Source organism: Sceloporus undulatus, chromosome 1, assembly GCF_019175285.1.
Source record: "Sceloporus undulatus isolate JIND9_A2432 ecotype Alabama chromosome 1, SceUnd_v1.1, whole genome shotgun sequence".
NCBI lineage: Eukaryota > Metazoa > Chordata > Lepidosauria > Squamata > Phrynosomatidae > Sceloporus > Sceloporus undulatus.
Window position 1 is genome coordinate 183,821,696 of NC_056522.1, and position 144,179 is coordinate 183,965,874.

General features: G+C 40.9%; 1 protein-coding gene across 2 annotated transcripts; it reads right to left on the bottom strand.

Moving 5' to 3' along the window:
* Positions 1-2,589: 2,589 nt before the first annotated feature.
* SNAP25 (synaptosome associated protein 25) lies at positions 2,590-79,883 on the bottom strand. Of its 2 annotated transcripts, none has more exons than XM_042445030.1 (8): positions 79,713-79,883; positions 31,170-31,305; positions 29,512-29,553; positions 20,149-20,197; positions 14,096-14,213; positions 7,356-7,481; positions 5,125-5,269; positions 2,590-4,193 (listed from the first exon to the last, which is right to left on the bottom strand). In XM_042445030.1, the coding sequence occupies exons 2-8, from the start codon at positions 31,239-31,241 to the stop codon at positions 4,125-4,127; spliced, it is 621 nt and encodes a 206-aa protein (XP_042300964.1). In that variant the 5' UTR covers positions 31,242-31,305; positions 79,713-79,883; the 3' UTR covers positions 2,590-4,124. The 2 variants fall into 2 exon arrangements, with proteins under 2 accessions (XP_042300964.1, XP_042300963.1); XM_042445029.1 differs by lacking the exon at positions 14,096-14,213 and adding an exon at positions 13,814-13,931 and having other exon boundaries at positions 79,713-79,877.
* Positions 79,884-144,179: the final 64,296 nt, after the last annotated feature.

A 144,179-nucleotide genomic window follows, 5' to 3' on the forward strand; every position in this document is an offset into this window, starting at 1 on the left:
GCCATTTGGCACAATTTAGGACAGGCTCCATTCATTTCCCAACAGCTCTTTCTCATTCCTGCTATCATAGGATTGGTCAGCCTCCCACACTACTTCCTCCATTGTCTGGGTACTTACTGTCATGACACTTCCCTGGTCTTGTCCTGTCATGGCCCCATGTTGAGCCTTCCCCTTTGGAGTCTTGGAATTGGCCTTCTTGGTTGAGGGAGGCTGTGTGGCTACCAGACAGTTGGTGATCTGGTGATTCTCCCCATTGCACTGTAGGCACAAGACCAGTCACATTTGCTTCTTGTGCTCCAACTCCGCTTGCTTGTTGGTGAGTCGACTGGGCTTCTTGATGGTGCTGCTTCCTCCTCATGACTTGATACCCCATGACTGCCTTTGTTTCAGAAATTTTGTGCTGAATTGCTTAACTTACACTTCTCGGGCCAGCTGCATCCATCTGAGCAGGGTCTCTGGATATCCCTGCTGCAGGGACCACTCCAGGATGTCTGGGTTCAGGCCATTCTGAAAGTGTTGGTCTTTGATTGTTTCAGACCAATAAGGTAAGCAGCCTGCCAGATGCCTGAACTACATACTCCACCACCCATTTTCTTCCCTACCAGAGCTGCTGGAGACTGGTGATGCTTTTTCCTGCTGGGTCTTCAAACCTAGCTTACAACCTATTCCTAAATATATTGAAGTCTAATTCAGCTGTGCCCACATCACGTAGGTCAACCAGCCACTCAGTGGCTTCTCCCTCCAGCTGTGCCAACACATAGCACATCTTAGCTTCTTAGAAGTGAAAGGTATGCTCCCATTCAAACATGAAACCTCCAACTTACATTAAGAAGAATAACAGCTTATTGGGGGTTACTATCAAAGGCAGCCTTCAAGCCTAGCTGATATATGGGCGTGGCTTGACAGAATCAGGGGAATCCTTTCCCTCTGCTGGCCTTCTTCTCCATGCCATCTCCTATCAGGCTCATCCCTAGAGGGCCTCCCCTCCTCCTCTTCTAGTGCAGAGGATGCCAGTTTCTCACCATATGACAGCTGGGCCAGAATGTCTTGGACACATCCCTTGAGCCCCTTCATCTCGGTGCACACACTCAATAATTCTGTTTCCAGGTCCCCATGATTATTCGCTCTCCTTCAGAATGGGGTAAGGATTCCACTTGGCCTAGCATCCCATCACTCCAAGTGTCGAGATTCCACATTCCTTCCATGAGACTCACAGCCAATGGTTGTTGGCTGTGCAAGCTCCTGAGATTTTCAGGCTAGTACCCCCCACCTCTCTTGCGGGACTGCCAGTAGCTTACTCCCATCCTGCTGCCTTTGGGTCTTAGCTTTGGTTTATGAGTCCGTAGGCTTATCTCAGGTTCTCTGTCTGAAGACATAGTTGCTCTGGGCAGAGTCCTGTACCTATTTCTGTTCTGGCAACTTGTGATGTCCTGTCTCTAACTTAATAACCTCAATAATCAGGCTTCATGGATGAATTAGAAAGAATTTATTGAAGATCAGCCCAGAAACCCATTTCCCCCCAGAACTGATTTTAATATGTGAGTTTCATGGTTATAACTCCCAGAAAGCACACACCCCCTTCAACCCTCTACACTCTTCTTATATTCCTCTCCCAGGAGAATAACCTTTGAGCTTCCCTGTAACATCTTGTGTCTGAAACTCCCACTCTCATCCACACAGCTAGACCCAATACCTGCTATCAACAAGAACAGCAAAACTACAGCTAACGAGTATAACAATAAAATCATGGCAGAGGGAACCTGTACCCTGTGTACCCTGGTTGTGCTATGCTACTGAGTCCCTCCCTGTGGTGGAATGTCATATGCTTGTAAAATTTACCCAAGTCAATGCATTTTAAAAGAGAACATATGGAGTGGTGGTAGTAGGGGTGGATAAAATAATAAATATTTAGACTATTTACACTTCTTGGGCCTATTCACACTACAGAATTATAGTATATGATTCCATTTTAACTGCCATAGATCCATCCCATGGAATCCTGGGGTCAGAACTTGGGGAGGGCATTTCGAATTCTCAGTCAGAGAGCTCTAGGGAGCTCCTTTGACTAAACTACACATCCTAGTATTCCACAAGATGAAACCATGGCAGTTGAAGTGGAATCGTAGTGCTGCATAGCCCCCAAATGTCCTGATTTAGCAAGGATTGTCCTGATTAATCCTCTGCTTTCCATCATTGTAGCTGCTTTTAAAATGTCTCACTTTCTCCTCCTCACCTTTACTTCTTAGCTTACTTCAATTGGTGCAAACTGAGTAGATATAGCAAAAGTCATTTACAGTCAATTAACTCATCAGAAGGGGAGAAGATAGGAGTGTGTAGAATCTTACCCTTCCCGGTAGGCCCAGGCAAAAGCAAACTGCTGCAACTTCTCTTAGATTGATTTTTTCCCCTCTTTACTAACGTTTGCCATCTTGACCACACCTATATTCCTTGACCACATGTGTCCCAGTTTTCATCTGTGAAATTTTGGAGGGCACAGTGCTAATGTCTCAAAATTCCAGTAGGTTGAAAATAACAAGATATGTGTGAAAAAGAATTAACCAATGGATTAAAAAAGCCTTAGCAAGTGTATGAGGTCTATAATTTTTAATATTTTTAAACTAGCTACAAAATGTCAATCACGTCGCAAACTGACAGGAGACAGAAGGAATTTCATATTACATGCGGCAACTATATTTAATCTCACAGGTTGTTTTTGTTTAAATCTAGATTTCATTCATGTAGGTTATTTTTATTTTATTTTATTTTATTAATAACAGCTACTAAACATCGCAGTGATTTTGGTGTGCATAGCTCTAGGTAAGCAACAGAGAACTGTACCAATAACAAACCACATAGGGGAGAGGGAGGAGGAAAGGGAAGAGAGAGAGAAAGAGAGAGAAGCTAGAAAGAGAAAGAGAGAGAGCCTTATAAAAATTACATTTCTCTGCAACATTTCACAGGGTGGCCATTCCCTCCCCCCCGAAAAAAGACAGTCTTTGAAAGCAGCAGACAAACTCTATATATTACACTTATTTCTTAGTTGTTGATGCTTGCTTTTTTAAAAACCCTTGACATAGTTTCAGCCAAATGTTTAATTTGCTGGCAATGATTAAATGATGAGTGCCTGATCCATCGTATATTTCTTTGTAATTAAAGTTTGAAGGGAAAAAAATGAGAAGAGAAAAGGAAAGAAATGAACATGGTGTGTGTGTGTATATATATATATATATATATATATATATATATATATATATTGACAAGAAGAAATAAAGTGGCACTACTGCAAACTTGCTAGTATAACATAGTTCTGACAGTGTCCCAATACCGAACATGCGATTTTTTTTTGTTTCTTTTATCGTCGCTGATGTTGCTACTGCCATAAAAAGGTCTCCCTTAAGTTAAGGAGTCTAAAAGTCTATTTCTCATGCAATAAATGCATAAATCACATCACTTTTTTTTGTTTTAGTGCAATGCTTGTTATAAGTTATATAATTCCACATTGTTTAATCATGAACTCATAACAACTGATGACAGCAATGGAGAACCGAGAGAACACCAAATTCTTAAGTGCTTAAAGAACATGACGCCCGAAGAAAAGACTTCTGGGAGTAGCTCTGTGGAATGTTAACAGTTTTACAAGAACAATACTGTATAGTTAAAAGTTTAACAGCACGTTGAGCATTCCTACATTTTTTGTCATTCAGCAAAAACATCATAAAGATTAAAAAAAAAAAACTCACCAACCAAAAACTGACGGACAGACAGGAAGGATTGAGAGAGAGAGAGGGAGGGAGGAAAGGAGGGAAGGAAGGAAGGAAGGAAGGAAGGAAGGAAGGAAGGAAGGGGGGTAATCCTAACATATGAATTGAACATTGTTATGAGCTATAGCCAGCAAATTAGTACTATATACAACCTTTGGAAAGAAAGAGATTTGGAAAATAAAAATAAATTTACAAGTATCATTTTTGGAAAGCTGACAACTTACACAGGACAACATTTACAACAGGGGGATGAACAGGATTGATATGTGCATGTGTGCAAACCTAGTTGGTAAATACCATGAGAAAAGCATGAAAGTACTGTCCATGGGGACAGTGTTAAGAAGAATCTCCACTTTTCTGCATTTAACCGCTGCCCAGCATCTTTGTTGCACGTTGATTGGCCTCATCAATCCTAGTTTTGTTGGAAACAGCCTTAAAAAAAGAGAAAAGAGGGAGTAGTGTGGGAAAGGGAATCATGGAAGATGTAAAATCCACATAGGCAAACTGTATACTGTGGTCTGCATGCAACTCCAAGGCCATTTTAATGTTTCCTAAAGGTCATCCTGCCTCTCCCTTCCCCAAGTCCCCTTGCCTTTCCCCCATCCCTAATTGTGGCATGCACAATAACCACATTACTATTTTTCTTCTTCATCTTTGCAAACTTGTGATAACCCCCTCCCTTAAATCCCTACACTGAATTCCTATCTAATCTTAGATCTACCACAAGCTTCAAAACCTTCCAAAGCTTTCTCTCTCTGGTGTTCTGTCATGACATATGCCTTTTAGTCATCCATCATCACCATTTTCAAGCATGCAGTGGTCTCTTACTCCTTGAATTCTCTAGCCACTCTCCCCTTTTTGCCTGGATCAGCCTCCCAGTATGCCTCAGTGAGACAGCCTGCCTGCTTGCCTTATCTTAGGGCATTAGTACCACACTCATGCCTCACCTTTCCCACTGCAATACAGCGTGCCTATATACATTACACTGAAATAATTTAAATGGAATTAATCTTGTCCTGAAACTAAACACCATAATATGATTTCTACATCTCTATCTACTTTTGGATCCATAACAATTAATTGTACTGTTGTTGTTATTTGCCTTAAAGTGAACTCTAGCTTTTGTCAATCCTGTTGTAGGATTTTCTTGGCAAGCTTTACTCAGCTGAAATTTGCTATTGCTTTCCTCTTAAATTGAGAGAATGTGACTTACCTAATGTCACTCAGTAGATTTCTATGACTAAGCAAGGATTTGAACCCTGGTTTCCTAAAGTCCTAGTCCAGTAATCGGATCACTACACCATAAAAGCTTCATGTATTCTACATGAAGGATATAAGATCTGAATAGTTGGTCAGGCCTTACCTTCTCCATGATCCTATCAATTTGGCGGTTCTGTGTGTCAATCTCATTGCCCATATCCAGGGCCATGTGACGGAGATTTCCAATGATGCCGCTGACCTGTTCCAGGTTTTCATCCATCTCACCTTCTCGGGCATCATTTGTTACCCTGTAGATAAATGAAGAGTAAAAGTGGAACGTCACTTATCATATAATCACATTGTGACCCATTATTGTTTGTCTTTCTTTGATCTTTCAGTGGAATAGTCTTGCATACTCTTTAGTGTTCAGCTATGAAACAGGATTTTGCTTTTCTGCTGACATGGAATATTTACATTAGTGTTTAGTGCACACATTCTTTAAATAATGACACAACAATAATTTAGCACCACGATAGTGCATCTTTGCATGTGCCCTTCACTGTGGGAAAGCTTGTTATATTCTGTTGGTTGTTCTTTAAAACCCTCACACAACAAAACATTTCCTTCTATCTCCCCAGCACGTCCTCTATGAATTCCCAAATATGCACTCTTCAGAGCAGACTTAGGGAGAGAGGCACAAAGAATGGGAAAGGGAGAAAGAATCCCCGCTATTCTGAAAATGAAAGTCTTCCATCAATGGAGAAACACGAATAGGATTCTATAGGTAAACAAGGTAAACAAAAACAAAACACCAGAGTTGGGGCAGCATTATGCAGTGATATCAGGATATCACCATCCCATTCCCATATCCATGCTATACTGTATATTTTGGAGGCACTCCATATGGTGGGCACATTTGCAGGAATCATGTTAGTGACATGTATATGCCAAAGTATGGTTTATGGGCATACACATCTCTTTTTGAATGGCATTCAGGGTGCTATTTTGTCACCCTTTGTGTGACATGTAAAATGTACTTTCCAACTGTTGCTGCTGCTGCTTCCCAGAGCGAGAGGAGGAAGTAGAGGAGATATTTCAGACAATGTAGGACTCTCCATCTCTGAGCATGCTCCCATTTCACTTTTCCTCTCAGCCAATCCATGTTAGTTCTTCATTGCTTGCCTCCCTAATCTCTACCTTACCATCTTCTAGGGCTTGACAGCTGCATGGTGGCAGTGAGGATTGGACTGGGCATAAAGGTATAGAGGACAGCCCCTTATGCTCCAACCAAAATAGGCATACGTGGGGAGTGGACATGGAGCTGCACATGCAGAGCATTATGTAATGCAGGATTTCAGACGTTATCTTTATCCAATTACAAACAGAAAGGTATGATGAGCTGCTTGATAGCTGTTGTTTGAGGAATCAAGCAATTAATAGTTACCTGATGTCTCATGTGTGGAAGGTGCCACCAACACCACCAAACAATGAGTACTACAAAGTTTGTTATGTTATGTTTTTCTGCATTCTTCCTCCGACTTTTCTCCCCCACCGCTATCACCAAACGATGTGTTCCACATAGTTATAGCTTTCTACACTTTCCCTTTTGTCTATCCCACCCACTAAACGTCTGCCTGACACTAACCAATTATGTGTTCTACAAAGTTTGCTATAGATTCTTTTCCTTTTTGTTACCCACAGTCATCCTGTCCAGTACTGCCAAACCCTGTGTTAACTTATATGGCATTTCTTATAGTTTCCTACATTCCCCCTCCCACTTATTCAAGAACAACCAACAACTTTGGAGGCAGGAACCCTACAGCCTGCACCTCTCATTGGGACTAGATAACTAATGAGGGTCTGGGACTCTCCCAATACCCTCCTATCAAGTCCAGTATCTAATAACTGTAACTTGGTTGTGTCTGAGCACTCTTTTCACAACTCCAAGGAAGTGATGAGTGAAGGAAGGGAAGGGAAGGAAGAGATGATTACTGGATTCTGCCATGCCAGCAGCAGTTCTCACAGCTTCTTGTCAAATTAGAAATAGTTGTGAGAGGCAGGAACAGCTACAGGAGTCCCTGCTCCCCACTCACTTCCATTCTATTTGCTCCGTAGGAGAAAGATTACCAGCCTCTGTTATCTAAAACCTAATTTTGGCTCCCTTCGGCTTGATCTGGTGGCTCAAAGAGCCCCTCCCAAATAGGACATGGAATGTCAGTGGAAAATTTTAAACAGTTGGAATAATTAACTTGGCCATGATCAAGTGGGAATAAACAACAAAAACACAAAGACCATATGGAAACTGCTCTCAATATGTCAGCAACAGGAAAGAAGAAGGGGGAAAAAGACTGGATATTTTTTAAAAAGAAAAACAGCAATAACCACAACTCTCACCTGCGGATAAATCCACCGCTGATGGCCATCTGTTCTCGTTCATCCACAACACGTGCCGGCTGGCTGGCTACAACCCCATCTTGATTATTGCCCCAGGCTTTTTTATAAGCATCGCTTGATTTAAGCCTATGCAAAAATAAAAGGTGAGTAACAAAGCACAGAGGGCAGAGGGACAACTGAAAAAAACCCCTATTATTATGCTTTCAGGCTACAAGCAAATGAGTGTTTGAGAAGGGGAACATTCTGATATACCGATATATCATAAACCTGAACAAAAGCTTTTTTTTTCCCTCTCCATTTTTTTCCTTCCACAACTGTGTTGCTACCAAATTTAACTTGCAATCCAGTCAATTGTAATTTTGCCACATTGATGAAGAATAATTTTGTTGTTCTTTTTTTCTGGCTTCTTTAATAAAAATAAAAATGAACACAACTAGAGAACACTCAGCTGTCTTTCATGACACATGTATATTTGGACATATAACACAGAGAACGTACTGCTAGACAGACATGGAAACAAACCCACTGAGGATAGTGTGTACATCACATCACAGAACACACTGCTTTAGATATTAAACAAAACAGAATAGAACAGAACTGGCCTCCATTTCAGTATATCGCCATGGCCGAAGTTCCTCTTTTTAATGTGTGGCACTGTGAACCTTTACCCCCATCAACTTTTCCAGTGTTAAACTAGAATCATGGCGACATTGGCTCTTTTGCCTTACAGAATCATCATTAGATCAATTTGGTTAGATCTTTTAATAATATATCGGTACTTGGAAAGAGTAACTATACATCAATAGTTGATGTACAAACCTTTGTCCACAGAGACAAAAAGTAAAATTGGGCCATAGTGGGATGAGTGCAGGAAATAATAATAATAATAAAAGAATACAAGCATGTGTAGCATCAGAAAGGGAAATTCCTCTATGTATTTTTTTCATGCACCAGCTACAGGCATGAATAAGAAGTGAAGCATTCCCAGTAAAGCACAGCTGCCCCTGTGGTTCAACATTCTCTTGATGCACTAGCAGAAACAGCAAGTGGGACACAGGCAAAAATGGATCTCCAGGTGCAGCAGAGAATCTTAAACATTAGGCCACAGGAAACAGTGGAGAGCCAATATCTGAATTCAATTGCACAGAGTTTCTGAGAAGCCATCTTTGACTGAGCCACCACAGAGAAATTAAAATCTAGGCATACCAGCAGTGATGGGTAATATGTGCAGCATTCTTTTGAGTAACAAAACTATCCTATATTGCAAACTGAATTTTACAGAATCTTATGATACACCCAGAAATTATGTCAGTTTTGACAGTTCTCTTGGGGTTAAAAGAAAACAAAAGTTACTATTGTTAATGTAGTGTACACAAGAAAACTCTCTTACATATGGAAATAAGAAAATATAGAGTAATTTTAGTAATAAATGCCCAATACTGCCACTATATGTAAGATTTTGTAATGGAAAGGAATATAACCTGAATATTCTTAAACTATTATTCATTTGGCCATTCAAATGGTACTAATCATCAACACATTTCTTGGAGGTGATTTTTAAAATTGCTTGGTTAAAGCAGCCTTTTGAGAGAGAGTAGGCTGAGTGATTTTATTTCCAAACTTTTTTGTAGTTTTGTAAACTGAAGGAGACTGCATTTTGAACAGTCACACTTTGATCTGTATTGTGTGGCAATAGTTACATGTAATAACATAAATGTAAACAGAGACATTCCAACATACATGTTGAAATCAATAGGTCTTACACCCAATTAAATATGTTTAGAATGATCATGCACAGCTGTATATCCTATGCAAATCTGCTTGGGAGTAAACCCCATTGAATTCAGTAGACTGAATTCTACTGAATCCAGAGCCTCATTAGTATGGAATATCAGTATGCAAAGGATCTTGTAACACCTTTGAGACTAAGTATGCAAAAGAAGTTGTGTAAGAGATCTGGTTTACTCCATGCATCTGAGGAAGCAGATCGAAAGCTCTATCACACTATATTGTTATAGTGCTCTTATTTCACTTTAATTGCTATGGCTACCTCCTGTGGGATCCTGGGATTGACAGTTTAGAGAGGGACATTTAGAATTTCAGACAGTGAACTCTTGGTCCTCACTAAATTACAAACCGCAGAATTCCACAGAATGTTGTTAACGTAGAATATAGCATTATAATAGTGTTGTGTGATAAGGACATACGTCTACAAAAGTTTATGCTACAACTTCTTTTGCCCAGTTAGACTCAAAGGTGCTACAAGATCCCTTTGTGTACTGAATTTGGTAGGCTGAATGCCCTGGGGAAATGGCTAGGGCAGTGGGCACAATTGCTCCTCAGCATTGGCTCTTATGGACTGGAGCTAAACCAGCCCCTTGTTTTTTCCAGAGAGCTGGTAGTGATGAATTTAGCAAGACAGAGATTGGAGTGATGTTGGCAGAAAACTCAAGGTAAGCCTGACTGAGCATGGGCTAAAGACTATGTCAAGGTCTTTTCTATGGCAGTGTAGGAGCAAAGTAATTATTTTTTGCTTCCACCATTGCTTCGGCAAGGAACTGACCAGTAGAGCTATTCTGAGTGTTCAGAGGTCTATTACATACTCGTCCTGAAGTAGAAAACACAGACCATTCAGCAGTCCACTGCATAGTATTTGTATGGCACTTTCCAAATAAAGTTGCTAAAATCTGATCCAACTTGGATACTGTAGTTGATATAGTACCAGTAAATGTAATCTTGGTAGCTGTTTATCCAGTGTCAATGGATATTTTTTTCCATTTGTGCAGCCTAAGGATGTAGATAGGATCCTTGGAGAGATGAGAGTCACCACATGTGTGCGGGAACCTTGTCCTTCCTGGCTTATCAAACAGGCCAAGGAGGGCTGGCTGAGTGGGTGAAGGGGGGAGTCAATGCCTCCCTCCAAGGCTGCATTCCAACTTGCCTAAATTATAAGGCCTAACATTTTTGAGCAAGATATTGGAGCATGTGGTGACCTCCCAACTCCAGGAGCTTCTGGATGAAACTGATTATCTAGATCCATTTCAATCTGATTTTCAGCCTGGCTATGGAACAGAGGAGCTTACCACACAGTCCCCAGGGATGTTCCCAGCGTGGAATGAAAGAGAGTGGGATGGGAACAGAATGGGGGCTATCACACATTTTATCACAAGCTGGAATGCCACCACCGCTTCTCGAAGTTCCCATTCCATTCCACATCCATCCCAGAGGAGGCAATTTTCAGGAACTGTTCAGAAGTGTTCCTGAAAATTGCCCCCTCTGGGACAGATCTGGAACAGAATGGGAACTTCCGTCAGTGTCAGCAGTGTTCCGGCGTGTGATAAAATGCATGATAGCCCCCATTTTGTTCCCATCCCGCTCCCTTTCATTCAGCACGGGGAACATCCCTGGGCGTGTGCGGTAAGCTTAAGAGACAGTTTTGGTTACTTTGGTTGATGACTTACAGAAGGAACTGGACAGGGGGAGTGTGTTTCTTTTAGTTCTGCTGGACCTCTTAGCATCTTTTGATACAATTGATCATAGTATCCTTCTGAGCCATCTCACTGGGATGGGACTTGGTGGCATTATTTTATAGTAGTTCTGTTCCTTCTTGGAGGGGTGTGCCCAGAGGTGGTATTGGGAAACTCTTGTTTCATCCTTTAGGTTTACTTTTTTTTTATGACAACACACTCTCTCCTTTCAATACACACACCAATGCTTCACCCTTTAATTGACTCCAGTTGTCTACTGCAAAGTGGTAGTATGAAGAAGCCTACAATCCTATACACAAATACTTATAAGAAAGTAAATCTCATTGAACTCAATGGGACTTAATTCTGAACAGACATGTATAGGATAGTGCAATGCCCTACCACTGTTATAGACTACACTGTTCAATGGTCAGAAACACTTTATGTTTCCAGACAACAATCTTTTTTACTTTAATAAAGAGATTGGAGATTATCACACTGGCAAATTGGCTGGCCAGAGAACAGGCTGAGCGCATTAGGAAATTTTGGAAAATTTACTAAGATTGGGTGTTATTGTACACCTCCATACTTAGATCAGAGGCAGTGTGTCCTAATCTTAGCCACCCTGACCCCACCCCCTCCTTCTCCCATCCTTTGCAAAGAACGGGACTTAACCATTCATTGCAAAGGATGGGAGAATGACGGATCGAGGTCAGAATGGGTAAGATCAGGATGCAATGCCTTTGATTGAGCACAGAGGTGTGTGATAACACCCAATCTTAACAAATGTTCAAAATTTCCTAACGCACTCAGCCCATTCTCAGCATAACTGATTTGGCTGTGCGATAACCTACTTTGTCAAAGAGCAGCACCCCAGTGCAATTTAAGCAGTTGTGTTTGTATTTCCCCTTGCTTCCTAAAGAACATGAATTTCCTTTATCAAAGAATTGCCTCCATGATAACAATATGGAGCCAAGGCCACAATGCATTTGTCTTATCCAGGCTTGCTTTTGAGATTAAATAGAGACAGGCAATGTTGGTGGTTCTAAGACCCCATTTTTGGCCTTCAGTGCATTCCAGGGGTCACAAAGACTACCAAAAATGGGTGGAGGGAGGAGAGGAAAAGAAAGAAAGATGTAGAATATGTTTGGTATTTAATAAAGCTTCACCATTGGAAAATGATAACTTTCAGCTCCTGGAAACTTCCAGGAGCAGCAATTCACCTTTTTTGTTCTAATTTTTTTAATGGAGTGAGGAAAGTGAATTTGGGGTGTGTCAGCCTCAAAAATGGCCCTGGAGGTCACAGGTGAGCCCTGGGTCATTCTTTGCCCACCCCTGTGGGAGTAGAAGGATAACTACTCCAATACATGGATAGTTCTACATCAGTCTATAAGCACTCATTCATGTGGACCATGCAAAGGATTAGAATCACTCTTATGTTTTACAAGAAATTTGACCAGTTTTCTCTGCTCAGGCTAGGACTGCTAAGAAGGATTGACTGACCCTTGCAAAAAAAAAAATGTAAGGGCTGTGGCAACTTAGAAACTTTTAAGAAAAATAAAATTTGCTGCTTTTTATCCACACATCTATGTCTCATAGAGGAGTGTGACTTTTGGATTTAATAACAATTATCTGGAGGTAATTCACTCAAAGTAAGTGGTGAATAAGCATAAGAAGTTAGACTATAGACAGACAGTGGTCTATAACACCATAAGGTCATAAGACTAAAAAATGAAATGCTATCATACGTTACTAATACATCATTTTAATGCTACCTACTTATAAACATATTTTAGTAATTTATTCATGCAACAACCCAGTGCATGCTAAATCTGTTATCCATAAGGAAGTTCACTCTTTCACGTCTGCATTCTCGCTTCACAGTCCACATATCACATTTTTAGGCTGCATTTTCATTTTATGGCAATTACATGCAAGCAAACTCAGCACATTTCAACATTTCTTCTTGGTGTACGCAACCCACTTAGGGCATCATAGCTGGCAAAGTGGGGTCAGTTTTCCTGTCAATTAAAACAGATAGATAGATATGTCTCCATAGCTTGGGTTCAGACAAGAAACCATGGCATGTCCCAAAAGGTTGAGAAGAAAGATATTCAATGAAATATCAAAGTGGCATCATTTAGTTTCCAGTGACCACTTTGTGTATTTTTGAGCTACAAAGACTGGACAAGAAAGTCTTCCATTTACAGATGTTTTGGGGGTAATGGAGAGTATTCAGAAATAAAAGAGCATAATGGTGCCATAATTTTTGAAGTGTAGGTTATTAACACCACATAGTACACACACTGTAAAATGTTGAAATCTTCATCATTAAAATGTGTTCACAGTAAAGATCTCACTGTGGTATGCCTGATTTTAATGCAGCTACAATAATCCCGCTATTGTCTACACCAGTGGTTTCCAAACAGTAAAGCCACAAGACACGGTTGCTCTCTGAGATGACAGGAAGTAGTTCATAAATTGTTACCAGAACCACATTATCCCAGCCTCATCTAGTCCTCCATGTCACAGTAGCATCCATTCATGGAGGGGAAGTGACAGGTGAATTGCCACTTCCTTTTCTCTACTGGGCCTTTAGGATGGCCACATGCACTGTGTGTCAGTATTCAAGTTTCCAGCCAAACGATTCAGGTTCTGATAGGAGGATAGATTCTGAATCGGATCACTGCCACCATATTGGATCCCCCCCTTGTTGGAAATTTGAATACTGACAATGGTGGGGGGGGGATAAAGGGTGGCTTGGGAGGATTGTCAAGATCAGGGCAAGAGTGAATTGTTGGCTTGGCAAGTTTGGGAACCCCTGGTCTACGCTATGGGATGAACGCATTAGAACCAGAATTCTTTTCTCTGCATGCCACATGCTCATCCTGCCTAGGTGCCTTAAGCAAGGATGAGCGTCACAAGGCTTTGTGGTTTTGAAGGCAGCCTTGGGTGCTCAAGAAATCAGGCAGGCAGGCAGGCAGCACCTACTTGTTACATGGACAGGCACAAAGACCACAGAATTTTCCTAGGTCCGTCAAATTCTTTTCTGCTTCTTTCATGTCCTTATTGATTTGGTCCATTCCCTCTTCGATGCGTTCCAGTTGCTCTGATTAAACACAAGTATTTTATCCCCACAGTATGAAGCGGATGGAAAGGGACAAAGGAAAAAGAAAAGACAAAAAGAAAAGAAAAGAAAGAAAACAACTTCAGACATTCACTCATGACAAAGAACTGGACACTTACAGAGCAGAGTTGGTACCCAGTACCTACTTGTTACAAGGACATATGAAAAGGCCACAGCATTTCCCTAAATCTTTTAAATTTTTCTCAGCCTCCTTCATGTCTTGGTTGATATGGTTCATGCCTTCTTCAACACGATCGAGTTGTTCTGGTCAGGACAAAGGGATGACAGTATGGAATGAATTGTACTTTGTTGTTGCTGCTGTAACTGTTTGTCTTCAACAGAACATGAAAAGATGGTAGATGGAAGAACTGAATTATTATGGAAGTGTTTCAATGCATAAATTGCAGCTGATGCATTGAAGCAAGGATGAAAGTGAACCTAGAGGCTGAAGAATGATGCCCTTTACTAATATGGTAAAGCACACATACATTCATGTACAGAAAAAAAGGAGAAATGCTTTGATGTAGATTAATTCGAACAAAAATGTAAAAGTGGAAGAGGAACTACCAAATACCCCAAAGCGCAGAAATATAATACAATACATCCAGTTACTAAGACATCAATGACATCCAAGAGAAAGAAATGGGGTTATTACCTTGTATTTATGTACGTTAATAAAATATTTAAATGGTTGCTTTCCATGGAAAATATCTACAATACTTTCACTTACAAATGCCTTTGAGTTTGATGATGGTTGAAAATGTAATTGGTTTGATTTTGAGAATTGGTGAAAGAGTGTACAGTTAACAATGATGTTAAGAATGGATATGAGTAGTTGAGTTAAGATCCATGTCCAGATACAAACTTTTTCAAAGACTGAGGCTCTTCAGATCTGAATTTTTGGCCGTGGTCCATCTCTAAAGAAGAGAAGACCATGGGTCTTATTCCTCTGTCAGTGACATTGTTATATGCCAGGAGTAACCACAAAGGAGTAAAAGGAATTACATAAATCACAAGACCCAATTCCATGTCCAAAGAAGCGGATGGACAGATGGACATAGACTCGGGGCATTTGGAGCAGATAATATATATCCAAATAAAATCCACTGTTGCATTTTCTTTTCTTGACTACCATAGCCATTTTGCTGGCTACCTGATCTTCCCATGGCTTCCAGGACATGATTAAGTCAATGTTATTCCTTTCACTTTAATGCCGTTACACCTGATTCGCATCAGAACAGTATAACATAAGTATCAAGCACACCACAGAGGGTTTTTATGCAAATAATAAATTACATCCATGAACTCCAGTAATCTGTTTCTTGCTTAGACTAGAAGTAGGGTCTAAATTTTCATATGTGACAGAGAATTTTCTATTATTTATTCTTCATTATCATCATCTGCTACTACTACTACTACTATTTTCAGTGGCAAAAGTTATGTCAAATATTCCAAGTATTCCAAATATACAGTAAGACTGCAGTAATGGTCAGACAGCATATTCCAATGCATGTTTACTCTGAAGCAAGTCCCACTGTATCAGTAATACTCACTCCCAGATAAGGATGCATAGGATTGTCATGGAACAGTAGAATCCTGTACATGTCTATTCAGATGTAAGCACCCTTGAATTCAATGAGTCTTATTCCCAGGTCAGTATGCATACCTTACTGACTGTTTCTCAATAGTTTCGCGCTATTACAAACATTTTTGCTTAACAGGCACATCACCAGTAAGCTTCCTCACCATGGGAATCTGATTCAACATCAGTTTTTCAAACACAGTATGATGGACAAATAGAAAAGAAACATTTTAATTAGAGGAAAAAGTTATCCCAGCTGCATAGGCTAAAAGGAGTGGGGGGAGGAATACTAGATTTTTGAAGCAGGTTCCGTTTTTATTTTCTTCCTTAAAATCAAAATAATACAGATTCACATTTCCACATAGGAATATGAAAAAGAAGTTGCCACAATTCATAAACATGCAATAAAAAATAGTCTCTGAATGCATCCACACTGTAGAATAATGCAGTTTGACACTGCTTTAATTGCTGTAGCTTCATCCCATGGAATCCTGGAATGTTGCAGTTTTACAAGGCCTTTAGCCTTCTCTGCCAAAGAGTACCTGTGCCTTAAAACTATAAATCCCAAGGCAATTAAAGTGATGCCAAACTGCATTACTTCTACAGTGTAGATGCACCCTCTGAAACTGAACTAGGGGAGGAGAAATCTCTGTATGGCAAACGATGCGTAAGGAACAGGAGTAGTGAAATAAAGGAGCTACAGATTTATTATAGTCCTATGCACTTTTATATAGTCCTAAGCACAGAGGGACTTACTTCTGAGTGAACATGTCGAGATTGGAATGTGTATTATTGTATCACCTAGAAAAGATGTTTGACTATCTATCTTAGTTCTACTTAGTACTGACAGAAAATCTTCCTGTACGTCCAGTCCTATGATTTCTTGCTTGATCATAGTATTACTGCAAGAAAATGTATGGGAAGCAAGAAAGTTAAGCCCACAAGACCTCCAGTGGCCACACAAGTCATTCCAAAAGACGTCCCCAGAGGCCACCAAACATCTTTAGGGGCCTGTAGGTGGCCCAGGAGCCACATGGTTGTTATGCCCATGTAGATACACATGGATACACAGAATATGTGAAACTGTTTAATGGAAACGCACAATTCACTTTCTTATACGTGACTACAGAGAGGATTTATATTACTTTTCTGAAGTTTATCTCTCAACACAGGAAACTGTGGCAGGGCAGAAGGTATATCTGTATATGGGAGGAGTGAAATGTGATGCTTCTAGTAAAGACAAGGTTGGATTTTAGTGTATGTCTTTGCAGTTTCCAGCCACTCTGATTAGTGTACATGGGATCTACTTTTTATAGAGCAGGGGTAGGCAACCTGCGGCCCGCGGGCCGGATCCAGCCCGGCGAGGCCTTGGGACCGGCCCCAGCCCGGTCCTGCCGCTGATTGCCGGCGGGGCCTTTGGGGGGCAATTGTCTATAGAAGCCTCAGAAACATGTATTTATATTAACATTTTATAAAAAATCAGCAAATTTTTCACATGTCCTCCATTTTTTAAAACAAAGTGTCCTCCATTTGAAAATTTTGTCCCATATTTGTCCCGGTTTATTTATATATTTAATTTTTAAAATTATTTAATTATTTATTTTTTGACTTTGGCCCCCCAGTTGTCTGAGGGACAGCAACCTGGCCCCCGGCTCAAAAAGGTTGCCTACCCCTGTTATAGAGGATCACTCACTGACTACAGTTAAGATTGGACTCCTGTGCATTCTATGGCAACAGAGCTGGAGCTTTTTCATTTTCAGTCAACAACACCTAATCTTCCATGTGAGACCATTTCCTATATTTTAGGAAGTAGGTCAAATGATCCCCTCTTTGCAGCAATCCTTTCCTTTGCAGACCAGGAGAAGGAAATGCACTGTTGCTAATGCCAAACGCTTCTCAAAAACTCCCAAATTTCAAAACCACAAATGTCTGTAGAATTTGTGAGTTTGTATAGCATATCCTATTATGGGAGGGTTCTCTGTGATGAGCTGGCTATGCAGTGTCTCAGCTTTTCAGAAAACATGCCATTGCTTCCTTCTCCTTTTCATTTACATCTTCAAATCCATAAGGATTTGAAATGAACTTCTTTTTCAAATTAACAGTGAGATCTTTCAGGTATTTAATAAGAGGACTGTCAGAAAGGCTCTGCGGCTTAGCATGTGGCTTCTGGTTTGCACCCAGATCACCCCTGCGCTGCCTGGATGATCTCAAAGACATTTGCTTTGTATGCCAGAAATAAACACTTGCTCTGTGCTAATTACACTGACAATCACTCATGGGTTTTTCATCCCCTGAAATATCAAAGTAAAAACTTAATCTAGGAAAGGTAAAGGCATAAGGAGGAAAACCCAAAAGGGATGTGATCCTCTTTGTCATCTGCACACTCAAGTGATCCATGTCAGAGTCTTTATCTAAATAACACCTAACAATCTTACTGCTGGGGTCATCTGAAAAAAGATCACATGGCAAGTTTAACGGATGGTTTCATTAATCGGATCATCTGCTAAGACATAGATGGTTTAGACACAGAGCACAAACAACAACAGCAGGGTCCCAGAAGTTAGCAGAGGAATGGCTGTTTCAATTACACACAAAGGGGAAATTACTTTTTTTCAAATATTGAAAAATAATTCATTCAATCTGCATATCACTAAAAAAGAAAAGTGATACAAATTTGGTTAGAGAGCATTAAGCACAGTGTAGTGATCACAACATTTCCAGGTTCAGAAACATGACCAGTCTTCTACTTAAACTATCATAAACTATCATTCAGTGAGTAATTAAGCTGACACCTAAAGACATGACCAGTACCAATTGAATTATTTTTTTGAAAGGGGGGTATTTTGAGATCTGATTCTTTCCTATTTGCAATTGCTGCATTCCTGTATGGTCAGAAATATTCTTCAAGTCTATTCAGTAAGAACCTTGCATCAAGATTTCTTTTTCTACCAGAATGTACAGGTTAGCAACCGTAACCTGTGAGATGTTGCTGGACAACAAATTCCATCATCCCTAACCAGCATAGCTAATGGTCAGAGATGCTGAAAACTGCATTCCAAAAACTTCTGGACATCCACAGTTGTGTACTCCAATTTAGAAAGTATTATCTTGTCCCCAGAGTAGACTGTTTTCATGTATACATTAACTTCCCATGAAGGACATTTGTAACCTGTGAAGTAATGTGTGGGTAAACAGTTATGCACCACATTAAGACATTGGTGTTTGAAAGTCAATAATCATTTTCAATCAAGCTCAGCCTCTCTCATAAGATATTATGATTTTTTTAACCCGATCAGAGAGACTGAGTTGGAACTAATCAAACATATTTCTGACTTCTAAACACAGGTGCCTTAATCCAGTCACTCTGGTGTACAGATAAGATCTCCACTTCACATGTTATAACTGTGGCCAGTTACACACCGGCACTTGGGACGTCCGCAGGACATTCCATTTTAAAAAGGGGGCGTCTCTTCTAGACGCCCCTGGGTCTAATACGGACTCTGTCCGTACAATATGGCGCCAGCTGTTCCACACGGCTGGTGCCATCTTTACATATCGGACGCATAGCGTCCGAACGTGTCACGGCGCCTATGATGTCGCGAATGTGCCAGCGGTGCCTCGCGACGTCATAGAGGCACCGCAAGAAGGAGCTCCATTTTGGAGCTCCTTTTTTGCTCCGCGCGGGTGCAGCGCAGTGTGGCTGCTGCGGCTCCCGCACGGAGCAAGCGGCAGCGGCGGCAGACCGCCTCAAAGCGGTGGTCTATAACCCGCCTACGCTAGATAGAAAATACACATATGCATGAAATTATCCTGTCTGGTTATATGCAGAGGCCAGTTCAGTGGAAGGGTATATGGTTTGCATGCAGAGGTGGCAAGGTTAATTTTTGGCATCTCCAGGTAGATCTGGGTAAGGTTCATACCCCAAACCCTGGATATAATGCTTTTGCCAATCACTCTTGGTAACACTGGGCTAAATGGACCAGTAGTCTGACTTGTATAATATCCCATATTTGTTATTGTACTGTGACTAGCTTGCACATCAGTGAGAAAGATGCATGTTCAGTCCTTTGCATGATGTTTTCAAGCCTGCTCTAAAATGAAACACTACTACTTATTTGTTTATGGGATTTATATCCTGCCTTTCTCCCAAAATGGGATTCAAGGTGGCTTACAATAATTTTAAAAGATAAAACTAAAACTAAATTAGATAAACAAGACAAAACTAAAACTAAACATCCACAATATTTTGAAATTATTCTTAATTTTATGAAGTGTTGCAGAATGTTTAAGAAAATGCTTTTATGGTTCTTGAAGACACTAATTCCTAAGACATCATTCTTTATTTTAGTGGGGTTTCCTTGAAGAATTAGTACAACCTTACTCTGCAATTTTCTACACTAAATAAGTTCAGAGTTCATTAAGGAGTTCTTGACTTCAGTGAAGACTAGAAACTCATTATCACTACTAGTCAGGTTCTTATTTTATGCTTTTATAGACTGAGAGCTGCAAGCAAATATCCACCCATATGTTTTACTCAGGCTTTTCATAAATACCTAGTTAATTGTTAACTTCAATAGAAAGGTGTTTTAATTTCTTATGTAAACAATCTGAACTTACCTCCTTGCTCATCCAACATAACCAAAGTCCTGATACCAGCATCTTTGCTCTACATTCCAGCAAGAATAACAGGATGAAATAAAGAGACAGAGATAGAAAGAAATTAGTGAGAGAACTAGTAGTATTTGATATGGGGGTGAAAGATCAAAGGTAAACAGCAGAAGGTATGGCAATGGGTAAGGGACACAGCAGGAAGTGGTCATACCTATATAAAATATAGAAGAAATGTAATATTCCCCATTGCACCGAGAGTATTAAGTATTCATTGCAACATCACAACATTTCAGGAGAGGAAAAATGTTTTCGTTATGAAATATTAATTCGGTCTTTGGCCCACCACATATGGCAGCCAGTAACTGATGTTTTAGGTCCTATGTAGATTCTAATCTCACCTTATCTCTTGTTTACAGTTATTGCGGGAATGAGATCACATCTCCTCTGACAGAGGATGCATATCCTGTTGGGTGTTAAAACTGAGACACATTTGCATGGATAACACTTATTTAAATCTAATGTGTGTAGACCTCAACAGTATGATCAATAACTCAAATCAAGGGTATTATTCATATGGCCCTCCTGAAGTTGTTGGATTGCAAGTCCCAACAACCATATCCAACTCAGGCAACGGTGAAGAATGCTGGGAGCTGCAGTTTAACATCTGGAGGGCTACATGGTTTCCCATCCATATATCAGATACTGTCCAACAATTGACTGTACAACCTGGACTTGTATTCACTGGATTTCACATACACACACTTCAATGAAAAGCAACGCCAACATGCTGACAGCCAGCTATCTTGGAGGTAGGACAAGTGAACCAGAAGAACAGGAAGATAAGATATATCTTCCTTATGAACCATTCACAAGAGAAAGACTGGGGACAAGTATCATCTAAATAGACCAGCAGATTTCCCACTCAAGGCAGCAGTGAATCAAATCTAAGAGCAAAATATCCATGATCTTCCATAATTTAATTGTCAAGCATCATGGGTGGCAGAAAAGGAGTCATTCCATACATGTGATGCCATTTTCTGTATAGAGATGAGTATGCAACATAGCTGGGTAAAGAAATTATTGCACTACACTCTCAAAGCAAACTGAGGATAAGGGAAGAAAGCAGGAGGAAGAGAGAGAAATTGGGACATTTTTAAAGTACTTGAAAAAGAAGGATGACAGAGGAGTAAGTGTGACTGTCTCTGCCAAAGGGGTACAAATGGAGTGTATGCCTGCAGATTTTCCCCTTGATGGCTTTTTCAAATTAGCTTCTTGCCTCAACTCCCTCTCCATTGGTTGCACTTGTGAATGCTATTTCCCATAAAACAGCAAAAGCAGGCAGAAAAAAGCAGGGCCTTCTCACTTTATCTTGTCACTGCTTCTCTGTCTGTATCAGTTAGGTGTAAATTATCAGTTATATAGATGTCAGCGTCAATATCAGTGTGTATGTGAGAATCCACCAAGAGTAGGTTAAATAAACCAACAAATCTCCTAATCCCCACAGAAACTGAGATCAAAGTGACAGACATAGAAGGGAGGAATGTGACTAGTCCAAGAACAGTCATGAAAGCAGAGTCTGATTTTGGTTAGTGAGTGTCACACAAGGGTTTGAGAGATACCAGCTGATCAAAATTCTCCACTTTACTTGTGGGTGGCAAAGGAGGATGGGACATTGTACAGAATATTTACTAGTGTCAGTGTGTGGCATCAGCTGAGGGAATGTAGAGGTAAAATGAAAAAATTAAGGGGGAAAAAGCACATAAAATTTATTCTGAGAAACTGCAGTTCAGTTAATACAGTACAGTGAAATGGCATTTTTATCTCATAGTGTTGAATGAAAGAAGTACAGTAGTTGGAGGACAGGAAGGAACAGGAGCCAAACCTATGAACTTTTTCAACAATATTAACAGTGCAAACCTTTGTAGCTCTGTGCAAACCTAAGTCCCATTGCTTTCAGCTGAGTTGATCTCCAGGTAAGTGAGTATAGAATGGCAGCTATAGGCTGCAGTTTTAAACACATTTACTGGGAAGTCAGTCTCACTGAACACAGGAGGACCTACTTCTACTGCACTCTAAAATAACTTGAAGCAATATTGTGATATGAAAGTTGCATATCAATATGTTTTCACCCTATTTATGAGCAGCACAACCAAGAGAGCATGAGAATGGAGTTTCTGTCGTTTCAATTTTTCAAATTTGGTATTAATTTTATTCCATTTATGCTGGCATAATAGTTTTGGTTTGAATGTGGCTACAGAGATGTTGATCTGCTAGGACAGTGTGACATTGCCAGCAGCTAGAAAACACTAAGTTGAAGTGTCAGTTGGCTAAAGCTACAAGGATGACTTGCAGAACAGTTTCTTAGGGGGGGGAAATGGTTCTCTTGCTCATGAAATATGCTGATGAATTGCCTTGAAGGGGAAAATAATTTCCCATTCCATCTATCCACACCATCCCAATTTGGCATGAAGGCATTTATATTGGTAAGCTTCCAATCATAGCTTAGAACCTGAGCACCACCCATAGTAGAACTCAAGCACGATAAGCATATGTTGATTTTAAACATTCAGTATGTGTACACACATTCTAGACAGATAACTTGATACAGCTATAATAAAACAACAGCCATACAAATCCATATACTATATAGACATAACAGGATGAACAGTCAGACCATGGGCCCAAACAGACAGGCCAAAATAAAGCTGCTTCGGGTCACTTTGGAGGTATGCTGTTTAAATGACACACGCATCTTAAGAGGCCAGAAGCTGTGCTGCACCCCACTCCTTAGGACTGAAGCATGGCTTTGGCATGGCTTCCGACCTCTTAGGACGCATGCATCATTTAAACAGCATACCTCCAAAGTGACCCAAAGCAGCTTTATTTTGGCCTGTCTGTTCAGACCCTATGTTTCAATCTTTCCTCTCCTTCTTCCATATTTTCTTCAAATAGCCATAATGAATTCTAGCCTTCTGATTCCCATTTTGAGTTGAACACACACTCTCTCTGTCAAAAGAAATGAATAAACTATTTGGTTACTTCCTGCAGGATCACTTGAACAAAGAATACCTCCTACCATCATATCTTTTTAAAGCAGAAAGCCCTTTCTCCCTTTAAATTTACATTTCTTTCCCACTCTTCTTCCTTCCATCATTGCATAGTTCTGCAATTGTTCTCCAGTGGAAGAGTGGAAAATCTTTTCTGTGGTATAGGATCTCCTAATTGTCATCAGGCTTTACCAAACAGGATTCTGATCATATGTTCAGGAAGACCTTCATGTTGGGATGGGATTGGAGATACTGACATCACAGTAAGGAAATGTGCAGTGACTCATATATACCTTAATGGAGGTAGAATCCAGGCAGAATTTATGCTTATGACTGTAGCCTTAAACCTCCCTTCTCTCTGCTGCTCTTTAGGATAAAATTTCACATCTCCTCTCCACATAGAATGTGTCACTGCAAGAAAATGACCTCCTAAAAATTCTTTGCCAGAATAGAGTAGGTGATGGCATTTCCCTTAAAATGATTAGTGATTTTCTGTGATGCAGCCTGCTGAAATGGCAAACTAATTTATCATGAAAACCTGCCTTTTTCTTCATGTTTTTCTTCTTTAGAATTGACCCTGCAGTCTAACATTTTAACTGGAAGGACTGCTCCAGATTTAGTAGTATTGACATATATGAGAAGCATAGATCACTTCCCTTTGTAAAAGTTCTTCATTTTACTCCAATAACTTGATAGATTGATCAGACAATTACCTCAAAGACAGGACCATCCAAAGGGCAAAGGCAGCAGAGGATATGCAGACAGAAGACAGACAGAACCAGTCCTTGGCACTTCCATTAGGTAAATAGGGGATAAAAAGGACCTGAAACCCTGTATTGAGGTTGGCAATCTGAGTTAATAACACTGGGCTAGATGATGCAGTGATCTGATTTTGGGGTTCAGTAAACTTCTCATACAAGGTCTTGCCATTTTATTATCACATCAAAAAAATCCACATCCCTATGCAACCATTGGGGGGGGGGGGTTATTTTGCATCTGTTTGTTATTTTAGACCAAGCTGATTTCATTTATATGAAATGTGTGCCCCCAGAGAACACCTTGAGAATTTACAGGATCACAGTTGGGTTCATAGCCAGTTCAGGCTTCAATAATAAGTCACATCTGTAAACTACTTGCTTCCATATAGGTTCTGTATATGCTGCCATTTAGACTTCTGGGAAAGTAATAGCTCAAACAATGTCCCCATCATCTTGAAGTCAAGGTGGCCATTGCTACACCATTCAAAGGGATATAGATTCTGGGCAGGATTTTTGGACAGTATTTTGTAGAGGATAAGTTTAACATTGGCTCCATGAAGTTTTGATCATCTTGAACTGACATTTGGGTTTCATCACTATGGCATATGGGTTTCATCATCAGTTTCTTTTTAAATCAACAGCAAGGAGGCTTCTTTGTTGTTTATTGTTTTTCTAATAAATCATCATTCACCATTTTTAATCAATAAAATAGCTCATCTTCAAATTTCTTATAATATGCTTCAGATAGTCCATCTGGGTCTGGTGCTTTTCTATATTTCTTTTTTAATTGCTTCAGTAATAGCCATAGTTGTCACAGGCCAGTCAAACTTTGCTTTTGGTCCAAGCATAATTTGTCCAATTGGAGTGTATCCAAATAGTTTTCTATATCTGAGATTTTCCCATTCCCTCCTACATATAAGTCTCTGTAATTCTCCACAAATGCTTTTAATATTTTCAAATTATCCATTACAAATTGTGTCTCTTCTTGATCTTTCTGACATTTTTCTTTATTCTTTCCTTTCTCAACTTATTGGAAAACTACTCCCAGGTATATTTGAGAATTCAGAGTTCTTTTCCTTAAGCTATTGTATTTGACATTCATTGCTTTGACTGTAAACAGTGATAACTGGTGTAAGAGACAATCTGTTGTTGAGTCTCTTTATCAAAATATTTCTTATGTTTTTCTTCCAAATTTTGTGTTCATCAACTTGCTTTTCCCTTTTTCAGTCTGGAACCATATTTAATTAATTGTCCTCTTATATAAACTTTGATTGCATCCCAAACTATTGTGGGCTCTATATCTTTATTTAAGGCCAGCTTTTAAAAATTGCTCAGTTCTTATTTACATTAATGTAATGTTTATATCTTCAAAAATAGATATTCACCAAGTCTGCATCTAAACTGTGTTTGTTCCATTTTCAGGACTGTGATAGGATTATGCTCTGAAAGATCTTTGGTAAAATGTCTATGCTGTTGATTAAGTTAGCCATATTCTTAGAAATCCAGAAAATAAAGTATAGCCTCTAGAGTTTGGCTGTAATTTTTTCCAAACATCTATTAATCCAAAGTGCTCTGTATATTGAAAGAAGAACTGGGAACCCTTGGGACATTTAGATGAGCTGCCACCACTCACTGATTTAACCCCCTTTCCTAGTAATATAAGTGGGAAGCTACTGGGGAAAACAGTACTTTCCACTTCTGACTCTGCAGAGACTGAGCCAGCAAGCGAAGAGAGTGTAAGACAGGAGTACTTTAAGCGAAGGCTTTATTCTAAGCAAGACATCTACATTAACAAAAGATATCTCTCTTTATGAAGGGCACCTTCCCTTAAGGCAAATTCAGGAATTGCAAGTTACAGACCAATCTAGATCATATTCAACCAAGATCACAAAATAAAAATAAACCACAAGGCAGCTAAACTATATATTCTCTAGCTGCTCATGACTACAGATGGGAGTTGGCATTTCTGGTGTTAATGGGGACAGCTAGTATATGCAGACTATACAGAAACTTTGTATTGGTCTTTGTCTCTTTCTCTGTGATTCCCAAGTTCGGAAAATATTATTTATAATCGGTGGATGTGGTTAGTGTTGGGCCAAAGACAAGATTCATTACATTCAAAAGAGTTCTGCAAGAATGCAGGAGCCAGTGTGGCATAGTGGTTTGTGCATTGGACTTTGACTCTGGAGACTAGACTTGAAGGCACACAACAACAATAACAACAATGGAAGAATTCAAGCAGATATTTCTATCTCTTCCTAAGACATAAGCAATTTGATGTTTCCTCATCAAGTCCCTTAATTGTGAAATAGATGAGGGGGGAGCATACAAAGTGTGCCCATAAACAGCTCTGTGACTGAGCTCATGCTCTGTATACAGAAGTTCCCGTGTTTAATTCTCAGTGAAAGGAACAGGAGCAATAGGCCTGTCAATACAAGCTATTCCATGCCAGAATAAGATGCACAGGCCACATCCCTCAACACAGTCTAAGGCAGTTACATAATGACACAGTCACAGTGGAGGTACCTGCATCATTGTGAAAGATTTTGGAGAGGACTCTGCCAAACCAAAAATTTAAATTCTTGAAGAATGTTTAGATGGTTGGTTCATTAACTCATGTTGACAAGACACCACATACACACACACAGAGAAAGATAGTAGTTGGCTTGACTGACAATGAGCCTAATGTGTTATGCAGTTGTGCACATTAGCCCTAAGCATCATAATGTGCTAAAAATATTACTCCTTGATCAAATGTTGCTGGCACTTTCTGTGGCTAGAAGAATTAAAGGCTGCCCTCATAACCTTTCAGGTGCTCCAGAAATAGATTTCAGAGTCTTAAGAATGTTCCACTGCAGTGACTCTTTAAGATCTGTTTTGCCATCCGCTTCAGTGGAGAGGCTTAAATGGAAACGGAAGATGAACAGTCTCCTAGACCTGAATAGACTCAGAGGCAAGTTATGAATTACCGTGCAGCTGCAGGTAAGGAAGAGCCAGCCTTCCTAGCAGCCCACTTCTCCTGTGGGACTTTGCACCAGTGGGAGATTGTGGGGAAGGGAACTACTTAACCCTTACCTTGGAGTCTCACTTTTCTTGAAACTCCTGAACCCCTGCTGATTTTATCTCCATGGGGTTCTAGAGCTTTCTCTTCAAGCCAACAAAAGTGAAAAAAAAATAGCTGGCAAAAGGCTGATCTGAGAGGGAAAGTCTTACAGACATGGATCTGCAGTGATGCATGGAGTTTTTCTCCTTTGTCAGCTTTCTCCATCACAATTAATCTTTTAGATAAACCAAAGTAAGTCAAGTGAGAGAAACTACTTCCAGGTCTTCAGATGTTTTGGATTTATGAGAACTGTAGTCCCAAACATCTGAAGGTAACTTGCTTCCCTCTGCTATTCTATCATGGCCTTAACTGTATTAAGTATTAAGTGGATTTTGCTGAGAAAAAGTTATAAATGGGGATGGCTCCAGTTTGAACTCAGCAGGCAGCCTTAGGCAAGCAATTTTCTCTCATCTGAATCTCTCACCCCTACTTTGCAATATGGAAATAATAACACTGACTTAATTTATGGAGTTGTCACAAGAATTAGGAAAAATTCAAGCATGTGAAGCATTCTAAAATGTTACATATTATTATTATTATTATTATTATTATTGATTTTGTTCTTGAATATTTAATTGTGTGGGTATTATTATATTATTATTATAACCGTCTATTATCCTCTCTGTTGTAAGCCGCCCAGATTCCCAGTGATTGGGCGGCATATAAATAAATCCTATTATTATTATTGTTGTTGTTGTTGTTGTTGTTGAGGGACAACACTATTGCTGACTGTACTTGGCAGAGCCTTTTGATTCATTATGTTGTGGAAGAAACATAGTATATCCACTGCAGAATTTTTTGACAATGTACTGGTCAGCCAGCTTAGTTTGCATTATCTCTTCACAGTTTAGATCAAAGCATGACATTTTGGGTTGTGCCTCCTAAAATCCACCACCCAACATAGGTAAGCTGTAGTTTAGGCCCTACATACACAGGAGTGCATCCACCTTCAAGGAAGGTCCATGGTGGTTTGCATGTTGAGGGGCACAATTTATCTGCTCCAAGTTTTAGTCCAACATTTAAAGGAACTACTTGAGCAGCTGAACGCTATCCTCCAAATAGGTTCAGCACCATGGATAGTTCCATGAAGTAAAACCTGGAGCAACATTCACAGTTTCATTGTCATGGCAGTAGCCAGCTGTCACAGTAGAAAGGGCTTTGGGACAGTTTAAGGGGGATTTTTGTCCTATATTAATCCCATTCACCTGGTCCCTGACCCATTAGATAGCAGATTTTTTAGGAAGCAGGAGGACCTGCTGTAGAGAGATGTACTGCCTACATCTAGATTCAATCCTTAAATGCTATTTCTTTTCCTCTATTCCACCATGACCTTTTAAGATAAGCTTTTAAGGTAAGCTAAAAGAATTAATAGCATCAATTCATTGTTAGGCCTGAATGGCACTGGAGGAGTTTTCAATACCCACACCATAATCCTCAAATTCCTTTCAGCTACTTCATAATCCTCACATTCCTAAGGCAACGTATGGTGTGTAGGAATCAGTGTATACATACTTAAAAGTAGACTGGTGTGTCATTATTGCAGTGAGAGTAGGAGGCTCTTTCAGATTAATGGGTTGGATCCAGTCTTAGTTATACCTACTATAAAACCATTGAAATTAATGGGCTATAGTTTTGTCATGATTTCAGTCATCTTACTCTAAATATGACTGGACCCAACACATTATCTTTTAGAATTCACCTTTCATATTCTGGATTTTATCAGTTTTCAAATGGGTTGTTTGCAGCCTAAGAGCATTTGTAATAGTCTAAAACCCTGAAAGTAATTAGGGTATATTTATATGTCCATATGTCAAACACAAAGACTGTTTTATTGTTGTTGTTGTTGTTGTTGTTGTTGTTGCCTGTCCCTTACCATACCCATACAAATATACAAGACTTTCTTTCCGGGCGTTATGTATAATCCTACCCAAAATTTGGAAAAGCAGCTTTTTCAGATAACAATTCCAAACCTGCCAGCCAGCAAGGGGCCACATGCTGAAGATTTGAGTGGTTTGCATTGCTCATATTCATGGGAGTTATAGTTCACAAAAGTAAATTTTCAAACTCTGTTTCTCATATAATATCAAATTAATCCACAGGAAACTTCCATTTTGTAAGAGTGGTGTACACATGATCAGATCCATCTGCCTATAAGTCACAGTGGGGGCACCACACATATACAAAAAATGTTGGCTTCATGTATCAATTATCATGTGGATACTCATGTGATAGTTCACCTTAGGGTCATCATATGTTGAAAACAACTTGAAGGTATACAACAACAACAATTCATGCTGTTAAACTAAGCTTTGGAAAACTAAACCATTACTGATCTGACAATTTGAATGAGGCAATTAGTGAGGTTCATCATATTTTGCTTCTTATGTTTCAAGAGGGATCATCTCCAACAAACCACTAGATGCCCCAGAAAAATGTTAATGAGAAATCATGACGTCCTTACCTCTTCGACAAGTTGCAGCATACGACGAGTGCTTTCGAGTGACTAGGAGGAAAAAGAAAGAAAAAAAAACAGAACAAGTGGTAAACTCATGTTATTGGTAGTTATTGGTGAATATAAGGGTTACATTTGATAAACTAGGGCACATTCAGCACAGCCAAATAAAGAGAAGTCACAAATCATTTTGCTTGGAGTTGCTCAGGATGGTAGTCGTGATTCTCCCCTCCTGTCATTTTATCTTCAGAACCCATGAGATAAATTAGGCTGAGAAACAGCAACTGGCACAAGGTGACTGAACTTGAACTGAAAAAGGATCTTGGGGGCTAAGTAGGGACCTGAGCTAGAGCTTCCACAGTCCTAGCCCAACATTCTCCCCATGGCACTACATAGTATCTCTTCCAATTGGTTTCTCAGAGCAAAAGCATGGTGAATGTGATGGTTCTTACTCGGTCTTTAAGCATGAAAAGCTGCAAAAAAACCTACAGTTGAAATTCTCAGCATTTGGAACTCAAGGAGACTGGGCAAAGCTTTATTCTTATCAAATGGCCTAAATACTCTTAAAGCACCAGGTCCCATTTGATCTTGGAAACTAAACAAGTTCAGCTTTAGTTAGTACTTGGATGGGAGTCCATCAGCAAATATCCGGTGCTGTATGCTATATTTTACAGGAAGGAAGTGGCAAAACCACTTCTGAGGATTCCTTGCCTAAGAAAATTGTATGACATTCATGGGGCACCATAAACTGAAAGGCAACTTGAAACCACACACACACACACTGCTATCAGCAATGGAGGATAATTTTAGGTGATGGTGGTACTTCATGAAAAGCAATAAGACTTTAGTGAGCCAGAAAATAATTCAATATAATCTAATTAAGTTCTTAAGCTATTTCCCCCCCTAAAAAAGCACTCAGATAGCTGATCATAGACATCGAGACAGACAGATAGACATACAGTTCTATAAAGAGGCAAAGAATCTATGGCGGGTTATAAACCGCCGCTTTGTGGCGATTTGCCGCCACCGCTGTTTGCTCTGTAAGGGAGCCGCTGCAGCCAAACTGCGCGGCTCCGTTATAGAGGAAAAAAGAAGCTCCAAAATGGAGCTTCTTTCCGCGGCGCAGCTATGATGCCACGAGGCGCCGCTGGTGCACTCGCGACATCATAGGCGCCGCGACACGTCTGGACGCTATGTGTCCAAGACGTAAACATGGCGGCAGCCGTCTGGAACGGCCGTCGTCAAAAAATACGTAGTGACTACGTATTAGGGTTAGGGGGGTGCGGAAGCACCACACCATCCTAACCCTAATATGTAGTCACTATGTATTTTTTGGCGGTCTGTAACCCGCCTATGTCCCTCAAATGTGCTTGGACAGCAACCTCAATCGTTCTTGATCATTGGTCATACTGGCTAGGCCTGATGAATATTTTATTTCACTTAACACATGGAGGGCCACAGTTTCCCAACCTCTGATGTATAGCTGGGTAAGAGTAGAAGCCGACATCCCACTTTACTTCACCACAGAGCTAAGAGATCAGGATCTAATAGATCAGTCCTAACTTATGTGCCTCCCCTAAATGTATTTGGGGGAACTTCAGCTGGAAGACAACAGGCTACATGAGGCTGAAGTTTCCTTGTATTGGGTTTCAGTCATATTTCCTCACCTCATCAGTCATCTGGTCAGCACGCTGCTGCATTTCTTCCAGTTCATTGCGCATATCAGCGTCTTCTGCCATTTTATCGGTGAATGTGTTGGCCTGGCTCCTGGATCAATCGGTTTTTTTTGTCCTTCCTGTAAGTCTAGAAGATGGGGAAAGAGGGAGAATGACATAAAGGAATAAAGTCAGTGAAGTAAAGTTAAATATGTTGCATGCTGGAAGTTGGCATGATCCTTAAGGACTCTGAAAAACACCATTAGATTAGTGTTCTCACCAACAAATTATGTTTGATGATTTGTGCGTCAATGCCAGTTTTTCAAAACCCTTCTTCGATTATGGCTCTCACCATCAAATCATTTAATAGTGGCTGGCAATTCTCATGAGCCAGAGAACACTCATAGATTGTTCCCAAGGTGATGTTGTTCTATTTCTGATCTGTTAGTCATTCTCTTGAATAGGAACCCAAAAGTATGCTTGGTACAATCATGAGGCAGAACTGATTCATTTCTCTTTTGTAAAGACACTATAACAACTCTCTTTGAACAACAAACCTAATGGAAAAGAACAGGTTCACCCAGTGAAGAACTTCCATCTATGTTTAGCCCCTAAACACCCAGAACCTCTCCAAAGTTGGTAACGGCACAAAACTAAACACTTGTAAGGACAGTATACAACAGCAAGGGTGCTTCCTGAGAAACAGCTCATAGTTACAGTCAAAAAACACTGTGGAGCTACTCTGCTTGGCCTCTTTAAAAGTTTTAATGTTTTTTTCTGGGTAAGAAAATAATTAGAATGTTAGGAAAACACAAGAAAGTTACAAATAGAAGGTGACACCAAGCATTTCTAGATGGAAATGTCATGCTGCTCACAACCAAAAAGCACTCTACATAAGGAAAAAATATATGAAAGAAGCAATAAAAAATAAGGAGGATTGTCAATAAAGGATGATTTCATTTGAAGCACTCATAAAATTCAATGAATGGGACAAGGTTTTGGCATGATCAAACCCTCCTTTTTCTAAAACCACTTGTCAGCTCCCATCCTCTCCCCACTGCCAGTAAAATTTTGTGAATGACAAAGGTGGATTGCTCAATAAAAAAATAATCTCATTTGTATACATCAAAATCCCTGATTATTCCAGTGCCTCCAACTTTATATCTTGAGTAGAGATTTACTAGAACTGGTACAAAGTATTTTGCAATGTGAAATAATTTGTAAAAATCTTGTTTGTTTTTCTCCATTGAAAGAAAAATGTGAGAACATGTCTTGATGTGCTCCCTCACCATCTTCAGGAAAGTGTATAGCAATGGTTCCTGTTAATGCTAGCAGTGCTAGTAGGGGAGGAGCCTGGCCTTTTGATCATGGGTGATGTATTGTGCATTACCTTCCTCATTCACTTTGTCAGGGTGGCAGAGGTCCTGGGGGGAAACCACAGAGTGCTCTTTTTTGACTCGAAAAGTCCCATCTAGCTCAAATGGTCATATCACTATCAGTAGGAAGTGATGGAGCACAACTGTCTTCTGTTAACAATGAAGACAGTCATGTTGAGATAATTTACAGGAATGAAAGTACAGTTCAGGCGGACATTGATCTCTGAAATAACAAGTACACCATAGAAGCTGGTTAGAACAGGGTGAGCCCAATGGCCAATTGGACCTCCCTCCTCCTAGGTCCTCTGAATTTTTTTCCATCCTCCAATTTTATTTCTCTATTCTTGCATTTCTTTGATAAAACATGATACCTCCCTCCTAGATGCAAAACCAAAACAAACAAAACCTCAGTGAGGCTACTGAACTGTCCCTGAAAAGATGGCTGTCCGCTGCCTCCTCTGTCTCCTCCAAATATTCTGTATTTTCTGTTATTTAGAATATTCTTATTCATGTATATCCAAGACTAGCATGGGAAAAACCATTCCATAGGTTGTGGCTTTAGATGACACACTGCTTTCAATACATACATACATACATACTAATTGGTAAGCATGCTATCTATTTGCCTTTATCTTTCAGAAGAGGTGATGGAAACAAGAAAAATGTAGGGGGAGCAAGAACAAATGCTTCAAAATACATATCAGTTACACTACCAAAGGCTATATATCAACTGCATCGTCAAGATTATATTAATTATTAGAACTGGATGAACTGTCATACTAACTGTACTGTAGTGGCGAACTATAGTCAAATTTGGGTCTTTGTACCATTGGGGACCCCTGTATGAAGGTGGTGCCCTGGTTTTCCTCCACTTTGGGTGCCATTCATATTCTTGATGAAGGATTCCTGGTTTATGCCCCCAAAAGTTTCATTGGACAAGGATTCTTGATTGAGGCCAATGAGGGTTTCCATTGTAATTCTCCACAACCAAGCATTGCTGAAGGAAATAAGTCATCATCATTAATGACTGTTCACTTTCAATTGCCTTAGAGGATGAGTGCCTATCTCTGTTTCTGGTTAGACAATGCTCCTGTTGCACATCTGTCTCAGTTCTCCATGAGAGAGCATGCCTTTCCTGATTGTTACCAAACACACTATTCTGTGTGAAGAAAAAATAATTGAGGTGCCCCCAAAGAACCCCCCCAATGAACTCTATGCCAGCCTATATGTTAAGTCATTTAATCCCCCAAATATGTCTGCATCACACATATAAGTGAACATCTAGAGAGAGAAATGGTCACTTCTATGTATGAAGCAGAGACAGACAAACAGAGGTTGAATCTCCATAGCAGAAATAATTCTCTGACACCACTTTAACTTCCATAGCTCCATCCTATGGAATCCTGGGGTTTGTAGTTTGTTGTGGCACCAGAGCTCTGTGACAGCGAAGACTAAATATCTCACACAACTACAAATCCCAGAATACATAGCACTGAGCCATAACAGTTAAAACAGTTGTGAAACGGCTTTATTTCTGCACTGTAGATTCAACCAATGAGAGTCATAGGGTGTGTCTACACTGTAGAAATAATGCAATTTGACACCAATTTAACTGCAATTGCTCCATCCTACAAAATCCTGAGATCTGTAGTTTTGTGAGGCATGAAATTATATACAATATAGAAAGATAATTTTTGACCTCAGCTTGTCAAAGTATTTCAAGTGATGCAACACACAAAGCATCACAAATGAACAAAAAAGTGGTGTTTTCACTCCATAGAGTTCTGCAAAGTTAATTTTGTGTACCATATATTGTTTGTCAGAGCATCTAAAATATACCCTCCAGATCTGGTGTACATCCATCTAGCCAGTTTTGCATGATGCAGTGAGAGACAGAAACACAGGAGCGAAACAGATGGGCAGGAAAGAGTGCCTTGAAGATGCCTTTTCTGAAGCCACATTGAAACTCCACCAGATGCACCTGTGGCTCCCAAGGTGGCTGGAGTGTGCATGTTATGACCAAATGATATGGCTTCAAGAAGAAAAAAAGCAGCTTCTTTTTTAAGCGGCATTTCTCCCCATAAGGCAGCTAGAGTGTGCTTTCTGGTCGGCTTCAAAGTGAGCGTCATCTAAACGCCCCACCTTGAAGCCACCCTGAAACCTGATTATTTTACCTTTCTGTTTCACCCCTTAATTTTATTTACAGAAATGAAACCAATGGTCCTAAGAAGAGAAAAATTAAAACAATTGTTAATACAGTTGGCCCTTCTTATACACGGATTTTTTATACACGGATTCAAGCATCCATGGTTTGAAAAATGTTCCAAAAAAGTATACATTTCAAATATCAAACCTTGATTTTCCATTTTTTAATAAGGGACACCATTTTGCTATGTCATTATATTTAATGGGACTTGAGCATCCACAGATTTTGTTATCCATGGGTGATCTTGGAACCAAACCCCAGCATATAACAAAGGTCTATTGTATTCTTGGCATGAGGAAGAGAATGGACAATATCAGTCCAGTAAGAATTTGCCTGTAGATGAGAAATGATGAAAGAAAAACTGTTATGGAGATTAATGATTTGCAAGGGGCATATGCAAATCCTAAATATGGTATGAATATGAATTCAACAGCTGCAAAAGAGAAGAATACATAAGAGGCAGGTTATCTTTCACTTCTTAGAGGATTATTGGACATGGAAGGCCCAAACAGAATCAACCATTAACATGAGTGTTCATAAAACTAACAAACAAACTAGTCACCAGTATTTTCTTTATCTTTGCATTCTCACCCCTTTTCCTTATTTCTTTTCGATAGCCATACTGGCTTTGTGGTGGGATGGTGGTGAAGCAACTAGGCAGAATTAGGACAAAGGGGGACAGGGCAAACCCTGGAGTAAGCTACATAGATGAAGTAAATCTATGTTCCTTGCTCTGACTTCGAGAGGAATTCAGTTTTGGTAGACTTCATTGTGAATTGCTTCCATCATTAATGTTTGCTTTTCCTCAATGACGAATCACCTCTGTCAGGGAGAAAGGACTCTGCTTGTTAATATCCACCTGATAATTAAAATTGTGCAAGAGGCAATTGCCTCGCTGTTGACATAACTGCTGTCTCACAGACTTGACAAACAAAGCAAATTGAACTGATTGATGCTATTTTGCAGTTTACCAGTTTGGATTTTCAAGAATCTTGGAGCTTTATACCATATTGGCAATGTATAGTGAAAATTGGCACACAAATCTAGCAAAATAGATAATGTGCTCAATTCCTTCCTGAATATAAAAATGCCATTGATTTTGTCTCCCTTTATTTCTTTTTGATGCCTTTAGTAGGATACAGCTGTCTTTCCAGAAATAATAAAAAAGCTAAATATTACTTATCTTATTTTATAAGGGAATCCAAAGATGAGTCTGCTCTAGACATGATCTAGTCAAGACTAAGCATGCAAATCTTCATGTATTTAATTCATGTATGGAAGAATGATTCAATTTAAAATTTTTCTCCCCACTGGGTAAGATCTCAAGACTATGTGCATTTTAATGGGTTTGTACACTTCAGGATATTTAAAATAATTAATGCAAATAAGATAAAATAAAATATCCAAAGAAAACTGCATTTTCTGCCAAAAAGGTGCTGTTCATCTGGGGATAGTTGGGTTCTGTGTTAAAACAAGATCAACAAGATCTACAAAAGACATTTTTTTCCACAGAAAATCCAAAGATACAAAAAATCTTGTGGTGGTTGACCTTTTTTCTTGACTGCATGTTTCAAGGTGTCAAGAGACTATTTCTCTCCAAGGACAAAGAAATGTCTAAGTACATGTCTACGCATTAGTCGAGACTATGCATTAAGAACTCAGGCAGAAAGAGACAGTAATAAGGCAATCCCATGATGGAAGTGGCAGGAGGTGGATTCACCATGGATGAACCATCACTTCCTAAAGTCTACTGGGCTTATGCTGGCAAAGGCAGAAGTGGGAAGGGTATGTTCTACCTTCCTTCTTTCCATCTTTTCACTCACTGCTTTTTTTTTTTTAAATCCTGAATATGTCTATACATTGCTGATGCAACCCCCAAGGCAGGCCCTGTCTGTGAAACATGTCTAGTAGGGGAGGGGGAAGAGGCACATTACATCCAGCAGATCCAATGCTTCTCCTTATTGGCCTTACTTGCACCTAGGATGTCCCTTTTCTATCCTTATTGCCACTGGAATAATAGCCTGAGTGACAGAGATTTCCACCACTGGTCAAGGGAGGAGGTCTCCACAGTGGATCTTTAACCCTGCAGGAGTGGATCAACCCTTTCCCTACGTGGACCATAAGAACATGTCTTAGAGCCTTATTGCATGAGAAAAGAAAGCAGAAATAGAGCAAGAATAGCAGCTTTCTCTGTGCCTCTTCACGTGCTGCCGTAGCACTTCCATTTTATTCCCGAGGGAAACGGTCATAAAAGTGTGCCTTTTTCATGCAAGAAAATGTTTGATAACAAGCCCACTTTTATGACTGTCTCCCTTGGGAAGGAGAACGGAAGTTCTATGAGATCCTGCAGAGAGGCATGGAGAAAACTGCTACTCTCTCACCCCATTTCGCCTTTCTTTTCTAATGCAGTAAAGCCCTTAATTGTTTCTAAGGTTGTTTTTAATATCCCACTGCAGTCCTGCCTGAGAATTATTTCCTGCATTACTTTTACAAGAGGGGACAAAACTGCAGAACGGCAGAATACTCCAAGGCTTGTTTTGCATGTGTCTTCACAATAAGAGGCTCTGCCTCAAGAGTAGATGCAGGTCTGACAGACCAACATCTTGGAAAAATCACAACCCTGTATGCTCATTACTTATTAAACATTGTTCTGTGCTTTAACAGATTTTAGATAGTCTTCAATCTTGGCAACTTTGGTCCTGTCCAGATGGGCCCTTTGCAGCGCGTCCACGACGTGCGGGGAGGCGCATGAACATGCCCCGCACCCCTAGCACGTCATGCATGCACCGCAGTTGTGCAGCGCCATACATATGGCATGTGCAACTATTAGATCGCAGCTGCGCCGCCTCCAAATGGTGCTATGCAGCTGTGACATAACCACGTCGTCTTTGGTGCTTTGTGGCGCTGCAAAAAGGAGCCACTTTTGGGAGCTCCTTCTTTGCTGCGCAGCAACACCGCACAATTTGTATGCTGCGGTGCTCCTGACAGCAGAGAGAGGCGCCAAGGAGGTGCTTCTTTTTGGCGGTCTGTACCCTGCCTTTATGATTATTTATTTATAGCAATGTAGCTTCTAATGAGCTATAACACACACAGCAGGGGAGAATTTAGGAACAAATAACCGTGGCTTTGCAGCTACATTAGAATCACATTGGTCAGAACAGACATAGTATTTTGTAATCTGTGATTCATCCAACATGGCCATTCTGTTTCTAAAGGAAAAGCAATTGTACAGTATACCAGAATTTAGTCATAATTCACAGTGCTCCATGGTGTAGCTGACTTATCTTTGTTTATTTTTTAAAACTCCAGCAATTGAATCAGGTTACTTATTTGTAAAATGTATGGCACTCAGAAGTATAATTTTTGATTTCCAGCTAGAAACCCTACAGAGATGACACTGTTCACTCCTGTGTAATCTCTTTGCAATCAATTTTCTTAATTATGTGCTATTAATGTTACAGCTCTACTGCAGAGTACAAGCTAGAAAACAAAATGTGTCAGATAATGTTTTCTGAATCAACAATGGACTCTCAAACAACTCCTTGGACCAGACTGAGGGGAAATGTTTCTTACAATGCTGAGCCCAAACTGGGTGATGGGGCAGGATGATAATGATATGTTTCATAAGACTATTGCCAAACGTCCCTTCTAAAAGGAACAAGCCTCATTCTGAAGGCAATTTTGGACCCGTTGAAAAAGGTTGTGAAACATGGTTAGCATGGGAGGAGGAAGGGGAAAATGTTCCTGTTGCTAAAGCGACCAAGATGCTCCCATCTCCTTGAAAATAACACAAAGCACATAAAATTAATCGACATGCAGATGCACATGAATTCAGTGTCCTATGCCTACCAAAGGGGCCTGTGGCCTCACAAAGGATGGAGACATACTGGGTTACAAAGGAAGTATCTTTTCATGTTGCAAATGGATGTTAAATTTCCTGGACTCTGACACATGGTTAGAAGGAGGAGTTGCCAGTCTGCAAGTAATACCCCTCCATACCACCTGAAGTGCACACACACCTTAGCTGTTTTGCCTTTGTAAAATCACTAATTCTAAAAAATAGGCTTCAGTTGAAGCTGCAGTAGATATAGATACCAGTCTCTGCAAACAAATGCAATTAGTAAGTGAAAGTACTATATATTGCAACTTCTCTGTTAAAATGGTACATTCTTTCAGTTTGTGTGTGTGTGCGTGCACACCCGCACATGCATATACCAATGAGATATATTTTAAAAATTATGTTATTTTCCAATTCCAAATTAATTTTTTGTATGTCATCACATATGTTGTCTAGTGGTCATGCATATAATCTCAGCAACCTTGGAGAAATTCCAAAGTATGCAGAAGTTTAACAAACTGTTGGGTGGGATTGTGAGTGGGGAACAAACTTACAAACTGAACTGTGTGTGTGTGTGTTTGGTGTGCATGTGCAAATGTGTGTGTCTAAGGGCAAAAAGGGCTACTGTTTGGAGTGCTTTGTTTGTGAGTTCCTGCATGGCAGGGGGTTGGAATCGATGACCCTTGTGGTCTCTTCCAACTCTATGATTCTATGATTCTCACTGAGTGTAGGGAATAGAAATGTACCAGAATAGCTGAGCCCTGAATACATCCATTTCATATCATGACATTTTGTTGCAGGTCTCACTTGGAATTAGTTTAATTTATATCCCACCTCTCTCCCAGTATGGTACCCAAGGCAGGTCATAATATATATGAAAATAGAATACTGCTAAAACCAATCATAAAAGTAAAAGCCAGTTAAAAACTATTAAACTATCATGTTCATTCAAAACCATTTACACTATTAAAAATATATGTTTGCCCTTTGTATTCCTGACCAGCATAATCAGACCTAGAACTGATCAAGAAAGGTAGATCAAAACCAGAATAATTCAGAATGCTCAAAATGGTCACCCTCACCATTATTTTCTGTGCTTTTACCCATTCTTCCATAGTTAATGTTTTCACCAGAAATACAGCATCAATCATGCAGATTTTAAATCATTATTATTAATCTATATCTGAACTGAGTTACATTTGGAAATTATAAGTAGTACGACAGTTCAGTAGACTACAGGAATAGTATCGTGGAAAGGGGGAAATCTTGATTTGACTTGGGAACAGTCAAACTCTTAAACTATAGATATCTCATCCAGTAGCAACTGAGCACTAATGAATGTGTTTCACTTTCTATTATGTTTGCATGTTTTAAAGCACAAATTCATTCCATTTTCTTTCTGCATCAGTTTGAATTTTTTTTAAAAAAAGTCTGTATGACGATATGGATTTTTGTATGTTTCTTCTCTGCTCCCTATTTTTTTCCCCTAGTGCAGTTCTTCATGCCCTGACAAACATCTAACGGACATTCAGTTGTAAATCCAGTGCACACCAAAAAAACTGCTCTCAGGGGAGCTATATGATAACACACAAACATTACAAGCTGGTAGTAAACTCTTGAGAAACAGATGTGCTTTCGCTCCTAAGGATGCTCACTGGCAAAGCCCATAAATCTGATTTCAAATCAAACCAAAGAGCAATCACTCATCATTACTTCATCTTCAGGCCTTTGAATTACCTGAGCAAAATAACAAGGAATCTTTTAAAAAAAATCTTCAGACATGGATGCTTTCTGGGGGGAAAGAACGTACAGTGGTAATATCCATGTGCTTCAGTGTTTTTGACTCATCCATCCATTATTTATCTAACAAATGCTACTCTGTAATATCAGATATAATCTGAAAAAAAGCACTTATGGTTTATAGTTCACCCACAAAATGCTGCCCTATCACAGTGTGTGCACTGCAGACTTTTAAAAAACAACCACATACAGAGGAGGCCTTGCCCTTAGGCAGGGAGGCATCCTTCTCAGGCAGTTTGTACCAAGTTGTGTGTGCCATATGCCAAGGGTGAGCTGAGTTAGGTCCACCAGTCATGTACACACCAAGATCTTTTGGTGGCCTTCAGATGTCCCCGGTATTTAAAAAATTGACATAAATTGTAATAATGAATTTTAATGATTCAGTTTTATTGCTGAAATGCAGCAGCAAACAGCAAAACTCAGGAATGTCTTCACTAGCAGCCATTCATCAAAATCTTCCCAAACAGAGGAATATATAATTTTAAGAAACACAGAAGTGAACTGAATAGGCCCAGGGTTGTCCTTACATGTGTCAAAGTGCTGGCAGGTCCCAAATATTCCCCTTAGGGTGCATCTGCACTGTAGAAATAATATAGTCTGCCATCCTGTTAGTGACTACTCAGGCATAAGTCTAATTTGTGTCTTCTTTTTTTGTCATTGCAGTGGTTGGAATTCTCTTCCTTTGCACAACAATCAACCACTTCTGACAATCTGCCATTTTCCTGGGACCCCACCCAACCCACAGACATATAGTGGCCAGTAGAGAAGGGGGGGGGGGTGGTGGCTAAGAAGCATTTGGCTATGTGAATATAGCACACTTGGGTCTAATCTGCATTGCAGAAATAATGCAGTTTGACACTGTTTTAACTGCCATGGCTCAGTGCTATGGAATTCTAGGATTTGGAGTTTTACAAGATAAGTAGCCTTCTCTGTCAGAGAACTCTGGTGCCACATCAAACTCTGAATTCCAGAATTCCACAGAATTGATCCATGGCAGTGTTGTTAAAATGCATTATTTCTGCAGTGTAGATGCAGCCTGAATAAGACATTCTCTGTGACCTGGAGGTCCTCTGGAGATCCTGGAAGATGATATCACTGTGTGTCTGGCTATAGTTACATAGCCTGATGCTTCCCCCATTCCACTGGGAAATACTTGCCATGGGGTTTGTAGGATGAAAGTCAGTTCTGCAGGAGGATGGAGACCTTTGTAGCTGAACAATGCATCTTTTCATACAGGACCACAGTCAGTGTTGCAGGGAAGGACTTCCTGCACAGTCGCCATAGTCACTACAGAAGTTAGACTCACTAGCACAAGCAATCCAGAGAGGACTGTGATTCAGGACTATTCACCTCTTTGTGAAATTTCAGCAGCTTTTAACCTCACATCCTTACTAATAGTCCCCAGTATCTATCATTCTGCACCTTTAAGCATTTAAAAGACTCAGTTCTGTGAATTTTGTGCTAACTACTTGAGATATCAGTTCAGGTTTTTATGTTCACTAAATGAGAAATATCACTGGTCACTGGTCCAAAGATTCTATGAAGGATTTCTGAGGAGGTACTTCTGTATAATAATAATAATAATAATAATAATAATTTGTTTTATTTATATACCGCTATTCCAAAGATCATAGCGGTGAACAGCAAGTAAGCTAATTAGCAAGTAAGCTAATTTGCCCCCAACAGTCTGGGTACTCATTTTAGCTCCCTCCTCGGAAGGATGCAAGCCTGAGTCGAGCTTGGGCCCTTTTGCTGGTCTTGAACTCGCAACCTTGTGTTTTTGAGTGAATGGCTGCAGTACAGGCATTTAACCACTGTGCTACCAGGGCTCCCTGGTGTGAATCCATGTAAGAATGCATGTATCCAAAATTATCCTGATAATTTACACTTCTCTCTCAGAATGGGAGCAAATGGGTAGCTATCTAGAAAGGATAGTCCTTCAAGAGTCTGGTAACTCTAGACAGCCATCAAATTTGCCCATTCCATGGCCTGCTAGTCCAGAAGAAGTAAGCAAATGCTCACCAACACCAGCAGGTTTCCAACACAATCATTCAACAATAACAGATTGACATTTGAAATAAAACCTCTAGTTTTCCAGTTGTAGCTCATTAAAAAAGGTACAAATGATTTGATTTAGCCATGCTACTATCCCCACAGGTGAGTGCATTCAAACATTTGAATGGAAAAATAACATAAGCAATCACAATAAACCATTAATCAGATGTCAAATTGTTCCAGTAACATTACAGAACTGAGATCAGTGACTGCATAAAACATATAGCTTTGCCTTTCATAGACATTTTACAGCACTCAGTATTTGTAGGTGGAGCAAGAAATTTTATTAGCCACAGGAGTGTTCAACAGAACCCCACCGATGTACAATACCTATTTGTTCATTTTCTATGCAGACTGCTGATTCAATTCCATGACTTGAAATTTGTGGCTACGGCTCACTTTCTATTCAGGAATCTTAATAAGATGAAATCTCAGAAAGCTACACTCTCTGCAGGATATAGTAGCATTTGTGATTACACATTCCTAATTCAGCCAGTCAGTGCAGAATGCTAATGCAAAACTTTATTTCCAGGCCTGAGAATATTCTATGCACACACATCCTTTGTGTGACATCAGTGGTTAAATCTGTGACTAGTCAGGGAGGATTCAGCTTGTACTAATATAGATGCAGTATGCCTTTTCGCCTTTTGTGCCAAGGATGTGGATTGTGCTCCAAGGGCATCGGTTTCTGTCACATGACTGACAGATTAACGGGAAGATGCAGCAAAATCCTTTCCACCTAAACTCTGTCTGTCAGAGGACCAAGACCTATGTTCAGGCATGTTTGTCAATTTATTTCCTGGCTTTTATTTCAGAATTGTGTATTGGTATGTGCCAGCTTTAAGTCTACATAAAGTGGCACAAGATCAGGATTGGTCTTGTCTTCCATCATCAGGGGTGGATACTGGATTTTATTTCATAAAGTTACAATAATGCTCCTGTTGTTCTCCTATTTCTCACTGCAGACCTAGTAGAACAATGCCACAGGAAACTGAAATGAGGAACAAACTTCCATGTGACACTGAAACTCATATTGCAATATGAAACTCATATTGCAACACTTGTACAGCACTGTGTAAATTTACAGCGCTTTATAAAGGTTAATAATAATAATAATAATAATAATAATAATAATAATAATGAATTCAAAATGGCTACTACCCAAGCTTATGCTGATGTTTCTCAGAAATGCTTCCCTCTCTATACAGACTCAGGGAACACTTGGGCTCCTTCTATCATTACACAACTTTCCATTGATGATTCTTTGTCCTATATGGACATTTCTGATTCTATGCAAGGATCTAAGGAAGAGAGAACTGAAGCCTTGGTACCTCCAGTGAAAAGGTATCAAGGCTCAGAAAGAAAATCTCTGCATAATACCTTGGAGAGCTGCTCCAGTTATAGCAAGTAACAGCTCAGCAGACTGACCAAATGTTTGACTCAGTTTAAAGCAGTTTTGTCTGTTCATTATACCTATATGCAGATATATTGCTATAGAATGATATGGCTATATTCCACTCCAGTCTGATCAAATAACAGACACTTGGAGAGTAGTTGGCCTGGAATTATCAAACAGCTTCTCTTTCTCCAACAAATCTGCATTCACTGAATAGAAAAAGTAAAATAGATGTGAATTGGGTAGTTCCAACAGAGGGTTCATATGGACAAGGATCCAATCTTGCAGGCTGTATTTACAGTTTTAGGTAGGCATCAAGAAATACTGTACTGTCCTCTGAATCTAAACTCCTTAAAACAGGAACTCTCAGACTTTCATCTTCCAGGTCTTTGGGACTTGGATACCTAGAATTTTTGAGCACTGTGGAACTTCTGGGAATTGTAGTCTGGAAGAGCAGAGTTTGAGAACCATTGCCTTAGAAAAAGGGCATCCAAATGTGGGAAACAGACAGCAACTGAGTCTGTGACAAATCAGGCCTATGAGGATTTGCTTAATAATGGGACATGGGATTCATTTTAAGCCACATAAACAAAACGTTATCAAGAGAAAATGAAGTCCTGTTGATCCTGATGGAATCCACAGGAAGTCATTTTTCCTTTTTCAGAAAATTAGAAGTGGCTTTTCTACCCAATGATAATAATGACAAAAAAGCCCTTTTCCTTCTCTTTGGCTATTCCTGTCTCTAAAGGCAATTAAGCCGCAGTCATGAAGTGGTTTGTTTATTCCTAATGACTTAAGTGGATCCTCCAGTGTACCTCCCTTCACTTTTTTAAACATTGTGAATGTCTGAAACTTGGTTGTTTACCTAATCAGTAGTACAGTACTTCTATAACAAGTCCTCCAAACTTGTTATATAGATACTTTGGATGATCCAGTTAAGGCTGACTGCCATGATATAATATTTTTTTTATTAGTGTTGGTTGTGTATGAAACACTGTGCAGACCCCAGAAAAAAGCTGGATGCATTCATGAAAATGCACTTGGTACACAACACCCTCAATACAAAATTTATACCACTGATGGGGTTATATGCTATGTTGATTTCATCAGAAATGCTGATAGCATTTTTTGTGAGATGGGGATGTACTTTTCTAAATACACATGACAATGTTTTTGGTTTGATTATTATTTTTTCATTTATACAGAAAAATTTATCATTTTAATGTTTAAAGCATGCATAAAAAGTAAAAATGTGGATGTGACAAGCATAAAATAATTCAGTATGGTATATGAAGTATTTTGAATTCACTAAAGGGTGGGTGTAAATTATAATAATTTTCATATAGATCCAAGCCCTTTATTCAATTATTAGTCCCAGCTAAGTAGACATATTCAGCCAATGGGATTTACATAACAGTTGACTTACAAAGTTCCTACTAATTGGGTGGTTCTACTCTAGTTAGGAATAACAGTTGGATTAAGGCCCTCAACTCCCAAACAAAATATTTTAATCAATAAATGGGTTAAAAGCATATTCAGTATCTCAATAACTGTTGAACAGAGAAAATCCTTTTCCTAGATTTGATTGTTTTGTTTTGTGCTTGGGATCAAAAGTTGTCCTGAGGGCTAAAATTAGATAGCACAATATATTTGTCTTTACTTCATATGCTACAAAATTCCTGACAACTCCTAACAGCAGAACAACTTTTGATAGGTTCAGAACATAGTATAAATCAGGGCAGGGAATCATGCAGTCTTCCAGATGTTGGGACATTTTCAGATTATCGCAACATTGTGCAACATTGTCTGAAAGTCTTTGCCAAAATGTGCGACATTGATGGGAGCATTGCACTATGCTTCCGTCCTTTTTGCCCATTTGAAAAAGTCCTTGGTTGACAGCATATCATAGAAGCTCTGGGTAGATCAGCCAATGGTGAAGAATTATGGAAGTCTCAGTCTAACATTTGGAGAGTCACATGATTACTGCCCTGATGCCAGTGATTGCACAACAGAATCTACAGTATTTGAGAATAAAGTGAAAACTCATAGGGAAAACAACAACAAGTTAACAGAATACAATGGAATAGAACAGTTTTATTGTCACATATGTACATTCCTACTCTGGCAGCTTATTTTTCAAATTCAGCATGGCTTTGTCACCCTGACTTGACTATCCATATGGTGAAATGATGTTTTGAGTCTCCCTCTTCCATGAGCAATATGGATAGTGGTCATTCTAGCAGTGGGTGCATTGACAACATGCATTCCTTGATACTGTCTAGGCTTCAAACCCTTGAGTTCTGTTCTGGTTCTTAGAATAACCCTTAAAAAAACCATGCTTCATTTGTAATTGTTTTTAACTTGCAGAAAAGAAGCATTAATAATAATAATAATAATATGTTTTATTTATATACCGCTATTCCAAAGATCATAGCGGTGAACAGCAAGTAAGCTAATTAGCAAGTAAGCTAATTTGCCCCCAACAGTCTGGGTACTCATTTTAGCGACCTCGGAAGGATGCAAGCCTGAGTCGAGCTTGGGCCCTTTTGCTGGTCTTGAACTCGCAACCTTGTGGTTTTGAGTGAATGGCTGCAGTACGGGCATTTAACCACTGCGCCACCAGGGCTCCTTTGCAAATAAGCCTGCTGTATCCAATAAATTCCTTTGTTAAAGGCTTAGATGTCACTGAACTGGGCAATCTGTAGCTGAGTTGTACCATTAACAATTGCAAACACTGGGGTGGGTGCATGGGTCAGGCTTGGTGGAATGTTCCTCCATAAAGGCCATATAATGTATTTGCACATAGAAAACTAGCATGTCTGGAAAAGAAAACCTTAACCTAGCCTTCTCTATTTTTTTTTAACATGGAAGATATATGGGTGAGACAGGGAGTTGGTAGAGTTGGTGGTATGCAGGTTATCCCATCATGTGAACCTCTACCACTCTGATGGAGTGATATAGACACAATCTGGACAGGTCATGAAGAATTACACTGGAGAGAAAAGAACCAATAATTCTACAAAGGGTAGCATCAGATGTACCTGGCATGCTTTGACTACCTCAGGTCAGATTTGTATGCAACGTAAGTAAGATACAATTATCACATGATGAGTAGTCTTTAAATAATATAAAAAAAAACCCAAAAGTTAAAAATCTGTCAGAATATTACATAATTTGAGGGCTAACACTATGTGCCCTCTTACATCTAATATAGTTTAATTCTTCCATGGACACATAGAATCATTGAATTATACAGTTGAAATAGACCACAAGGCCTATCTAGTCCAACCCATTGCCATGCAGGAATTCACAATCAAAACACTCATTACAGATGGCCATCCAGCCTCTGTTTAAAAACCTCAAAGAAGTAGACTCCACCATACTCCAAGGGAGTGTGTTCCACTGTCAAACAGCTCTCACTGTCAGGAAGTTCCTCCTAATGTTTCATTCATCAGTGCCCGACATCTGAGCAAGGCCTACTGCTGATCATTGTGCTGAGTTCCCTTAAATTCCTCCCCACTCCAATCCGGTTCTTTTCACTATGCTGAGTGGCTGAGTCTATGTCTGGTTGCCATTTGAATTTGATGCAATACCCCAATGCGAAAATATATCAGGCACATAGTGGGAAATTAAAATGACAGCTTGGCCCAGTTGTCCAGTACTGTTCAGAATATTACTGGTGGTTGTGGAATTGGGGTTATTTACCATTGCCAGACACATCAACTGAGGGTGGTAGTGAGGGAAAAACTAGAAGGCATTTTTATGGGGCAGCACCAGAGAGGCACTTTGCCCACCACCGCCTCCAGCCTTGACTATGATAGAAGAATGGGCATTTTTAAAAAAGGGTTTGAGCCTCCAAAGACTCCATCGGCTACATTTGTTCTTATTTACATGCTCAGAAATCCAAAATAACCTTCAGTGGAGTTAAGCTGGAATCTTGTCATTTGAAATTACAGGCAACTTTGGCCGAAGGGCAAAAGAGATAGGAATAGAAGTGGCTCTGCAGCAAGATATTAAAGCAACAACAACCATGACTCAGGGCTGGCTGCCCTGCTGAGAAAGAAAGCAAAAGGGCATCCTTTTAGTCACACGGCTTTCTGAGCCAGGCTGACCACAGGGCAGCGCTGAGGATGCTGAGCTTAGAATTCATACTGCATCACACAGAGCTCGTCTGATGAAGAAGCAGATTTGACAGTAACACCGAGGAAACAACACACAATATATCCAAAGATCATTGCAGTTACAATGCTACAGGGAGGCCTCTTTCAGAAAGCCAGCTGGGTTTCAAGAGAGAAAAGCATGAGTAAGACAAATGCCGCATTTGACATCCACTGCAGTAGGCTCAGCGGGAAACCAGACACCACTGCTGATTACTAAGGAATTGTGTAAAATGGATCTCTCTGGGTGACAAAGTACTTTATCCTTTCAGACTGTCAATCTATAGGACTCTGATCTGATAGCTCTGAGCTCCCAAAGGATGCAACTGATTCTTTTTAGCTCCATTGTCATGTCTCCTCAGTAGTCCTGTCAGGATCTCCCCCTGGAAGTTTCCACGGTGCAGCTTGACCTCAAACTGGACTGCAAATCTCTGACGCCTACACACCACATTCAGATCCCTGTTTTCCCCATCACCACCTTACTGCAATGCAGGTTCAAAGAATGAACCTCAAAGCAGGTGCTCTCCCCTTGCTGCCAACTTTTCTCATTATGTTCATATCCTGAAAACTGAACTACAGATGGAGGCAGTGTCCTTCCAGTGTCATTTCAAAGTGTGGTGCAATACATTACTTTAGGCTCTGGTTTGCAGGCTGCAAACCATCAGATCTATAGAGAAGGACAGAAGACTTTGAACTTGGAAGATTTTTGTTTTTTGTTTATTTGACTACAATCCCAAGATCCATCAACTGAAATTTGCTTAAAAAATTAACAGCCTTAGAATTAAAGAATTCTGAGCTCAGGAACTGGAGTGCCCTTAACAGAATGGACCCTTTGGATGTTCCATACAAACCCTCACTCCTGGTTACCTGTAGCTTTCTTCATTTCAGCCATGCAATTGTTGATAGGGGTGATGGGATGTGATTATATTATTGCTGTTATTAAGCAGGTGGAAGTCAGAATGCTGAGTTCTAAGTCTGAGATCTAAGTCTACCTTCTGCCCATCCCTACAGTGAAAACCCAGTAAATCTGAGGAAGGGTAGCTTCTGCCTTTGCAAAGCAGGGAAGATGCTACAAGTCACATTCACCATGCCAAGTCATATCTTTCTTCTAAAAACATTCTCATAGCTGCTAACATTTCTCATACATTTAGGTCTGCTCAGGAAACACCTCTTCTAAGCCATATTCATTAAACTGATCATCAGTTTGAGAGGAAATCTGCATCTGAATACCAAATGTTGGGGAAACAAAAGAGAATGGTCACCAGAGCTTCATGCCCTCCTTATAAGCCTTGAGAGCCAAAATAGGGAACCTATGGTTATCTGGATGTTGATGAACTGATAGGAACTGGAGTTCAACAGCAACTTTTTCAAAGGTAATCAAACATGCAGATATTTGAGCAGAATGTTGATGGGGAGAAATGATTTGCAACAAAATCCTATACATGCTTGGGTAGTTTATGGATCTACAGTGGGTAGGCCTATAGTTTCCAAACTGTGAAGGGGAATGTCTGTATGCTTCTCATGTGTCCAAAGAGGGAGAAGGAATTTCAACATTACTCATTTCGTAAATGTTCCACCCTTGAGTCTGGGCAGTGTGCCTTCTTTTTTATCTAAAAACAAAATAAAATTCCTCGATGAGTTAGGTCCCTCTTTGAAAGCATGACCAGTCCAAAGTCACTCAGTGAGCTTTCCACCTGTCTGTGTATTTTAAGATACACTTGCAACTGTAAGATCCTCAGAAAGAAGAATGTGAACTTCCTTTCTCTACATGGTTAATTTCTGTGTCACAGAAATTCTGTAACCGCCAACATCCTGTAGGTCTGCTGTTATTGGAACAATGGAAGGTTCCAGCATGAAACATAAGGAAGATTGCAATAATGTGGATTTTATGAACACCACATTTTACAGAAGATAAATGCAAGGTCAGAATTAGTCCTAAACCAGAGTCAATAAAAAGTATGAACACTGAACAATCTTATTTTCAAAGTAGAAAGCTCACTGCAATAGTGTCAGACCAACCAAATAATGCATTAGCCAGAGCAACTAATGTCTCTGGTTGCAGAGATTTTATTCAAGTCTGTAGCCAGGCCTTAGCTAAGAAAGCTTAGCTGTAGCTGAGTGGGCTAAATCCACCCAACTAACAAACAGTGGGCTAAATTCAACATTATTTTTACCCAGAATAAGTCCATTTAAATCAACAGTACTTGTTAGTTGTGACTAAGAAGAAAGATCTACATTAGGTTGGACTAATGTTAGATTTAACCCATTGGCTTATGATTGACTGGCAAATCAAAATTGGAAATAACGGTCTGGCTTGGGTTTTATTGTAAACCATGTTTTGTGCTAAGCATGGTTAAATGCAATGTTGGAAGTCACAAACAGTGGTCATGACCATCACTCCCATTCTCAACAGCCCTGCTCTGTGGAGACAAACATGAATTCAGGATTGTTGGATGGCAGGAAACAAAAGCAGATGGATAGCCACAGACCTTGGTTTGCCTGTGGTGCATTTGAAAGCTTTGGCCATAGCTGGAGTTTTCAACTATGGTTAATAGAAACCACGTCTTAGCACAAACATACAACATGTCAACTTGAAAACAAGTTGACCATTGCTGCCTGGTATTTGTCCCTCAATTTTCTAGCAGTTACCCTTTAATTATCCTTTCCCACATTTCCCCCCTAACATAAATTTTGACTGCTAGCTGAGTATTTGAAATTAATTGTCACAGTAACAATTTTCACCTCCATTTATTACCAGGCTATAGGGAAAATATAAAAAAAAGGCTGATTCATGCCAAGTCTCTCATTCATTTTTATGCTGCTATATAAGAGGTGAGTGGGTGGTATAATTTTTGTGTGTGTGCATATAGAAGCTACAGGTAGAAGCATGAGTAAAAGAGGGATTCATTGTTTGAATTCAGTCTAGAGAATGAAGTTAAGCCCCTTCTCTGCTTGGAGTCTTATAGAAGTGGATGTGTTTAACAACCATGACATTTAGATGATTACCACAATTATCACATGATAACGTATTTGCTATCTAGTGTTATCCCAGACATATCTATACAGAAATAAGTCCCATCGAGCTGAGTGGGCTTTATTTCCAGGTTAGTGTGTATAGGATTGCTAACAATTCTACCATTGCATATTAATTCACCTTGAGATGGTCTTTCCGTCTTCCAAGAGGAGTAGTGGTCAATGCATCCCAGGCAAGAAGATTGCCACCTTATAAATCAAAAGGTCACTTGAATTTACTGATTGGATTTCTAAATTCTCCTCTGAAAATGATACTGTTTACCTATATGCACTGCTGGTGTATGTTCACAAGTGTCCAGTGTCAGGGGTGACAAAATGGTTCTGATCTGTCCAGCGGTGAATTAAAATAATAAATGTGCAAGGTCTGTAACATCACCTCATTAGCTGGGAGCCAGATTTACTAGATCTGGAAGTATGTCCAATGTTAGAAATGCATGAAAATAAATTTCTTAAAATGGAGTTGGGTAGCAAAGTCACGTTAGATTGTGTGAGCTACAATTTTGTCTGAATTACCATCTTCCTTTAAGTTCTCTGTGATAATGTATTACCAAAATGGTCTGGATGTGATATCCTGCTTTTAGATGGAAAAATCAGAGCTGCAAAAAGCAAAGCAGTCTTTCTTGCATAAAGATAGTAAGAATCACCTTATGCTGCTTGTTGTGCAAAGCAGAATTGTATTATTAGTCCCAGGCAAATTTTACTTTAGAATTCAAGTCCCATGTGGATTTCTGGTCTTTTGGGTTATCATGTGCTTTACATACTTTTGTGACTCGTAATTTTGTGAGACACGACGACTCTTTGGCAGAGAAAGCTAAAGACTTTGTAAAACTACAAATCCCAGGATTCCGTAGGATGGACCTACTGAACTTAAAGTGGTGTCAAACTGCATTATTTCAACAGTGCAGATACATGTTTAGACAAACATTGAATACACTGGGTTTCAGGGAGAGAGGTCCATGGCTGTTCAATTGTTGTTGGACTTTATGTTCAGAATGGCCAGTAGACAGGGATTATGGGATTTGTAATTTAACAGCATCTGGAGAGCCAGCTCTGCTTATATTACTCATTTCATATGGCAAAATTTCTTGTTTTCCTCTTCTTTTTGGCTAAAAAAATATCAATAATATTTATGGAATTTTCAATATAATACTTTCTGTTATAAACTAAAGTATATTTTATGCCTAATAAAGGTTGACTGACTGACTGACTGAAAATATATGGCAAATGTTCAAGATGTTTTATTTTGACTTAAACACTGAAAATGTATTTCCATAGTTGTAGTTTGAGGTCATTCCATCTAGGAATGCTTGAAGAGCCCAAATGCTCTCCTGTTCTTAAGCACTCTGGGGTGGAAACTTCCAGCACTTCATACACCTAGTATACTTGTTAAATATCTGTAAGACTGAATAAAGTATATTGTCCAGTCCTCTTTGGTTCAATGCTCTTTGAAGATGGGGTTTGGAAACTGCAATGGAAGAGTGGAACTAGTACTGTACCTCATTATTAAAATTATATCGTAATCCCAAGCAACCCATTCTCGCTTTTCTTCTCCTTCTCTCCCTCCTTCCCCTTTCTCTGCACAGATAGATAAACAAATAGATAATAGATAGAAAGACAGACAGATAGATGACACTTTATCTTCTTCTATCTCAAATTTATAACCTATAATATTTAAAGAAATAAGGCAGTTCACATGCGAAAGAAATAGGCAAGAGTAGGAAATGGATTAGAGTAGGGAGCTCTTCAAGTTTACTTTTCTGGTGCTTTCCAGGTACTATAGTATAGAATGATTACTGGAAAGAAGTAACTGTACTGAACCAAGCCACTACACCACAGAGCCTTTTGAAATCAACATTAAGTAAATAAGCAAATACTGTCATGAATATTCAGCTATTGTTAACCAACAGACCAAAAGTATAAAATCATTACATATAATCCAGTTGACAGCAATGCTGTCTTGATCATGGTTATATGTCAGTAGATGCTATCCATTCCCACCAGGCAGAGGTGAACATTTTCAGAGGTTTCGGGAACCAGTTTCTACCACTGAACCCATACAGGGTGCCTAAATGGCAAAAAGGGAGAAATGGAGTGGGTAGAGGTCCACTAAAAGTGAAGTTAAATGGGCTGCAGACTATTTAAAAACTGAATTGCTGTTCCTAAGGAGTGTCCATTCACCCTTTGTTTTGGCCAAAAAAGGAGGGGTATTCAGAAAGCCTGTGGATTCAAAGAGCTTTGGTGATCAAATGCAGCCCCAGAGCTATAAGTTATTCACCCTTTTAGCAAAAAGAATCAAATGTTGAACTTATGCGCTGCCTCACCATTGCAGTGAGGGAGAAACTACGTGCCCATGCCAGACATTGGGTGGCCTGTCCATTACTGGGGGGAAATGCCACTCAAAGGTCCACTGTATGTCTGTGTGAACAGCAACACACAGAGATGTCCGACACAATGCACATCCCTTCAAAATTCCTCTATTGTGTAGGCCATCTTGACACACACAACACACACACACACCAGCCATTATCATGATGTGTAGTTTTGCTAGCTGTAATATGAAGAAAAATTTCACAGCTGCATGCTCTTGCACTGAACTTTAAGAGGACAGTTGGGAGCAAAGTAAGGTTAGAATTTATTTTGGACCTTTAAGAAACCCATTCACTGCATCACTCTTTCTCTCTGCAATGAAGAAATGCCATGATTTTATGAAATAGAAAGTCATGACTGGTTGAGCTGGAAGTTTACTGCATCACAAAATAGGTCCGCAACAGTAACTAAAATTTCAAGCATCACTGATTTTTTTTTAAAAGCCAAACTAACCTTAACTCAGTGTTAAGAATGTAGATGTGTTATCTGGCTGATATAGACTGCCAGAGACCACACAGTACTGGTGCCTTAGTAATATATGATTTCTGAATATATGTTGCATTCCAAATATATACACTTTTAGAAAACAAGTTCCTGGTGCATTTTGCAAAAACATCATTCTGAAGCTGCTGGTTTAATATTTAATGCTAACACCCCTTTTGTAGTATACCAACTGTAAGAAAATATAGTTCTAGAAAGAGGCAGACATCAGAAATGAGAGAATAAACTCTCTCATATTCCATAATGCCTTTAAAGATGTAGGAATGTGGCCATTTTGTTTTCCTAAAGCACTGCTTGAAATGTTGGCAGACTCCTTGGACAGCAGCCATTTTGTGAAGCATATCTTGCAGAAGAGCAGGCAATCACTGTGCCGCATGAATTCCATCTTGACTTTCAATAATACGTCAGATAAAAAAGCCCGAAAGCACAGAATACTGTGCTGTGCAGACAAACTAGAAACAGTAATCTGGTCAGATGTCGTTCTGTTCAGGAATTAAAAAACAAACAAGATTCTGTTCTCTCTGCTGTGAAAGGCTGATCAGTTCTTACGAGAAAGCTTAGGATCTGAAATTGGCAGTCCCTTCTGATATTTGTTTAATGCTCTCCAGCAAGAACGAAGAATCATTTAGGTCTAGTTCTTGCTAGGGAAGGTCACCCTGTTTCTGAGATGTATTTATTGCTTCAAGATTATGGCTGCAGCCTCACTTGACCAAAATCTACTCAGCAGACAGACATACAGAATGGGATGGCAATGAGCCCCAACAGCAACATAAAACATGGGAAAATTCCATTCTCAAGTGTGATGTAGGTAAGGAAACACAGGAGATGAGTCCGAATAGGAATGGTGGGTGGCAACAGTTGAGGCTGATGGAAGCATTTTGCCACTTGCCTGGCCATTGAAAAATGCTTTCCTTTTCTCTGCCTCTGGGTTGCCATGTTTTGCCTAGTTTTATCCAATTCCTGGACCCATTTACAGGGATTGCCTTCTCGCCAATTTCCATAATCTGTTGTCTGAGAAGCAGTCCTAGCCCACTCCAACCACTGCCTGTCTTTGTGATATCAGAAGAACCCATTCTTCTATCATTGCAATGGCTTGTTCCTGTGACAGCACAAGGACCCACCCCCTGGTCTCAGGAAATGGCACTGAAATTTCCCAGAACAGGATACTGTTGATCTGCAAAATCTGCTGAGAAACAGGATATAAATGAGATGCATTAGATGATAGATAGATAGATAGATAGATAGATAGATAGATAGATAGATAGAATTTGATCTATCTATCTATCTATCTATCTATCTATCTATCTATCTATCTATCTATCTTATAATTATTTTTTTCACTTTTCTGTCATGCTAATCTAACCTATCTATCTGTACATAGAATAGATAGGATTAGGTGACAGATCGATATCTCTAATCTAATCTTTCTATCTGTCCTCTGTCATAAATTAGTGAAAGCTTGAATGGTAATAGATTGGGTGGGTGAGCTCATGGATGAGTACATGTTGTGTATGCTTTGCCATGATGTCAGTCAGTTAAGGGTGCATGGAAAGTAATATCCCCCAACCAGAGATGAGTGGGCAAGACTGCAGTTGTGGTTTGATTGCAACTTCCATCACCATTCACTATGCTGGTTAGGGCTGATAGATTTGCATCCTAAAGACACCCAGAAGGCACACATTCATCACGTTTACTCTAGACACACTTAGAATCTGAATCAGTGATTTCCAAAGTGGGTGGCATGCCCCCAAGGGGTGGTGGAACAATCAGGGGGCAGTGAGGGGAAAATGGGGTGGCAAGGGGTCCTCAGTTAAAGTATTGGTGTGCAAAAAAGACACAAGGGGAACTTTTAGGGCCATGGTGGAGATGAGGGTTGCATGAAACTTCTTTTCAGGATCCCTTAAAACTACCATGAAGACTCACTTCATGTGATGATGTCTCCCACTCTTCCCCTGCCTGTGTGAGCTCACTCACTTAGCTGCGTCTTTCACTAGCAGTGGCAGGAAACTCTTGTGAGGCTTGGGCACAGGACATCATTTCTGTTGCTTAGAGCAACACCATTTTGGGATGGACCAACTGACTGGAGCAAAAAAAATTAGACCATATAGTGATGGGGAAGAAGTGGCAGCAAAAAGGAGCTTTCCGATTTGAGACCCTGCTTAAGCTTTGGCTGACAGGTTAGAACTGTGCTTTTTTATATCAGATAGGCTGAGAGAAGAGGTAGCAAAAGAAACAATGTTTGTGTGTGGGGAAAAACATGTCTCTGGGGAAGGAATATCCAGGTTGATTATTGCAAAGAGCCCTTTTCCTTGGAGCAGCTCCTGTAATTAAAATATCTTTTCCTGTCCACACCATTCTCCAGTCCAGAGCATGTGGTCTTTGTAAACATCCCTCTCCTTCCCAACAAAGAAGGATTGAGAGCTTCTTCCTTTGCACCTAGTCACCTTGGGAGCAGCAACGAAGCAACTGTCTGAACAGTGACCAAGAAGCTTCTTGCCTGCACTGGCCTTTGCCACAGGGCCTTAATGGGTGAGAGGCTCCTTGGTCACTGCCTAGCCAACTGCTTGGCTGCTGCTCTGAGGGTGACTGGGTGCAAAGGGAGCAGCAACTATGCAGCCAGTTGAACAACAACCAAGAAGCCTCTCGCCTGCTCAAGCCCTTATTGCAAGGCTGTCACATGTGAGAGGCCTCTTGGTTGCTGTTCAGCCAGCTTATCAGTTGCTGCTCCCATCGTGACCGGGTGCAGAGAGAAGTGACCAAGATTGGTTGTTTTGAATTGGATGTAGAACAGTAAACCTAATATCAGCAAGTTGTCATGGGGAGTGGTGATGCACTGATCTAAATGATAGTCACCTCACTAAGGGATTTTACACACACACACACACACACACACACACACACAGAGAGAGAGAGAGAGAGAGAGAGAGAGAGAGAGAAGAACAGTATCTTAAACAATATTTAGTAATTACTTAATCAAATCAAGATCCCAGATCATGAGCAGAGCTTGGAATATTATATTGAACAAATAATACTTTAGCTGGCATCTTGTTAATCGCATACAGTGGTGTGAGAAAGTGTTATACCTTCATATTTAGGGGGAGTATGTGTGTGTGTGTGTGTGTGGGGTGTAAGTCCATGGGAGGTTAATGGCCAGCTGTAGTTCTGCATGGAAAACTACTCCCTATGCCAACTATACTATGCCGTCATGCAGAATTCTGACCACAGCATATCATTTCCCCCCTCAAAATAACATCATTTGTAAGACATTACAAATGCATTACTGACAAGGTACATTTTAGTTACCTTTTAACTATTAAAAAAAACCCTTAAAAATAAGAGAAAGGCTCAAACCCCACAAATGACCACTAGCAGCAGGAGGTTGAAGGGAAATAATGAGTTCTTTTGCCTCTTCCTAGTCTTACTTTTCTATCATCACTTTAGGGGTGTTTAGCCATTTGGGTCCACTTTTGCAACTATTAATGTGATTGCAATGAGTAAAAGTGCAATTACTTACTTGTCACACACACAAAATATGATGGTACTAGTTGCTACATTATATTTATAAAATAACAATATTAAAAAGTACTTTTTGTATTTCATTGCACAGAAAGGTTTGTGTTATAAAAGGCAATGTAGTAATCTGTAATACTTCCAAGTTCTACTCATGAGAACATGCCAGTTTCATAAGGAAACATGATGAAATGAGCCTTCTGCTATAGTTCGATTATATGAACTTTACTTTGAGGGGAGGTGGGTTCATAAAAATAATTACAGCAAAAATCGAGGAGCTCACGACAGACAGCTGCCTGGTTATCAAAAGGTGCTTTCTTCTTCTTCTTTTCTGACTCTGCCAAATGACCTGATCAGATTTGTTTTACCTAAGCACTGCCCACCTATTCACACATAAAGCAGGGGTGCACAGAAATAGGGAGAAATGAGCCCTGCCCAGACTTCTTTCTTATCTTTGCATATTCTTTTTCAGGTACTGTTTCCTGACCCAGCTCATTACCAGCATCAGAATGGAGCCAGAAGAAAAGTGCCTGAAGCACAGGAACATGGAGGGATCAGGTGGAGGAAAGGGAAAGTTCACATTTCTAACCTCTGCCTCCTTGTTCTACAAATTAGGCCTTGCCCTGTTCTTTATATATGAGAGGGGCAGAGACATGAACCACAAATACAATTACTCGTGCAACATCTAGCCTGGACTGTAAAGTGTAACACTTTAGTGCAAAACACAGTGCAGAAATTCAATCGCCGCTCCTTTTTCATGAGGGATCCATGCTGGGCCCCCTCATGAATATGGAGTTGCACATATATTCAAGCCCCATTGGCTTGAATATAGGCATGCGGTTACAGGAGCACACGCATGCGTACCTCGGGCACATGTTCCATTATTTCCCCCACCGTTTGTCCCTTGCACATAAGCGAGGGATGCGGGTTCCAAAACTGCGAGAACGGAGGGAGGACTGTAATCCAGTTTGAAACTGCTTTAACTGCCCCAGCTCAGTGCTAGGGAATCCTGGGGAGCTGTAGTTTGTTGTGGCACCAGAAGGCTAAAACTCTCACAAAACTACAGTTCCCAGAATTCCCTAGCACTTAGCCAGGGCAGTTAAAGAGATCTCAAATTGCATTATTTCTGCACTGTGTTTTGGACCTCTGTTACACTTTAACTTATTTTTATTGATTTATTTAATTTGTATGCTGCCTTTCTCCCAGGAGGGACCCGAGGCCGTTCATAGATAAAACACTGGAAAATCTCAATAAAATTCATATACAACGATATAAAATCACATAAAAATATACAAAAGCTAAAAAGGTGACAATATTAAAATAAGGACATAAAGCAAGCCCACTTGAGATGAATGCAGTATCTTCCGCTCACCTAGGACTAAATCATAATTTATTCAGGTTCTTTGGGAGAAGGGTGCATGAATTTCGGTATTTCTTCTGAGCCAATTTGCGGTCTCTGAAAAATTCACTACCTGTCTCTGCCAGCTGTTGCCAAAATCCTTTCCTTGCCTTAAATTGGTGGTGAGAGCAGCAACTGAGGCATGTGGGAGAGGAGAATTCACCTCCCTTCTTTCTTTTCTGTCACACTGATGATCTGGATAACAGTCCATCAGAGCTCATTTCTAGGAGGACCATGGAAGACGTAGTTCTCCCAAAGGCTTGCTGTAACTGCTGTTTAAGGATTTCTTTCTCATAAGGGGTAGGCCTTTGTGAAAACCTTTTGTTTATACTTGACCTTAGCTATGAAATACTCTTCTACACCTTTTAGCCCCACAGAAGATCAACTCTGTCAGGATAATGATCCTGGCTCAATGGCTTAAGTGAGCACAACAGGCACCTCTAGAAGCATAGAATCATAGAGTTGGAATAGACCACAAGGACATCCAGTCCACCCCCTGCCATGCAGGAACTAACAATCAAAGCATCTCTGACAGATGGCCACTCAGCCTCTGTTTAAAGACTAGTGTCACATCCTTGTCTTTCCGCAATACTCTTCAAACTATCTCCTAAAACAATATAATATCCTCAGTTGTTACATTTGCCTCAGCAGTTCAAAAACCTTCTCTTGTTATAACTGCGTCCAAGAGCTGATAACAAGAAGAGCTGATCCTTTTCATAAATCTGTTCATTTTTCATCATTACATTTGAAATCAGCCAATTTTAATGTCCTAACACAGGGCTACTCTGCAAATTACACTTCACTGTATTGGGAAAAATGAGTATTATATTGTTCTATTTAATCAATTTATGTATCACTTATTTATATACCACTGATATAATATCACTGAATCAATCATTTTGATATACTGTATTAATTGTTTAATCAATGTACATACTTCCCACAAGTACTGGCTATATGATCCATCTGCCAATAACAGAATGTGGGGGGGGGGGGACCTATCAAACTGTATATGTTACAAAATTTTCCAGTTTTAAAACGCAAATATTAATATCAGTACAGACAATTAAAATGCATTCACCTGAATTTAGAACAATATGTATCCAATTAAAGTAATGCACATATCATGTAAATGTGATCTTTTGTCAGTTCTGTGGAACCCAGAGTTATGCATAGAAATTCAGTAATGGATTGCAAACATGCATTGCAAACTACATGCATATCTGGGTCCTTGGATGATATTAATGGAAAATAAACATAGAGAAATGAAGTAAATTCTACTAGATCTATTCTGTACTGCAAACTCCACTCCTCTGCCTAAAACATGAGTCATGCATCAAATGTTTTTCTTCATATGATCATATGGCTACTGAACTGCTGATGAATTATTTGGCACCCTGTAACATTCTGCTTAACATTCCACTTTCCCTGCTAATTAATTGGGAGTAGTTCAACCTTTTCAAAACAAGACTGACCAAGAGCATCTTTGGACATAACAGGTTGTTAATGCACTCCTTTCCTGAGCAATGTTTCCCCAGCAATGCTTTTTCTGGAATACTCTATGTTTGATCCTCAGCCAATGGATACCAATTCAGGTTCATTTTCTTGTATCTACCTGTGACTCTTTAGCAGAGGTAGGAAACATTTGTCATTCCAGAGGTTCAGGCTACCATCCTTTAGCATTGGACATGCCAGATGAGATTGATGCTTGGCCTAGGACTTGTCTTTATGGACAAATCATGTTCATATAAAGCAGAGCCAAATCCCTGAATTGGGTGTGGACTATCTCCACAAACCCCACAATGGATGTGGGGCTTCCTCCCTCTAATCCACATTTAAATAACTCACCTTTTGCTATGGGTTTTTGGTTCTCTTTTCATCAGTGGCTGCACTGACTCACAGTCCTTGCAAGCCACTTTGCACTGCTGCTGTGGGCACAAATCTCACTTAGGTCAGAACAAAGTGGCCAGTGTTAACAACATGGCTGGGCACTTCATTCTGACCTCAGTAGTAGAGTTGGGTGATGAATGGGAGCCGCATGGGAAGGCAGCCACCCATTATTCACTGTGAGAGCTGCAAACCTGTAGCAAAAGAGAATAGGTAGGGGAGAATTCAGGGCCAGAAAACTAGAGATACCCTGGAGTATTCTGCCAAGTGAAGATGGGGCTCAAAACATCTGTAGAGTCCCACAACCTAAGACTCACTTTTTCAACTAACTGGAAACAGAAGCTAAAAGATGGATGTGTTTGGCTTAAGAGTTAGGCCCAGACTGGAAAAGGAAAAGGAAGCCAGGGCCACCTCCATGCAGCATGCTTCCCTCCCTAAATAAGAAACAAAAATCACTGATTTTCTCAGGAGTATGGCTTCCAGGTTAAAGGATGCAGTGAATCTGCTCTGCTACTGAACTGTTAAAGGAGCTATCCAAGGTCCTGAACCCATTTTGTGCTAAGTCGAATATGTTGGCAACCTCCTTTAAAGTCTGGAAGAAAATCTAGGAACAATTCACTGCACTAATCCATGCCAAAAATCATTAGGGTTTATCATTTTGCACTGGAAGTGAAATCCAGAAAGGCACATTTCACCTTTGGTCAGCAAGCAATCCCCTATATAGGCAACCAGTTATAATTAGAGTGTCCTGGGGAGAGCAGTTTGTGGGCTGCTGGGGTTAGGCAAACCTATCACAGGTTTTTCTTGGTAAGATTTGTTCAGAAAGAGGTTTCCCTTTGCCTTTCTCCAAGGCTGAGAGAATGTGACTTGCCTAATGCAGGAGCCCTGGTGGCGCAGTGGTTGAATGCCAGTACTGCAGCCACAAGGTTGTGAGTTTGATCCCAAGCAAGGCCCCAAGGTCGACTCAGCCTTCCATCCTTTCATGGGTTGGTAAAATGAGTACCCAGCTTGTTGGGAGCAATTGGCTTACACATTGTAAACCACTTAGGGAGTGCTAGTTCACTCATAAGCAGTATAGAAAGTACTTGATATTGCTGTTGCTATAAGGCAACTCAGTGAGTTTCCATGGTTGAGCAGGTGTTTGTCCCCTGATCTACAGAGTCATAGTCCAACACCTAACCACTACACCATGCTGGCTCTAAGGTTATATATATATATATGTTTGTATGTGCTTTCAAATAGCCTGTCAACCTATGGTGAACTCATTAATTTCAGAGGGTTTTCTCAGGCAAGGAATACTCAGAGGTGGTTTTACCAGTTCCACTGACAAATAGTTTACAGCACCTTGTATTATTCATTGGCAGTCTTCCATCCAAGAACTAACTAGGGCTGAGCCTGCTTAGCTTCCAAGATCAGGTGGGATCTGGTGCCTTTGGGGCTATTTATGTCTATAAAAACACATAAATAAAATAAAAGCACAATAATGGTAATTATCCACATTCAACCAGTTTTCAGAGGGATAGCTGTGCTAATCTGTTTTAGCACATAAAGCAAAAAAAGAAGGGGAAAAGGATGGTGAGGAAGAAAATAATCCAGCAGCACCCTTAAGACTGATTTATCGTAGTATGACATGCGACTAGTCAGACCTCTGCCTATGCCAACTGAAGAACCCTGTCTTCCGCATTCAGTTTGGGAATCTTCAAAGTATTTGTGTTGGAAATCTCACCACACTGATGTAATACCAGAACAGTAATGACAGACTTCTCTCAAACAAACAAACAAACAAACAAACAAACAAAAACCTTCACTTTGGGCTAATGCTTTATATTCTCTCCAAAGACTGAAATTATACGTTTTGGACAAAATGTATGGCTTGCTTTATATTATTCCCTTGCTTGGTAAAATATTATGTCTTTTAATATAAAGGTTCTTCATAGGTTTGCTGTAGCCTTTTCCTAGCAATTTGTTTCATATAATTTACCTTTTGATACAATGGTTTTGTTAACTGCTTTGAGCATCATTTCAATAGGAAAAGTAGAGTACAAATAGATTATGAAAACATATTTGTTTGTCAAGCCATTCCAACCATTGGGAACTGAACTATTCACTAATGTTATAGAACATGATGAGAGCCAGCATGATATAGTGGTTTGAACATGGGACTATGATTCTGGAGATTAGAGTTCAAATCTCTACTCAGTTGTGGAAACCCACTGGGTGACTTAAGTAAGTCACATCTTCTCAGCATCAGAAGAAGGCAATGACAAACCCTCTCTGAACAAATCTTGCCAGGAAATCTCACAATAGAGTCGCCTTAGGGTCACCATAAGTCGCAAGCTACTTGAAGGCACAAAACAACACAACAATGACAAATAGAACATGATGAGTCTGGGGAATGGGTAACACAACATTAATGGTCTAATTAGTATTTATTTCCATTTCTCGGCTTTTAATGGCTATGTTTTAAACCAGTCTTAATTTTATTGATAGTTTAACATACTGCTTGTATATTTAAACTGATATATGCTTTTACTTGTTTATGTTTTAATTTTTGTAAGTCACCTTGTTTTCCAGTTTGGGGGGAAAGATGTGGGTCTGATTAACTAACTCTCAAACTGCATATATGTTTAATTTCCACTGTTTACTTTTTAACAATGTATGTTTTAAAATTTAAAACCCTCAGCTTTGGCAAATATGTGGCCAGAAGGCATTGTTTCAGCAATACGATCTTAGAAAAATTTCAGCCCTGCCTCATGAAACTTCTTCATGTTTGTTCTAATATACTGAACCCTGGGTTGGTACAAAACATGGGCCTGCTACTATAGTATTCAAAGAGAAAGAGAGAACCAGCATGTCCAGTGCCACACCCAAACACAGCATTATTTTCTGCTTTGCTCACAAGTACGTCCCTCTGATAAATCTCCATCTGAGCTACCATACAATAGCTGCTATCAACAAACACTGCTTTCATGCAGACATCAGGACATACAGAGGCTGTCTCTTGCTGTGATAACAAAATAAGCTAACACCAGAAAGGGCAATTAGCAGATACCAATTTAGACAAAGAGCAGGGGATAGCTACATGGAGGCAGTATGGTCATTTATCTACAAAGCTCTAGAGAAAAAGAGTAATGAATGCTTTATGCCAAGGGTGGGGAACCTTTGGCCCTCCAGGCGTTTTGATCTCTAATGCTTCCAATCTCTTGCCTTTGGCCATGCTGGAGGGAGCTGCAGGACCAACCATATCCCATCCTTACTCTGAATTGTATCCTGGTTCACATAATTTCCCAACAACAACAATAATAATCATCACAATAATAATTTTTATCCTGCCCCTCTGTGTAATACAACCAGGGCAGCTTAGAACATTAAAACACACATTCCCATATCCCAAGATCCCACCCCCACTAAAATACAATTAAACAAATTACAATTTAAAACATAGCATAAAATAAAAGTCAATAACTGCAGAAGAAGTCACGGTATAACAGGCCTTTTTGGTAGACTGGGAATCTCTTCAAGAAAGGTCTGCCAGAAGAGATCTGTCTTAACAGCTTTTTAAAAAGCTGTTTAAGGTGGAAATGTGATGGATCTCATTCTAGAATCTGGGAGCGGTTGCCGAAAAGGTCCTCTGTGCATTAGCAGACAGCCTCGTTTTTATAGGTTGCAGCAAATTCCTCCCAGAAGACCTACAGTAAGTACATGGGGTGGATTATATGGAAGGAGGCAGTCCCGAAGATAGTTTGGATTCAAGCTATTTAGGGCTTTAAAGGTGATAACCTTAAATACAGGTGTTCATGTTGTCATGATAGCCCATGCAGCGCATTGGTTAGATCCCTGGATTGGGACTTGGGGTAGGATTGCCATTTGTCCCGGAAAACCTGGAAAATCCCAGAATGAAGGGAGTAAACATGTCCCAGTTGAATGGGATAGTTGAAGCAGTAAATTCCAGATTTCTCTTTTGTCACAGGATGATGGGTGGGTTAAAATGTGGCAGTGGCAATGAAGCAGAAAATCATGCAAGAACACTGACACTGGCAGGAGCCTCATCCCACCTTGCAGGCTCCAGTTGCTATTGCACAGGTGACACCTTATTCTGGACTTGGGAAATCTTGGTTCAAACTCTTGTTGAACCATTTAACCCACTGAGCAACCTTTGGCCTGTCCCCCCCCCTTTTTTTTTTTAAAGGGCTCTCCTGCTTCCTAAAATTGTTGTAAGGATAAAATGGGAAGAAGAGAGACATGGGTGCTGTTTTATGTGTATATGAGGAAGAGCAGGCTGTACCTGGAATCAAATAAATGGCTGGATTGATGGAAAACACAGTCTGCATCTACTTCTATGCATAGGTAATTCACTACAATTCAACATGAGTGTCAGGATTCAGCATATAGAATGCTTCATCAGAAATCAGGTCATATAATAAACATATGGCAAGGTAAAATTACATAACATAAATTCTGCTCTTTAATATGGAATTATGTAACCATATAAGCCCATATCTCTCCCATCTCCAGTGAACAAAAGGGAAAGTAGCACACCTCTCTGGCTGTGCTCTCAACATCTGTACTTCCTATGGGATACCTATGAAAGGGAAGCCTGTGTGTACAGTTGAATATTGTATACATCCAATGCATTTGGGACCCCCATTACTTAGTGTTCCTTATTGTATGGACAGTCTATCTGTATATAGCTGTATGTGCATAGCTTTTCCTCTGCAGTAAGAGTAAGGGAAACATTTCACAGGGGTGGGGGAAACTAGCAAGATGCATACTTTACCATCTCAGTCTTCTAATGTCCAAAACATACTGCAGAAATAATCCAGTTTAAGACCACTTTAACAGCCATGGCTCAATGCTAAGGAATTCTGGGAACTGTAGTTATGTGAGACATTTAGCCTTCTCTGTCTGAGAACTCTGGTGCCACAATAAACTACATTTCCCAGGATCCCCTAGCACTGAGTTAGGGCAGTTAAAGCAGTCTCAAACTGGATTATTTCTGCAGTGTGTTTTGGACCTAAATTAGTCAGGCATAGGAAATGCATGGTCTTCCAGATTTTGTAAGTCAGTTATTGTTGCTCACCACTGACCGTACTGGCTAGGGCAAAACATCAGTACAACTAGTTCAGGACTAAAAAATATGTAGCCCTCTAGATGATGCCAGACCATCATCTCTAAGCATTGGCTACACAAGCAGGGGCTGATGGGAGTTGCAAACCAACAACATCTGGAAAACCACTTGTACCCTTTCCCTGTCCCAAGTTCTTCTTCAGCTCCCTTCTACAGTTTGCAAGCTCTGGGAAATGGAATTTGTTGGTCATTGACTGAGCTGTAATCATCACATGAAAAACATGATTATGTAAATCCATTTCTGCATCAGGAATTTCGTGATTGAAGAGGAGTAACAGTCAATTGCGTGAAGAATTCCAGGTTCTTTCTAGAATTCTCACTTATCAGATAGATGCAGGTGTTATTCTAATGTGATGATGCAGCCTAAATCACACTGCTGCCTGCCTCTCGCCAGTCAGTGAAAGACAAGTGGCAAACACAGCCTTACAGATTTCCACAGACAGGTGGAAATTTACAGAACAGTAGTTCTCCTTCATCTCTTCCCTACAATGTGTGCTACAAATGTAAAGGTGGGTAGAAATATGCATCCATAATATTAATGGCCACATCAGTGGTTCTTCTGTATCAGTCCAACCTCATGAAATGTAGGACAAAAAGCAAAACGTCTACAGCAGGAATGGGCAATGATTTTTCTTTCAAAGGCCAAGTTCCTTGGGGACAGCCTGTTAGGGCTTCATGCTTCTGATACGCAAGACATACATTAGTAGTGTCAAAGGTAAGTATACCCACCACCTTCCTCATGTTGCAACTCCCTTCTCATCTTCCTCATGTTGTCCTTGCTTTTCCCTCTCCCTATCTTATGTGCTGCTGAAGAAGGGACAGATGTCTCTTGCAGAGACTTGAACAGATCACTTACACATGAAATTTGGACAAAGGCCATATGATGTGAGATCAGGCCAATGGTTGTATGTGGCCTATCAGCTGTATGTGGCCCTTGTAATGCATGTTGCCTACCCCTGTTGTATAGGCTTCATTTAGGGAGATTTATTTATTTATTTATTTTCTTATATCCCATCTTTCTCCCAACATAGGGTCTCAAAGCAGCTAACAGCAAATTTAAAAACAATACAATTTAAAGGAGTACAATATTAAAATGTATAGTCGGCCCTCCCTATCCATGGATTTTTTTATCCATGGATTCAAGCATCTACAGCTTGAAAATATTCCAAAAAAGTATAAATTCCAAATAGCAAACCTTAGTTTTCCATTTTATACGAGGGACACCATTTTGCTCTGCCATTATATTTAATGGGACTTGAGCATCCACAGATTTTGTTATCCATGGGGGATCCTGGAACCAAACCCCAGTGGATGACAAGGTCCCACTGTATAACTATAAAGTTTAAAAAATGAACCATTTTGAAAGTTAAAATAGTTATGAATTTAAATGTAACACGTTAAAAATCCAAACCTTAAAATTTAACAGCATTTAAACCCAGCCTTTAGCAGCTTGAAAAGGCCTGACAGCATAAGAATATCTTTGAAGATTTTCAGACCAGTGCTTAAGTGCTGGTAAAATGCTGCTAAATCATTTAGGAAGCACATGTGTGTGAAAGCCTGACACACTTCCTAAATGTAAGTGGATCGTCGGCTCCCCTCCAGCATCCCTGAATCGTTTGGGGAGAGGCAAATTCCTGTGAACATTCAAATGCTGGGGCAGTAAACAGGTAGCCACTTTTTCAGTGTCCAGAAAGAATTCAGTGTAATTTAACTGGAGTGGAAAGGGAGAACCCTAAGTTTACCAACACACTTTTAGAGCAGAGGCTAAAATAGTGTGGTTGGTAAAATGTAGGATACAAAGCCTAACACTAATTGTTTTCCATTGAGAGAAAGAACATTTCATTGTTTATACATTCCCTTTGCCACACAGGAAATAATTTTTACAAATGTTAAACTTTCCCTAGAGTATAACATGAAAGATGATATCTATGGATCCTTTTAAAACAAATCTTGCTCAGTGAGTTCTCATTCCTTGAGAGGTTTCCCTTTCTTTCATTCCTGACATCCCTTGGTCCTGCCTCTTCTCTTGCTCCTGCTTCTACTTGCCCTCACCAAGAGCACTAAGTTGTGACAAGAGCAAGAAGAAAGAGTAACACCCTCCTTTTGCTTTCTCATGTGCATTGTTCCAGAGAAGGAGGCAAATGGGCAAATAAAGTGGCAGTAATGTAATAAAGTCGATTGACTCGGACTCAAGTCTGACTCAAGTCACTTCAATGACTTGTCTTGGACTTGATTCTGCCATATATGATGCATTGAACTAAATTTGACTTAGGACTTGTATATTTGTAGTGACCAATTTGCTGGCATCATTCAATTTGAGCAGTAGGCAAGACCTGACCTGGAGTGCCAGGTATGTTTCTCAGAGGGGAACTGCAAATGTGTTAGGCAATGGGCTTAAAGCAGAAGGATCCTTTGAAAGCTTTTGAAAAGCTTTAGAAGGCTCCTCCAATGTGTAGTTGGAAAAGGTTGCTGAGTAGACCTCAACTTCTGCCTCAAGTCTGTTGCCTAACATGTTTGCTGTTCCCATCTGAGAACCATGCCCAGCCTCCATTTTTTTTCTTGTTAAAAGTTGGCTCTCAGACTTGAGACTTGACTTGAAAGTATCTTGCAAGACTTGAAGTTCAACTAGAGCCTTGCATGAAGAGCCTTAAGACTCCAGTTGTTGTTGTGTTCCTTCAAGTCATTTCTGACTAATGACAACCCCAAAGCTAACCTATCACAGGGTTTTCTGGAGCTGAAAGAGTGTGACTTGCCCAAAGTCACCCAGTTGGTGGCCTTGAATTCAGAGTCTTGCTATCTGAATTGAGACTTGGAGTAAAAGACTTGAATATATCACTGTAAAGTGGTGAGCATGATAAATGAGAACAAATGACAGTGGCAAATAGAGAGTCCATGCAGGAATGGCCATCATCCCAAGGAGTATATCAAACATGGAACCTACACAACTTCTGCGCAAAGTGAACAAACTTTGTGCAGGCCCTCCAGAGTCCACAAAGATGGAAAACTCATGCTGGATCTCTAGTGTCATCAGTATTTATGAGCTTCATCAGAATGAAAGGGAATTTCCTGAGCGTACTGCACTAATAGATCTTCCAAGTGGATTGATAAACGATTGCAGAATCACAGGATAACGTGTAGAGATACTGAAAGTTACTTTACATTAACGGCACAAACATATGGTCCTGGGAACATGTTCAAGTTGAATGCTTCACCACAGAGTCTAGTGCTTCTAACAGTCCACTTCTAATTAATTAGTACGTTTCAAAGCAAGAACAGAATAGTAGATATTAGCATCAGAAATCACATGTAGAGAAGCAGTTTTAGCAGTCATAGTTTAAGAAACACCTCTTTGTTATTATTGGCAATTGTCCCAGCTATGGCCATTCTAATGCTACTCAGATTTTCTAATAGCATTTTTTTTGTGTACAAGATACCATATGAAATGGAAAAGTATAATTACTTAAACGTTTAGGAAATGCTACCTCATTTGTTAGAGAAAGCAAATCCTCTTCCTTGCCCTAAAATTCTTAAACGTGGAGTCCTACTGTCCCACCATGAGCAGTTGGTACTAATCTTCCAGAAAGTCAAATTCTGCCACCGCATTGTGGAATGGGGATGAGTCTGGATTCTCATAGTTAGTACCTGCAGACCATAAAGTTTGGCAGGATCTACCAGTCTGGTAATGCTTAAGCCTCAAAGAAGAACTCTTTGTCCATTATCTGAGGATCTGCCTAGCCAAGCATGGAAAAAAAGGATGGCTACCAGGCAACAAATTGGTCATAGCAACTATGCAAGGAATAGTTGCAGTCCTTACAAGTAGGGAGACTATATGTACAGGTAAGAGAGCAAATCTTCACAGTACAGAGTATCAGTTTATAACGGCCACACTGAGCCTCTTGGTAATTTTCGGATGCCAACATTTTCTTAACCAAGGACCCAAGGAAGGGAATCACACACACACACACACACACACACACACACACACGAGTGATTCCCTGTCATGTCCTTCAATAAGAAAACATTGCAATTTGAAATGCTTAATGTGGACGTTATAGACGTCAGGGAAAATATGCTATATTTTCCAAAGTAAGTTTGTTGATATATAAACTTGTATTGACTCATTTACCCATGGCTTAGTGCTGGAGTAAAGTTGTGTCTACAGATGATTCTAAGTCCTGGAATCAAATAGTAGCAGGGTGGGGAAAAGTCTCTATCTGAGAGCTTGGACGGCAAGCTCTCAGATAGAGACGGCAAAATCATCCTGAGGCAAGATCAACACTGATGAATGTGTGGACTTCCAGATGTTGTTGGATTGCAACATCTATCATCCCCTGCCTGCATAGCCAATGCTCAGACATGATAAGATTTATGGCCTGACATCTTCTGGAGTCCCTCATGTTTCCTAGCCCTGAGCTAGCTGAACCAATGGTACATTCAAACATTCAAAGCCACTTCCATTGTTCAAATGGTTAACACTGGTGCTAGATTCATATCTTGAATATCTTACTTAAAAACAGTTATGATTATATAAATTATACTTACATCTGACCAGAAAAAGAATCACCAGAGTCTTGTTATAAGTCTTGATTAAAAGTACAAACTTCAAGAGAAGAATGCAGTAGAACAAAGACTCATGTTTTTCCTTACCACCAAACCATTGTCTTTAAGCAACACCATCATCACCATTTTTATCCGCCTCACCCTTTGAAAGAAATACATCCCAGTGGAATCATTTCAGATATTCACAGTAACATTTAATTACTCATATTTCAAAAGCTATAAAACGCAGGCTGTATGCATATAAAAAGTCAGTTTGCAACCCTGGAATTAAACTATCGGTTTGTGTGAATATGGTTGTGAATGTGTAGTCAAATGAAACAGACACATTTTGGCCTGCAAGGTTGCATATTCTCATTGCACATTATTAATGTGGCTGTAATGGTTTGATGCTGAGAATCAGGTTCAATTTATATTAATGTGGGCTCTTTTAAACACAACATGCACATGGCTTGGGACAGCTCCAGCTGAAAAAGCTAAAAGCATTTGAAGGCTGCAGCCAGCGTGAATTCAATTTGGTCCATGCCAGATGAGCATTTGCCATCCAAAGAAACAGCAAAACATCCATGACAAATTGCTCCTGTCTTTCCTTTCTCTTGGATTCAGCATTCAGTCTCAGAAAAGACATTAACATTAGCAAAGAAAGGACATTATAAAGCAATGATAACACTGGGTTTTTAAGGGCCATCGTGAAAATCGCATGACCTTCCAAACGTTGTTGGATTTCAGCAATGGCCAATGGCAACAACATCTGTATGACTGTTTGATTTCCTTCACTGTTTTAGGGAATACAGCAACAAACTTGGAAGAAGTGTTGCTGGTTTGCTTTTTAATCACTCTCTCACACACATTGATGCGTGTTTCACTTCACCAATGCATTTACCTATAGGATTTGCTTTTAACATTTAAAAAGACACAGTATGTCCAATATGTGCAACAAATTAAGCTGCAGTGATTGGATGGGATGTTCCTGTCAATCGAGAGTGATGAATTAACACTACATCTTGAAACAACATGCTGTGACATTGTATAACAGGCTTGGCTTTGTACATCCTTCCTGCAATTGTGACAAGAGTCAACACTCTATTGCTCACTCATAAAATATGGATTAATTGGGAATATTATAGTCCCCAGTACAGAACATACTGGAATAGATTTCTGCATGGCAGGGTTTTCATATAGCAGAGACAACCACTTGAATACTGCTTGCTGCAGAATTGCTTTGCTATAAAGAATAACAAATGGACATATATTTCCAGATACAGACATTGCTCTCCCACTCCAGTAAATTAGAATGCAAATAGCTTATGCTGTAATATTGTTCAGCAGAAAGAAAGAAAGAAAGAAAGAAAGAAAGAAAGAAGTTCATCAGTAAAAGATAAATTCAGCCAGAGAGAATGATTATTCAAGCAAATGAAGAAGGATCAAAACCAGAGCAAATTAATGACAGCAGAATAAATTTACTTCAACTGAAACCATTTACGTCAGGAATGATATTTCTAGATTCCATAAAAGGTTGTCAGACGCAGCCGTAAGGCACAAAGGCAACAACATGGGTAAAGATGCATCTGACAGCCAAGCTCCACAATCTGCAGCCTCATGAGACATGTGGGTGGTGAGACTGTACCACTTCAGATGGGGTAGGAAAGTGATGGAATGCCTCATCTCCCCCACATCACCAGCACATCGTCCAGCAATCGTTTGGCAGAAAAGCAGGATATAAATGTAAACAATAAAATAATTGTATGCCAGAGAGAATTTTCTAGTCTAGGATTTCCAGGAACTTTGATTTTGTGTTTCCTGTTCAGGAGTCTGAAATGGAACAATCTAGCAAGCAATTCAGTCCATCATGTGTGTGTGCGCGCATGTGTCTCTGACTTAAAGCTCTCGCTTCTATACTGTATGAGACTTAAAATGTCATTGCGCAATTCAGTACGTGCTTAAATCCAAATGTTTCACTAATGTGACAGCCATATTAAATGCAGCTGCCCCAGCCTTCATTTATCCCAAGTATTTTTGGACTGCATCTCCCATTGCCTCTTACCATGAACTATGCTGATGGAAGCTGCAGGCAAAAACACATCTGGAAGGCTGTTGCTGTTCATTCTGAAAAGACTGACTCACTAACATGATCAGGACTTAACTTCATCTAACTATCTCTAGAACCCAGTGGCAAGGAGAAAACTGTGAGAATCTTTTGGCATTGGACAGCAGTACCAATAGCAATAGCAGCTTATTTATATACTGATTCATACCACCTAAACAGTCTCTAAGCGCTTTACACCTGTAAGCTAATTGCCCCCAACAAGCTGGGTACTCATTTTAGCAGAGGGATGCAAGCCTGAGTTGAGCATGAGCCCTTGGCTGATATTGAACTCGCAACCTTATGGTGAGCTGCAGTAAACTCTAAATGATTTCCTTGGCCTGCCCCATTCTATACATACATCACTAGGAGCAAACACTTTTTTAAAAAAAGTCTTGCTGCAACAGCCAGATCCAGCAGTTACTACATGATTCAAAGGCCAACTCATACACCTATCTGCCTTCAACATGGTGCCATGGAAGCTTGAGATGGTTACTTTGCTAGACTACACTTTCTTGGATTCTCCCACTAGTTCTCCTCTGCCCCCAGCCCAGATCCCAGACCCCAGCCTTGCCCCCTCCAGCATAGCTGGAGGATTGTAGAAGCTATAATCAGAAAGGGCACCTTTTCCAAACTCAGATTTGGCTCCAATCTGCTGTGCTGCAGAATGGTCCCTAATTCTACATTAAACCGCCTTCATTGGGCTTTTGCCACCTACAATAACCAACATAATCTCAGGAGCAAAGTACTGTGTATTACTTTATTGCAAATGGAGGACAGGCGATGCTTGTGTCTGAAAGTGAGTCTGGATTTAAAACCAAAAAAAGCCACCAGTCCCAAAAGAGAATCCAAACCGGCATAGAGAAATAACTTGGTACATCTGTTCCCAGATGGTAAAAAAAATTACGTTCCTTGTCAAATAGCTCCTAGGCCTTCATATTGTCAATTCTCAACCCACCCCCAGTTCCATTGCAACATGAATGTAAACTGAATGCAGAACAACATTTTGCTGTTAAATTTCCCTTTCAGCCAGGCCTCCCCTTCTCCATATAATGCCATTCTGTTCCTTCTTCTATCAAGTTTTCTGTCACGCCCCCAACCTTTAATAAGCATTTTATGGTGCCTGAGCATGTTTACTAGCCCATGAGCAGGGATCTTAAAGATATTCTGCAAACCTTTGGGTTTCCCTACATCTGCAGATATCCCTTTCTTATGCATATTTTGCTCACACAAGCAATGGTATTCATTCCTGGATACCAGTGACAGAAATAACAAATACAGAGAAACAGAAAGGGTGTGCAGACAGATGGGAATACATAAGTGTTAAATTCTTTAAAAAGGCTATGTTCAAGCAGACCCGTTCTTATTTTCCTCAGATAAGAACTAAAAGGAGACAGAAGACAGACCATTTTTGTGCAGTGCTAGCCATATTTCTCAAATCCACTCCCTGGCACAGAAAACTGAACCATCTATCTCAACTGTTACGTCAAAATGTCATCTGAGAAATTTCTGCAGCTCAGTGGTGCAGTGGATGCGTTGTGCACACAAGGTTCAATGTCTAATCTTTAACATCTCCATTCGTTTTGGTTTTTCCCCTCCCAAACAGGGATCTCAGTTAGTAGAGCTGGAAAAAAATCTCTTGCCAGATCCCTGAGGGCAGTTTCCCTCAACTAGAATCCTCCAAGTGATTTGAAATATAATTCCCATTAACCAATGCTAACATAGGCAGAAGAGGGGGATCATGGGTGTTGGAATCCAAAACATCTGGAGAGCAGCAGGGAAGGCTTCTATTGAGAGCAAGGAAGACTGAGCCAAACAGATTCAGCAGAGATAGTTTTGTATGGTCGCCTTGACCAAATGTTCCTCAGACCCCTAAGGGTACTGAGCTTGGCAACTGCAGAACTCTTTCTCCTTTTAATATCCACTCTCTTTAATGAATCTACAAGACTTAAGCAAAGCAGTGGAGGACTGGGGGGCTTGGAGATGTCTCATCCATATGGTCACCTTGAGTTGGGGCCTCAACAACAAACCGTCTGTTCACAGAGAGCCACTCACTCCTGCTTAATCTGACTAACATCTGCAATTGTTTTTTCTTGTTTGGTTTGTAACATCTTGCCTGATGAAGAAACCCATGGAGCTTCAAAAGCTTGCAACCAGTATATTGTGCCTGTCGATTGACCAACAAAGGACTTGAGGATGGACTTGTACCTGCTTAACTGTGAGCCTCAAACCTGGGCTCACAAAACAGAAAGCAATGGAAATTCTGAATCTCAAGGTACAGCTGTGTCTTCATGCGTTCTCTTGAAGGTGAGCTGCAATCAGCCGAACCGAGAAGCTCAATCAATCCTGGCTTGGGTTTTGGATTTTGCATGATCCAGAGATCCTTTCATTTCCATTGCACACACGAAAGGAATTGTGTGTGTGTGTTGTGGGGAGAAATGAAAGGTCTTGGGATGGTACTGCATGCATATTCTTCTCTGTCGTGGTTTGAGCATTGGATTCTGGAAGAACGGGGTTCGAATCCTGGCTCAGCTTTGTAAACCCACTGAGTGATGATCTTAGTCAAGCAACACTCTCTCAGCCTCAGGGGAAGGCAGCAGTGAACCTCTTCGGCAGAAGATAACCCTGTGATGGGGTTGCCATGAGTCGTAGACGAACTGAAGGCACGCAACAAGAACAACCAAGGTTTTTTATGGGCTTTTGGGGTTCTGCGTCCTTGTTCTGGAAGAGTTTATTCCTGATGTTTCGCCAGCATCTGTGGCTGTGGCCTCTTCAGAGAATGCTGGCATGGAAAAGAGCTGGTCTGAAGAACCAAGGTTTTTCCATGTCTCCTTGTGTCAGTTCTTTGGAAGCAGGAGCCATCTGGGGAGTCCCTGCCCTCTTGGAACATCCTCACAAGCCAACAGTCCTTGGCTGAATCCAATTCCTCCAGCTTTTGGCAGCTGCAGGAGCTCTTGCGGAGAAAGATTTTTACCAGCCTCCTCCTCAGCCTTGCTCCTAGCCTTTGCCGAACTTCTCTTTTTTCCTAGCGCCCTACCATCTCCCCAGATCTGGTCCGCAATGGATGGGATCAGGCGGTGATTCCAGAAAGGCGTTCTGCACATGCTCAGAGGAAACCCTGCAGAAGCAGCTCTGAAGATCCAAGCTTCGCCTTCTGAGGCTATAGAAAGAGCTGGTCCACCCCAAACCCTTCCCCACACCCCCATAGTCCTCTTCTAGGTCCTCCTCATTTTCCTCCTATTTCCTGCTGCTCTTGGTTGCTCCTCCAAAGGATGCCAGGCACATGATGGAAGCCCCCCCCCCAGTTCTTCTGCCCAGTCTCTTTGCCCTGCCTCTTTTGCCCAGAGATGGGCAAACCCACTCCAGTGTGAAGGGGGGTTGTTTGGGTTGGATCCCGTGTGAATCTGGCTCGCTGCGTGTCGTGTCAACTGGTCTGGTCTGCGACTCTGAGTTTGAATCCCCAACTCTGAGACTGCCAAGATCCGCTTGGCTTTAGCGAGCTTTGAGAGATAGTGGGTGCCCTGATTATATACTGCAGAAAGGATCCATTTTGAAACTGCTTCTACTGCTCTGGGTCCACTGCTAGGGAATCCTGGGAATTGTAGTTTTTTGTGGCCTCAGAGCTCTCTCTCAGAGAGTGACAGAAAACGATCTCTCTCTCTCTCTCTCTCTCTCTCTCTCACACACACACACACACACACACACACAAAATTGAACCTTACTTTCATTATTAATCTCTCACAACACTCACACAATTCCCTAGTATCGAGCCAAGACAGTTCACGGGGTCTCAAACATTCCTGCAGAGTGTGTTTTGGACCTTACTGTCATTACTGATTGTTTTAAAAGATTTTTTTTTAAAGAAAGATTTAGATGATGATGATGATGATGATGATGATGATGATGATGATGATAAACACTAGAGCCCTTTCGCAACTGCCCTGCCTAGGACCAGCCTAGGAGCAATGGAGAGAAGGCAGGGATGCTTCTGTGCCAATGTGGCAGTGTGTTGTTACATAAGGTGGCACGCAGACGGATCGGAGGGCTCTGCAGTGAATGGGCATCACTACCCAGGGCACCCTCCCCTCCCATCCAAGGGAGATCTGGGTGGGTGGGTGGGAGAGCTTAGGCACCCATCATCCACACCCATCTCCCCCTCCCCCTTTCCAAAAGACTCGCCACCGATTCCTCTCCTTAATCTGGTTCAAGAATGGCCTCCCCGACAAGATGTCGTAGTAGACACTACTGGCATCAGGGAGGAAAATATGAATGAAGTCAAGCCTCTCCCTTCCCTCCAAACCACCACTAGAGGAGGGGGAAACATATACGTATACATATACATATATACACACACACATACACATATGCATATGCATATACATATACAGTACATGTATACACACACATACTTATAAATATGCATATACAAATACATATGCATATATACATACATATAAAGTACATGTATATACACACACATACACATACATATGCATATACAATTACATGTATATAAACACACATAATTATAAATATGCATATACATATACACATACATGTATACACACACATATACATATACATGTGTGTGTATGTATGTATACATTCCCCCCTTTATATATATTCCCCCTCTTCTCTCTCTTCCTCCCCCCTTCTCTCTCTCTCTCTCTCTCTCTCTCTCTCTCTCTATATGAATCATTTGCTGAGACCTGCAAGGCATTTCCAAAATCTGATGGACATCTTCCGGCCGCTGTGTATGCAAGGGTTAAAAAGAGGGCTTTGAGGGAAAATCCCTGCTTTTTGGGTTGTTGTCCCCCCCCCCAAACACATTTGTCATCCAAGGGTTAAAAAGGAGCACACTTCGAGGCCCAAGAACTTCTTGAAACCCTTCCCAAGTCAAGTATGAATGGGAGTCATTTTTTGCAGTCAAGACATGACTACCATTGCCTTATTCATCCTTCCTTCTTTGCCTCTCTGTCACTACACACACACACACACACACACACACACACACACACATCTGAGTCTCTCTTTCTCTCGGTCACTTTTATTTAATTATATATATATGATTGCTTTCTGAGTCAGAGGAGGAATAACAATCACTATTATATACATACATACATATATATAATCGTGATTGTTATTCTTCCTCTGATTCAGAAAGCGATCACACACACACACACAATTAAATAAAAGTGACACAGAGAAAGTGAGACTCAGAAAGCGGTCATTCATATATATATATATATATAATCGTGATTGTTATTCCTTTGCTGACTCAGAAAACGATTCATCTGCTTCCTTAGAAGGTCTGCCCCCAGAGAAAGAAAAGAAAGAAAGAAACCTAACGAAGGTCCCTAGTTTTTCGTGGAGGGGAAAACTAAGGAAAGAGGCGCAGGAGGCTCTGCAATAGCCGGACTCTGCAATGATAGCAAAAGAGGTCAGGGAAGGGAAGGCTGCCTCGCTTTCCTCATTGGCGATGAATGCGGATGTTTGAGAGAAACATCGCGAGGGGAGGAAAACACAGAGACTAGTATCGATCGAGGGGGAAGAAAAAAAGAATCTGGAAACGAAACACGAAATCCCACTGTTTCATGTCCCAGACAGTAAAGAGTCAAGATTTGCTGAGCCAGTGCTTATGTAAGAAGCCCCGTTTGGTTCCACTAGTCACCGGTATGGATTTGCAGGACCTGAGCAGAGCAGTGGAGGACTGGGGGGGGGGGGGGCTTGAAGGTCCTCCGTCCCCCCGGACGCCAGGAGCCAGGATGGACTCGAAGGCGGTTAAAAATGACGACGACGACGACAACAACAACAACAACAACAAAGGTCTACTACTCCAACCTTAGGTTCAGCTCTACATCCTCAGGGTGAATGTAAGAGGCTCTGATATATATCATGATGGTACCCAAAGGGATCTTGCAGCACCTTTGGGACTCAACTGGAAGAGAGAAGTTGGTAGTATGAACCTTCATAGGCTTGGCGACCAGCTCCTTCCTTCCTTCCTTCCTTCCTTCCTTCCTTCCTTCCTTCCTTCCTTCCTTCCTTCCCCTTCCTTCTTTTCTCGTCCTTCTTTCCCCTTCCTTCCTTCCTTCCTTCCTTCCTCTTCCTTCTTTCCTTCCTCTTTCTTTCTTTGAGTGTTAGAAGTGCTGCAAGATCTCTTCTCATGCTGATCTTTTTTAGACCAACAGAGCGACTTTGAACCAAACCTTCAGCTAAGCATTTAGGGATCCGCAGAAAAGGGAAAGCAAACAGAGACAGAGTTTTGGCCTCCCTTCCCTTCCTGCAGCAACCCTTTTGCAAGGTTTGCCTTCTTGCCGGGAGGGGTGTGTGTGACCAGGCGTCCTCCTTTTCCAGGACACATCCTCCATGTCCACCTTCTGCCCCCTAATAAAGGCATTCCACCACATTTTCCATTTGGCTGAGCAGCATGGGTTTACATTCCTAGGAGTGTTTTGAGCTCTCCTTTGGTCACGACCTCCATCCTCACCCCTTATATTATGCCTTGTCCTCCTTTGAGAGGAGGACATAACCTGCCTTCCCTGCTCTTTGCAGGGTTTTTCCTCTGAAGGGTGACCCTGAGCAAGAGCCCCTTTTCTCAAGGCAGATCCTGCTGTCCAAGGTGCTGAACCTAAGCACGATTATACTGCAGAGACGGAGCTGTCCAGGGGGCTGAATCCAAGCAGAGGCTATGCTGCAGCGGAGGAGCTGTCCAGGGGGCTGAACGGACAGCTGCAGCAGGAGACCTGCAGCAGGAGAGCCTATGCAACAAAAACCAGGCTCCACTTGACAGATCACCCCCCCCAACTTCTCCCCAGATCCTTCCCCCATATTACTAGGCAAGCAGAACAGAACCATGCCCCCAAAACTGAGAAAGAGGGAAGAAAAGAGAGAGAGAGAGAGAGAGAGAGAGAATCCATCAAAACAAAACCCAAACGCTTGGGTTCTTCTCAGAGCTGAAAGCAGTATAGACGTTGAGTAAGCAGGAATACTCTAAGGGATAAAAAGACATCCCTATAGTTTAAAAACAACAACAACAACAACAACAACAACAACTGCAGACAAGTAAAGGAGTGTTTCTCCCCCCCCCCCCTTTCTTGTCTTCTTGGTCAGAAACAAACACCATGGTGCTTGCTCTCTTTCCCTCTCAGGCTACCTCTCTTAGCAGGGGGAATGGTGATGATGATAATAATAATGATGAAAAAAGGAGCTTCCCAAAGAAGGCAGGAGTCTTTTCGTCAGGTTTTTTTTCCTCCCCCTCCTTACCTTGTGGCTCCAGGAGAGTCCTGTTAGGCTGCCTCCTCTGGAAGGTTGTGAGGCTGGTGTGTGTATGTGTAGGGCTGCAAATCGGGGAAAGAAAAGCCGCTCCTGACCTCCCCAAGTCTCCTTCTTGAATGGGGAAGGAAGCTGTGCCCTCATCAAAGATGGCCGTCCTTTCCAACGTCAGCAGCTTTTAATAGACATCTATTGGGGGAGGAGAGGAAAAGGAGGGAAGGCGGAGGGGAGAGAGAAAGAGAGAGAGCTGGAGCAGCAGGGAGGCGTCTCGGGGAGCTTGACTCATCAGAAGCTGTTCTTGCTGCACAATACCGCAATCCTGTGCCTTTCCCTCCCCCTCTTTTTCTTCTTAATTTATTTATTTTGCTAAAGGAAAAAGGGATCAGTGAAAAAGTGATTGAATAATTTGGGGGAGGGGTGATTTTTAGTGAACCCTATTGCTTGAAAGGAATCAGCAGCCCCACTTTGGGCCCCTGTTTTGTTATGATGGGAAGTTTTGGTTTCATGGGACTGGGATTGGGGCTGCAGGGGAGGGGGCTGAAAAGGAGAATGCAATAATGCGGTAGTGGTTTGTTTTCGCCAAAGGGGTTGCCCAAAAAGGGCATTCCTCTGAAGTCTCCAGGAGTCCATATATGGCCAATCGACGTGGCTTTCTTTTTGGAAGCTTTCCTCCTCCTGCGTTGCTTTTCGTTGCCCCCAATAAGCCACTTTTCTGGGGGGTCCCTCTGATAAGCCGGCTGGGACTCCTCTGCAAAGCCATGCAATCCAAATATTTAAGATGTGAGTGTTTTGTTTTTGTTTCTAAACTGATCTGTATCTTAGTACAAAGAGCTGGTTGGCTCTTCAAATTTTTATTTATTTTTAATAATAATAATAATAATAATAATAATAATAATAATAATAATAATAATAATAAAGATAACATTTATATATATCCCACCCCACTACAAAATGCAATCAGGGCAGCTTACAATATTAAAATATACATACCCAAACTATCATTCCCACCCACCCCTTAAAATAAATTAAACAGATTAAAATTAAAACATACTTAAAGTTTCCAAATTCACAAAAAAAAAAAAAAAAATCAATCCCCTTAAAGAACAGCAATGCAGAGATGTATTAAATCCCCCCTCCCACCCCAATCTTGTTTAGTTTGCTCATTTTCAAACCCTAGGTAAATTGTCAAGAAACAACGCAGGGGTAGCTGTGGCCATTTAACAATACAACCCAAAAATCCATCAGTGATACCTTTATTGGCCAACCCGAAATGCACAATTTCTAGAAGCTACTTCACTTTTGGAGGAGAACGCTTTCCTGATGATGCCAGCCAATACGCAGTTAATGCATAAATAACGACATGCTTATGACTCCTAAAACAAGCAGACGTCTTTCACACCAACATTCGCTGGTGTTTGGATGTAAATGAATCAAAATGAAACTGATCTCCCTTCTCTCCCCAGCCCCAAATATTTTGCACCAAGGTCCCACTTTGGCCCCATCCCTGAAGAACTCTGGAAGATAAAGCAAAGTCTATGCGGCCATTTATTTATTTGTTTTAAAAAGTGGCAGTGTGTGTGTGTGCATCTGTGTGTGTCAGTAAGTCTTGTGCTTGAATGGGCCGTGAAGAAGGAAAGCAGAAATACAGATTATCTGCCAACCTCTCTAGTTCTGCAGTTATTTTTTTCCCCCAGCTCGGAAATGCTCATGAAAGACTGGTAGCTTCTCATGAGCTAAAATTCCCCCACAGTTCCCCCTCAGTTCCCTCATTTAAATTTAGATGTTCTAAAACTAGAAGGAGCGGATCTTTGACAAATGAAAGGAGGAGGGGGGGGAAAGGAGGGGGGGAAAGTTCCAGGCTGCCTGTGTGTGTGTTATGTGTCTGTTGCAGCTCCTAGGAAAGTGTTTTAAAGGTGATAGGATGCAAACCTCCTGCTAATGAAAGCAAAAGCAAGACTCTTATTCATTGAAATGGAACTGGTCTGCAATCTTAAGCTACCAAGGAACCAAAAACCTATTGCAGGGCCCAAACAGAAGCTGCTTCAGGTCACTTTGGAGGTATGCTGTTTAAATGACACACACATCTTAAGAGGCCAGAGGTTGCACCAAAGCCATGCTCCAGTCCTAAGGATGCCCAAGCCCTCAGTTAACTAAATGGTGTGGGATGTTCAAAACAGTGCCGGCCCTAACACTATACAGATTGACACATCCCCCTCAGTAGCAGATGCTGGAGAGCAGTGACAGCTTTTTGGCTATTCTTTCTGAGCTCACTGGACATTTCCCCCTATCAAAGAACACAGCTCTGTGTGCAGCATGTCCTCTGCTATCCCCTAAATTGGCCTGCTGCTCTCAAGGACGGTGGAGGTCACTATTAAATTTGATTCTGAGTCTAGTGAGATTTTGAATTTGGAATGTGGGATGGGGATGGGGACGGTGGAGGGGTAGGTGTTTGTCCCTTTCTTCAGGCTGCAAATTTCTCTTTCCTTGACCTTGGGAATAGTTCCTGGGAATCTGCAGTAGCTACTGGTTTAGATGACCTTTTGTTTGGAGTTATTTTGGTATGTCTCATAATAGACAATACCTAGCTTACAGAGGGCACTCATGCAAAATAGTGCAGAGGGAGATGCATGTAACTCCAGATGGCTGTGCCTGTGCAAAGACAGCTGTCCCAAAAGAAGCACCCCAGCCAAGACAAACAAGTCATTTCTCTGTTTTTAAGAGTCAGCACATTGTACACTAATTGATTTCATACATGGGCAGAAAAGTTGAGGTGGTCATCTTGCCATGACACAGCTTTAAAGATAAAGGTAAAGGTATTCCCCGTTTACAAGGTTATCAAGTTGTGTCCGACCTTTAAAGGTAAAGGTAGAGGTATTTCCCTTTGATAAGGTTGTCAAGTCATGTCTGACTATAGGGGACAGTGCTCATCTCCGTTACTAAGCCAAAAAGCCAGTGTTGCCAGAGACTACTCTGTGAGCATGAGGACAGCATGATTGCACAGAGTGCTGTTACCTTTCCACCAAAGTGCTACCTATTTACCTATTTGCACTTTTACGTGCTTTCAAATTGCTAGGTTGGTAGAAGCTTGGACTAGTGATGGGAGCTCACTCTGTCTTGTGGTGCCTGGGCTGGTGTTGCAATCAACAGAGTCAGCTTCTTAACCACCTGAGCCACTCTACTTTATGACAATATTTTCCTGCCTATGGGATGTCAGATCCCGTTGGGATACGGCTCCCAGAATCCTTTACCACTGGCCATGTTGGCTGGGATTTTTGGGAGTTCCCAGCATCTGGAGACCCAAGGCTGGAGACCATAGTTGCATGCTATTATGGGTACTTTAATGTAGCAGAAAATACAGTGGTACCCCGGGATACGAAAGCACCGCCTTACGAAATTTCCGGGATACGAAAAAATCCCATAGGAAAAAACTGTTCCGGGTTACGTTTTTTTTTTTTCGGCTTACGAAAAAAATTTTTGGTGCTTTTCGGCGCTTTTTCGCACGAAACGCGGCTTTCCAGCGCTAGCGCCTATGGCTTTTTCGGGTTACGAAAAAAATCGGGTTACGAACGCCGCGGTGGAACGAATTAATTTCGTAACCCGAGGCACCACTGTATCAATAATCAAACTTATGGATACACTGGGGCTCCAGACATTTTCTGTTTTCCCATTCTTCACAAACCTATCAGCCCAGTAATCCAGTCATGTACGTTGTAGCTTCTCAGTACTTCTCCTGGACTTTTGGGCCACCAATAAGCCTTCTGTCTCTATGGGGAAGGTTTGGATTATGTAGACTGGATTGTCCACCCAAGGCAAGGATCCCCGTTCTACTGAGAAACCCCAAGAACTGGCCTCCCCCACTCCGCAACTTCATGTCCACAGTTGCCTTTAAATAAAATGTTATTAAAAGTATCATTCCATCTGGCTCCTTATTAGTTGGGAAGTTTCAAAAAATGGCTGAGGATGCGTAGCAGATGTGTGCGGGCGGCCCTGAAGCTAAGGCTGGTGGTGGCAGGGAGAAAGGGAGAGGGAGGTTGGAATGTCAGGCTTGTTTCCAAGCAACAGAGACTCTCCTGGGAAACAGCAATCATGAGGAAACTGGGAAGGGCAAAGGAAGTGGGTCTTGACTGGGAAGGCAGTGGAAAGTGGGCGCTGACAGCATTTAAGGATTAGCTATGTTTGGAAGATTACCTCAGGGTAAAACTATGACAAGCAGAGGAATCAAGAATTAAGGAAGCCTCCTGTGAGAACATTCTGGAATGTATGCTCTTTTACACAGGGGTGTCACTTGAGCTTGACCTCTTGATGCAAAACCAGAGATCTCAAAGCCCAGAATGCCCACAAATAACTGTAGCAATGTTTTATTTCGCCTGATTTTAAAAATGTTAGTGCTTAATTTTGAAGAGTGAGTCCCTTGCTGGAGGCCAAATGCTCCACAGTCATGTCCACCATCTTTACTGCTTCCTTTGAGAATTTTCCTGGGACTGATCTGGTGCCCCAATAAGCAGTTGTAGAAATGGTGGGTGAAGCACTGGCATTTTGCTCTGCAGCAACATCTCTCTCCTATAAGATGTAAGAGTATGGAGATGGAGAGATCAGCTATTACAGGAGCCTCTTTGTGCATCATCCACCCACCCCTACAGGCAGCACTAGTCACACAGCAGCCCACTTGGCTCACTCAACTGACCCTTCTGTCAAGGGCAGGGTGCTATCCTGACCCAGAGCTTAGCACAATGTTCTTAGCAGGACCACAGGTCCCAGTATCCCATAATCAGCATTCCATGAGTTTGGAGTTGCAGTTTGAAAATGTTACTTTGCTCAAGGTTTGAGCCTCGATTTCCATACCAAAAACAAACAAACAAACAAACAAACAAACAAAGGAGGCTGCTTACTAGAATGCCTGCCCTTGCTTTGGATCCCACCCAGAGGTAATACTTCCTAGTGTCTGGTGAAAGGGGAGGTGAAGGAACAAACACATAGGGGTGATAGAGAAAGAAATGTCCTTCAAACAACATCTTTTGTTTAGCTCCCCAATGGCAGCTTGTGGCTTCCATGTAAACAGGGTAGTGAATATACAACAAGTTTGTTGTTAGCTGCCCTCGAGTGGGTTCTGATTCATGGAGATCCTGTGGATGAGACATCTTTAAGAATCCCTATCCTCCACTGCCTCGCCCAGATCCTGCAAGCCCTTGCCCACAACCCCCCTGATTGAATCTATCCATCTGGTCTGTGGTCTTCCTCTCTTTCTTCTACCCTCTATCTTTCCTAGCATTATTGGTTTTTTTAGTGGTCCGTGCCTTCTCATTATGTGACCAAAGTACAATAGTCTCAACTTGATCATCTTTGTTTCCAAGGAGAGCCCTGGTCTGATCTGTTCAAGAACCCATTTGTTTGTCTCCTTGGTTGTCCATGATATCCTAAGTAGTCTTCTCCAGCACCACAGTTCAAATGAGTTGATTTTCTTTCTGTCTGCTTCCTTCACTGTCCAGCTCTGACATCCGTACATGGCAATTGAGAATTCAATGGCTTGGACGATTCTGACCTTAGTGTTCAGTTGTATGTCTTTGCTCTTCAGTATCTTTTCCAGATCTTTCATAGCTGCCCTTCCCATTCCTAGTCTTCTTCTTATTTCTTGACTGCAGTCTCTAATCTGGTCAATGTTTGATCCTAGATATGGGAATTCTTTTACTATTTCAATTTCATCATTATCTAGATTGAATTTGTGTATTTCTTCTGTGGTCATTATTTTTACTTTCCTTATGTTCAGCATCAGACCTGTCTCTGCACTTTCATCTTTGACCTTCCTTATTAACTGTTCCAATTCCTGAAAGTCTTCTGCTAGTATTATGGTGTTGTCTGTATTTCTTAGATTGTTAATGTTTCCTCCTATCTTCACTCCTCCTTTTTCTGATTCTAATTCTGCTTGTCTTATGATGTTTTCAGCATACAGCAACAGGTTTTAGCCCACGCTATAAAGAAGCTGTCCAGATGCTGAACCCTACTCCACAGATTCAGCACCTTGGCTAGCTCCTTTAAAATTCAACCTGAAACTCAGACATGGAAGCCACCACCTGCTATGGATAGTGCTACTGATCTTCTCCCATGACCTCAACTGTCCATACATGTTAAAGCTCCAAGAAAGCAAGGTTAATTGTCAGCTTTTGGATGTTTGGAAGCTGGGCCAAGGAGGAAATGAGAGAAAGGTATGTGATGTTTAGCCATCTTCCTAATGTCATGAAGAAGACCTGAATTATGTGCATCATGACCAAAGGCAGATGAGTTATTTAGTCATATAAAACACAAACTCTCACAAGCACAAATAACAATCTGCAGCCCTTTCATGCCCTTCAGAATTTGCGGAGGTGGCCACATCTCTCATCTAAACAGGAGGAACCCTGGACCATGAATCTTATCCTCCCTGCTGGGTCTGCCTGCAGCAGAACAATAGCGGTGATTCCTGATTCCAATTACGCATCAAATCACTCAAAACTGTTGAAACAGAATACTCTGATGACACAAAAAAGATCCTGGAAACAACTAAATTTGTTTGGATGTATTCCAAAATGTGGCTCTGGGAGAGGGATTCAGCCTACTGGAATCTAGCCAGAGATAAATATGGCCCATCATATTAAAATTAGATTTAGAAAGATTAGTTTCCATGAGAATGAGAAGTGGATGACATAAACCAGGATCCTCATAACACTGGTGAGGAAAAGAATGTTGCTATCACGATTGAAAGAAGCAGCCTTGTAATGAGAAAACCAATACAGTATTTTCCTGCTAATTTAGGACTGGGGAGTCCATGCCCTTCCAAATGTGATTGACTCCAATTCTCAACAGCTCTAGAAAGACTGGCAAATGGTGAAAGATGATGGGAATTGTGGTTTAATAGCATGGAGGCACAGGCTTTCCAGTCCTTTGTGCATGGAGGGCTATTGGCCTTCAACCTGGAACATTTGTATCAAGGCATTCCATTGAAGCTTTGAGTTACTGGAAATTCTTGGCAAGTCTCTCCTGGCCTCTGTTCCCACTCTGTGAAATTGGAGTATTACTGGCCAGCTTTAGCTTGATGTTTATTTCGTGAAGGAATAAAACAGCCATAATCCCAGAGAAGCGTGTGACTAATGCTGTGCCCAGCATTAATAATAATAATAAAAAACTTCCTTAACAGAAAACATTTTCTCTATCCTCCCTAGTAAGTTACTTCTGAATCTGAATTGGCAATTGCAATGCAGCTAGAGAGAAGGCTATAGAGCTGGTGGGCAGACCAAAAGAGTGAAAAATCTTCCTGGATACATCCATGTCTTTAATAACTGCTCAGGGAACTGCCTGGATTAGAGCCAAGATGGTCTCTAAAGTGTTTTTCAAGAATTGCATTCTAAAATAAAATATCACTGGGTAAGAATTTGCATACTTCTGTTTATAGCAGCAAATCAGGGACTGGGGCATCATGGGAGAACAGGGCTGGCTTAGCTCTGTTGTATGCAAAGGCCACTAGACCTAATAGGAAGAACTGCATCCTTCCTGTCTCTAGGATTGTTCACCTGGGTCCAAAACACACTGCAGAAATAATCCAGTTTGCAACCACTCTAACTGCTCAGACTCAATGCTAGGGAATTCTGGGAACTGTAGTTTTGTGAGACATTAAGCCTTCTCTGTCAGAGAGCTCTGAGGCCATAATAAACTACAACTCCCAGGATTCCCTAGCACTGAGCCAGTTCAAGTGGGCTCAAACTGGATTATTTCTGCAGTGTGTTTTGGACCTTGGTTAATGGGTGAGCTCCAGGTATATGCCCCACATGTCCTCTTTCTAAGCAGTGAAGAGTACTGATACCCCAAGCTGTGAAATTTTACATTTTCAAACATAAGCTCCCAGGACTCTCTGAATGACATGGTCCTGATCCTGTTGGCTGGGTAATTGTGGGATTTGTAGACTACAAAAGTATCTTTTCTAAGCTCTGCTTATATCCTACTTTTAAAAAACATCCCTAAAAGGATTGAGACAACAGTCTTAAAAACAAAATCATGTCAAAAATTAGTACAGGAACTTAATTAAAAAATTATTATGGTTCTTAGGAGGGTTCATGGATTCCTTGCTTTCTCTTTCTCTTTCTCATCCTGGTGGGATGGCTGTCAAATCACACTTGGAGAGGAGGCAATGCATCTTCAGAGTGAAGAGAAAATTTTAATGTTTGAAGTTGATAACCTGACAGGTGATGTTTTTGATCTGTCTCTTTCACCTTCTTCCCTCCTCTTCAGTCAAGGAAATGCAGCTAGTATTGTTTTTGCTGGGGTTTTTTGGGGGGGGGGGGGGGGTGGTGGAGGGGAGGTTTTCCTAAAATAAGATAAATATTAGTTTCAAAGCTGCTCTGCCTCTATGATTTGCTATGAAATTAATTACTTTTCTTAAGAAGAAGGACTCAAAGCAAACAGTGCAATTTAATACCAGAAGACTGCAGTTTTCCTGTTATAACTTCTGTATGTTGAAGATGAAAGTTTATGTCATTCCCCAAACTTCTAGCATTGCAGTGATCTTAAACTGGCCGTGCATTCAGAAATTTAGGATACCAATGAAAAGGGAGAGGCAAAGTTAACAAGGAAATACAGAAATAGCAGGTAGAAATGTTCAAGGTGTGAAAGATTTTCAGTGCCATATTCTCTGCAAGGCTGAACATTTGCTGACTAAAGAAAAATGGCATGTTAATCAGAATTCTTATGGGGGTAGGGAAATGCCCTCATATTGCCCTTCACCAGTAGCTATGCCCCCAATGACACATGTGTCAAGTTGGAAGAATATTTACCTCATTACTAAAGAGTGTTGAATACTGAGCCTCTTCGTGATCCTATTCATGTTTGGTCGAAAAGAATTAAGTCCTGCTGCAATCAATAGGGCTTGCTCCCTGGGAAATCTGCAGGGGCCTGGCACTTTACAGATGAACATACAATTGCCTGCTAGGAGGAAAATGAAACAGACATTTCAGCTGTCGTTTAGAACAGGGGTGAAGAATATGGAACTACAGTGTTTTGGATGGTAGTACTCATAATCCCATACCACTGGCCTTGCTGGCTGGGGGTGGTAGGAAGTTGACCCCAAACATGTAGCTGACCCAATATTTCGCTTTCCTGAGCTTAAGAAGTCCTCTCCAGAGTTTACAGTGCTCCCCAGGGCCTATGTATGCCCATCAGGCCTTTCTATCCAGGGATGCTGTACAGTGGATTGCAGCTAACTTTGAAAGTTCCTTGAGCAGGAACTCAACAGCAGAAGGAATCCTAGGGTACATGTATACTCTTGGAATAATGCAGTTTGACACCACTTTAAGTGCTGTAGCTCCATCCTATGGAATCTTGAGATTTGTAGTTTTGCAAGGTCATTACCCTTCTTGGCCAAAAAGAGCTGGTGGCTCACAAAACTACAAATCCCAGGAATCTGTAGGGTGGCAATATGACAGTTAAAGTGGTGTAAAACTGCATTATTTCTACAGTGTAGATGCACCCTTAAGTGTGTTTTAATAGGTCAGAGAAAGGAACAGTAGTCTTGAAATTTCAGTTTCAAGATAATTAATGAGAAAGACTATTTGACTATATTGAAAAGACACATGGTTAATAACAGAATTGTAGAGGAACTAAATTGGGCTGACTATTATACGAGCTCCCTGACATGGGACTAGAACTCTTTCCTTAGCTCACCACTAGCCACAATGGCTTGAACTGAGCAGAGAAGGAGTCTGGCATTCTTGGTAGGGCCATAGGCTCCCCACTTCTGAAGGAGCAGTTCAGAACTCAAGCTCCTTTCTCTCCATCTCTCTGTGCCTCCCTTTTTCTCCCTCTGTCTGTTTGCTCACTGTTGGCTCTTCCTTTCAGTAAAAAGCTCTGCTACTAAGTCAGTGCCATGGGGAAATGCTTTGTGGGACTACAAATCCCAGAATGCTTCAGTCACCATGCCCATTGAACATGGTAGCTGCAGGAATTGTAATTCCACAAAGTGCTTTTAAATGGGATGCCATAGCTCTTCTTTGCCAGTGAGTCTTGCCTACAGCTGCAATCTTCTCTTGACAACATCATGTGTCTGTAGTTTTTTTTTTTGGTTTGTTTTTGTTTTTGTTTTTTGTGGCTTTTTCAGGCTATGTGGCCATGTTCTGGAAGAATTTGTTCCTGATGTTTCACCAGCACCTGTGCCTGGCATCATGTATCTGGCTGTGAGGCAAGGTGCTATTCTAGGGTGGGAAGACCTACCCTGTGGGAGTGTATATTTGTGGGGACTTACCATTCATTATTCAAAGTGAAAAACTGAGCACTGCGTGGCAGAAGATATTGAGGCCCCAAAAGATATAGCCACTCTTAGTAAGGTATGCAATTTAAAATTGTTGAGCCAATATAAATGGACCTTTCAATTAGCAAACTACCTAAAAATACAAATGACAAAACACCTGAGGGAGGCATTCACCTGAGCTAGATTTGAGCAGCTTGATACTATGGTAAGATATGGGAGATTTAATGGCATCCCTTATAATGAGCGAACCTGAATCTGTGGACACCATGAAATTGAGGATAGAGCTCACATATTATTTAAGTGCAAACTGTATCAGCAGGAAAGAGACCTGTATCTCGGCCCATATATCAAACGAACAATGTTTATATTAGAACAACATAGTTTATGAGTGGTCAAGATTCAAAAATACCTTTCATTACAGCTCGGTAGTTAAGCAAAGCAATACATTTGAGATCTAGATATGTGAGGATGTTTGGGGTAAATTGCAGGGGTGAAGAATTTTGATCTATGATCTTACTTTTATTTCAACTGCCTATTGTTTTATTGACTTTTGTATTAATATTTTTACTTATGCATATATGTTTCTTTTTTTAACCTTTTACATAGAGTCTTATAGAGTGTTTTACTAGTTTTGTTGTATGCACTATATTGCCTAGTGTATCGTACTTATATTCTTATTATATTTTTTCTTATTTTTAAATATTTTATTTTCACGTACTTTTATATAGAGTTTGATACAGAGTTTTATTTAGTCTTGTGATACTTTGAGATGGCCTAAGGGCTAACCAATAAATATTGATTGATTGTTAGTCAGTCAGTTTGTTTTTTAGCAGCATAAATATTGGGAAGATGGTCAAAGAGTGCTGGAGAAATTTTCAGAGTCAGGGTTCAGTAACATGTCTAAAGTAAAAAAAAATGCAATAAAGCTTGAGCAGAAAAAGACCAGAATGGTGCTTTGATTTATCCTACTGCAGCTATGTGTACTTGCCTGTTACAGGCAAGGTAAATAGCACCTATTTCCAGAATCCCATACTGAGTATACATGAAGAGCAAATCGGTGAAAAAAAGGGGACAGCAGATAAGCCTCCACTGCCAGCTACCTTCTGCATGTTAACAACATGACAACAACAAATAAGAATCCAGCACATCATGCAAGGCTTGTTTCCCCTCAAAACAATTAATTCTCAAATGTCTACCAGAATATGAAAGTCTTCATCTGGGTGTGGAAAGTGGAGGGAGGGTGCCAGTCTAACCTCTTGGGAAGGAAGTTCCAGAGCTTGGGGCCAGCCACTGAAAAGGCAGCATCTCCTGTGTCCCCATCCGATGTACCTGTGAGGATGGTGAGACAGAGAGAAGGGCCTCCCCAGATGAGTTCAAAACACAGACAGGTTGATATCATCCCCTTCCCCTTCTCCTTTTGTGTCGTGTCTTTTTTAGATTGTAAGCCTTAGGGCAGGGAACTGTCCAATTAAAAAGATTGTATGTACAGCGCTGTGTAAATTTACAGCGCTTTATAAATAAAGGTTAATAATAATAATAATAATAATAATAATAATAATAATATGGGAGAATATGACCCTTTAGGTGTTCTATATGTCTTGTGGAGGGTTTTGTTCTTGAAGTGCAAGGTGACAGAAACTAGTTGCTATGGGAGCAGAAGCCTCTCCTTGACATCTCTTCCATGTGTGTTTGACTTGGCACAGGAAAGATGAGACCAGCACAACCTGCAGCTCCAGGGAATATGACAAAGAGCCATGGATTCAAATTATAGGGAAAAAAAGATTCTACTTCAACCTCCTGACAGTAAGATTTTGTTGAGAGTTGAATATACTCCCTTGGAGAGTGGTGACATCTCCTTCCCTGGAGGTTTTTAAAATAGAGGCTGGTTGGCCACCTGTCAGGGGTGCTTTGACTGTATGCTTATGCATAACAGAATGGTATTGGACTGGATGGCCCTTGAGATCTCTTCCAACTTTTTGATTCTATGAAAACAGTTCAGAACCTTTCCCTTGTGCCGTTTCCCACTGCTACTGCTTTCCATTGCTTCCCCCCTCCCCTGCTTTTATTTCTGGGGCCTGGAAAATGGGCCAATGCCATCAGATTCTGCATAGCGCCTCCTGTTACTATTGGTGGCCAGTGGTTTAGCTTTATGAAAGTCTTCGTGGTTTCGGTGAGCAAAAGTAAAGAGACCACATAGTGGGGAGCTTCCAAGAAGAGTGAGGAAAATTCACCCTTCAACTTCCATCAGAGTAGTGAAAGGAGGAAGCACTACTTTTCTTCACTGGGGCATGATGTGAGTCCAAGCATGATCCTGAAAGTGCCTCCTCCTTACCCAAATTGTGCAGATGCTATCACCTATGGAATGCTGCCTCCACAGAAAAACTAAGAGGATGAAGAGAGCATTACAGAATGTGTGTTGATCCTGAAAATAGTCCTTTTTATGTATGCAATGAAGGATACTGCATTTTATAAGCTAAAGGTTTCCAAGACATGCAGAGGAAGAAGAAAAAAAGACAAATTAACCATCCTTTCAAAGAAAAAGAAAAAAGAAAGAAAAAAAAGAGGGTATTTTCTCATGACCTCTTTAGGTTATTTCCATTAGCAACAATGCCTTCCATCAATGTCCAATTTCTCATTCTCTTTCTTTTAAAAAGCACTGCATTGCAGCACTTAAATCTTCACAGATGCTCTTCAAACTACAGGAATTTTTCAGCTGGTGTAGAAATGGTTCAGCTGTTTAGGAAACACAGAAATTACTATTTAGAGCTAATATTCTAGGTGAAGTTCACCCTTACATGGATAAACTTGTAGTCATGTGACGGGACTTTTCCTTTCCTTTCCTCTCCTCTCTGCTAGAGTCTCTTGGGCCCCCTCTTCTCTATAATTTGCTTCAGAGAGTCCCCTGCTTGGAAAGTTACTTTTAGAAAGGGATATAATGGCATGCAGAAGCCATTCATAATGGAGTAATAATTATTGGATGATGTTCCAAGTTGCATCTTGCTACTGCACAGTTTTGCATATTTTCAGAATTTCATTATATTTATTCATGTTAAAAGTAATTTTTAAAGCTCCTTGCTTTAAACTCTCCCTGTTCCACTGAGAGAAGGCATTGTAATGGGTAGGGGAAAATAACTGAATGCCACCTTATGCTGCTGAGGCTCTTAAATCATTCTGTACTCTTGCATTTTCCTTGGCTTTTGTTTAAACTGAATGACAATGTTAACTCTGGATGATCTGTCCCTCCACAATGGGCAGTGTGACATATTTTCATTCAAAACTGTATAAACAGTTCAAACACTGTATTTTATAAACACTTGAGTTCCTATGGAGAACCAAACATTCCAGTGTGTCTCAGGGCTGGAAACATAAGAATGTTATTTATGATAATAGGAAACTGTCTGCCTATTACCCATATCTCCTGTCTCCAACATGAAGGTTCTGCTTAACACCACAGTCCTATATATTGGCTTAGATTCAATTCTTACTCCCAACTAGAGTAGTCATAATGAATGAATGGAACTTACATGGGTGTAAATGATCATGTTGTCATTGATTCAGTGGGTCTGTCCTTTATTTAGAACTAACAAGATGATGCAGGGCATTGGCTTCTCTATGTGTTAGATCTACTTAATTTGATAAGGCTTTCTTAGGATGATAGCCCAAAAGTATTAATACTATGGCATGTTAAAGAATACGGCAGCATCTGTTAGAATGAACCTCTGCTTCAGCATATGGAAACTTTTAGACCACAAACACTTTAGGTGAAACCAGGGACTTTTTGAGAGAATTTCCCCCCTTTTGGTTATGATAGCTTTCTGGTCCTCATAAATTTTCTTTTGACAGCATGCTATCCTCTTGTTATGTTGTTGCCTCAGAGGCTAAATAATGGTATCAAGATACCATGACACTGAGGCTGTTGGAATAAGCAGATCTATCCTTCCTTAAAGTTTCTCACTTCACCAATAGAAAGGTAACCCACCCAACTCCCCATCCAAGTAAGAGAGCAGTTTGTTACTCATCCATAAAAAGGCATGGCAGAGCATTTGTCAAAATCACGGGACATGTACGCTTTAAAGTAACTTTTACAAACCTTTATTGAGCTTGGTTTGTCCTGTTAGTGTCACATTGCTGATTCCCCTTCTGGGGTAATGATGGTGGGCATGTACTGCTGTTCTCTATCCAACTATATGAAGTTGTGGAGAATGACTAGTGATTCAGGAAAGTGACAATAATAATCTGTAAGAAACAAACCAGGCATGAGCACAAGTTCTTGGAACTGGCAGCAAAAGCAAAAGGAACAAGGACGCTTGTGGGAATGCTTGCTTGTGCTACAGGCAGTAGTAGCTGTGGCTTCCATGTCAGTGTGAACCTACTCTGGATTTTAGTCTAAACTTTAAAGAAGCTATCCCAGCCACTAAGCATATTTTGGGGACAGGTTTTGTGCCTATTAGAGGGCCAACATAACTAAGCAGCAGCTTCCGCTTGCTCTTCCCTACATGTTGGCAGCGCTCTGCACTGCCCAAACATTTACTCTGCTTAGTTTATCTCAACCCTCCAGAACATGCTTTGTGAGAGTATGAAGGGGAACCTAAAAGGAGTGAAAAAGGACCCCACTCCTCAGAATTCTGTGATGGAAGCAGTTTCATCAGTGGAATGTTAGTCCTGGTTTCTGCAGAACATGAGGCCATTGACTTTCATTTAAACTATACAGTATATCAGAGTTTGGGATTTCAGTAGATGCAAACTTGTCGTGCATTTGATTTACCAAGAGAGAAGAAAACTTTAGAGTCCTGCCCTCTGGCTGCTGACTGCAAGCTCTTAGACTGAGTCACTCTCTTATTACTCTACCAATGCCAAGCAGTTCCACAAGCTCAGTGACACTCATCACTGGAGCTCTTGGCTGCCCTGTCCAGTCATCCTTCTATGATCTCCTGACTTCATATTCCTCTAGTTTAGGATATCACTAAAATCCAGATCCAGTTTGGAACAGCTGTATGCAAGTTAAATCTGCAACAAAATGGAGGGCTGCTGTCCTGAGTTCTAGTCACCCCCTTCCCTAACTCCTTTTCCAACTTCCCCTCCGAATAGCAATTCAGCACTCCGTGACTATTAAGCATATTCAATCCAATGGGGATTGCTTTTGAGGGGCTTGTTTTTCTCAAGTTTTATTATTGTTATTGTTATTGTTGCTGGTACTTCTGCAAACCTTGGCTGTGACTTGGCAATACTTCCTGTTGGGAAAAAAAGGCCTTTCTTGTGTCAGGTACATCTAGGAGGGACCACATTACTCCGGTTTTGAGCCTATCAGCTTCCGGGCCCAGTACAAGGTGTTGGTTATCACCTTTAAAGCCCTAAATGGCTTGGGTCCAAACTATCTTAGAGACCGCCTCCTCCTGTACAATCCTCCCCGCGCTCTCCGGTCCTCTGGGAGGAACTTGCTGCAGCCTCTAAAATCTAGGCTTGCGGCAACCTCCCAGAGGGCATTCTCTGCTGTCGCCCCCAAACTCTGGAACGACCTGCCGGATGAGATCCGTCAGATAACATCATTAGACAGCTTTAAAAAAGCGGTCAAGACGGATCTCTTCCGGCAGGCCTTTCCAGATTAACCATCCCAGCCCAGGTTCCCAGGTTCCCTGATTCCCTCATTCCTCCCGTGGCCCCATCTTAGTGATGGTTGAGGATCAACAGAGGGATATCAGGGTTTTTAGTTTTAACTGCTGGTTTTATGCTTTGTATTGTGTTTTTAATATGTTATACTGTTTAATACTGTCTTAAGGGGGGAGGGATAAAGTGTTTTTAATTGTCATATTTTATATTTTACTGTTGTTAACCGCCCGGATTGGTTTGCCAGAGGGCGGTATACAAATAATAATAATAATAATAATAATAATAATAATAATAATAATAATAATTATTATTATTATTATTATTATTATTTAAAAAAGCATGGTGGGCCAAAATGTGGGGAAATTGTCCCCCAAATTCTTAGACAGTATTGAGGGCATTGGAGTAAAAATTGAAAAGGGGTTGGTGGAAGCAGTGGGGTGGCCCTCCGAGGTCCCCTGGGGGAGTGGAAATGTGGCTAGACAACCCCTGATAGTTGGCACGCTCTATTTTGCACCTTCTTCATATCACAATAAAAGTATAAGATGTTATAAGTGATCACTAGCCATTCTGGCTGGGGGATCCTGGGAGTTACAGTCAAAATAGTTCCCCGATTTCTGTCCATTCATATGTTTGTTCCATCCAATGCATGCATATTTGTACCAACCCATCCTCACAAAGAAACTGCAAAAAAATGTACAAAACTCTTGCTCACATAGGCATTTCATATATATCATTCCCTACTGTTCACATACATAACTATTTGTAAGTTTTGAGCTGCAAACTGGACCACAGCATTCAAAGATGTGCAGAAACTGAAGCATGGATGTTCTGACCCATATGTTAGCCTGGGAAGTGTGAATTAAGTCAATTGCCTAAAAAATGCAGAGCAACCAAAAACTCCATGATGACAGTCCCGCAGCATAATGGTCAATAGCTGCTGTGAGCTTCTGCAATCCCTTTTATTGTCCTCTAAGCCAGCAATTATCATCACATCATGATGGTAGCAAACTTAGTACACGTGTGTGTGGGGGCTATTGGAAAGGACATTCTTTTCTCTGTCCTGCATTTGTTGCCTAGAAGTTTAATTTTGTAAACCCAAGTTGTAGTCCTATGAAGAGAAAGTCAGCAAATGCCTCTTTCTATCCAATCCCTTCATGCCATGCACCAGTGGGAAACCTTTGTTAACGGGAAGAGAAGTTGTGGCCTTACAACAGGTGTTGAATTCAGATGTTCATCAGCCCCAGCTAGAAGCCCAGTGGTCAGGGTGATGGGATTTATGCTTAAGCAATATCTAGTGGCCCTAAGTACAGCCATCCTGCAGGCCTTAGACATGCTAACTAAGAAGCTTCCCAAATCCATAACTGTTCCTGATGGAACAGGCATTCTCCATCACCTAGATTGTTCTAATATTCCCTTTCCTGTCTCAAATGTATTGCTTCTTAGGTAGAATATCATACTCAGTCACCTGAGAGTAAATCACAATTGGAACTCCACAGGTCAGAGCTAGGAATCAAGCACTCTATGGACCACATGTGGCTCTTGGAATATTCACTGAGTCAGCCATCCTGCTCCCAAATTTCTTGGACTAAGACATGCTTTTTTAAAACAACACCAACAAAAGAACAGCTGTAGCTGCTCTTAGAGGCTTAAAAATGTTGGATCCCCCTCAGCACAGTCACAAAAACAACCAGACGTGACCCCTCATCATTTCTGCTCACCCAAAATGGTAGCCATGGCAGGGTACTGTAGGCTTCCACGCAGCAGAGTATGCATAAGCATAGCAATAGTCCAGTTTTTCTAGCAAGAAGTCTACTTATTTCTAACTATATCTCTAACTGGGATCACAGAGCCAGAAGCTCAGAGCTGTTCTGTGCTGAGCAATGCACTGAAGCATTTCTCGCTCTCAGCGCTGCCTAACCAATTAGCCTGCCTGAAGGGAGTTCCCCACCCTTTGCCTCCTTCAGAAATAACTTTAGCACTTATATTATAAATGTTGGTCCAAAGCATGTAATTTCTCATGCATTTCTTATGAGTGATTCATTCACATGTCACATTTTACTCCACCATTACTTTACAAGATTATTAAGTGGGGATTTATTATTGTTATATAATGATGAAATATCTATAATAAACACTGCATTGCTTTCTATGGCAACCCCTGGGTGTACATTACAGTATTAGCTCTTCCCCTCCAGAAGAAGTCTAGGATATACTCTCTCTGCTTCTTTCTCCAACAATTTCACTGATCTGCCTTCACCAAATACTTCACTTGCAATTTATCAAGCAGTGTAGGTCACTGGTTTTCCAAGGTTCATTGACCGGAAAACCAGCAATGGTGGTTAAGCTTCCTTTTACAGCAGGTGGCTGTTGCGAATCTGCATTGCAGGGGAAAGTTATATGGGTTGTTTGATGAACTCTCAACTGATGGAGAGAGACATTGAGATGCCATGAACATGGGCTAAAATGCCATTTCAGTCATTATTCATTGCAAAATTGTAATCACACATACAATGTGGTGCAGAAACACATGCCCCAATGCATACACAACAAGAAGATATAGTCCTTGTTTCTTTCTTCATACAAATACAACTGTTTGGAAAATAAGCGAAAAAACTGAAAAGTTTTAGAGTAGAGATAGGAAACCTGTAGCTTTCTAGATACTCAACAACCTCAGTCATTGTAGAATATGGTTACAGATGATGGGAAGTGTGGTCCGACAACATTTAATGTGCCTTAGGTGAGGCCTCAGTTCTATCTCACATGGCCCACATTTCTTTCCTTTGTTTTTATTTAAAGCTGTAATTTTCACAAGCCACAATTAGCAGTTTAATTTACATTGGCTCACTTCTGAAAGTAGGACCTATCTGGGTAAATAATTACCAGCATACACATTTTGCTTCAGAACATGAGAACTGCCTTTCTGGATCAGGCTGAAATCACACTTTCTTCAGCATGGGATGCAAAAAATCTTTAAAATAAAATAAAATAGCAGCCTTTTGACTTGGGGAGCCACCAGAAATTAGCTGGTGGCCCATCAATGACCTATGATCTACTTTGTAGTGAACCCTGCCCTAAAATGACTTCTAGAATCTTCTGCACCATACAGAAGATGCTCCTTAATGCCTTTGTCTGCCAGTAAGGAAGATGCTCATTGACTTGCAGACTGAGGAGTCCCCCCTGGCATGACTGTGCTGGCCTATGAAAGTTATACTCCTAAAAAGGGACTTTTTCAAGCTCTCCTTAATTCAGTGGCTCACATGGTTTGGCACATGGGTAGGATAAGTTTCTAACTGTGATTGTTTAAGCTGCCATTCCAGAGTAGAAACTTTTTTGTTATATTGATCCCTAGGAAAGCTGACCTTCCACAGCCTCCTTGTAAATGTTCTTTACTGTTCCGCTTCCACAACCATATATAGGAAATGGAAATACAATGGTATGGTCAATCCTAATTTTATTATTCAGTGATACAGGTATATCTTGACACTTCAGGGTCTTTTCTAGTCCCTTCATTGCCGCTGTTCCAAATCATAGTCCTCTGATTTCTTGACTGCAGTACCCATTCTGATTAATGACTGAGCCAAGATGTGGAAAATTATTTCAGTGTCTTAATTGTCTACTTTAAAGTGCTCATTATTTTTGTTTTCTTGATGTTCAACTCTAAATCTGCCTTTGCACTTTCTTCCTTGATTTTCTTCTGTAAGTGTTTCAAGTCTTTGCTATTTTCTGCTAGTAGTATGGTGTCATCTGCATATCTTAAATGGCTAGTGTTCCTTCCTCCAATTTTCACCTCTCCTTTCTGTCAGTCAAATCCTACTTTCCATATGAAATGTTCAGCATACAAGATAAATGGATAAGGTAATTAAATGCAGTCGTGCTTGACCCCCTTACCAACTGTAATCTCTTATCCTGAGTAGAGGTTATACATCATGTCTTATGCACCAGTCAGCAAGTGTCCCAGGAACCAGAAGTTAGAATTCAAGAGCTATTTATTCAGTCCAGGTCAATCACAGAGTATCCAGCAGGCTGGTCCAGAGGTCATTCAGCAAGTTAATAGTTCAGATAAACAAAGCCAACAAAAAGTGAAATGGGATCATAAATCATAGCCAGTCCAAAGTCAAAAACACAAGCATCGGACTGAAAGTACTGCTAGTAGCCAAGAAGGGTGGGTTAAAAGCAACAACATGTCAGGGAGTGGCTAGTAGATTTATAGGCAGCTGTTTCAAAACCCCAGGTTCCTAATTAGATCAACTCCTATTTAATAACCTCTGAGAGCAGCACAATCTCTCTTAGTCTCATCACCTCATGAATTATGGCAATTGATCTTCAGCACCTGCAGCCTCCTGCTGAGTAGCAGGACCCCCCTCTGGCTCAGCCCTCAGTACTTGGAAATTTGCTTCTTTGTCACTGTCTGAATGGTCTGACTCTAGAGCAGTGGTTCCCAAATTTTGGTTCTCCATATGTTTTGAACTTCAACTCCCAAAAGCCCCAGCCATCTTGTCAGGAGTTCTGGGGGTTGAAGTCCAGGACCAAAGTTTAGAAATCACTGCTCTACAGGAAAAGTAATGATACAGCAGAACAATCAAATGGTGTGGCACACCCATTTCTTTAAGAGCAATCCATAGTTTTTCATGACCTACATAATCAAAAGCTTTGCTGTAATCTATAAAGCACAGGCTGATAAATTCTGAAATTCTTTGGTGTGCTCTCCTTGTGTTAACACTTTTGTAGTCCCAAAAAAAGGAATTAACCATCTCTGATTTTTGTTTTGGGAACATATGACTACTTTTTAAGTTTTCTTCTAGTACTGTGAGCCAGCATAGTGTAGTGGTTTGAGCATTGGACTGCATCTCTGGAGGCCAGGGTTTGAATCCCCACTCAGCCAAGAAAACCCGCTGGGTAAGCCACACTCTCTCAGCCTCAGTGGACAGGAAAGACAAACTCCTGCTGAACAAATCTTGTCAAGAAAACCCTTTTGGTGTCGGGGGAGGAGACCCTGAAGCAACAACAGCAGCCCAGCAGCAGAGGTGATTGCCTGGACACCTGTGGGTGGAGGACCCTTTAATACCCTGTGATAGGTTCACCTTAGGGCTATGATAAGTTAAAAAAAATGAAGGCATATAACAACAGCAACAACAACAACAACAATTGGTATCATGATGGCTTCTAGAATTTATGTGTCATCTCCTCTGAAATGTTCTGTAACTCTTCATGACTACTGTCTGATAATTTTGTCATTGTTATGTGTCTTGAAGCCATTTTCAGCTTATAGCAACCCTAACAGGGTCATGACAAGATTTGTTCAGAGGAGTTTGCCTTTGCCTTCTTCTGAGGCTGAGAGTATGTGACTTGCTCAAGCTCACTCAATGAGTTTCTGTGCTCAAGTGGGAGTTAGAAGTCTGTTCTCAAGAGACATGGTCCAACTCTCAAACTGCTATACAACAGTGGCTCTTGTCTTGAGAATTACTCAATTCCTATCAGAGGAAATAGTTGTTTCTGTGATTAGTGGCAGTAGTGCCTTTTCCTTCACTATATGCTACATCCAAGTGTGTGAGAGAGGTGTGTCGACACTTTTAAAAAGATAAGAGCTGCACAGTATTGAGAAATTGGCTCTATTTTCTTAAAAGTCCCCTGCAAGCTTATTGCATATTGCCAGTGGAAAGCAGTGAAATTAATTTATCCAAGATAGGTTTTTGCTGTAGGAGTTCCGTTGCAGCAAAACATCCAGGGACCTCGTGTGCAAAATGTTGCTGAAATCTGAATGTCATCTGTACTAAGAGGCAGCACTGAGGAATGTGTGCAGGTTTTCTTATGGAACCACATTCCACAGACGCTTGTCGTAGCTCCAGTGTCAGAGTCAGATTGTATTAGGGTTGCCAGATCCTTCTTTATGTACAGTCAGCTTTCCTGGGAAATCTGTAAGTCTTCATGTAATATTTAAGCAATTTATCTGACTTCAGAGAAGACATGTGCCTATGTATGCCCAGATCTTTTCTGGAAGGATGATTAACATTTCAAGGGGACATGCTCTGATCTCCTCTGTATTCTTCTTTATGTTCCCTTAGCCCTGCCCCCTTTCCAAAGTGTTACTCACCAGTGAAAGGGATAATCCAAGGGAGGGAACTGGCTGGGCCCTAGGTCTCAACTGGAGGTTCCCAATCAGCCCTAATAGGGACCTGGGAAGCCCCTCTCCAAGTCTCACCTCTCCTTGAAAGCACACGTTTCTGGTGTGGGGAAACTCCCCCATGAGGACAAGTGGCATATGTGGAAAACTCACTGTTACCTCTGGCCACTGTTTGCAGCTAAACATTTAAGAAGAGGTTGTGGAGCTGCACTTTTGACCTTTACTCCATGATGATGCATTCCTCCCACCACCCTTGTCTTAGCATGAACATCTGAAGTAGGGAAGGCTCCATATGTAGGCCTCTAGGTGGGAATGTTGACCCAAGTTCAAGAACCCCAATTGCTCCAACTTGAAGTATCCAAGGAATATACATAAAAGGCTTCTGTGTCCCTAATTGCTGGGTGACTAAAGGCTGGAAGAGATCAGCAAAATACACTGGCTTCGGGGTGGCATGGGGGCATGGAATATGCAGGTGCATGCCCTGATGCCACCCCCAAGCTGGCGTCATGCTGCCCTCTGACCATACAGTGGGTGGCATTGGCATTTCTGCGGTGTGGCATTTACATGCACCACACTGCAGAAATGCTGAAAAGCCATGGCGGTGGCAGCAAAAGTGCCTTTTTTCTGGGGCAAAAAAGGAGCACCATTTTGCAGCTTCTTTTTGCACAGGAAAAATACTGTACTGGATTGGGGCCATGGCATGTGGTTGCTTCAGCCCTGATCTGGCAATCATAGGGGCGGCATCAAGCCACCCCTTTAGGGTCATCTGTTTTGGCCTTTAGTCTGGTTTCAGATACTTTCCTATCTTCTGGAAATGACCTCACCATGCCATAGAGGGAAGCCAACTGGACTAGAATTTGAAGCTTACTGCAACACAGTCAGTGAGAGAGGTCTTCCAGTACATTTGAGAAAAGCAGGCTAGTTTAGAACAAATGATTGTGTCATCCAAGCAGGAGACATAGCCCAGGACCATGGTGGTGGTGGTCATGAGCTGCCACTGCAACTCTCCAGTATCTGTCACCTGAGGTAGTTCCCTCACTCTACCTAACATTAGTGCCAACCCTGATGCTAATATATAGACAGCTGGACTGGGAAGAAGATGCACAGTGGCCAGTAACTATATCGGTCAGAGGATTCTGGGAGCCACAGTCCAAAAAGGTAATCTTTCCAAGCTTTGTCTTTGAGACATGAAACAGGACTACCAGAGAAGATGGGGGTAGGGGAACTATGAATTTGGTAAGGAGCAACTAGTGCTGAGCTGTATTTCCACATCCTAAAATAGAATTTCCAGCAGACGTACTGTTGGATAGATGGCTACAATGTTTCAAATGTGATGCACAAATTCCCTCTCCTTGCTAATAAACACAAGGCCAGCCACGTTCTAACCAGAGGTATGCAGCATTCTGGCATCTGTTCTAAAGAGCAACACATGTGCAAACACATCTACAGCAGGAATAAGAAATATGGCATTATTAGTATTCAGGTATTATTGAACTACTGTACAATTCTCATCTGCTCTAGCCTGCATAGTCACTGGTGAGGGATGGTGGCAGCTGCAGTCCTGAAACATCCAGAAGGCTTCACAGTCACAATCATGGATGGAGAGTGCTTCACACTGGCTTTGTCTGACTGGCACAGGATCAAATCCTTGATGATATATGCTAAACCTCTGCATTGTTCTTGTTGATGTTTTGGGTATTTGCACTATTTAAAATAGGCTTGTGTATTATTTTAATATAATTTGGCAGCCAGACAATGCATTCTGCAGGCAAGGGAAACATCTCCAAATGGAGGCTGTCAGTAGTTTTTAAGGATTTCACTTTGGGCCACTGCATCAGCACCCCCTTTATATGTGTTATACCTTTTCCCTGAAGCCATGTCTCTCCAGAATCAAAGGGTTATAATGCTTGCTTAGTGCAATATTTTGATTCCCTGCCTTTTTTGGTGATTCATTAGTATGCAGAAGATATGAGCATATGGGCAAACTCAGAAGATAGAAGCACTCTTTGTATTCTTATACCACAGTTCCATTTGCCTTTTGAATGGCAAATGTCTCTACAGTAGCTCACCTGTTTGTCAACTGCTAGTCTTTGTCCCTCTGGCTTTGTCCTCCTCCGTCTGGGATCCCTGCCATGCTATGCACCAGTTCTACTGCTTCTTTGACAATTATAGCTGCTGTTTCTCTCCTCCCTCCCTCCTCTCTGGATCTCAGTCTCTCTCCCTCTCTGCCTCCTACATGGCACAGAAAATGTATCTACAAGAGAAAGAAATTCTCCCACACACCAGTGAAAGAACACACTTGCTGCCAAAGGACCCATCCAAAGCACTACATGTGCATCTGGATTTGTTTTAAAATGTGTATCTTAACTCTCCTCTTAAAATGTTATCTTAACTCCTCTGTAATGGAGGCTACACAATAGTTACAAGCCTATACTGCACGTGTATGTGTGTGCAGTAGCAATAGCAAGTACATTTATTTACTGCTTATCAGTGCACTTAAGCACTCCCTAAGCAGTTTACAAAGTGTAACCTAATTGCCCCCAACAAGCTGGGTACTCATTTTTGTGACCTCAGAAGGATGCTAGCCTGAGTCGAGCTTGAACCCTTTCATTGGTATTGAATTCGCAACCTTATGGTTTGTGATTGAGTGGCTGCAGTACAGGCATTTAACCACTGCACTATCAGGGCTCTCTATGTGTCTTCAAGTTGCTTGTTCACTTATGGCAACCCCATGAATTTAATAGGATACATAGGCTGTACTATACAATACTATCATATATTCTGTATAATAGAGTGGTTTGAATGTTGTGAGAACGTTGGGAAACCAGGGCTTGAATCTGCACTTGGCTATGGAAACCCACTGGGTAACCTTGGGCAAATCACATTCTCTCAGCTGTAGAGGAAAGCAATGGAAAACTCCCTCTGAATAAAGTTTATCAAGAAAACCCTGAGATGGTGTCACCATAATTTGCCGCTGACTTGAAGGCACATGAAAATAACAATAACAACCTGTAACATGCAAGCATCTACTACTTAGGCATTATACATAAATTTAAAAGTTGAAAAACCACAAGAGAATAACAAAGAAGCCCATGGCACCCTAAGGTAGACATGTTTTATTTGGCATAAGCTTTTATCACTTGAAACCAAGTTGCAGTTCACTAAAATAAATGCCAAAGAAAACATGTTAGTTTTCAGATGTCACAAAGCTCTTGGCTGCTTTTACTGTGCCAGACTTATACAGTTAACTCCCCATTCCCTGGAAATGAGTGAGAATGTAGTCCTTTAATTTGTAATGTCTACAGGTTTGTGGCCAAAATGTTTTGGCATTATACCTGGTTTGCTGCATATATAATTTACTGGCAGACCAATCTACCAAGCAGGGAAAAACAGAAGATTTGGATGCAACAGCAATTTCCTGATTTCAACAGAAGATATCTTACATTTAAATCCCCTTCTATATTTATTGGCTGGTCACAGTGATGTTGTGTCTGCAAACTCCTGCAGGAATGAATGAGGAATTTAATTTCCAAATACATTTTCCTGTCTTGAAGCAATGAACTTCCATGGAAAAACCATCAACAGCTTCTAATTTTAGATGGTTCTGATTCTATTACAATTCTCCAAGTGAGTGCCCCCTCCCATTGCTTGCTTAGCCAAAGACTTCAGAAGTTTTCACACATGAATTCTGATTCATAGTCCAATGCAGCATAGTGTTTAAGTCATAAAGATGCACAAAAGTCATAGCCATTTGCATTCACAGCGTTTTAGTCCTAAGTCTGCACAAAACACTTTGGTCCTACAGTGAGGTAACCTTCTGCAGTTAAACGTGGTATAACTGCATTTAGCAAGAGCAAGGGGATGCTTTTACCTCAAAGTTTTAATAAATGATGGATATGCAGCTGCTGTGAGAAAGCTCTTTTATGTACAGATGACACACCAGAAATATTTCTTGGTTAAGGCAAATGTGTAGCAGCAAGCTATTCACTACTCTTCTCAATCTCTGAGCTTTACAAGTAAGAAACTGTCTTTCCAAATTAGGGAAAATGCTGAATACTAGTAAAAAGAACACACAGCTTGAAATAGAGCCCTTCTTCAAACATCCAGTTTCCCCAACCTTGGTATCCACTGGAATACAAAACATTTCATTTGCCCCAAAGCAAGTTAAAACTTTGCAATTCAAGGTTTTAAATGGTTTCAGCATTTGTATGTTTAATAGACAACAGTGACAACGAACTGCAGGACACAATCATCATTGAAATAGTTGCACAAACAGAGGATGTAAAAATATTCCCAACAACTATAGTAAAACCGAGGGATGAACACAGCAAGCCTTCGGTGTAAGAGCTTTTTCTTTTAGGGGGCTGAACAGACCGCCCCTTTCAGTGCTGGATCATGCCGCAGCCCTGATCTGGCTTTTTCATGGTGCAAAAAGGAGCTGCAAAACTGACTCCTTTTTGCACCATGGAAAGGGCACCATAGCTGCCAGTGCTGCAGCTTTTGGTGCTCCTTTGGTGCTGCGTCATCTAGACACAGTGCCAGAGGGGTGCCGTGACGTTGCTCACTGTGTGGTGGGGCATGTGGCATCACACCAGCATGGAAACGTAGTCAGGGCATACGTTGTGCAGATACCACCCCCCATTCCTCCCCCATGCTGGCCTTTGATGCCAGTTTGTACAGCCTCTAAGTCTCTTGTCTTAATTTCTAAAACAAGAGCAAGACAAATTGGAGTTTGGAAGGTTACTTTTAAGAAGAATAAGGACATGCTAAAGCCATCTGTGGGAACCTGCACGGTGAGTGGTTTGAACATTGGACTATGATTCTAGACACCAGGGTTTGATTCCCCAGTTGACCATGAAAACCCACTGGGTGACCTTGGGTGAATCACACACTCTCAACCACAGAAAACGCCATGACAGGTTCACCTTAGGGTTGCTGTAAAATGGAAATGACTTGAAGGCATATAACAACACAAAGTAGGAAGTGGATGATGTTATGGGACTCACCAAATTATAGCACAAATTCCCCACCCAGATTCAGTTGCAACAGAAATTGCTTCCATTTTTTTCTTTCCCAACTTCCCCCTGCAGCCTACCAGTTTGTTCCCATTGTTCCTGCTCTTTTATTTCCTCTGTCCTGACTGCCTACAATTTTGCATCTGCTCTTCTTCTCTCTTTCTTCCCAATGCCCCAGGGAACTGACCTGTTATTTCACTTATCTCTTGCTCAGAGAATATGAAGGGAATGGCTTCACAGACTGGCTAGTGGGGAGGGAGACAGGTGGGAGAGCAAAAATGAGATCAACATTTTCTTTTTTAGATGTTTCCTCTAAAATTTTTTTATTTTCTTTTATTGTTTTCTAACAACAATACAATCTCAGTATTGCAATAATTGTTACAAACAACCCAAAGCCATTGCTCCTCTAATTCATAGTACATATTAGAAATACCACTCTGCTAAAACACATACAGCTGCAATTTTCATTCTGTTTGTTTACATCTTATTAATCTACTTATTGATCCAAAAATTAACTTATTCATTGGTTTAAATTCACCATTACTTTGCTGCATAAAAGTAACAAATGGTTTCCATGTGATATACTGTAGGTTAACATCTCTGATAGGGCTTTATCCTGTTTAGCCAATTCTTAATTGACATATTTTGCAATTTCTTCCATGTTTTGACAATTTCTAGTCTTGGTACACATAACATACATGATATGAGGTCTTTATGTGATAAATCCTTATTCTTCCTTTCAAACAGAAATATCTTCTGAACTTCAAGGAGGAAGGTACAAGGAAAAATTGACTGTTGGCTTCGATATCAATGTGACAGTTATTCTGCTTAAGGTTTTAATCTAAGATTTTAAAAGAGCAATCCAGGGTGCTACGCCCTAAACCACAAATAGGTTCTGCACTTTGGAGAACTCCCATAAAGTTTAGATAAAACTGAATTTGGCACCATCAGTCACCAGTATTTTAGTGATTTGCTAATCATCCAGAAGGTATGGGAGACCACTGGGATTACAGTTTGCTTGCATGAGCAGAATGGATTCTGTGGAAGGTACAAAATTTGGGGGATAATTCTGAATAGCTAGAATTAATATACAGTTGGCCCTCCACATTTACAACTTTGATTTTTGCAGATTTGATTATTCCCAGATTTGATTATATGTTCTCTCTATCAGCACAGTCACACACATTCTGGACCAGGCATGACATTTCTTGACAGCTTGATCCGTGAGGGATAAAATAACTGTAAGAGATCCAGAAACTCATGCCACCTATCTACTGCAAAGAATAGTATTTAAATCTGAAGGCATGTGGACACTAATAGCATAAAAACAGCTTGTCAGCCAATCACACCTCGATCAAACATTTATGCACCAAAAATAGGTTAGCAGGAAGGGCATGTTGCTAGATACAGTTAGCTTGAGAGATACTGTAAGAGGTACCTTTTGGGAAGGTGGTTAGCATCAATAAAATGGATGTAAAGGAGGTTGAGTTGAATGCTAATCAGCAGCACAACATTTGCACCTAGAGGCACTCAAAATATCACAGTGAGAGAATTTTCCTTCAGGAGAAAGAGCCAGCATTGGCAAGGGTGCTCCAAGAGAGCTGGAACTCAGATCAGCAATGCAGTACACAAAGACAAGCAGCCAAAGAGGAGAGCTAAAAATACAGTAAAGATGCTGCTGCCACACAATCGTCCCTTCCATTTCAGAATGTGTGTCATGTTAGGGGTTGACTGGGGGAGGGAGGCAGGACTAGTTGGGTGGGGGCAGTGTGGAAAATGAAAAACACTGAATTGCTGCTAGGTGCTTACTAAATATGAGCAGGGTACAGAAGGTTTGCAGAAAGCTACAGGCAATTCTATTGTTTATGCTTCAGTTGAATGGCCCAGCTAGCCAATAATGAAAAAGGGGGTTGGGGAAATGGGAGAGGGGGGGGGGGGCTATGAAAATAACTAGCTGATTTGTAGTAGGCAATACCTATGCCCATCTAACTCAGTGTGGTTTATATCACAGTTTGGAAATGTTCCTATTTAGAGTGGAGCTCCCAAAATCCCCCAGACAGCATGTTCTCATGCTTTTTTCATAGGGCCTCTCCGGCTTTCTTACTCCATACAATTGAGTCTTCTCAAAAGACTGTTTCAAAGATTTTGGCCTCTATACCCAAAAAGGCTTTTGTTGGGATTTGTAAGCATACCTGTGTGTGTGTGTGTGTGTGTGTGTGTGTGTGTGTGTGTGTGTGTGCGCGTGCTTCTGAAATAGGATGGGCCCCATGCCATGTGGCATAGAATGTCAGAATTTTACATTATCAAACTATGGCATTGTTCTGAGTTTCAAAAGACAAAACCAGAGCAGTGTCTCCTGGGAAGAAGCCATTGTTTAATTAGTGAATTTTAGATCTTGGACTTTGTTATCTTATGGCATAGCTTCTTTTTTATGTTTACATGGACTGGATCCACCTTCTTTTCTACTGGCAGAAGAAATGGCCGTGGGTGGCTTTCATGTCAATGAGGAGGTAAATCTGCTTCAGATTTGGATCTAAAATGTACAGCAGCTATCTGAAGTGTTGAAATCCTCTCCCTCCCCCCTCCATAGACTCAGCATCTTGGACAGTTTTAGTTTAGAGTAAACACTGCAAGCCCTTGAGGATGGTGAAAGAAGCTCTGTAGAAGTCCTATATTCTTTCAGCTTTACTATTTAGAGGGAGACTAGTATATTAGCCAACTGCATTTGGTCTCATTCAAAAATTAGAGCACACATGATAGCATTTTGGGGGATTTTATACATTAGGAACATTATTCACACCAGAGTGTAGCATCAAGAGGTGAGTCAGCACTGCAGCTATTGCATAGGCATTGGAGATGATGACTGAATAATCACATTGACAGCTTAGCTGCCATCGGCTAAGTCAGGCCATGCATGTTCCTTCCAACTCTTTTGCAGGCTCTCCAAGCCAGCTAGAGCAGAAATATTTAGCTGCAAGCCATAGGCCATGTGCTTCAGAAAAGTCACACAAAAACGTATAATGAACTGCTCCAAAGCATGGGGATGGAGGAACCTAATATAGTAAGACATGAGGAATGTACATTAATGATAGATCACAGGCTAGAATATAGAAGATCCCACATTGGGATTTCCAGGTTGCTTTGATTTAAAAAGATGGCCCTCAGGTGGAACAGCTGGAAAAGCTTTTTATTTGGGATCAAGAACAGCTGTTGCCAGGGTTGGCTCCAGGTCTTGGGACCCCTGTGCAAATGCCATCTTTGGGTCCCCACCTCTGTCTGTGGGCTTTGGTAGTCTTTGCACAGCAGCAATGCCAGTAAAGGCTCTGAACAGTATTCCAAAAAGCAGGAATAGCCCAAAACACTTTGTTACTCACAGTGAAGAAAAAAATGGCTCCTCTTTTCCATTCCACATGCAAAAAGAAACTTGACTATTGGGAGAATCTCTTTCTAACACTGGTGACAGGATAGCATCTTCCAATGTACCAGAAAGCAGGGCACCAGATGAGGGGTGTGTGAAGCAGGCCTTGTAGTGCGTACTTCTCTTCTCTCTTGGGCTATACTTTTAGCAGATATTTTAATTTGTGACCGTAGATATTTGTAGTGTTAAAAATGGTTTTAGAGCTGTAGTTTGTAATTTGTGATTTTACTTGTGTTTTTATGCAAATTATTAGCCATGTGGAGCTCTTGAGGAAAAAGGGTGTAGCATAAACTGGATGGATGGACGGATGGAGAACAACTCTGTGCTGCCATCTCTCAGCATCTGTTGCCTGATGTGACTGCCTCACTCTGCCTAATGAAGCTGGTCCTTCCAAACATTACTGGGCAGATGGATCCATCTGCCATTTTATTTCCCCCCAACTGTTTTCCCCCTCTCCAGGTAAGGTTGCTTTGGGATCTAGTAAAGAATGAAAATGACAACTATACTCAACTACTCAGCATTCCTCAAAGAACTAGACTAGGAGGTTGAGAAAATCAAAGGGAGCCCATACTTGGAAACAGTGGGCTTTGAAGGAACCAGGCACTGCTGCTTTCCTCATTGCCTCCACTAGAGCACCAGTTAAGGTTCATAAGTAACAGCACTGGTTATGAGCTATAAAGTCCTCTATGGATTAGCTCCAAGATATCTGATCAATTGTATTTCCATGTATAAATCTGCTTGAGCCTTGAGACCCTCATGGAGGCCCTTCTTTACTTTTACCACCTTTACAGGTAGGGTTAGTAGTACTCAAGGTAGGGCCTTCTATGCTCTGGAACTCCCTTTCTAGGAAGGCTAGAATGCCCCACTTATTGCTATTCTTCCATGAGCAGGCAAAGACTTTTTTGAACTTTTTAGGCTTTTCAAACGGCTTTTAATCCCTTTTAACTATATGTTTTAAATTGTTTTAATATTGTTGATACTTTAGTTCTATTTTGTAGCTGACCTTTTCTATGTTTTAACTCTATTGCAAGCATTTTAATTTGCAAGTTGCAAATCTGCCCAATAGCATGGCTGACCCTGGATGGGATTTTTAATGCATTATCTGCATCTCCAGATGAAGAAGCAAAGGAGATGGCATTTGCACTATGGAAATAAGTAGTTCAGATAGACAGTTGGAAAGTGCAGATGGAACTGGCCTATCCCTCTGCCCTTTCTTTCTGTAATGTCTGCTCACGAAAGCCAATTGCAGTAAGGACAGTCAATATTAGTCCTTTACCATGGAAGAACAGTATATGAAGGCTGTCTGGAGACAGGGAAGAGGGAGAAGAAAAATGTGGACGAAAGGTTAAAATCAAAGAAGAGGAGCATCATGTGGTTAATTATGCAGGAGGCCAAGAGTAGGACACTTATGGCCCTTCAGATAAGGCTAGAACATAGCTCTCATAAGTACTAATCGGTGTCACTGTTGGTCAGGCATTATAGGCATGATGACAATTCCAGTTCAGAAATGTCTCCCATCCCTGAAGTAGACTATCAAGTACATAGACTGAATATGATGCAGGAATCCTTAATTGAGGAGTAATAGTAGTAGTAGTTATGCATATGCATACACATTTTGTTTGGTTCACAAGGCTACTTGAGAGACTCAACCTGGGACAATCCAAATCAATTAAATTATAGTTCATCATGCCTCTGTTTGTGACATCAATGAATTCTTAAAGTGCTTTTTGGCATATTATTGCCCCATTTTTTTAGCTTGCCTGGCCACACATCTCAGCAGCAATAAGTAATTTATCTACTCTGATCAGTGCTGAAAATAAGAATTCAGCAAGATTCGTAGGCTTCTCTCATTCTGTAATGGTTTTTTTAAAAAAATACTTTACATATTTCACAATTCAGAGAGTACCTTACTCAACTCCATTAACAAGAAGTCTTTAAAAAGCTGAAATTTATACATGATGGAGGCAAAACTGTATTTGGAAAGTGTTATTGTTATTGCCTCTATTTATAAGGCTACTAACTTACAATATTTTGCTAGTTTATACAGGTGTATCTCAGTTGATATATTCTTGGGCATTACCTCTTTAACAGAAACTTTCTGCCCAGAGGCGGAAATAGGGATAGTTCCAATACAACAAAAAAGAAGAGCAGTTCAACACATTTTACCAAACCTTTTATTGAAAACTAACAATATGCCCATGTGAAATGAAAACACGCAGGTCAGGTAAATCTTACATGACTAAACGAAAAACATTGCAAGTGTTTTGGAGAACACTTGCAGGCTTCTTCCAAAAATCCACGTAGGGATGACTTTTTCTTTCACTGGCTTCCACTTTGCTGATGATATCTATTCAAGTGACCAAATTTATGCTTCTTTAACATAGTGGTGGTGGTGTGTGTATGCTTTAACATACACCCATCGTATTTTTGTTTAAACTTCCAGCTAGACAGATGATAAGGAGAAAAAAGGCAGTTGGGGGAATGTAAAAAGACTTTGTAAAAAGGAGCTTCTTTGTCAGAGGCTTTGTTAACTGGGGTATGTCTGTGTTTCAGAATGATAGTAGCCCTACACCTAAAAGGAAGGGGAAGAAAGATAGCAGAAAGCAAATCAAAACAAGTAAGCAAGTAACTAGTTTTGTATGGCAACAGAGGTTGGCAGATCATAGCATTTCCTTTATTGGACACTCAGGTGCCACATAGCAGGATATCTGTAAGTTTCTTTTGGAAAATCTGAGTAAGAGTACAATTTCTCCTATTCACTTATCATCCTCTAGTTCCAAAACTGTCCATAAAACAAATGTTGCAGAGATGCTATTAAGTTTTGAGGGCATTCTTACACAAAAGGCAAGTGAACCATGTTAGCGTTGCCCCTGAAACTCAAGCTTTCCCCATTGCTAGTTGGAGAACTGGGGTTAGGAGCAAAGAGTGATGCAGAACACTGTCTTTGCTTGAAGCAGAACTCAAAAATTACTTTTATGAAACAACAAATCAATAGATCGAATGACATGCTGAGGCCATCCAGAATTAAGCAGTGAATGGGAAATGCCCCCTTAGTGTTTATAATCCACTTATTTTTAAAACTTTAAACATTTCTGCACGTAAGGGAAAGTGATTAACACAAAATGCAATTTGTTGATAACTGCCCTCAAGTCGATTTCAGCTTACGGCAACTTTATGAATGAGAGACCTCCAAATCACCCTGTCATTAACAGCAGACAGTCATTAGCTGAAAAAAGGTACAGAAATAGAAAATATAAAAATATCCTGAAGAGTTCTAATAAAACTCAGGGATAAATACAGCTGTCATTCAGGATACACGCTTTTCTACCATACTCTCTCAACCTAACTCAAGAAAGAGACACACCAGAGTCATAAAAGTTATTTTCAAGAAGAAGGATTATAATGTTGAAGCTGTCCGTAACAGTTAGGAGAGAATGGTGGCTTGGATAGGCATGGCTTCAGCATGCAATGATTTCTGTTTCTTTTTCTTAAGTCACTGTGTCCCTTCAAATCTTTTGGCAACTTTATCAGGGGGTTTACTTGACAAGATTTGTTCAGAGGAGGGTTGCCTTTGACAGCTTCTGAGGCTGAGAATATGAGTTGCCCAAGGTCACACAGTTGGTTTCCATGGCTAAGCCGAGATTTGAACCCTGGTCTCCAGCATCCTAATCCAATGCTCAAACCATGACACCTCTGGCTCTCTAGAAGAATTCAGAGAAACAGTTATAATGGTCTAGAATGTCATTATGCAAAGGGATCTTGTATCACCTTTGAGACTTAACTCAGACTGTATCTACACTGAAGAATTAATGCAGTTTGACATTGCTTTAACTTCTATGGCTCAATGCTACGGAATCTTGAGATTTGTAGTTTGGTGGGGCACCAAAGCTCTCTCACAGAGATGGCTAAGTATCTCACAAAACTACAAAGCCCAGGAATCTATAGCATTAAGCCATGGCAGTTAAAGTGGGGTCAAGATGCCTTCATTCTGCAGTGCAGATGCAACTGGAGTGAAAGATGGTGTAGCATAAGGTTTTGTAGGCTTGGTCTGCTTCCACAAGGGAAGAAACTTGCCAAGAAAACCCACTAATAAGTTCGCCTTAGGGTTGCCATAAGTTGGAAACAATGTGTGTGTGCGTGTGCATATATAAAGTAGACTAATATATATATACATACATAGGTCCTATGCCCCTAACTCTAGTGCAGCTGTTCTCAACATGTGGGTCGCAACCCCTTTGGGGGTCAAACAATCCTTTCACAGGGGTCACCTAAGACCATAGAATTTCTGATGGTCTTAGGAACCAAGACGAAAATAATTTTATGGTTGGGGGTCACCACAACATTAGGAACTGTATTCAAGGACCACGTCATTAGGAAGGTTGAGAACCACTGCCCTAATGAATGTGAAGGGACGAGTGTATAAAGAAGACTATATTGTATCATATACAATATTATAATTATATTACAGTATATCTGTAGAATTTGGGTTGTGTTGCCTCCACCTATCACCCCCTGGACCTTCAGATGTTTAGCAACAGAAGAGAGTGAGAGCAATGCTGCTGCAGGAGGAGCCTGCAAAGGAGGCCTGTTCCCCCTGCCGCCACCCCCGTCCTGCCTTTCTGCTTTGAGACACCTGCAGAGGCTGTTTGGTGCTTCTCTTTCCCAGAGCCTAGAAATGCAGAGCCAGGGAAGCAGGAGGAAGGGTACTCCTTGGCATACTAACAAGGCCTGCCTTCATCTCTGGGAGAGACCAGGGAGGAGGAGGGACAATGTGACTGCTTTCCAGCCTCCGAGGCAGCAGCCAGAGAGGAAACCTCCTCCTTGGGCTCTGCCAAGTCATCCCTTCCTTGCAGCCCTGCGGTTTCGGTGACTTTGGGCTCAGACAGCCAGTTGCCTCTGCACTGCAGAAATCATCCAGGGCTGCCTCTGCACTGCAGAAACCATTCACTTTGACACCACTTTAACTGCCATGCCTGCATGCTATGGGGAATCTGGCAATGGTAGTCTGCACATGAGTTCAAAAAGAGCCCCAAGGGACCATCTGGGGCAAGGGGAAAAGGCTCCTAACACTTCTGGGGGGGGGGGGGAATAGCATGATTGTAGGGCTGGCCCAATATATATGGCCACCTAGCCTGAAAAACCCACAAAAAAACTATACAGTGGGCCCTTGTTATCCGCTGGGGTTTGGTTCCAGGATCCCCCGTGGATAATAAAATCTGTGGATGCTCAAATCCCATTAAATATAATGGCAGAGCAAAATGGTGTCACTTATATTAAATGGCAAAATCAAGGTTTGCTATTTGGAATTTATACTTCTAAAAATATTTTCAAGATGTGGATGCTTGAATTCGTGGATAAAAAGTCTGTGAATAAGGAGGGCCAACTGTATTTTGCTGTCTGAGGTAGAACAGCCTCATCAGTTAACATGCCTTGGATCCAAAGCCGGACAAGTGTCTTTCCTTTCCTTTTCTTTGCCTTCCCTGTTTTGGTGTGTGTGTGTGTGTGTTTTGCAGGAGGAATGCACGAGGCTGTAGAAAGCCCCATAGGCACGTCTTTCCATCCCTCACCATAAAACCATAACATACAAACAATTATCCCTTTCTTGGGCCAAAAAATGCACAATGACATGCTGCAAGCTTTCGATGTCACACAGGCTTCTTCATCAGGCAAACAGGAGAAAGGAATGAAACATGTTAGTCATAGGCCTGCATTTTCTGTTTCTGGAGTTAGTTCACTATCTGCAGACTGGCACCTCACCCTTTTTGGCCATGTGGTCACTGGTAGATTTTCAAAGTCAAGGAAATGTAGTGTCCCTTTGCAATTCAAAGAAGATGTTTCCTTGTTTCCTTCCTTTGTGAAGCCCCAGGCTCCTATGTAGGTAGAGAACACTGAATTTCTCAAGAAGTCTTCATGTTTTGCATCAGGAAAGCTTTAGGTGGTCTAGAGGCAAAGCATGCTAATCCGTCCCAAAGATGATGATGATGATGATGATGATGATGATGATGATGATAATAATAATAATAATAATGTTTTATTTTTATACCGCTTTTCCGAGGTGATCAAAGCGGTTTGTTGGAGACAAAAGCATCAGATGGCAAGTGCACTGGCTCTTTCTTTAAGATTCCCCTGTGATGGCTAAAATGTCATATCTTGAAATCCAAAAGACATCTAGGGGTAGCCATGTTGGCCATATTGCATAAACCATAAGTAGTATTGAAGCAACACTTTCAACCTGTTTTATTATAATCCAGATCTGTGGCCTGAGACAGCCCCCTCTCTCTGTCATCCATGACTTCATAATCCACAGGTCAAAAACAGTCAGAAGGGCAGGGATGCTTTTTTCAGTGCTTTCCATGAACCTGTCTTCCAGTATCTTGAAGCATCTTGGATAGCTCCTTTAAATTCCAGACTAAAACCCAGAGCAGGTTCACAGGCATGGAAATGGTCAGCCATCATTGGGTTTTCAGGTAAATGGGGAGAGATGCAGGTTGAATTAGAAACATGCATAGGAGGTCAGATAATGTTGATGGAATGGGTGTTTTCCATTATCCATTCTTTCATCCTTAGCCACAGATTCTTTATCATATATTCAAACTTGAATAGCTAACCTTGATTTTGCTAAGGGACACCATTTTACTATGCCACTATATTTAATCAGAAAATTAGACAGCCAGCATATGTAAGTGATATTTGTCCAGGGCCTGGGGATATTTGCCTACTGAAGCTGATCCTGCAGCATGCGCTTCCCCAGCTCACCGCATGGTGCAGCTGCTCAGGTATTTGAAAGTGCTCAGCATGAACTCTCCAGCAGGTTTTGGATTTGCTAGTCTAACTGTTCCTGTTTCAGAGTTCTAACGCTTATTCACATTTGCATCAGACTCATGCTCCCTACCCACCATTTCATCTGTTTCCTCACCTTAATATTACTTTGCAATATCAGTAGTGGCTAGTGGCCCCCATGTCACTGGGACAGTGAATCCTCTCCAGAGCTTCATCCAGGCTTTGAAACAGCTACTGTATCCAAGGTGCTAAATTCTATTCCTAAATGGTTTCAGTGCTTTGGTCTTTCCAATGAGCCAAAACCTGGAACGGATCCATCACTCCACTGATATAGGAGCCACCAGCCACCACTGGGTTAGCTGAGTGTACTGCCAGTCCATTTTCATGGTTCATAACATTAGCAGATTCCATGAGAAGATTCCATGGGGAGGTCTGTACTTGTGGCATCTACCTACTGCTCTGTCTTGAGGGAATTGTTCACCATACTCTTGCTTGGTTACTTAAATAAATGTAATCTTGAGTGCCTCCATATTTTTTGGGAATTTGTAATATAGTGGGATCTCAGTATTTGCTGGGGTTTGGTTCCAGGACACACACACACACACACACCCAAAATAAAGTCTGTGGATGCTCAAATCTCATTATATACAATGGCAGAGTAAAATGGTACCCCTAATATAAAACGATGAACACCAAGTTTTTTTTTAATGTTTGAATTTCTTTTTGAACATTTTTGATCTGTGGTTGGATGAATTTGTGGATGCAGCACAACCCATATTGATTGTGGCCTGATGTGGACAATATTCCACCTTACTCCAGACCAACACTTCAAACAGAAATCTCTTCCCACCTGATGCACTGCTTCCTTCACCACTCTCTCTGCTTGTCTACATGTAGCTGTATTGTCCAGTATTGAAGCTTCATGGGGACCAGCTGTGTGAATGGAATCCAAAACAAGTCTCTTTTGGCACAGGTGCCACTAGATCAGTTTTTCTCTGTGAGCAAAGGCAGGGACAGCACAGCATGTAGGAAGGGAAGAGCTGTTTTTATTTGCTCCTCAACACATGTTGAGTTGGTAGTGGTGGTGTTAAGGGAAAGAGAAGTGTAGTTGAAGAACTAGTTTTGTATATGTGCACTGGTTTGTATCAGTATTTTTAATGAGCTCCTTGAATTCACAAGGACAAGTCCTGTGACACATTAAAGACTACCACATTGGTTATTGCTTGAGATTTCGTGAACCATAGTCCTCTACATCAGATGATGAACATGGACAATTTACTTTTTGAGGACTCCAACTTGCAGAATCCACACCCAGCACTACCAGTGCCTCTGCTGACTGAGGGATTCTGGGAGACGGAATCTGGGGGAAAATAACTTGTCCAAGCTCTGACACAGTATTATCTAGAATTCTAGTTCTATATATAGTCCACTTGATTGGGATAGAATTGTAGACAGTGTGGTATGAGGGAAATTCACTGTAGGAAATATTGACAGTAGCAAATCCATTGAGAGCCAGTGTGGTGTAGTTGTTTGAGCATTGGACTATGACTCTGAAGACCAGGGTTCAAATCCCCACTTAGCCATGGAAACCCACTGGGTGACTTTAGGTAAGTCACATTCTCAGCATCAGAGGAAGGCAAAGGCAAACCACCTTTGAACAAGCCTTGCCAAGAAAATCCCATGATAAGTTTGGTTTAGGGTCATGAATCAGAAATTACTTGAAATGCCATGCAGGAAATCTAAATCAAAGCATCCCCAACAGATGGCCAACCAGCCTCTGTTTAAAGACCTCCAAGGAAGGAGACTCCACTACACTCCAAGGGAATTTGTTCCACTGTCGAACAGCCCTTACTGTCAGGACGTTCCTCTTAATGTTGAGGTGGAATCTCTTTTCCTGCAGCTTGCATCCATTGTTCCGCGTTCTAGTCTCTGGAGCAGTAGAAAACAAGCTTGCTCCCTCCTCAATATGACATCCTTCAAATATTTAAACTGGGCTATCATATCACCTCTTAACCTTCTCTGCTCCAGGCTAAATATATCCAGCTCCCTAAGGCGTTCCTCATAGGGCATGGTTTGAAGGCACAAAACAAAGCAAGTTGGTTGTTAAGACTGGCCATTCACAAGGCTTTTATTAGTAAGACAAACATCCTGCTACCAAGTAAGCCTGTTAAGAGATGGAGCTGAACGCTATTGGTAGTCACAACCAAAACAGACCCATCAAATCAACTGGTGAATAAGTAAACACATACATCCCAGGAATTAATGGCTCTACTCTAGTTGAGATTACCAGTATGGTTCAGGCTGTAGTGTGACAAAAAAGCAAAAGCAAACCTGTTTTGATTCTGTCCTCTACTGATAGATTGGAGTTTCCTAAGGGAATTCGTTTCCATTGGACCTGAGGTTTTATCATTCACCCACCAGCCATGTCCACAAAATAAATTCCCAGAACTTCTGGATTATACTTTATGCATCTGGTGAAATTCACCATGTTCTATGAAAGTTGTATTACTGGGCTGAGATTAAGATGTTACTGGGCTTTTTGTTTTTCTTGCAACAGACTAGCATGACTCTTCCTTTCAGAAATTATATGCACATGTAGTCTAGAGACAGACTCAGCTCTCTCTGTTAGACTTCTTTTCCCCAAATATAAATGAATAACAGCTAGGGTAGAAGAAATACTATACCTCTGTGCACATGCAGATTCTACAAAATTAGGCAGTAATATTTTTCCTCAGAAAATTGTACAACTGCACCAACTGAAATGCATTTTTAAAAGCTGAAAAAAGCAGGCCATTTCCTCCTGCAATCTATTTCTGTTCCAGACTGTCAGATGGGATCAAGCCACTGGCATCAACTTTTTAATATATTGGTTGTTAAGATCCCTGGCTATTTTTTCCTCTTTTTTCCCAGTCACACACAAAGTATCTTTAAACATGAGCTGACTTAAAATAAATCTCTGTATGATGAGAGTCATAATCAGCAAGGGACCACTTGGTCAAAATAAATGCCTGTCCCACCACAGCAAGGCATTTTGCTCAGTCATTCTGAAAAGAGCTCAAATAAAATGAGATAAAACATGAAAGTCAAATGAATACTAGCCCAGAAAATGTTACTGCAGAATTTTTTTAATGAACCAATGCTATTCCAAATGCTATTGTCTGACATCAAAAAGCTATTCTATTCTCACCAAGGTCACAGATTCAAAGGAAAATTAATATGTCAACTATTTAGAGTTATGTTAGTTAAAAGAAAGGTAAGAAATCTGCTTCAGTATGCTACATTATTTGCTTTGTTAATAGGCTGTTATCCTACCCTTTATCATGGAATTTCAGGGCAATGTTCAAATAAAAAGGCAGACAATTTTAAACAATGTCAGACTAAAACAATAAATAGCTTGAACAAGATTAAAACATATTCAACATGATGAAGAGGTGAAACAGAATTAGATCAGGTTTCCCCCAAATTTTTAAACGCCTTCTATTTGGGATAGAAATAACTTGAATTCTTAGCAGTTTTGAAAACAGAATAAATTGATGTTGAGTGATTTTCCCATCTCCAGCGATATTAGATGGGACAGAAAATGTGTTTGGTTACAAAGGATTACATTCTGTCTTGAGGACCCTGATTTATTTAAGGGGGGAGAAAGTGAATTCATATTCTGCAATTATACGTGAGTATTTTTTGGTTGGTGGTTTCTCTTAGGGCTATGCAATTGATTCAATTGAATCCTGAACAACAGAATGAGTGCCCTTCCAGATGAGAAAATAATAGAATCATAGAGTTGGAAGAGACCGCAAGGGCCATCCAGTCCAACCCCCTGCTATGCAGGAAATCTAAATCAAAGCATACCCGACAGATGGTGATCCAGCCTCTGTTTAAAGACCTCCAAGGAAGGAGACTCCACTACACTCCGAGGAAATGTGTTCCACTGTCAAACAGCCCTTACTCTCAGGAAGTTCCTCCTAATGTTGAGGTGGAATCTCTTTTCCTGCAGCTTGCATCCATTGTTCCTGGTCCTGTTCTCTGGAGCAGCAGAAAACAAGCTTGCTCCCTCCTCAATATGACATCTCTTCAAATATTTAAACAGGGCTATCATATCACCTCTTACCTTCTCTTCTCCAAACTAAACATCCCCAGCTCCCTAAATCGTTCCTCATAGGGCATGGTTTCCAGACCCTTCACCATTTTAGTTGCCCTCCTTTGGACATGCTCCAGTTTCTCAACATCCAAAAGTCTCTAAAAGTCCCAGCTTTTTTTCTTGTACAAAACAATTTTATTTTGGAGAACCACATGACATTTTCTTCACCCCAAAGCATTTCCTGAATATTCTGGCATTTTCAAGTACTTTGCATTCCTATTTCCCAGGTCAGTTTAAATTACCCCAGTGGTTTCCAAAATGAACTGTTATCTCTATTTAGCAGTCTGTTTGTATCAGTCTGGAACTAGTTAAAATGGCTTCTGCCAGTAAGACACAAGTCTAACCTGCACTTCAAAATAATGTAGTTTGACACTGCTTTAACTGCCATGGCTTAATGCTATGGGATTCTAGGAGTTGTAGCTTTGTGAGATCTTTGTGAGATCTTTAGCCTTCTCTGTCAGAGAGCTCTCGGAATTTCATAGGATGGAGCTATGACAGTCAAAGCTGTGTCAAACTGCATTATTTCTGCAATGCAGATTAGACCATAGCTATTGTTTCCAGCACATTGTTTCAGCAGAGATCAAATGAGAACAAGAAATGTTTGCATCAACATAGAATGTTTCCAATGTTTTACTAATGTAATATTGCTAACACTCTTTAGTACTGTGCCTATAGCTCCTGAATAATAATAATAATGAAAGCTCAGTAGAAATGGGTGAAAATCAGTTTCTGAAATACTGTATGAGTCTAAAGGTGACACATGATTAATGGCAGAGTGAGGAGGAAGAAAACAGAGTTTGGCTGCAAAGCTAGGCTTATGCAGGTAAAATCAAAATGAAAAGAACTGGAAACTCTCTTTACTTTTTACTTTTCTGGATGAATCTTGAGTCCAGCTGATTTATACTGATTCACATCGATTTGTTCATCTTCTTGGATGGCTTCTGTAAAATGCTTCCATAAAACCCAGAGTGGCCCCTATAAAACTCAGCATGGATTCATCATCCCAAATTTATGGAACTACCTCTGGATCTGAGCCCATTCCTTTGGATCCATTTAAAAGGTCTGAAATGCATTTGTAAATCCAGGTATTCAAACAGGATATTAAAATGTACATGTGTATATGTGTATATTTACATGTGTGACTGAGGTTCTTAGTTTAGCTACCATTTGGACAGCAATAGTGCTAATACTATGATGACATATAACAAAAGATTACAGTAGTTGTGCACCTTTGTCAGTAATCAGCATCATGAATGACTAAGGCTGTGTCTGCACTGTAGAAATAATGCAGTTTGACAACACTTAAACTGCCATGGCTCTATTCTATGGAATTCTGGGATTTGTAGTTTGTTGTGGTACCAGAACTCTCTGACAGAGAAGGCTAACGATCTCACAAAACTACATATCACAGAATCCCACAGCATTGAGCTATGGCATTTAAAGTGGTATCAAATTGCATTACTTCTGCAGTGCAGATGCTGCCTGGATTGGCACTATAGCAACGTCTGCCACAAGGGAAAGCTATGAACAAATCACTTAGGCTTTGTCACTTCCAAAATCAGTATTTCATTTCACTTTCCCTTACTTCCTTAATGAAATGGCATTATTCTTACATTTCTCAATTTCATCTTTAAAATATATTCATTAAAACCAAGATCATGTTTCCTTTCCAGTGTGGGCTATAACGTTCAGTTTCTTTGTATTTGAACAGCCAGAGCTAGCTTTGCATTAAAAAAAGTTCTGTGTATCTTTTATGCCTTTGCTCTGAGGTCACAAACAATTAAACAGCTTGAGAACTACTTCTGGATCTTGAACATGATCCTCATGGGGGAATATAGTAATTTTGCTAACAGCAGCCTGAAAAAATGCTTCTCTGGCTTGTTGTAAAACAAGGGAAATATAATTCTCTGACCTATTCTCTTTTTCTTTGAACATTCACCTTGGATGTATATATCTGCATGCTATACAGATGCATGTTTACCTTCTCCTGCACATAAAGTCTTAATTAAGTCTCCTGGTGTGAAATTCATACAAATGAACAAAGCAAACCACATTTTATCCTTCCCAAGGCTAGACAGAGAAGCCATCATGCAGATTTGCCTACCTAGCTAGTTTCTCTCTAGATTTGAGTAAACAGACATTCTCTTATAGGGGTTGGTAAAAGATGCATAAATTCATCTGCAAGTGCTGACACTGCTATTTAACATGAAAAAACATGACATGTCCTCCACCCTTCCTAACCTTAATAAGTATGTTTGAAACTCAGTGTGTTAAATGTCAGAAGACAGGGAGAAAGCAAATCTGTGTGTGTTTGTAAGGGGGAAAGGTATCTCTTATGCTCCGCAGTTTGGGAACAGGAAAATGATAGGTCTGGTTGCTAGCTTAACAGGCAAATCAAGCAAGACAGTTTCCAACAGACCTCCAGATGTTGATGGATTGCAGCTCCCATGAGTCCTAGCTTGTACAGTCAGCCCTCCATATCCACAGATTTTTTTATGCATAGATTCAAGCATCCATGGATTGAAAATATTCTGAAAAATATAAATTTGAAAAAGTAAACCTTGATTTTACCATGTTATATAAGGGACACCATTTTACAATGTCATTGTATTTAATGAGATATGAGCATCCATGGCTTTTGATATCCATGGCAGGTCCTGGTACCAAAATCCAAGGGATACCAAGGGCCCACTGTATGTGAGAGATGAAGGAAACTACAGTATAGCCTAGCAATTTCTGAAAGGCCACAATCTTTCCATTAGGTTAAACCCCCTGAGATTAAATCCCTCAAAAGCAGCCTTCCAAACTGCCTACCTTTCAGATGTGTCAGAATACAACACCTGATATCATGGTAGCAGAGGCGGGGGTGCAGCAGGTTTGGAAAAGCTGATAAATACAATACCAGACAGGGTTGACAACATGAAAACCCTTTCCCTGTGTTGAGAGACTCAAAATGTGCAGGACTGCCACTCAGGCACTCAGTTCTGGCAAGGGAGATCTGTGCGTGAAAACAAAAACTCACCTGAGTCCTATTGAACTGGTTGGGTGTAACTTTCAGAGTAGATGCATGTGCAGGTCCCCTGCCAGCAATACTCACATGCTGCTAGCCATGCATAGATAGAGCTGGATTGGGAGCTGAGACGTTTAAAACAATATCACGTCCTGCAGGATGGCTGCCTTCTTGATTAATAACAGGGCATAAGGCTGTTCCCTTATAACTATTCTCTTCTCTGGATGAGAACTGCATTCATATCCACATCCTGAATGCATCAGACAATGAAACAAAACAGAAATGCTGTCTAGATAGCAGGCAGCAGGACATCTCCACTGGGGCACCCTGATTGATGAATGATTTTCAGTGACTTATATCTGGTGGTTAATTGTGTGTTTTTAAGTCTTGCATGAAAACCTCCTAGAAGAGCTTGGAAAATCATAGTTATAGAATGGCTTTGTTGGCTGGGGGATTCTGAGTGTTGCAGTCTTTAAAAAGTAACTTTTCCAAGCTTTGCTTTTAGATTGCTTGCATTACAGTTGTTTTCTGCTGTTGAGCTCATTCTGAGGCTGCTTTTAATCTGCTTCAGAATTTATGCTGTTAAAAAAGTAATCTTACAACAGTTCTTACTGCCCAGAGTGGACACTTGGATGGCCCAATCCACAGAGCCCTCCATGTTGCAGATCCTGGTAGAATTTCTTTCGTTAGTTGCACTGAAGGCATTTGACAGGGTTGAATGGAAGATTCTCTTTGGGATTGCATTGGGCCAGAGGTTTATAGCTTTAGCAAGAGCATGGTTCAGACTTTAATTAATAGTAAAAATGCATAGGCCTTGTTGTGAGAATGAGTTGAAGAAAGTCCTCTGTACTGGGATGGTACAAAAGGGAGGAGGTATGGCATTCCAGAGCTAAAAGAAATGCTGTTCCCAGCTCATCCTGGCACCTGCTGATGGGATAAACAACTTAGTAGTTGATATGGGAACCTTTCCCCCTTTCCTTGGGCCCACCCTCTACAGGGTAGATGATGTGATGCTTTCAAAGCTTTGTAAGAACAAGTATATAAGATAATAGAGAACAAATATTTCTTACCATGCAGGCAAGCTCACAGCCCTACATGGACAATGTGTGAGTGTGAAGTACTTTGTCATGGCCTGCCTCTGGCCAGAGACACTGGGTGTCTGGTTTCTTTCCTTTTGACAGGTTAAGGTAGAGTGTGTGATTGCTCTTCTTTTTCTTTGTGTTATGTGATATATGCTTTGCTTTCCTTTTGTTCTTTATATCTACTTGTTGGGAATTGGAAGGTGGAATTGTGAATCTTTGCTTTTTACATTTCTTTCTACCCCATTTTCTTAAATAAGCAACCTTCTTGAGACCAGAACTGTGTGGTGATTTCACCTGTTCATATCTAAACCCACTCACTTGACAGCTAGATGGGCCATCGGTGTCACATCTGACCAGCTAAAGGTTGGGCTATGAGTATGCACTTGACTGCCAAAGTCATGGGTGTTGCATTCAACAGCTAGTTGGGCTGTGACTTTGTGCACTTACTGACCGGGTTCCTGCTGCGAGTGATACAGGGGTACTACAAGAGATGTATTTTGGTCAAATAATCCTATCAGCATTAAAAAACTTGTTTGAATACTCAGAGGTAATTGTATAAGTTAACAAAATAGACTCAGACCAAATTCAGCTCCATAGTGATACAAAACAAGGTTGTCCCTTATCACCACTCTTATTTGCTTTGTCCACTGAACCTTTACCTCTACTAATTTGATCTAATCCAAATATTATGGGCCCTCAAAGAGTGGTTCTTAACCTAAAATAGGACTGTATGTAGATGATTTCCTGATCTTCCTGAAAAAACCTGAAACAACCTTCACAGAACTAAAAATAATACTAGATATTTTTGGTGACCATTTGGGTCTCAAGATTAATTTTGAGAAATCAAAAATTATGTGCCTAAATGCTCCATCTTCACAACAGAGGCACTGGCAGTGGCTAACCAGTCTACAATTACAACCTTCAGCATTTTTATACCTTGGCATAATTATCACAAAAGACTTGCCTCAACTGATTCTTAGAATCTACAACCCTATTACTCAATGGTTGAGAACTAAAATCCAGTCATGGCAGAATCTGAAATTCTCCATGCTAGGAAGAGTTGTTACAGTAAAGAGGTTCTTCACCTCAACCTATTTTTTAATTCAAGTGTATAACCATAAGTCCTCCTCTCTCCAAATTTAAACTGTGGTAAAAATTATTAATGAATTTGTTTAATTTAAAAAGTCCTAGGTTTACAAAATCAATAAGATGTTTGGAAATAGAGAAGTAGGACTAGCAATAACAGACATTAAATGTTACTTTCATGCATTTCAACTAAAACAGTTCACTCAATTCATTAAGGAAACATATCTCACCAAGTGGGTCCTATCAGAAATAAACAATAACAGCTCAGTAGAGTTTAATCTTATATTCTCCAAAATGGCAAGAAATCAACAAGATGTACAAAACCCTTTCCTTCCTGCAGTTCACTTCTCACATGGAAACAATGGACGAATATAGTCTCTCCTGATCCTGTTCCTACCTTTTGCATCTCAATTTCAATGCAGCAGATAAATCTACACAATTCAAGGGCTGAGAAGACTGTGTGATCTATAGGACTTGAGATCTTTTTCAGCAGGGGAGAACCAGAATGACAGGCAGTTTAACAGTGCAGTCTGGACAGATTAAAACTAACTGACTCCAAATATTTCAAATTTCCTCTTTTGCTTCTCATGTGATGTCAGTCAGACACACTCCTCACTCCTTAACCTTTTATCAATCAATTTGTATGGAGGAGAGGCATCAAGACAAAGGAAATGCAGCAGATAGAATAAAAAAAACCTTTTGGAAAACATTTATGGAAAGGGACAATCTGCTAGACTGATATGGCAATCTGAGCTAGGAATAGAAATCTCAGAAACTTGCTGGTCTCACATTTGGTCTTACAAATCACATTCAGCTGCAGTATAGGCAGGAGCTCTCAAAGTCAAACATAAATGGTATATACCATGCATATGATTATGGAGAATGGTGGGGAATGTCCTGCTGAGATGCTGGAGATGATGTAAATTCCTGAGTTCTTATATTCACATGTGGCTAGAATGTCCTATCATGAAAACTTGTGGGATGCAGCCCTGACTCAGATTTCTAACACCAAGAACTACACTGTTACATTTTACCCAGGTCTTCTACTAGCCATTTACAGCAAAGACCATGATTAACTGAAACACTGGAACTTGATTAGGTTCTTCATTGCAGCCACCAGGACAGAAAAGGCACAATGTTGGAAAACAGAAACTTAAAAATAGACAACTGGTGGAAAAGAATGTGGGACATCATATAACACTAGGGTATGTAATGGACACAAAAAGAACAATACTTTTCAAGGGGATTGATCTATTTTCATTGAATATGTTAGCAGCAATATACCAAGCTATACTTTGGAAAGACATGCTGGATCTTCATTCCTTACCCACTAAAGAATAAAACTTCATAGATTTTCCAAGGAATTCTGCCCTTAGTAGAATTGATTGGACTCCTTTGTTCAACTTACTTACGTTGTAAACTGTGATTACCCATAGAGGTTTGTTAATTTGCACCCAAAACTGTTGTTTCCCTGGTTGTGTTTTGTGTGTATGTGTGTGCATGTTTTATGGTTGTTCATTTTGCTATTATGAAAATTCTTCAATAAAATATAATTAGGAAAATAAAACCACCTATATTCTTACTGCCTAGAGAAGTTGGTTTATCAAGCAGCCTAGAAGAGTAGTAAAATAATAATAATAATAATAATAATAATAATCTGGTGATATGCTGGATGTATAGTGGAAATGTTATACTGCCTGTTGTATTCTGGGAGTTGTAGCCCCAAAAGTAGTTTTTCCAGCCCTGAAACTGCCAATAAGACAAGCCCTGCTGGATCACAGGATGACTAATCTACTCCATTGTTCTATTTCCAACAGTAAGTATTCTTATGTTTTCAAGATGTCCTCAACATGGGGATGAAGACAATACAGAGTCGTGCAGTTTAGGTGCTTTGAGATACTGGACTTAATAATCATATAAGCACTCCTTTAGATGATAATTATTTCACTTCACAATATGGTAAGCCAGCCTTGTTGTGTTGGATGGGGGCCTTTCCTCGTCATTCTGCCAAATGTGGGGGCTGGACTTCTGCATCCTTGATGGCATCCCTCTCACAGAGCAGTTATATGACAGTGATGGATGATGGATTAAATCAGAAGGCCCAGAGGAAAGGGCTGAACAGGCCTTGAATGAAGACATGCCATTTCTAGTAGGTTAGATTTTTAAATTAGAGTCTTCAGTTCCCTGTAAGGCTTTTTGCAGGGGAGGATTAACAGCGGTATGAAAAGCAGATACAGAGCAATCAAGCTCTACTTCTAAGGAACAGAATATTCACTGCCAGTGACTTTCTGTGTTTGATCTTGACAGTGCTGCTAGAGAAATCCACCAAGGATTTCCTTTCCTCCTCATCATTTAAGTGGCTGGCTGGCATTATGAAAGAGACTCATATTTTTGCTGAAAAGCCTGTGCCTGAAAATCACTTTCAGTCCTTTCGCTAGGGATAGGAAAGGAGTTCCTAGCTCTACCACCCAGACTTTGACCTGGAACACCAAGATGCCAGACCCAATTCTCATCTAGATAATAGTGGTGTTTCGTTGATCTGTTGCACCCATATCATTTAAGTTCAGCGTAAGCCTCTAGTGCCAGGGTTAAAGATGTTTTCCAAGCTTAGATAGTTATTCTTAAAAGTAATTAGTTACAAGGGTCAAAATATATTACATTCCCGAAGTAACTATTTCCTCATTTCCTCCTCAAAAAGTTATTTTTTGAAACTTCTAAATGCTACATGTTGCTGGCCTGTAGTATGATTCACATTCCCTTCCCACCTATCTCACTGCTGCCATAATGGCCATAAGTGCAGCAGTAACAGGCACAAGACAAGCCAGCACTTGGACCATGTGGTATTCCTCCTCCAACATTTAGCATGGTCATAATCTTGTAACTATAAAAGTGAATAAATGTTCACAATAAATGAGGCCAACTATAATCAAATATTGTAAACATAATTGCACTTTAGATCTCAACATATATTTTTAACATCAACACAACAAATCATATATTAAATTTGATACATATGCACTGTCTCAAACGTTCCATTCATCCAATGAGGTGCCAGTGCAGGATTTCACTGCAGGACTCTTTTGACTGTGCTACTCAGTATTACTGCAACATTTGTGGGCAACCTTAATGCCCTAAATAAAGTACAAAATAGAAGCAGATGTAATATAGAAATTGCATGAGAAACAATTTACCCTTTTCCCCCCTCCTAAATCCACAGCTAAAAATCTAACTACCTTATTCAAGGTGAAAAAAGCCCATTTCTTAGCTGTGTCAATGATAGTTCCTCTCCAGCTTCAGCTTTCCTTCTCAACTCAACTAGCAAGTATAGCCCCTCCCTTAGGGTTTTCCCCACATGCTTTGTTGTTGTGTGCCTCCAAGTCATTTTTGACTTATGATGACCCTAAGGTGAACCTATTATACGGTTTTCTTGGCAAGTTTCTTCAGAGGAGGCTTGACATTTTCATCCTCTGAGGCTGAGAGAGTGTTACTTGCCCAAGATCATCCAGTGGATTTTTATGCTCAAATGATGAATCAAACCCTGATCCCCAAGGTCATAGTCTAACACTCAAACTACAACATCATGCTGGCAATCTTACTAGGCCAAACCAATAGTTCATAGTGGTTACATTTGCATCCACTGCAATGTGGCACAATACATTTTCAGGATCTTAGGAAACCCAGTACTTTCTGGTTGAGACAGGCAACTTGAGACAGACCAATCCAAACTGCACAGCAAGGAGACAAGCAGTATAGCAACACTGTCATGAACTAAGTTTCCCAGGGTTGCTGCTAGGGCGAAAGAGGTATGACATGACACCATTTACCCAACTGCACACCGTTTCTTTGGGTGGGAAATGATCTGGACCTTTTGAAGGACAAAGCATTCACATTTGCAAAGGCAAAGACCTCAAAACAATATCAGTGACCATCTGGTGGTCTGATCTTTGCCTGGTCAATCCTAGGGTCTGACCTGGGGTGTGTATGTGTGTGTGTGCGCGTGCATGGGCCTTCAAGTTGCCTGATGTCTTCTGGTTTCTTCATAAATTCCATAGTGTTTTCCTAGGCATGGAATATTCAGAGGTGTTTTCCCATTGCTTTCAGACTGCTGAGAAGCTGAACTAAGAGACTCCTCTAGCATTACAGGAGTATGAGGGTGGAATTATTTATCATTCTGAAACCAAACATTCACAGGCTAAACTATGTAGGGCTGATGGTATTCACCTTTTCACCCCCAAATGTGCTTTGTCTCTAGCCGATCTGCAAAGGCAGTCTACTTGAGTTTATTGAGCAGGCAGTAGGGCTGTGGAAGTGATTTTGTGGCCAGTTTGCAGTGGGAGTTATGTAATAAGAAATGATTGTTAGCATCCATAGGCACCTTTATGATTATTGAAAGTGTCCAAGTCTTCCAGCTCATGGGCTTCAGACCCAACACCTTTGGGATCCATTTGCTGAGGGCTGTAAAGCCCCCAAAGGCTGTGAACTGGGCAAGTCCTTCTACATAATGAATGGAGTATCTGAGAGAGTGGTGACCTAAGGTTGTTATGAATTGTTCCTCAATGGTCTTGAGAAATCTATTATTGTCAACAATGTATTTGCTATATTTTGTACCTCTGAATCAAAAACTGTTTTGTTATGCCCTCAGAGGTTTTAGCTATCTGTATTTTTCAAAGCATTTTTAGAACTCCAAAGGAATTCTTGGAAAACAAGCCAAGTAACCCAGATGGATAGGCAGAGATCAAGAGATGTTTATAACCATCATGAAAGGGAATAAGAAGGAAGAATAAGAAGCAGTCATTTTAAAGTTTTTAAAACTAATCAGCTAACAGGTAAAGTATTTATTGATAAGAAAATGTTTTTCGAAAAGCTAAATATAGCAGCAAGGAAGATGCATATGTTGGCAGGGAGAAAACATTAAACTTTAATTTTCTTTCTGATTTTTAAGACAGATGTTTAATTTGTAAATCTTCAATCTTTTATTAAAAAACAAAAACAAAAATGGAGAGATTACTTTTCAGTTAAGGGTTTCCATGTCAATGGGGTGGTGAATTTGTTCTAGGCTTAAGTCTAAACTTCAAAAGTCCTATATAAGTTAATGAACTTATTTTGGAGTTGGGGTTCAACATCTTGGATAGCCATTTTACAGTTCAGACTACAAGCCAGAACAGATTCATGACCCCTCTGACATGGAAACCACTAACCATCACTGGTTGTTATTTGGATAAGAGAGTAGTTGATCAAAAATACCACACTGATTTCTTCTAGCCTTGGTTAGATGTAAACCCTGCATAGTTACTCTCTTGCCATTCTTTTTAAATAAACATGGCTCCAGTTAAATCAATTTCCTTTATGGTTTGCAAGGTGAAAATATACCCAGTCATCACAATCTGGGTCATGACAGTCTTGCCAGTTCAGTTCAGTTTCTTCAGGTTTAAAGAGCAAAATTTATGAAGGCATCCATGAATTATTATTTTTCTAGAACATTATAGATCATGCTATTTTCTGATCTCTGTTTTCGATGCAGTGATGAAGCTGTGTGCAAGTATGTATATATCTTTTAGAGCAGCATTTATCTGCACATTATGTTGGCTGCTTACAATTTCCTGTCTGGATGATGAGGCAGGAGCAAAATATTAAAAATATGTACACAAACACTAGACCTCCCCATCAACTCTGTGTCAGCAGATAAGCAGAAAGCACAGCATTCCAATTCAGACATCTAACAAAAACAAAAACCACCCAAAATCTTATGCAACTACTTAGATGGGAGTAAAGCAAGTACATGAGTCGATTGTTTCTGATACTACAAACCATGTTGTGACAGACTGGTTGAACTGAGATGTTATTTTGTCTTAAAACTTTCAAGAACCCTGCAAAATAAACACATCTTATTATCACCCACATTTTACAGATGAGGAATACAGGCTAAGCCAGGCTACATGCTGTGGTCAAGGAAGAAGAAGGGTTTAAATGAAGGATTTCATGATTCATGCAGCTCAGTCTCTTCTAGCACAATCCTAGATGCATCTCCACTGAGAAGAAAGTCCCATAAGAGGAAAGCCCCCCCCCCCCCCCGGAAGTATTAAAATAAAACTCATCCTTACAGTGCCCCTCTACTAAGAAGAAAGCTCAGTTGAATTTACACCCAGGTCACCATAGATCCTATATGGTTACATACACTACATAGTACAAGATTTCAGCCTTAGCCCTTCAAGTCTTTCTTTCCTGTAATGCATCTTTTCAATCCCTCTTATAACTGTGTTTTATTATTTTAGAATTTGGGGTTTATTATCTGATTCCTGCACTCCCTGTCCCAGTATATTGGTGCAAGCCCTACCTAAAACAATTGCACATCTAGAACTCTTTCCTCTTTGGGTTATGGGCAAAGTTTGTATGTCAGTGGTGCTGGTGTTATAGTAGTTACCCTCTACCCATTGGAGTGTTGGACGAGGACTAAGAAGACCTGGATTCAAATCCCCACTCAGTCATGGGACTCATTGGGTGACCTTGGGCCTGTCATGAACTCTTTGCCTAACATACCTTCCAGGGTTGTTGTCAGCATAAAATCATGCAGGGGGACATGGTAGGCTGTGCTGTGGTCCTTGCAGAAGCAATATAAATGTAACAAGCTGGATTTAATTGATTTTAAGTTGGCAAAGAGGTCTTCCTCTAGTTTACATTCCATGTTATTTTCCCTTTCTAATGAAAGCATTGTGAGCTAGAGTGGTTTAGTGGTTTGAGTGCTAGACTAGGACTCTGGGAGACCACGGTTTGAATCCCTGCTTAACCATGAGAACCCACTGGGAGACTTTGGAGAAGGCACAGTCTCTCAGTCTCAGAGAAAAGCAAGGGCAAACCTATGCTCTACAAATCATACCAGGAAAAGTTGGTGATAGGTTGAGTCATCATAAATCAGAAATGATTTGACCTGCACATCAGCAGGTATGGGATACAATACCCCCCCCCCAATTCCATTCACAGTTGTAGTGTTACAATGTGTATGTCAAGTACCCCCAACAAGCTGGGTATTCATTTTAAGGATGGAGGGCTGAGTGGGCCCTGGAGCCCTGCCTGGGATTGAACATACAACTTTGTGGCTGTGAGTGGCTGCACTACCGGCATTTAACCACTGCACCTCCAGGCAATTGACATACACATTGTAAACCACTTAGAGGGATCCTAAAGAGAGAGCCAAGGGAGAGGGACTTGATTTTTTCAGGTTTTACAAAGGTAAAACTTATTTTAAAAAGAAAATGGGACTGCATTGGTGTGTTTTACCTAAACAGCATCTAAACATTTGCCAAATTCAGTAACACAATAGGCTTCTTGAGAAAGTCACTGTTCTCTACCGAGGAAGGGAGCAAGTAGCCCCACACAGGACAGGCACAACCTGGATCTTAAAGGAGGTTTCTTTTTGTATTGCTAACAGAGTTTAAATTTAATTTCTTCTGTGTCTCCCAGACCCCACATGGTCAAAAAGGAGGAATGGCCTCTACCTACATCAATATCCTTCTATACCATCTTAACTGAGAACAACAATAACAGCATCCTGACAACATGTAGGTTTGTGACTCCAACATCATCATTTCCCCCCCTCCTGTATAATTTTTTATACCTTTGTCTGATGAAGAAGACAATGGAGCTTTGAAAGCTTGCATCGTGTATTTTGTGCATTTTGGTTGACCCAATAAAGGTAACACTGATTTGTGGATTTTGGATGAGATGTGCATTGGAACACTCTTGTGAGTGCCTAGATGACCATCTTTGCCATTCACTAACAGAACTTCTGCAATGTAGCTATGGATTTGCAAAATTATAAAATGTAGATCACGCTGTAGAACCTCAGCCAATGTACTTAATTCTCCCACTGTAATCAATTATTTCATGTGATTGTATCATGCCCAGTGCTTTGTATTCCCCCTCCTCCATCACCTTTTTAAAATGATCATAGCACTAAGTGCAGCTATTGAATTGGTGCTGGGGCATGAATCCAAATGGATATATAGAATTCTGGAATTTGTCTACTCTTACATCCCCCGGCCATGAGTAGCTTTTTGAGGGATGGAAATTTGAATGAATATGATAGCTTGCTTCATGGAGATGTCCCTGCAGAGGAAACATATACACTTGTAGAAGGATAAGTGCAGAGGACAGATATGAACGGGGGGAAAATCAACTGAGATTTTTCATTTCATTTTTTGCCAAACTGGCATCACAGTCACAGAAATTACAATAGGGCAGAGGTGAATGCTTGGCATGAAGCATGCAGTGTTGTTATTATGTGCCTTCAAGTCATTTCTGATTTATGGCAACCCTAAGGACCTATCATGTGGTTTTCTTGGCAAGATTTGTTCAGAGGAGGTTTGCCATTGCCTTCCCCTGAGGCTGAGAGCAAGCCTAATGTAAATACTCGCATGGGAAGATAAACTATGTGAGTGCTATGCAGCCCCTATGCAGAATGGCAACATTGTGCAACACATATTAATGACTAGGTGCCATTCACAATGCACAATAGACAAAACACAACCATAATGGAAAATATTGGGATGCACAACCCCAACATGTAATGCACAATGCTCAAATAAGACAAGGCACAGATGAAATGCTGTCTGAGCCACTCAACATCCATCTCTATCAGCAGACTTTATCCATTGTCCAATGGTGATTTTTTGGCCCCACATGAATAACATTATGCATGTATATGTCTTTATCTGAATTCCGTCCATTTTTCAATTTACTCACCCAGCAGTTACCAAACAAGCAGTCAGCACCATATTCTCCTCGGTCCCATAGCCTCCATAGAAACTCTTTTAATATTCCTCCTCCTAGGAGAGAGAATCCACAAAGAGCAGTGAATACAGAAACAGTCCTGAATGTTATTTCTACCTCCCTTTCCCAAAGCGGTGGGAATGGAGTGCCCTGATAAAATCATTTAGGGTGATTGGAAGCAATATCTTCCAGCCATAAAACTAGACCCTTTCTCTCTCTCTCTCCTCCCTCCTTCGCTGGCATCTTCTCTATATGGAGAGCATGGAGAGAAATATATCAATTTTTGCAGACACACTAAATGTCTCCCTCAGTCCCTTTGAATATGAATTGCTAACCAAATTTTGGTAGGTTTCAAATTTAGATTTGGTCTGTTGTGATTCAGACAGATCTGCAAATCTCTACAAGTCAGTGGAATTTGGTGGAATCTGTAGTATTTATGTTGTACTAGATTTCTCTTATTTGTTGAAATAAATGTTAGAACTCTTGTACAGTGGCTAGAGAACTAATTTTATGAGGCATTTAATAAATGGAATCAATGTCTGTTTTAATAAGCCAGTTAGAGTTTGTCTCTGTGAGACTTTGTATATCTGCCTGCATAGGAATATAAAATAAACAAGCAGTGCATCTAATGTGAATCTTACTTGCATGCATTTATCATTCCTGGTCCTTCTCTAAAATTCATGAGGATAGAGTTCAGTCACACTCCCTCGCCATATGTGCTTTAAGGAGTAATGGGGCTAATAGTGATTCATTCAGTGGTGGCTGGTGTCAGGGAAGGGATGCATGTGCACTCCAGATTTTGGATAGCTTTCAAAGACTTATATAAAGTGCTGAACCTATTTTGGGGACTTGGTTTCAGGACCTTGGATAGCTCCTTTACAGTCCAGGAGGGGTAGTTTAAAGAGTAGTTCACTGCTCCACATACAGGAGTCTCTGGCAATCAACTGAATACAGACAGGCATCGCTGTATTGCTGCATTGCTTATGTATTTTATAACCAGGTGTTCACAAATATACAGGCCCCCTTGTATCATTCAGCCCTTCTTAATAACCTCTGTATCCCATCCTTTTGCCGAAGAGACCAAGATGGCTGAACCTAATGGTGTCTTCCACATGTGTATGGTCCCCTAAGGAAGAGATTGGACTCCCCCACCTTGGGCAAATTCACAATATCCACTTTCAATTCAAGGTTGTAGAAGCAGATCTGTGTACTACACAGTGCTGTGGTGCATGCAAATGCACACTATGGCAATGTCGACCCCTCTTCCCCTGTTCAAACTGGCTGTGGTACTCCTTTTGTTGTGCATTCATTTGCTCATTCAGTTATGCGTTTGGGCGCACGCTTGGGTGACAATATTGCCATTCACATAGCCCTATCATTTCACAACTCTGCCTGCAGAGGTTTGCACTGCACAACCTGAAGCAGGGTCTTGACCAGTGAACCCTGTCACCTTTTATCCTCACATTATCCCTGTTGGTGACTGACAGTTTCAAGGGTGAGCATGATTCCAGTCTGGGTTTCCCTAGTCCTAGCACTGCATTGTAAACACTAGGCCACACAGGCTGTTAGTCTCTGGAGCTTTTTGATATGGAAAGTTCCCTCAGAACCTCTGTGTGTACTACCTGCAGGCAGGAGCATTAGGACGAAAACCAACCACATTTTAAAAGCTTTCTGAAATATTTCCAGGCCTTTAAGTGCTGTAGCACAGACAAGAATTTATCTGTAGTTTTTTGTGGGTTTTTCGGGCTATGTGGCCATGTTCTAGAAGAGTTTCTTCCTGACATTTTGCCAGCATCTGTGGCTGGCATCTTCAGAGATGCCGGCCATGAAAGCCTTTGACTTCACATAAGAATTCAGCTGATCCTTCTGAAGCACCTGACAGTAACTGGAATTCATCTGCATACTAACCAAACATCCCTCAAATGTACAGAAGGCACCAAATCGCTAAGATTAACCAAGCTCTGAAGCTCTGATAACACAGGGCTTTGAATATAGCCTTACTAGTAAGCAGTATTAAAAATGGAAGTTGACATTTACAAGTGACCAGGAAATTCATCCTGATTTCATTGGGATGGCAAGGAATGGCAAAGGAGAATAAATAGGTGAGTGGTGCTCAGTCTTCTTCTGCTCCACAGTTTTTAATTCCTTCCTCCCACAGCTAATTCAGAGACTAGAAAACCCTGGGAAAAGGATGCTTCAGGTGAGAGTCAGTACATGAAAAAAAAGAGTTAAGCATTCCTCCATCATGCTGGTCCTTTCCCAGTAAATGCTCCTATCAAGTACCCTCATTATCAAGAACTAGCACAAATGAGTTTAGTGGCATAACATGGCCTTCTGCCCTGAGATATTGACCAAGGTGACTTTAATCAGCTTGGGAAGTAATCCGATAGCTCTAGGTGATGCTGGACAGCCACCTTCTACCATAAAACCAAAACTCAAAGGACTGCTTTGCCCTGCCCAAATGAGTTGCACCAAGTATAACAACAAGAGACTAGGAATCATGATTTTGAGTCTAGGATTAAGCCTGACACTTGCCATGAACATATATTGGTTGTGTTGCTGCCTTTCACATTCACTTGTTCATCCCCTCTTGAAAGCCACCCGAGTCTTTGCCCTCAATTAGCCCTGTCTGCTATGAGAGAATATATAGAAGCAGATGGAATACAAAGCAATTTCTTCCCTGCTTCTGTGTGCTAACATTTTTCAGGATCATTTATGTTCTGCACAGCTTATCGGGGACAGACAACTTCCTCTTATCTCTCTATCCCTCTCTCCACCAGCAGCTGGTGACTCTTCCTTGTCTTGACCTTCAGAATACACTCCTTTCCCTCAAAAATTACTGCCCAGTTTTCTGGAATTAAAAGAACTAAACTACACATTAAATCCTAACTGCCATTAAATCCTAACCATCATCTATACACACATTCCCTTCAAATTGGGCATTAAGATTTGTGCCTTTGTCTTGTTCCTAATCAGAGTTGTTTTTTAAACTTATTTTATTTAGCCAAATATAGTCTTGATTGAGGGATTCTCATAGGGATGTGGTTGGCTGCTGTGGGAACAGAATGCTGTACTGGATGGGAATTTGGACTGATTTAGCATGGCTCTGTGCATATTTGTTTGTTTATTTGTTTAATATCCCCCTTTCTTCCCAAGTGGGACCCAGGCTAGCTTACTATTTGAGTTGAAGCAATCTGAGTTGAAGCAAAATGCAGTGAGAGCTGTGGATAGTACAAAAGTTAAAAAATGACAACCAAATAACCATATGAAAAAGTAATTTAAAACATTTTTAAAGGTACTTAAAATACAGTCAGACCTCCATATCCATGGGGGATCTGTTCTGGACCCCCCTGCAGATATGAAAAAAACATCACACCTCAAGTCCCATTGCCCCAAATGGCAGCGCAATGGGGATGGCCACGTTCATGCACCACTACTTGGGACAGCTAGGCTTGCCATCTGCAGATGCTCAAATCTGTGGATGATAAGCCCGTGGATGGCGAGGTCCCACTAATAATTTAATAATGATACAAATACAACACAGTATTCTGCAACAGGCAGTTTAACATTCAAAGGCCTGGGTAAACAGCAAGGCCTTTGCTTGCCCACAGAAAGAAAGCAGAGAGGGCGCTGGCCTAGCTTCCCATAGGAGGGAATTCCAGCCTGGGAACAACCACCGAGAAGGTACTTCCCTTTGTCCTCATCGTTCATGTCTGTGATGGGACCATCATTACATTCTCTTATGTGTGTAAAGACAACAGAGCTGTAGGTCAGAGGTGGTGAAACTTTTAGAGACCACATGCCCAAACTAAGTGGCATTCCTGCCCTGGGTGTCACTGGGTGCTGGGGGTGGGACTTTTGGGGGTGGGACTTTGGGGAGGATTTCTTGGGGTGGGTGTCTGGAGACTAGGGCTTGAATCCCAGCACATTAAACCCACTGGGAGACCTTTGGCAAGTCACACTCTCTCAGCCTCAGAGGAAGGCAATTGCAAAAATTCTCTCTGAAGAAATCTTGCCTAGAAAGCTCCATGATAGATTTGCCTTAAGGTTGCCATAAGTTGGAAACTACTTGGAGGCACACAACAACAACAACAACAACAACAACAACAACATGGATGGCCTCATTACACCTCACAAAACTACAGTTCCCAGAATCCCACACATAGCAAGGTGCAGGCCTTCCAGCCCTCTGAACAAATCTTGCTAAGAAAATCCTGTAACAGGTTTGTTGTGACTAGTCCTCTGGGAGATCAGGGTTCAATTCCCCATGAAGCAACAAAAACCCACAGGTAATCTTAGGAAAATCACACACTCTCGCCCCTCCTTCCTGTAGCAGCTGCATGCCCTCCCAGATGGCTTTGCATACCACAGATGGCACACTTGCCATGGGTTCACCAACAGGGCTATAGGGTCTCAACTGGAGCATGTCCAAAGGAGAGCGACTAAAATGGTGAAGCGTCTGGAAACTATGCCCTATGAGGAACGACAAAAGAAGGCAAATAAGGAACAAAGCAACAAAGCAAAGGGCCACAATTCAGGAGCAGGCTACATGCTTGCAGTTCAATACTGTATCTGGTATTTCCAGGGAGGGCTAGGAAAGACCCTGGAGAGCTACTACCAGTCAGTGTAGACATTATAGAGCTAAATCAAAGGAAAGCAAGCATAGCCTTTGACTTCAGCTTCTATAATTCCTCACCATGGGCTAAACTAGCTAGGGCTAGCAGGAGGTGAAGGGAGGGCCCACAATCACCCTCTCCCTTGAGCTAGAATGGAACCATGGTTTCTCTCATTCAGAAAAGGGCATCTTCCTACATCCCAACAGTATAAAAGAAGGGATAAGAGTTTCCTATTCTAACAAAGAATACCAGAGGTGTCACATTACCATCTTAATTTGCATTTTTAGCACTTACGGGGGAAAATATCATAAAATGTCACATTATACTTCATTAGTTATATTACAAATCAAATAAAATTTAAACCATCTCATAGCCAGGGCTTCTTAAATACCACTAAAAGCCATAATAAAGCCGCTGATCATAATTTTCTTTGCTCCTGCTTGTGGCACTACTCATGTCCCAGAAAGTACCTATTCCAGCAGCAGAAAGAGCTGAATGTGGGAAACATGCTTTTTTGGACCAGAATCCCCCAGTGACAAGGCTGGCTGGAGGTTTCTAGGAACAGTGACCTGCAGGTGTCATTTTACAAGCTATGAAAAAGAGCGAGAGGAACTCCATTCTTTGGTACAATGGTCTGAAAGGCAATTTTGAGGGTCAGGGAGTAGGAATCAATGACTGTCATTACAATCCTGTGTGTGCATAATCAAAAGGAATCCCAGAATTCACTGGGATAGACTTGCAAAAGAAGCAGCAAAAGTGTTAGGAGTTTGCAGCTCCTCAGTGCTGAGAAGGTGGGGGGAGTCCTTCTCTGTAGTAGATCTATGGTGGAAGACTGGGAAAGGAGTCTGTATGCGTGTCTTGTGGGTGGTGAAAAGAAACATGGTGTGTGAGCAGGGTGGTCATGACCACTGCTGTCATGTGACCACTGGGAGTTTCCAAGTAGGTTTGTGAGGTGTTTAGCCTCCTAGGTCAGAGAACTCTGATGCCCCACTAAACTACAAATCCCAGAATTCCATAGCATTGAGCCATGGAAGTTAAAGTGATGTCAAACTGCTTTATTTCTGCAGTGTAGCAGAAGCCCTGTTGTCAGGCCAATGAAGTTTCCTCACTCCTGTATTATATTGCCAAAAAAATCTGAGTTGGCTAGGTAATTGAAATACAAGCCACCTAGGAGCATGGGGAATAATAGCATTCCAAAGGAATGGTTTGGGCCCTCCAGCTGTTATTGGACTAAAATCTCCATAATCCTTTACCATTGACTCTGCTTCCTAGGGCTAATGGGAGCTGCAATCCAACAACGTATGGAGAAAACATGTGGCCCACCCCTGCAGTATTCTGTCATTCCTAGTTCACACTGCCAATTGTATCAAGTAATGTAAAGGCACCTCAGACACAAAAAAGCAGGCCAGTGATGTTGCCTGTTTTCCCAAGAAAACAGCCTCTCCAGATCAGGAGCAATCCATATCTGCTTTTGCTTCCAATCACTTGGCACAATGATATAGACTTAGATAGGTCTATGGCTGCATTGGGTTAGTCAAACAGGAAAGCTATTGTCACCTCTATTTTTTGTAGGGTCTTCCCCAATTACCCTAAAAGATTGGGGGACCTGGGGTCCCTAACAACAGTGTCAGGGTTTTGGGGAAAATATTAGCTCAAAAGGAGGACTGCAACAGGAGGGTAACTTTGGGGATCTTTTCACCTATGCATATAAGTACTAACTGTAAAAAGACTCTGGTTTCAGTTAATATAAAGGCTTTGTGTGTACCTTTGCACATTTCTACATAAAATGTGCAAAGGTACACACAAAGCCTTTATATTAAAACACACAAACACACTGCAACCTTATGAACCATACAAGGCTAACAAAAAGGAAGGTGTGAAAAGCTGGATAGCAAGAAGTCAGGAATTAGAGGATGTGATAATGACCAGCCCATGGAAAATGGTGCATGACTCAGAAAGTATCTGAGGGCAACATAGAGGAAATGAAAGGGATCCTCTGTACATGCATGAGGCTGATATTTAAATCTTATCTCATAGTCTCAAGGGGGTGCTCGGTGTTACCACATGGTGTAAAAAAGTTTTTGCTGTGTTTCTCACAGAATTGACAAAAGGGGTCAAGTTGGCTGATGGCTTTAACTGTGGAGTGACAAAACAGTGATAGGCTTGGGGACAATCCCAAGATATGTGGACAGGAAAGGGTGACTAGGAACACAACAAGAGGTGAAGTAGAAGATGGTATTTAACTGCTTTTGCAATGGGACTCAGTCTCCATTGTGAGATGATGCATGAAGAGCCTTGGGTATGTGTGGAGTCGATCAGTATTTATTTTAGTACTATCTAGGTCTCCCAGATAAGTCAACATGATCTATACCCTAGGTTCCACAGTGACCTCCCAAAAATGTGCCTGGCACTAGATAGCAGACACACAACCGCCACACTCCATGAGACAGCTCATGGCTATTACAGTGCATATCTCTGTTGCATTGCCACTTCCTTTCCTCCTGACTACTAGAGTCTCTTTCAGATCCCATTTCTTACACAGTCCCTCGCTCCTTTGCGTATTGCATAGAGGCTCAGGCTTTATATATTCATTGAATGCCAGCCCACAAAATCTATCCATGGCATAAACTATTGAAGGAACAGGCACTTCGGGTTTTATTATTCTAAATGCCTCTCTCTCTCCCTCCCTCCCTCTCCCTCCCCACTCTCTCTGTGTATATGCGTGTATGTCTGTGTGTGTATGTGTGTGTGCATACATGGTGCCTGCTAACACTTACCCAGCCAACATAGGTTAGAGTACTTAAGCTTGCTGAATGAATAAAATACCAGGCACTATGTTTAGTATTTCAAAACACTCGCGGCATGATGGCAGCTGTTAAAATTGTTTCCTTTCTGCACCAGCGGTCTTCAGCACAACATGTTAATGGTGAATATTTGGAAGCAGAGGCTAATAGCAAAGTGGCAGGGGGAAACCTCCTAGAAACACAGAATAAAAACAATTGTAAGGCACTAGCACACAAATTATGGTGAGGCTCAGGCTTTCTTCTGATGGAAGCTTTGCCCCCTGACAACTCTGTGTTTAAAAGAGAGTTTGGAAACATTTGATTTTTGGACTACAGTCCCCAGAATCCCCCAGTTTATGGTTGTGTTGGCTGGGAAGTGTGGGACTTGTAGTTTAAAGAATGTAATTTCATTGCCGCCAATATTTCATAAGTGAAAACAGACATGTGTGGCTAAGAACCATCAGACTGTGTTCAAAATAGATAAAGTTATTAATGAGGAAGAACACATAATCCAGGATAGGCAGTAGCAGTTTTCTTTTGTCCGAACCTACTGGGAAGGGCAAGATTTGGACCTCTCCTCTCCCTTCCCCTCCCCTCCCCTCCTCTCCTCTCTGCTGAATTGGCTGAGCACAAACTACCTTTGCATTTTGAACCTAGCTGCAGAAGTAGACTTGCCATATGTGCTGGGAAACAGGAACAATCATAGATTGGAGGGTCTAAAAAATGTCCAAGTTAGCTGGGCATGATTTAAGCCACAAATCCCAGATTCCTGGTTTGTTTCAAGCTGCATTTTGTCAGAGACTGAGAAACTCCCCTCCCTTCTTATTCTTCTTTAAAGAGAGCAGTACAATTAAAATCAAAAGCAGTTGATGATAGCCCTCTTAACACCAGGATTGGAAAGGGGAACCCAGTAGGAGTTAGGGATAGCCTCCAGCAGGCATGGCTTTAAATCTTGCATAGGCAATGAGCTTTTCTCCCTCTCTCCTCTTGGACTCTCTTTCTGCTTCAAAAGGGGGAGGGGTGGGCATAAATAAAGGCAGGTAAAACAGGAGAGGATGAGGGGGAAGGAGAGGGGAAAGATTAAGCAAAAAGAAGTGTACATATAAAATATTCACCTCTCTGAACAGTATAAGCAAATACAGCCACTCTCCATTCTCGTGGATTTGAGATCTGTGGTCTTGAATATTCACGGAGGGGGAATATTCCCTATGACATATGCCCTGTGCTCTCTCATGTGCACATGTGCCCCATCAAGCCTATGGGGTCTGAATATTGGCGAGTCTACATTTTCGCCTCCCACCATGCCCATTCCCCATCCCTAGCTGCTTATCCCTCCTCCAAAATCCCAACCACCATCCCATAAGTTAAGCCATCTGAATTGGAGACAACACAATATACTGTACAGCTGGCCATTCGTTTTCATGGGGGGAACCCTATGATAGGTTCAATTTAGGGATTTGGATTTCTCTGTTCTAAGTCATTTTAAACATTGATCTGTACTGTTTTTATCAGGTGAGTTCTAACTTTGAAAATGGTACAAAGGTTAAACACAGAGGAAGAGAAAATGCAACTATCAATGTGCTGAATTTGCATAATTAAAATGCAAATTAGAGAGATTTGCATAATTATAATATTTTCATAATGTGCAAATTAGGAACCCAGATTTTAAGAAGTGGAATATGGCAGGAGAATATGGGAGGAGACATGAATGAAGTGAATTCAGTAATAGACAGGCATTCAGCTTTCCTCAGCCTCACATATCTTTTAAT

Bases quoted from the DNA above. Each gene is read 5' to 3' on its own strand.
- SNAP25 (XM_042445030.1), bottom strand. From the start codon at position 31,241: ATGGCAGAAGACGCTGATATGCGCAATGAACTGGAAGAAATGCAGCAG. The intron at 29,554-31,169 runs GTGAGGAAATAT...TTTTCCTCCTAG, and splicing joins CTGACCAGATGACTGATGAG to TCACTCGAAAGCACTCGTCG. The intron at 20,198-29,511 runs GTAAGGACGTCA...GCTGGAATGTAG, and splicing joins TGCTGCAACTTGTCGAAGAG to AGCAAAGATGCTGGTATCAG.